At 41.4% G+C, this 121,896-nt stretch overlaps 2 protein-coding genes across 13 annotated transcripts; one reads left to right on the top strand and one right to left on the bottom strand.

The window, feature by feature from the left end:
* Nucleotides 1-319: 319 nt before the first annotated feature.
* Nucleotides 320-77,398, bottom strand: LOC144284874 (cyclic AMP-responsive element-binding protein 3-like protein 2). 12 transcript variants are annotated; one of them, XR_013353286.1, is made up of 4 exons: nucleotides 61,453-61,942; nucleotides 49,089-49,236; nucleotides 46,154-46,317; nucleotides 43,986-45,615 (listed from the first exon to the last, which is right to left on the bottom strand). XR_013353286.1 is itself a non-coding variant. In XM_077849986.1 (2 exons), exons 1-2 carry the CDS (start codon nucleotides 61,552-61,554, stop codon nucleotides 45,457-45,459), a joined length of 261 nt encoding a protein of 86 aa, XP_077706112.1. In that variant the 5' UTR covers nucleotides 61,555-61,942; the 3' UTR covers nucleotides 43,986-45,456. The 12 variants fall into 12 exon arrangements, 1 of the variants encoding a protein (XP_077706112.1); XR_013353288.1 differs by lacking the exons at nucleotides 43,986-45,615; nucleotides 46,154-46,317; nucleotides 49,089-49,236 and adding exons at nucleotides 320-942; nucleotides 2,714-2,835; XR_013353290.1 differs by lacking the exons at nucleotides 43,986-45,615; nucleotides 46,154-46,317; nucleotides 49,089-49,236; nucleotides 61,453-61,942 and adding exons at nucleotides 320-942; nucleotides 2,714-2,835; nucleotides 11,358-11,730.
* A 23,312-nt stretch (nucleotides 77,399-100,710) lies between these two features.
* Nucleotides 100,711-101,643, top strand: LOC144284046 (olfactory receptor 2T1-like). The gene has a single exon (XM_077848424.1). It carries the CDS (start codon nucleotides 100,765-100,767, stop codon nucleotides 101,641-101,643), a length of 879 nt encoding a protein of 292 aa, XP_077704550.1. The 5' UTR covers nucleotides 100,711-100,764.
* The last annotated feature ends 20,253 nt before the right edge of the window (nucleotides 101,644-121,896 follow it).

Genomic DNA, 121,896 nt, shown 5'->3' with positions numbered 1-121,896 from the left:
TTATGAGGGTAGGACTTCCTGGGGAGCAACATACTTGCAGACATGTTCATGGAAATGAGACAGTAGACTCAGAATAACTGCAGGCTTTCCAGACTATCAGGAAACATGATTTCTGGAGGAGGAGCCATGTCCTTCTAGAGGGACACTAAGAGAAACAACCTTAAAGTTTTAGGAAATGAAAGTCCCAGCCTCCTTTCTCTAATCCCAAGAACGCTTCTTTGTCATTTTCCTGACCTTGTGCTTTTCACTTTATCAAAATATGAGTTCATTCCCTGCATCAGTTTCTTACAGCTACCATAACAAATCAGCACAAACCTGGTGGTTTAGAACAACAGAAATTTATTCTCTCCCAGTTCAGTAGGCCAGAAGTCTGAAATCAAGGTGACAGTAGGAGACACTGAGGAACACTGTTCTGTGCCTCTTTCTCTTCACTCTTGGTAGTTGCCAGCAATCCTTGGCTTTTATAGATGCCACACACCAATCTCTGCCTCCAAATTCACATTGTCTTCTGTGACCTTATGTGTCCCAGATATTCCTCTCCTTTCTATTGTAAGGATGTCAGTCGTTAGATTTGGGGCCCACCCTAAACCCAGGATCTCATCTCAAGATCCTTAATTACATCTGCCAAGTTCCTGTTTTCAAACAAGATCACATTTATAGTTTCTGGGAGTTAGAATATATCTCTTAGGGGCACGATATTCAACCCCCTGTGCCCACCCTTCCATTGCCCACATCTGGTGGCTTCATGCTATGAATGTCTTCTGAGCATTGGTAAGTGGGCTATTTGATGTTGTTCAGAAAGCAGACTCAGGCAGAAATACACAGTATCTTAATTCTCATGGGCCAGGAGTAAGACAAAAGTCCAGAATATCCAGCTCCAGGTCTCAAGGGTTTTCTTAGTGGAATCATTGACCAGAGGCTCATGAAAGATATGAGCTCTACCTGCAAAAGTAGTTACGACATTTTTACTAGAGGAAGGTGGGACTACTTCAAATACAACTTTCTTTTTACAATCCCTCTGGTTGTGATATACTCAGCCTCTTGTAAACTAGAACAAATTATTTACAACTCTAACAGCTAAATGGATGTTGGGGCCTGACTCCTTAATCAGTGACAATAGAGTTCACCAGAGTCAAGAAACCCAGAGAGGAAGTCCAGCTCACAGCATTTATGGAGGGTAAAGGGGTTAACCTATTGTTTCCTGCTAAGTCTCAGATCAGTTTTTGCAGAGCAACACTTTCAAGACTTGTCAAGTAAGGCAACCTCTGCTTTATTTTTCCCACAAATCTTTTTTCTCTCCCTTTGCTTATAAACAGATTCTCAAGAATCTGGGAATTTAGGATGATTTTCCCAAGAAAAGCTCATTTCTTAACTAATTATAATATCTTTCTGGAGCAAAAATGACACATTGGGGTTGTAAATAAAGCATACTCAACCTTGGTTAAATCTAATTTCCCCGACTCCATACCCACATCCAAGCAGCATATCATGGCTGAGAAACACTCAATCATGCTGACCACTCTGCTAAGGCTGGTTGGGTCTTTGGTGCTTCTTGGCCATTCTTCTCTATTTCTCTCATCTATTCCCAATCCTAAATGACTATCTTACATCTCTTCTCTCCTCAATCTCCAACAAATTCTCCTCAGTCCTCAAATGTTAGCTGATTTCCTTGCTTCTGTGACAAATACTACAATTCAAAAGAGAATTTCCACACACTCCACCACTGATCCATATCTATGGCCCTACCCTCTGCCTTCCCTGTTACTATTGATAAATATCTGTGCTCCTAAGGGAGCTATGTCTAGTTGTGCACAGATTCCATTCCCTCCCGTGTACCAGGGATATCACTTCTGTGACTGTCTCTTTCCTGCACTATCAGTTTTTCCCTCTTGCCTGGATCAACAAACAAACATGCTGCAACATTTCCCATCTTAAACGTGCACACACACACACACTCCCCTCTCTTTTGACCCCCAAATCTCCCTGTAGCTATTGTACAATTTCTCTACAACAAAACTATTTTAAAAAGTTGTCTACACAGGCTGTCTCTGATTTCTCTTTTCTGTTGAACTCACTCCTTATCTCAAGCCACAGCTCCAAAATTGATCCTCTCAAGGTCACCAGTGACCTCCAAATTGCTAAATCCAGTGGTCCATCCTTTATCCTCACTTCCTTGAGCTTTCTACAGCATTTGATAGTTACTCTCTTCCAACTGCTAGGAGCACTCGCTGAACTTGGCTTCTGGGACTCCACTCTCTCTTTCAGGAGCCTCTCTTGTCCCCTTGGCTGCTTCCTTCTCATTTCCTCAACCTCTAAATGATGGAATGTTGTAGAGCTTTGGTGATGAGTCACCTTCTCTCTCTAACCTCACTCACTCTTGGGGAGATGCTACATCATCTCATCCTGTGGGGGCCCCACCCATATCCTTCAAGACCTCTGCACACGGAGGGCTTCTTACTGGGAGCGCACTTCTGACCTTCTGCCCAGGGGACTTCTATTGGCCCCAGCCAGTACTGGACTCTCCTGTGGAGAACCTGGAAATGCTTGAGAGTTAATGCCCCTCAAAGCAAGCCTGCAATCAAAGATAGATGACAATCTGGTGGAAAAATGACCTAGTTTTCTGATCCCTCAGGATACCTTGAGGCCTAGTCTATACTCTTTTCCAGAATTCTACAATGGAAATAAATTTCAGTTGCCAATGGGATTAACTTACTTGATAATGCACATTTTATTGACTTCCTTCCTCTTCCAGTGTCACTTTTCTCCTCTGCTGGTAATTCCTGGACTCTCCTCCCAAATAAACTGGTTGCACTCAAATTCTTGTCAAGTCTGCTTCTAGGGGAACCCAGATGAAGACAAATACTATTTATATGCCAATAACTCCTACATTTGTATCTCTCATCCAAACATCCCCCAAATTCTGAAATCATATATCCCATGGCCTTCCCTGACAGCTCTGTATGGAGATCTAGTCTCCATTTCAAACCTAATGTGACCATTGGTAGAGCTTCCGATTCATCCTCCAAACTGTACTTCTCCAGTTGAGTGTTGACTCCACTCTTTTCTTTCACACTCATGTGTTGTATCACCCAACAACAAAAAAAATCTGTTGGCTTTATCCTCAACAGATGTACAAAATCCTACTTTCCTCATCTACCTCTTAGGCTCTCACTCAAGCTACCTTGCCTAGATTTTTTTTTTAAGACTTTATTTATTTATTCATGAGAGAGGCAGAGACACAGGCAGAGGGAGAAGCAGGCTCCCTGCAGGGAGCCTGACATGGGGTCTCCAGGATCACACCCTGGGCTGAAGGTGGCGCTAAACTGCTGAGCCACCGGAGCTGCCCCCTTGCCTAGATTATTGAGATAATTTCCCAACTGTTCCCTCTCTTTATCTCTTGCTCCATTAAAGTCTATTTTCCTGACAGCAGCCACAAGGATCCTTCTAAACCAAATCATATCATCTCTCTCCTTTGCTCAAAACTTGTCAATGATTTTGTCTCAGAGCCAAAACCAAAGTCCATAGTATGGCAAATAAAGTCCCATATGGTCTGCTGCCCGTATTAACTTCTGATCTCATCTCCCAACACTCTCTTGTTTATTCTTTCTGTTGTAGGATCATTAGCAATGCTTTCTCCTTAATACACTAAATAAGCATGCTAGAACTAGGGCCTTTGTACTTTCTCCAGCAACCTAGAACATTCTTTGTTTTTGTTTTTAGAACATTCTTATTTCAAATATCTACATGGTTTGCCTGTTCATTCTTTTAAAGTCCTTACTGAAATGTCATCTTATTTAGAAGGACTTTGTTGGGCATGAGCCTGCATGTCCTCTGATTATTCCCTTGCCTGACTCTGCTTTCTACTATGAGCTGATTTCCTCAGACTCCTACATCAGCTAGCTTCTGAGTTCAGCCAGTGGGAGTGCCAACAAAAGACTGGAGAGTGGGAGGAGGGAAAGGGGGCAGGGGGTATTTTGTCCTATCTCAGGCTGCATCTCCAGGCAGCAGTGAATCTGCCCTATGTGTCTTGTTCCTCTTGAACTAGCTTCTTGCTTCTGACAGGCAACTCTAGCCTCTGGGATCTGATAACACCATATATTTCCTTTGTTCCTCCAGCTGAGGAATGCTAAGGGCTTCCAGCCATTGCTGATTTCCAGATTTCTTTAATGTTAATTATTTAGCACCTCAGGTCTTCCAGTATCCAATTCTTTCCAACAAATCCCTTTCTTTTTATTCTTCAGATCTATTTCCGCTATATTCACTGGATTCTGACTGAAACCTATATCAGTTTCAGTCCCAGAAGGAAATTTGTAATTTGAGGCAAGTTTAATAAAGGGATTGTTTACATAGGTGTTGGTTTGGTTTTGGAAAAACAACAGGGGATGGTGCAGTCACTCTGGGCCAGTACCAGCTGGGAGCCATTACAAACAACTCCCAGGCTTGAGGGAGCAAGTCAGGGCTTCTCAACCTCAATGCTATTGACATTTTTACCAGATAATTCTAAGTGGTAAGGGGAGGGCTGTCCTGCACATTTTGAGGATGTGTAGCAGGATCCCTGTCCTCTACACACTAGATGCCAGTAGCATTCCCTGCATTAGGACAACCAGAATTGTCTTTACACATTGCCAAATGTCCCCTAGGACATTTCCCTAGGGGAAAGAACTGCTCAAGGTTGAAAACCACTAAGCAAAGGCAGCTACTAGAACCCTAAGAGAGATAGGTGTGATAAACAGCCTTTCAATTAGACAAACCTTTGATGGAAAGACATAGCCAAACTGTTGTGATAGATACAGTAGGAAAGAAGCCAGAAGAAGAAATATCTAAAATCTACTCTTTTCTTTCCCTCTGATCCCTTGCCAGTGCTCACACTAGCCAAACCCAATTGAAAGCCAGAGTGCCAAAGAGCATATTGTGTAGTCCATATACCTCTACTTCTTATGACAGATAAGAGAGTGGAAGAAAGGTGGGGAGCAGTTCTGGAGAAGTGAATGAAAGGTACCTAATGTACTACCCTACATGGTAACACTCCTGCATCCTAGTAAACACCCCCTGCATCCTGCCCTTTATTGTTTTCTAGAACATTTACCACTATTTGACATACTATACATTTCCTTATTTGTTCACTGTATCATGCTATGTGCCTAGTGCATTGTAGATGTTCAGTAAATATTTGTCAAATGAATGAATAATTGAGTGAATGATAGAATCCAACAGGAGAGAATAAAGTTCTGGATGTGCAATAAAATCTTACCCTGGAAACAAAGTATAAATCATAGGGGTAAAAGGAAATATTTTAATTTCAGGATAATTCTTCATAACAAGTTTATCCGTCACTTTTCCAAAGACACAGAAACAACAGGATGTTTGTATAAGGAGAGATTTATTTTAAGGAATTGGCTTACACGATTGTGGAGGTTGGCAAATCAAAGATCTGATGGAGTGGAGACTCAGGGGAGTGGTATAGATTAAGCCCTTGCTGGGGTTAGTCTTTTCCTCTAAGGCCTTCAACTGATTGGATGAGGCCCACCCACTTTGTGAAGGGTAATATGCTTTACTCAAAGTCTGCCAAACTTAAATGTTAACCATACCCCAAAAATAGTTCCACAGAAACATCTAGAATAATACTTGACCAAATATTTGGGCACTGTGGCCCAGCTTAATCAATACATAAAATTAACAATCACAACAAGATTATAGTATGTTAAATTATATTTGTAGTGTATTAATTATATTAAAGATTTATAGTCTGAATAAGGTAGGCTGGGATCTTTGATCCTAGGCCTTCGCTTTCTCATAAGGTAAAAAAAAAATTAATACATTGAACTGCTACTGTTAATTATGAAGACAGGTTTACCTTTAGCCAATCCTATTCCATGTTTGTATCAATTATTTAATAAAAGCCTTCAAAGACAAATACTGCACTGCATGTTAACTAAAATTTAAATTTAAAAAAAGTGCATAGGAACTTAAAAGGCCTCCCAAGATTATGTGGATTCCCCCCCGAAAGTAATAAAAAGTATTGCATTATTTAATTATTTAGTACTCATTAAAGTATCTAAATGGTTTGAAAGAGAAGAGCATATGCAAAATACATACATGAGTACCAGACTGTAATAAAAAATCCTAACTAAAAAAAAAAAAAAAAAAAAATCCTAACTTCTAGAGAGGTAATGTTTCCCTCCTCCCAAAGTTTTTGGAGTCTAAAATATTGGGCAGTTAATGGAGAACAGACTCTACCTCTGGTCAGTTATAAGGCTTGTAGGTTATTTTTAAGAAACCTACAGCTTATATGTTTGCTATGGCATTTTGTGTTGCTATATTCAGCTGCTAGAGGGATGTCCATGACGTGATGTTTCCGGCCTTGTTCTGACATCTGGACTTATTTTTTTTCACTTATTTATTTAACAAGAATTTTCATGTTGCTTACTAATGTGCCAGAAATGGTTCTCCATGCTTTACAAATATTAGGTTATTTAATTCTCATACCATCCTTATGATGTATGCTCTATTATTATCTCCATTTTACTAATGGAAAACCTGAGGCACAGATTGGTGAGACAAATTGCCCAAGTTCACACAGCTGGTAATTGGTGGTGGAGGAGGAGATTCAAGGCCAGATTTATGCTCTTCACAGTCTTACAGTGCTATACCACTAACACCACATGCAGAAGAATGAAACTACACCACTCTCCTGCACCATACACAAAGATAAAATCAAAATGGATGAAAGATCTAAATGTGAGACAAGATTCCATCAAAATCCTAGAGGAGAACACAGGCAACACCCTTTCTGAACTTGGCCACAGCAACTTCTTGCAAGAAACATCCATGAAGGCAAGAGAAACAAAAGGAAGAATGAAGTATTGGGACTTCATCAAGATACGAAGCTTTTGCACAGCAAAAGAAACAGTCAACAAAACTAAAAGACAACCTACAAAATGGGAGAAGATATGTGCAAATGACGTATCAGATAAAGGGCTAGTATCCAAGATCTATAAAGAACTTATTAAACTCAGCAGCAAAGAAACAAACAATCCAATTATGAATGGGCAAAAGACATGAACAGAAATCTCACAGAGGAAGACATAGACAAGGCCAACAAGCACATGAGAAAATGCTCTGCATCCCTGGCCATCAGGGAAATACAGATCAAAACTACAATGAGATACCACCTCACACCGGTGAGAACATTAACAAGACAGGAAACAACAAATGTTGGAGAGGATATGGAGAAAGGGGAACCCTCTTGCATTGTTGGTAGGAATGTGAAGTGGTGCAGCCACTCTGGAAAACTGTGTGGAGGTTCCTCAAAGAGTTAAAAATAGATCTGCCCTACGACCCAGCAATTCCACTGCTGGGGATGTACCCCAAAGATACGGATGCAATGAAATGCTGGGAAACCTGCACCCGATGTTTCTAGCAGCAATGTCCACAATAGCCACACTGTGGAAGGAGCCTCGGTGTCCATCGAAGGATGAATTGATAAAGAAGATGTGGTTTCTGTATACAATAGAATATTACTCAGCCATTTGAAACGACAAATATCCCCCATTTGCTTCAATATGGATGGAACTGGAGGGTACTATGCTGAGTGAAAGAAGTCAATAGGAGAAGGACAGACATTATATGGTCTCATTCATTTGGGGAATATAAAAAATAGTGAAAGGGAATAAAGGGAAAGGAGAAAAATTAGTGGGAAATAGCAGAAAGGGAGACAGAACATGAGAGACTCCTAACTCTGGGAAACAAACAAAGGGTGGAAGAAAGGGAGGTGGATGGGGGGTGGGGGTGACTGGGTGATGGGCACTGATGGGGGCACTTGATGGGATGAGGACTGGGTGTTACGCTGTATGGTGGCAAACTGAATTCCAATAAAAATGAATAAATGAATGAATGAATAAATAAATAAACAAACAAACAAAATAACAAACATCCCAAGACACAAAAGTCCAGGGCCAGATGGCTTCTGTCTCTCCCTCCCTGTCTCTGATCTCCTCTGTATCTGTCTATCTCCCTCCCTCCCTCAGTCTCCATCCTTGTCTCAGTCTCTCCCTCGCCATCTCGCTGTCTAATCCTCAAAGTCTCTCCCCCCATCCCTACCTCTCCCTCCCTGTCTGTGTCCCTGTCCCTGTGTCTGTCCATCCGTTTCTCTGTCTTTCCTTCCCTCTCCACATTAGTGACAGGAAGGACAAGAACGGTAGGATTCTCTCAATAGATGAAGAAAAAGCTGATCTGATCAATCAGATTGACTGCTTTACGACTGTTGGGCCAGCCTTGCATCCCGGGGATAAATCCCACTTGGTCATGGCGAGTAACTTCTTAATGTACCGATGGATCCTATTGGCTTGTATCTTGTTGAGAATGTTTGCATCCATGTTCATCGGGGATATCGGTCTATAATTCTCCTTTCTGGTGGGGTCTTTGTCTGGTTTTGGACTTAAGGTGATGCTGGCCTCATGGAACGAGTTTGGAAGCATTCCCTCTTTTTCTATCTTCAAGGAAAAGCTTTAGTAGAATAGGTATGGTCTCTTCTTTCAACATTTGATAGAATTCCCCTGGGAAGCCATCTGGCCCTGGACTTTTGTGTTTTGGGAGGTTTTCATAATGACTGCTTCAATTTCCACCCTGGTTATTGGCCTGTTCTGGTTTTCTATGTCTTCCTGTTCCAGTCTTGGTAGTTTGCGGTTTTCCAGAAATGCGTCCATTTCTTCTCGATTGCCCAATTTATTGGCGTATAGCTGCTCAGAAAGAGTTTTAAAAAGCGTTTGTATTTCCTTGGTGCTGGTGGTGATCTCTCCCTTCTCATTCATGATTTTATTAATTTGAGCCTTTTCTCTCTTCTTTTTAATAAGGCTGGCTGATGGTTTCTCTCTCTTCTTAGTTCTTTCAAAGAACCACCTCCTGGTTTTGTTGATCTGTTCCACAGCTCTTCTGCTCTCTATTTCATGGAGTTCTGCTCGAATTTTTATTAACCGTCGTCTTCTGCTGAGTGAAGGTTTCATTTGCTGTTCCTTCTCCAGCTCCTTTAGGTGCAAGGTTAGCTTGTGTATTTGAGTTCTTTCCAGTGTTTGCATGGATGCTTGTATTGCGATGTGTTTCCCCTCAGGACCGCTTTTGCCGTGTCCCAAAGATTTTGAACGGTTGGTTGTATGTTCATTCTCATTGGTTTCCGTGAATCTTTTTAAGTCTTCTGTCATTTCCTGGTTGACCCTTTGAACTTTTAGCAGGATGCTCCTTAACCTGCACGTGTTTGAAATCCTTGCAGACTTCTTGTGGTTGAGTTCTAGTTTCAAAGCATCATGGTCTGAAAATACGCAGGGGACGATCCCAGTCTTTTGGTATCGGTCACGACCTGATTTGTGACCCAGGATGTGGTCTGTTCTGGAGAAAGTTCCACGTGCACTTGAGAAGAATGTGTATTCAGTTGCATTTGGAGGTAAGTTCTGTAAATATCTGTGAGATCCATCTGGTCCAGTGTATCCTTTAGTGCCCTTGTTTCTTTGGAGATGTTGTGTCTGGAAGATTTATCAATTGTAGAAAGCGCCGTATTTGAGTCTCCAGTCAAGTGTCTTAGTACCTAAGTATGTCTTAACTTTGGTTACTAATTGCTTGATATCCTTGGCAGCTCCCACATTCGGGACATAGATATCCACGATTGTTAGGTCGTCTTGTTGGCGAGATCCTTTAGGTACGATCTAGTGACTCTTTCAGGTTTCCCACATAGTGTGTCATGTCCTCTGTGAAGAGTGAGAGTTTGACTTCTTGGCCGATCGGGATGCCTATTCTCTCTGTTTCGGGATCTCACTACAAAATCTGGGACCAATACTACTGTGCCGAAGGACAGCGTTGAGGGTGGACACCCTGTCGTGTTCCTGACCTTAAGTTAAAAGCTCCAGGAGTTTCCCAATGAAGAGGACGTTCCCCCTGGGTCTTTGGTAGATGGCTTTTATGAGAATTGAGGTTTGTTCCCGGTATCCGTACCTGGTGGAAGGTTTTAATCATGAAAGGACGGTCTATTTTGTCAAATGCTTTTTCTGCATCTATTGAGAGAATCCTCCGGTCCTTGTCCTTTCTTTCATTAATGTGGAGAGGGAAGGAGAGACAGAGAAATGCAGAGATGGACAAACACAGGGAGGGGGACACAGACAGGGAGGGATAGGGATGGGGGAGAGACAGCGAGGGAGAGACAGAGAGATGGCGAGGGAGAGACCGAGACAAGGAGGGAGACTGAGAGAGGGAGGGAGGGAGAGACAGACACAGAAGAAGAGTCTGAGAGACAGGAAGGGAGAGACAGAGACAGTGAGGGAGACCCCTAGACACAGGAAGGGACACACCAAGAGACAGGGAGGAAGAAACAGAGAGACAAGGAGACCCAGAGATAGGGAGGGAGACACAGAGACAGGATGGAGAGAGAACGAGACAGGGAGAGAGAGAGACTGAGAGACAGGAAGGGGGAGACACAGAGACAGGGAGCGAGAGACATGGAGGGAGACAGAGAGAGACTGGTGGAGAGATAGAGATGGGGAGAGAGACAGAGACACAGGGAGGGAGAGATGGCGAGACAGGGAGCGAGAGTCAGAGACAGGGAGGGAGAGACCGAGCCAGAGACAGGATGGAGAGAATGAGCCAGGGAGGGAGACACAGAGCCAGAGAGAGGCTTCGGGCCTCCATGAGCGGGTGCTTCGGCGGCGTCTGCTCCCCTCGGGACGAGCTGGGGGCGCAATGTCGGACCCGGCGCCCCGAGCAGCGGGCGGAGGCCGTCCCCGGTCCCCTGGAGGCTGGAGGCCGCGCCTGCGTGTGGACACTGAGCCAGGGCGTGGCCGGGAGCGCGGCCCCGAGGAAAGCGTGATTCTCTAGGATGCAAGAGAAGTCCCAGCTGGAGCTAACCGTGGGCGGCTAAACAAGCAGGACCCGCCGTTCGGGCTGGTGGGTGCCTGTGCACCCCCTTACCTGCAGCGATGGTCTTCCTGACGTGCACTTCTATCAGGACTCAGGAAACCGCACACTCTGACCTACGGAAGCTTTGGGTACACGCTTACACCTGAAAACCTAGACGCATACCTCGGGTCTCCACACCCAGGAGCTAAGGCCTCTGTAATTGATGCTGTGAAATACTTTGTAAATCAGCAGCTCGCGGCAAACAGCACTACCGTGTCACACGAGGACTCCCGTGAGGCCCGGAGAATTGGCTGCTGTAGAATAAATTAGTAACTAAGGGACCAGGGTAACAGGAAGCTACAAGTTAATACATTGAAGTGATACTTACTCTCCAGGTTCCTTCGTGACATTCTCTCTCTTTTAAAATCGCTGTAAGTCTCCGTTGTCTTTCGTATTTGGTCCACGTCCCACCCCTTTACCTTGGCAACCACGTATATGTTTTCCGTATCTATGAGTTCAGGTCATCGTGTTTTTGTTGTCCTGTAGTTCGCGTGCCTGGGGGTTTACCATGTCTTAGATTCCACGTATACGGGTACTCGTGTGCTGCTTGTCTTTTCTCTCTGATTCACCCCCCTTAGCGGGCCCCGTTGGCTACCATGAAACCTGTGGCGATGAAAACGGGCGCGTGTGTATCGTTGTGAGCTACCGGTTTCGGGCCTGGAGGACCCAACCGCGTGCAACAGGCGGTCATTCCTAGGGAGGAGGTAAATGTTCTCGACACACTATGTCGAGGGAACCCTCTCCTGGATGATGAAAATATTTCATTTGGGGGCTTCACATCATGATGGTTCAGTCAGGAATATGGCTTTGAAATAAAAACGGTATGTTTCTTAACTACTGGGAAAACGATGAGTCAATCTGGTGTCTGTGGCAGAGACAGGAGGCCCCACCGAGGACGCCAGGCACACGCACGTCCCAGAGGAGGAAAGGCCGCGGAGACAAAGAGAAAGGCAGGGGCTGCAGGGGCAGCAGGGAGGGCATGGGCACGACGGTCAGTAGTCGGCTGTCTGTGTGGTGGAAATGGGGCCCAGGTACCTCCTGGTCTCGCCTGTGCGACACTGGGAATGGACGTAGAGTACCGCGATGTATAATTTAAAAGCATCAGAGGAAATTTTCGTACGAAGTTAACTTATCCTTTATTACAAACAAAACTCATGACGCAATTATAGAGGTTTATGACAACCACAAAAATTAGAAACCGTGCAACGAGGGGGGAGGGGACGCCTTCCGTCGGGTGCAGCCATCACGAGCTGCTGTTTGGGGGCCAGGGCTGGCTGCTCCAGTAAGGGAGGTGGCTGCTCCAGCCCTTCGACGAACTCGAGAGTGGGCACTGGGGCCTGATACATCTTTCGGAGGGGCAAAGGGTGCAGGTGGCTCCTCCAGGTCGGGACAGTGAGTCAGAGGTGTGACCAACACCTGCAGTGGCTTCGAATCAGCAGGTGCCATCTCGGCTCCTCGCAAGCACTCAGCACCGACAGCCGTGCCAGGCTCAAACAGGTAAGGCCCAGAAGCCAAGTGCTGCTGATGGGTGATGGTGGAGTAAAGCATGTGGCTCAGGCTATCTGGGACCCATATAAAGAGAACAGGGCGCTCTACTGCCTTCAGAGGGCCAGGCTCAGAAGGTGACAGGAAGGTCAAAAAGAGATCCCCGAAAGAGTGGAGAGTTTTTACTTCGCTTTAGTCAACCTTCAATCTCTGCCTCGTAACTTAAAATGTCTGATAATAGAAAAGAATCGGAGAGCCGTGAAAGGAGAGTGACGTTTGGTTCTGCTTGTTGAGTTCATGTTGTTGTACGTGTGTGTGCAGCCAACCAGCAGTGCTCGGTATGTACCAGATCATCTACTAAGAAGGGTCTTTTACTCAAAACCAGGAAAGAGGAGAGAGGAAGAACTAGTTTCGAGAGCTTTTTGATTTGGAAAAGCATTACAAAAATCATGACTTTCATCATACAGTAAGGGAGTAGCTTCCTTTCTGTGTTCATTCTCGTGAGGATTAACGATAGAGGGAGTCCTGTGAAATGAAGACCACTTTGTATTCCAGTTGAATTCCTTGAATTTCTTAGTTGTTTCCTTTTTTTTTTGGTTTTCACTGACATTCAAAAACTGAAAAAATTCTAGCTCGTAACTTCGTTGCATTTCTAAGTCCTTTCAGCAACAAAAGGAAATCGTGGTTTTAGGACTAGAAGTTTAAGTGAGTCCTAAAGTATTGGAAGAAAATTCTAAAATATACATTGAGGTTCTACAAGACAAAGATTGAGTTTAAACAAAAGAGCCTGAGCTAATTCTTCCAGAAGGTTTGTTACCTTGAATTCAGAGCCCTTTTACAGGTATATTAGAAAAACAAGTAGTCCCACAGTGTCAGTCGTTTCATGTATAAATGAGAAGAGAGCTAATATTTTTTTTAATTTTTATTTATTTATGACAGTCACAGAGAGAGAGAGAGAGAGAGAGAGAGAGGCAGAGACACAGGCAGAGGGAGAAGCAGGCTCCATGCACCGGGAGCCTGACGTGGGATTCGATCCCGGGTCTCCAGGATCACGCCCTGAGCCAAAGGCAGGCGCCAAACCGCTGCGCCACCCAGGGATCCCCGAAGAGAGCTAATATTAATGAAACTCTAAAGTAGTTGACTGCCAAGCTGATTGTTAAATTGGTTATTATTAAAACAGGAGAACAAACCCACACGCTTAGAAATGAGGTCCCAGACTGGAAGCACTGGTAAACGTAGCTGCTCATAATCTAAGTTAAATAATTCCTTGACAATCTGAGTAGATCTATATCAACATGGTGGTCTTATATGTAATTTGTGGTGTTTAGGATATTATCGAATGGACTTCATGAATCCCTAGAGCTTATTTTTGAGAGGTGCTAGTGAATCAGGAGGGAAAAAAAATGCTCAAAAAAAGTCCTATTTCCATCTTATAGATTTGGGGAAACTGTACGAATATGTCCAAAGAATCTTGGTCTTCAGTACTTTTATATACAGTAATAAGTAACACCATAAAATAGCACTCGCTTAGATAGAATTGATGGTAGTCGTGGCAGTACTACATCCTTTTCTACAATGTCTGAGCATCTGTAGTCCTTAAGATCTTTCCTCTAGACATCAACATTAAATATTGAATACCTCTAGAAAGTGTGAAAATAATTTTGTCTTTGGAAGTAGTTTATGTGAAGTTTTCCCGTGTGTCCCATTGGAGTTTTATAGTGATAAAGCATCCTAGGATGCTTTATCAGTAGGTGTTTGGATTTTATGGACTAAAAACTGATATTTTCTGTTACAGTTGAAATCTGTGAATTATCTTTATACTTAATTTTCTATGTCCTTTCATAGGAAAGAGTAAGCAAAATATCCCAAGACAAAGAATGATGGTCCCCACCCCCCAAACCTTTAGCATAACCATTGAGGAACAAGAACTGTCAGAGATCTATGAGTGTGTATCTGTACAAACATCCATGCATACATGGCAAGATTTAACAGAAATCACAATTCTGACATCATCTGTGGTTTATGTCACAGCTCTTCTCTGTCGTCAGCCTCTGTTTTTCTCTTTGGGCTTCCATGGAAAAATACTTGGCCTCATATCTCTTGCTCTGAGACTTTACTGTAATCCTTAAATTCTTAATTTCAGTTCAGAAACCCTAAGCTTGGAACTCATGAGTCTCCAGGTTTCCATGACTTTCATCAAAAAAGGAAAATCCTATAGCTTAGCCTTTTTTTCAGCTAAAGACTGAAAGAAAGAAAGAAAGAAAGAAAGAAGAAAGAAAGAAAGAAAGAAAGAAAGAAAGAAAGAAAGAAAGAAAGAAAGAAAGAAAGAAAGAAAGAAAAAAAGAAAGAAAGAAAGGAAGGAAGGAAGGAAGGAAGGAAGGAAGGAAGGAAGGAAGGAAGGAAGGAAGGAAAGAAAGAGAGGAAGAAAGGATAGGATCCTTCTCTCTGTCTTGACAAACATAAGGAAGAAAATGCCAACAGAAATAGAGGTGGAAGCAAGTCCTCCCGTAGCCTTCCCTTGTACTTTAAATAGTGCTTTGTCATAGGGTTAATGAAGGAGAAAGTTGACAACATTCATCGTATATGTCTGCTGTCAGCAAATTGTATTGTGTGACTATTTGTTTTTTTCCAGTCATTGAAAGGATTTTCCCAGCATGATACCTCTTAATACTTTAAAATAATCATCCGGGCAGCCTGGGTGGCTCAGTGGTTTAGTGCCACCTTCCGCCCAGGGCCTGATGCTTGAGACCTGGGATCGAGTCCCACGTCAGACTCCCTGCATGGAGCCTGCTTCTCCCTGTGCCTGTGTCTCTGCCTCTCTCTCCCTCTCTTGTGACTCTCATGGATAAATAAATAAATAAATAAATAAATAAATAAATAAATAAACCTTTTAAAAAACTAAATAAAATAATCATCCTAAATGCAGTAAAAGATAAGGAAACCATACTGAGAGGCAGGATGCCTCTCTCATTTGGCCTTCTTTTTTAACATGTTCTACTTCTCTTCCTCCCTTATTTAAGGCTTTTTCTACATATGCACTGACTTTTTTTGTTAGCTCTACTTTTGAGGAAGAAGCTGAACAACTTACAGGTGCTGTATCTTTTCCTAGTCATAAATTCATTGGCTTCTAGAAATACACATTTGCTTCCATGTATCCATTAGAGTGCAACAATCCTGAACTCCTATGGGATTTTTCACAGATGAAAGTTGTTTTTAAACTTACCTGTTGTATTGAAGCAGGTCTGAAGACCAGGAAGAAAGCTGACTAGTGACCTGAATTGCAAAATGTTGAGAACTAACCGGTGGGTTGTCATGGTGCCTAATGACTCTTAAGAGTACAAAGGAAGTTTATTGAGTATTTGAAGTAAAGACAACACAGTCATTTGTAGGAGATCCTTAGCTAGAAAGTTTTGATATTCTTTGAAGAAATTAATACAACAAAACCTTAGAAAGTTTTAGAAGAAGTTACAAAAAAAAATCAAAACATGAGCTGCACACAAGAAAAGTCGTGTTATCTGAGGTGACAAACGTAAGGGAAGCAAGTAAGTGCAGGAAAGCTGGAAGCTTCTCGCTTGGTTGTGGCCACAGAGAGTTTGGATGAGACAACAGGATGCCACTTTTATTTTGTAGGGAAGTGTCGTTTGTGACCATCATATTTGTAAACGGGCTTTCCGTTGGCTTTGGCGGCAACAATGTTTGCCACTCCTCTGGTCTAACTGGACCGAGACATCCCTCGCTCCTGTTACCACTAGTCCATGTTTGCAGTGCTGTTGGTTGGCTTTGGAAACGTGAACTTTATGGATAAAACAGGGAAGTTTCTCTGGCATCGAGTGGAAAAGAAGGAGCGCACACAAGGCTCTGTAGGGATGGTGTGTGTGCATGCGTGCACGAGATACTCTCATAACAAGAAATATACAGCACTCAATTTCATCAACAGTAGCTCAAATTTAGTTACTGAAACAGTGGTTTCAATGAACATTGTATTCTCTGCTTCAGGTTTTTGTAGAAGCGACAAAATTGGAAAGTGTAATACAGTAAAGAACTACAAATTCATCACAATATAGCTGACCCTTCCACAACGTGGGGATTAGGGGTCCCGACAGCATCCCCCAGCACAGCTGAGAATCCACGTATAATTTTTGATTCCGCCAAAACTTGACTGTTAGTAGCCCACTGTTGATTGGATCCTTACTGATGATATAAACAGTAGATTAATATGTATCTTGCAATGAAGTGAGCTGGGGAAAAAATATTATTAAAATCATAAGGAAGAGGGGTGCCTGCGGAGACACAGGGAGAGAGGCAGAGACATAGGCAGAGGGGGAAGCAGGCTCCACTCAGGGAACCCGATGTGGGACTCTATCCTGGGACTCCAGGATCACGCCCTGGGGCAAAGGCAGACGCTCAAGTACTGAGCCACCCAGGTGTTCCCTCTTAGCAATTTTCTATCCACTGACTTCCAATGTGCTTCTTGGCTACAAATCTCCGTTTGTCCATGGTGTGTTCAGAATTGAGCCTAGTCCTGGACTGGGTCTCTTTTCCCCTATTGCAATAGTTCCTGAATAAAATCTGCTCTTACCACTTAAACTATTGTCCAGTCCCGATTTCCTTTAACGATAGATCAAAAGTAACAAGATAGAAAACGATATATCCTACAAACGCTAAACAAAAGGAAGTGAGGCTGTCTGTGTTGATATCAAATAACATGGACTTCAGAGCAAGGAAAGTTAAAAATGATAAGCAGGTCAATCCATGAATAGTACACAACAATTTAAAATGTGTCTTCATCTACAAATGGAACTTCAAAATCTATAAAGCAAAATCTACTCTAACTGAAAAGAAAAGCAGACATATCCACAATGACAGTTCGTGACTTTAACACTTCTTTCTCGGTAATTGATACACAAGGTAAACAGACAGCAAGGAAATGGAATGTATTTTAAAATTGGACATCATCAAGATCAGAGACTTCTATTCTGCAAAAGACATTAAGAGAATAAAAAGACAAGCCAGAGTCTGAGAGGAAATCTTTGTAAACCACACACCTAAACAAAGATTTGCATCCAAAAGGTATAAATAACTTTCAAACGCCAGTAATAAGAAAACAAACAACCCAATTTTTGTTTTTATTGACTGCCTTTTTTTTTTTTAAAGGATTTTATTTATTTATTCCTGGGAGACACACGGAGAGAGGCAGAGACCCGGGCAAAGGGAGAAGCAGGCTCCCTGTAGGGAACCCAATGTGTGGGATTCGATCCCAGGATCCCCACAAATAGCCCAATTTTTAAAAATGGGCAAAATGATTTGACAGTTCACAAAAGACAAATGAATGTCAAATAAGTATATGGGAAGATGCTCAGACATCATTTGTCACAGGGATTAAGTGTAGTAAGAGTTTCAGTGGATCCTCAAAGTGAAATAATGTTCAGTCGGCTACCAGGTTTAAGTATTAGAATAAAAAATGTGAAAATACCAGAAGAAGCTCCATATCTTGCAGTAAAACATTTACAGCTTTCCTTTCATGTTATGTTGTAAAAAAGAAACAATAGGGATGTCTTAGGATGTCTTAGTCAAGTTTTAAAATGAGAATATGTGAGATATTACTCATGTGTACACACTCTCTCTCATTCTCTCTTAAATAACCAACTAAATCTTTAAAAAAGGAAAACCACCAGACTGAAGACATATATGGTACTGAACTGTGTATAAAGAAGTGGACCCATGCATTTCAAACACCTGTTGTTCAAGGGGCAACTGAACTCTCTATCTTTATGGCATATATATGTCAAGTTGTTCAAGGAGCAACTGTACTCTTATCTTTATATCTCCCACTTACTAAACTGTGATCATTAGAGAGCCAACAGCAGTTGTCCCTAAGGCTAATGACCTCTTTTTTCTCTCTCCTACTCCTAGTCTGCATAACAGGAATGCTGCCCCTCTCTACTGCATTACCAGGAAAAGATGTCTGAGGGCAATTTAGAAGACCTGGTGTCTGTTTCCACGCTTGCCCTTTCCAAGCTGGGTCACCTGTCCTCAGTCCGTGGGGCCTTTGTTCTGTTATGTATGCTTGAATAGCAGATGGTCGTCATAGACTCTCATACAGCATAATGTAGTTGGAAAATTGTGCAGCATTTGCCACTCTGTATGAAGAGGTAAAACATGGGTTTGCAGTCACACATGACTCTGGGTTCCTGCAGTGTGACCCTTGCTGTAGGCTTTGTTTTGCTAGAGCTCTCTAAGTGTCTGCCTTATAGAGGCCTGTGGGGAGTAAATGAGACCATACGTGGAAATTTCCGAGTGTCTACCTGGGAGGAAGCACATATGATCGCGGGTGGGGCCGTGGGACTGGTGAGGTGGTGAGGGCCTTGGCAGCAGTCAGACTTTGAGTCTTCCTGAGTGCATTGAGTTTTCCTCTGCAGCAGCGAGCAAAGCAGAACCACAGAGGTGCCATGGTCCACAGTAGCCCCACTGTCCTATGTCTTCAGTATATCTCTAAATGCTAGTGGGCACCTACGTGGACAGTAATCATCCCAAATAGGTGGTCCTGAGCAAGCAACTGTAGGGGTGCTCTGCAATCTTAGCATGTTTAGCCTGTTTTCCTGGGGTCATGAGTGCTATTTTCGAAAGAGAATACTAAAAATGGAACCTGTTGTTTGAACCCATGTGTTCCTAAGCCGTGGAATACTGAAAGAGTCTTTTGTTGGAGTGAAACCGACTTTTTAGTGAGATAGTTTTAAAACGGGAACACCACATCGTGCAGCATTTTTGCCTCCTCAATTTGCAAATCTATCTTACCCGTATTTTTTAAAGTTTCAGTCAAAACTTACCAAGAGTTTTTAGTACATATTCATTATCTTTCCAGGATAGAGCTCGTTGTAACTCCGGTTCCCTCTTTCTTTGATCTGTTCCTTCCCAGTATTCTTCAGAACTGTTACTTCTGAAAGTCTACCGCATAACATTTTGATGAAGTCCCAATAGTTTGTTTTTGCTTTTGTTTCCCTTTGCCTCAGGAGACCTATCTAGAAAAATGTTCTTATGGTCCATGTCAGCGAAATTACTGCCTGAGCTTTCTTCTAGGACTTTTATGGTTTCAGGTCTCACATTTAGGTCTGTAATCCATTTAATCCATCCTGTTCTATTAGTGGGAATGCAACCTGGTGCAGCCACTCTGGAAAACAGTATGGAGGTTCCTCAAAAAACTGAAAATAGACCTACCCTGATGATCTAGTAACTGCCACTACTGGGAATTTACCTCCAAAACAGAAAAATGCTAATTCAAAGGCATATATGCACCCCCGTGTTTACAGCCACATTATTTACAATAGCCAAATTATGGCAACGGCCCAAGTGCCCATTGATAGATGAACGGGTGAAGAAGATGTGGTGTATATACGCGATGGAACATTATTCAGCCATTAAAAAAGAATGAAATCTTGCCATTTGCAATGATGTGGATGGAGCTAGAGCATATCATGCAAAGCAAAATAAGTCCGTCAGAGAAAGACAAATACCATATGCCCTCACTCACGTGTGGAATTAAAGAAACAAATGGGCAAAGAAAAAAGAGAGGAAGACAAATCAAGAGACAGACTCTTAATAGAGAACAAACTGAGAGTTACCAGAGGGGGTGGCTGGAGGGATGGGTGAAAAGAATATGGCGAATTCAGGGGGGGCACTTGGGATGAGCAGTGTGTGTTGTATGGAACACTGAATCACCATACTGTATGCCTGAACCTACTGTAACACTGTCTATTAACTATATTGCAATTAAAATTTTAAAAATAATAACCAAAGAAAGCCATTCTGAAAGCATAATAGGAAAATGATACATTAACTATGGACCACAAATTCCTCATCAGTAGCCCTGGAGGCCAAAAAGCTGTGGAACATCATTAAACTACAAAGGACAAGGACTGTTAACTAAGAATTCTACAGCTCCCAAAAGTCCCTTTCAGGAATTAAAGTGAAATAAAAGTATTTTCAGAAAGAAAAACTGAGAGGCTTGGACTCACAAGGTCTGCTTTACCAGAAATGCTGAAGCAAAGGATTTAAGGCAGTGGGGAGTGATTTCAGAGATGCATATGCGTCTTTAAGAATGCAGCAAGGGGGGATCCCTGGGTGGCGCAGCGGTTTAGTGGCTGCCTTTGGCCCAGGGAGCAATCCTGGAGACCCGGAATCGAGTCCCACGTCGGGCTCCCAGCGCGATCCTGGAGACCCGGGATCGAGTCCCACGTCGGGCTCCTAGTGCATGGAGCCTGCCTGTGTCTCTGCCTCTCTCTCTCTCTCTCTCTCTGACTATCATAAATAAATTAAAAAAAAAAAAAAAAAAAAGAATGCAGCAAGGTAAACAGAAACTGGGCTGCCCAGATGGCTTAGTTGCCTGGCTGGGTCGGTTAAGCATCTGCTTTTAGCTCAGTTCATGATCTCGAGGTCCTGGGATCAAGGCCCTGCATGAGGCTCCCTGCTCAGCTGGGAGCCTGCTTCTCCTTCTGCCTCTTTGCCTCCCCCCTCTTCCCCCCTTCTTCTCTCCCTGCATGTGTTCTTTCTCTCAAATAAATAAAATCTTTTCTTTCTTTTTTTTTTTTTTTTAAAAAGAGCACACAAAAGATGATTAGGATAAAAATAAAGGACTGCTTTTCCTTTTAAGTTTTTAAAATCTAGATATGACTCTTGAGAATAAGAAAAAAGACAGTATAGGCTGATAGGGGTTTGACTGTATATCATATGATAACCACATCATAGAAGTCAGTGGGACGTGCTGTTAAATGACCAATACAACGGCACGGTTTCTACATTTTACCTGGTGCCCTACAATACTGCAGGATGAACTCCAAGGAGGGTAGGGAGGCATATGGTAATTCCTAAAGAAACACTTCAAAAATGCAGAGATATGACCATAACAATAGTAGCCTAATTTTAAAAGAATACCTTTTGAAAATCAAATAATCCAAAAGGAAGGAAAAGGAAAAAGAAGCAGAGGAAGAGAAACAGAATAAGACAAAGAGATACAAAGAATATGGTAAACCTAAATCCATCCATGCCAAAACTACATTAAAAATTAATTGTTTAAGGGGCGCCTAGGTGGCTCAGATGGTTAAGCATCTGCTTTCAGCTCAGGTCCTGGGTCCTGGGATCAAGCCCTGTGTCAGGCTCTCTGCTCAGTAAGGAGTCTGCTTCTCTCTTTCCCTCTGCCCCTCCTCATTCATATTCTCTCTTTCTCTCTCTCTCTTTCTCAAAAGCTTTTAAAAAGTTAATTGTTTAAACTCTAGAATTAAAAGGCAGGTATTGACAGAGTAGAAAAAAAGGAAGACCTCAAAATGTTGCTTGAAAGGGTCCAATTTTACATATAAAGTCAATAATGAAAGTAAAATGTATGAAAAAAAAAACATACAGCATGAAACTTAGCTTACGATGACAATATAGGATCCCTGGGTGGCGCAGCAGTTTGGCGCCTGCCTTTGGCCCGAGGCGCGATCCTGGAGACCCGGGATCGAATCCCACAACAGGCTCCCGGTGCATGGAGCCTGCTTCTCCCTCTGCCTGTGTCTCTGCCTCTCTCTCTCTCTGTGACTATCATAAATAAATAAAAATTTAAATTAAAAAAAAGATGACAATATAAACATAAGGTTAAATAGTCTTCAAGAACAGATTATAACTGGAGATAGAAAAGACACCTTTCACAACCATATATACACCTCAGAACGGAGTTTAAAACACTAAATGAAAAGAGGCCACTCTGAAAAGGCTGATTCATTCTGTGATTCCAGCTGTATCACATTCTAGAAAAGGCAAAACTCTGGAGGCAGTGAAAAGATCAGTGGCTGCCAGAGGTTGGAGGGATGAGGGCTGAGTCGGCACAGCACGAGGGATTCTTAAGGCGGTGGAGCTATTCTGCAAGATACTACAATGGTGGATAAAGGTCATAATACATTTGTCAAAACCTATAGAATGACAACAGCAAAAGTGTACTATAATGTAAGCCATGAACTTTGGGTGAGGATGTGCTAATGTTCACTTATTGATGATCCTAAACGTTTCATTGTGGTGTGGGATGCCAACAGTGGGGGAAGCTGTGCATTTATGTTGGAAGCGGGTATGTGGGAGTTCTCAGTACTTTCTGCTCAGCTTTGCTATGAAACTCCAAGTGCTCTAAAAAATGAATAAAATAATAATAATAATAATAATAATAATAATAATAATAATAATAATAAAGTCTATTTAAGAAAGTAAAAGGATTAGGGTGCCCGGGAGGCTCAGCTAGTTGAGCATCTGACCCTTGATTTCAGCTCAGGTCATGATCTCAGGGTCATGAGATGGAGCACCATGTCAGTCTCCACAGTCAGCAGGGAGTCTGCTTGAGATTCTCCCTCTCTCTTTGCCCCTCCAGACCACTGCCAACTCTCTCTCTCTCTCTCTCTCTAAACAAAACAAAACAAAACAAAACAAAAGGAGAAAAAAATCATGAAAAATCATGAAATTTAGACAAAACAGTCAAGTTTCTTGAGAAACTTTTAACAAAACTGGCAACAAGAAAAAGTATTCTATGTTATTTGTTCTATGTCTATTAAATGACAGTTAAAGAACAAGTGAGGCCCTAATGGCTTCACCAAAAAGAGAGGATGCCACGAGTTTTGACAGAATAGCACTGATCTTCAAAAATTCTTCACAAAATAGAAAATGTGGATAAACTACCCCTTTATACTAACCTGACAGTTACAAGAAAGAAAAAGTAGAGACCAGTCTTACTCATGAACATAAGCTAAAAGTTAGTGAGTAAACACGATATTAGCAAATAAAATGCAGTCATTTATAAGGACAGTAACACATGATGACAAAATGGAGTTAATTCTGGCATGCAAGTTTGGTTTCGGTCTGGAAAGAAATCCCTCTACCTCACGCTGAAAGAATAAAAAAGAAAATTAACCACGATTATTCCAGTAGATACAGGGAAAAAAGCTTTTAATAAAATTCAACACCCATTCATGACAAAATCCTAGAAAACTACAAATAGAGATACCATTCCTTAATTGGATAAAGAGTGTATTTTGAAACAATCCAGGTCAATACAATTCTTGAAGGGATAAAATTGAAATCTTTCCGATAAAAAATAAATTTATTATTTAAAAAAATGCAATGCAGTTGCATTGCACTGAAATACAACCCAATAAACTGAACATTAAGAAAATACAAAAAAAAATTGAAATCTGTCCTTCAGGGACCGAGACTGAGATTAAGCCTAGACCACCGCTCCTGCTAGTCAGTGTTTTGCTGAAGGGATTATCAAATATGATACAGCAAAATGAAAATTTAAGAAGCATACAAATGATGCAACAAGTAAACTTGCTATTATTCGCAGATGATGTGAATTTGTATAAGAATATGCCAATGAATCTACAAATCAACTTCTAGAATTAGCATAGCAATTTCGCTTATTATAAGGTATAGATAAAAACCAATTACTTCTGTATGTTAGCAATGTAAAGTAGGAAAATAAAAAATATAAAATAGTGTCATTAACAATAGCATCAAAAAATCAACTTCATTTAAAAAAAGCAAAATAAAGTTAAAGCAAAAGACAAAAAATTTTAAGATCTAAATAAATGGAGGAATAGGTAAGAGAATTCAGTATCTTAAAATACCAGTTTCCTTGTAATGTTCTTTAGGTTCTATGTAATCCCCATAAAAATCCTGCTAAGTGTCCTACGATAAGCTGATTTTAAAATTTCTATGGAGGGACACCTGGTTGACTCATTCCGTAGAGCGTGTGACTCTTGATCTCTGGGCTGTGAGTTTGAGCCACACGTTGGGTATAGAGTTTACTTAAAAAAATAAAATAAAATCTTTAAAAATAAAAAATAAAAATAGATAAAATGTATATGGGAAGACAGAGTCAGGAATGACTAACTCACTCTTGAAGACAAAGTTGGAGGATTTTCCAACTACAGTGATAATACAGTATGGCATTAGGGCAAAATTTGAGTAAAACAGAACTGGAACAGAATAGGAGATTCAGAAATACATCCACACATATATGACCACCTGTCTTATGGTCTGGGGGGCCCTTGAGGGAGGGCTTCTTATCAAAAAATGGTGCAAGATGAGTTGAATATTTATGGTGGGGGCTGACCTTGACCCCTAGTTTGCATCATAATCCAAAGACTACTCCAGATGAATTCTAATTTTAAAACTTTAAGGTAAGACATTATAGTTTTCTTTTTTTTTTTTAAAGATTTTATTTTTTTTATTCATGAGAGACACAGAGGGGGAGGGCAGAAGGAGAAGCAGGCTCCACATAGGGAGCCTGACATGGGGCTCGATCCCGGGACTTCAGGATCACGCCCTGGGCCGAAGGCAGGCACCAAACCACTGAGCCACCCAAGGATCTCCTGACATTACAGTTTTAAAATAAAACACACAACAATGTCTGTGGGACTTGTGAGGATTTTTAAACAGAACACAAAAATTACTAACCATAAAATGGGAATCACCTACTGGGCTTCATTAAAATCATGACCCTCTAGGTTCATCAAAAGACACCACTATGAGAGTTGGAATGTGTGAAGGAATACACATATTTTATATGTATAAATACTATCTATATTGGTATATATTACATACGTGCATATGCTTATCTAGAATATAGAAAGAACCTTCACAAAGACCATCTAACAGACAAATGGACAGAAGATATGAACAGGTACTTCACAAAGGAATATACTTACGTGGTTATCCATGTCCAATATCATTAATCATCAAGGAAACATAAATTAAAACCACAATGAATACCACCATTGGCTCAGGAGGACACTAATATGAAACACATGCGTGTGATAAGAACAAGTGTGAGTGAGGGTTTGAAGCAACAAAGCACCTTGTGCATTGCTCTTGGGAATCTGCATTGGCGAAATGTCTTGGGAAACTGACTTTAGTTACAGGCTGTCAACTACTAGCTCTCAACCATGATGAAGCCATTTTCCTCTCAGTACTGTACTCCAAGGACGTGTATATACACTCACAGCAGGTTTGTTTATGATAGCCATGTAAATGAATGTGGAACCTGGAAAAATCCTCTACTGTGCTTGAAATCAGAATGGGGATTCCCTTGGGGAGGAAAGTAATGATGGGAGAGGTCTAGGGAAGAGTTTGTGGTGCTACGAACTTTCTCTATGTTGGTCTGAGTGACGGCTATGCGAGTGCATCGACTTTATAATTCATGTTAGATCTGTCCATTTTATGTGATGATACCTCAGTAATCAATGTTTGATGAAAAGCAATGAGATACACCCCTTAAAACTACCCTTCAGGAATTCACCTCTTAACTTAGCAGTATATAACTGAGAATACCACCTGGTTCCGAACTCCAACCCATAGGCCTGGACGTAGGAGACTCGATTTTAAAATAGTTTATAAACTAATTAGCAGATCGTATAAATTCCAATTGATATTTTGCAAAAGGGGTTTGATCATTCTAGTGTACCTCATCAATGTGCAAAAATACAGCATTTTCATAGGTAAGTTTTATGAGGTAATGTTTGCATCTTGTGTCCATGCTGTGAACATATTCCTATATACACTTTACATTCGTGAACACTTCTATGCCACCGATACTGAATAGAATCCAGGGAGTTTGTTGTTGTTGTTGTTGTTTTAAATTAGAAGAGTGAGAAGAAATTATCGAAAAGTTCCATTTTCATCACTAACCATCAACCTGGGAAAACCCTTAATCTCTTTAGATTGCGGATACAACAGTGGCTTGAGCTTGGGGCAGCCTGTCTCGGCTGTGTGTGTGAGCTCCCAGTAATCAACAGGCTGCCTCAGCTGGTTGTTGAGGTTGCTTTGAGATCTCACACACCGTGATTCCAATTGAACGGGACCTTCTAAGAGAAGCATCTCAACCAGTCTTTGTATTATTGTCTAACCTAGAGAATGCCTCATTTCCTCCATAATTTGCTTGGGTGATCAAATTATCAATTAACTGAAAACAGATGAGTATGTCTGGCTTGCCCGACTTCAAGTGTATTGACTTTCCTTTGTTTGGTTAAGTTTTACTTAGTTCTCTCCCAACCATGATTAATAAACCATGACTTCTATTTTCCCGGTCACATCAATCACATGAAAGATGTTGGCTGCCTGAAAAGACACCATCTCATAAAGATAGCTATAAACAGAGGACAAGAGTAAATTCTACCCAGCAATCTATCTACCTCTGGGGTTTGTATGTACGTGTAGACTCACTGCCACAATCTAGCATGACTTGTGCCTTACAAGGGAAGTCTTAAAATCTTCTTTGAAAAGGCAAATTAACCTATTTTATACTTAAGTGATTTTCATCATATCTTTCAGATGTCTTTTAGAATTATTAAAAGAGGCTGCAGTCTGACATCAATGAACAACATATCCATATCAATGCAGCATGAACATAAGCAAAAGGAATATGTCATTTTATGGACAAGAACATCTTAAGCAAGTCAAACAACATGCAGAAAATCACAAAGACTGTGCCGGGGTGTGTCAGATTTCATCAAAACAGACTGAGCGAGGCATGTAATGGCAGATAGAGCTTAAGACAGAGATTGATCAGACCATAAGCAGACTTTTAAGGTACATGCAGGCATCTCACCCTCCAAGCCGTGGGTATCACCAAGGGTGCAGAGGCGGGCAGCAGATCAAAGCAGTACTTCAGGAAATGCAGGACTTGTCTAATATTTGAAATGTAGTGATGGACGGATTTCCTGAATTGCCATCGTGCATACTCTCATCAATGGAAAATGTTGATCCCCAACCCAGTTCTTACCGGAGGGGCAGAAATGGCTGGTTTCTCAAGTTCAACATATGTAAAAATGTACTTTTTACTCTCACTCTTCTCAAAAATAGTTTCTATTTCTCTTAGTAACACTTCCATCCACATCGCTATGTATCTCGGGGCTTCATGCAACATAGGATGAATCTCTTGTCTGGTTTTTCTGCTCAGACATCCCTCCCCAGTCTGGCTCCCATGGACCCCATTTCCATGGCACCCCCTTATGTCAGGTGCCTCCTCACAGTTAACCTGATCTTCTCACCGACCTTCCTTCCTCCAGCAGCGCCATTTGTTTTAAGATTCTTATTTTATTTATTCATGAGAGATAGAGAGAGAGAGAGAGAGAGAGAGAGGCAGAGACACAGTCAGAGGGAGAAGCAGGCTCCACGCAGGGAGCCCGATGTGAGAGTCAATCCCAGGTCTCCAGGATCCAGCCCTGGGCCAAAGTCAGGCGCTAAACTGCTGAGCCACCCAGGGATCCCGGAAACAGGCTTTTAATGGGACGGGCTCTGGGGCGCGGTTCCACTGGCTGGCCAGCAGGGGAGGGAGAGAGTGGGGAAGTCACAGGCTGGGAAAGTTGCATCCAGGCAAACCGCAGGGGGATCTATAAAGAGTTTTTGGCGGGAAGATGGGGGCAGGGCAGCATTCCAGTTAGGGCAAGGGTTAAGGGTCTTTGTAAGCTAAGTTAGGGTAGGGCAGCAAGGCAGCGTTATTGGGAGGTTGCTGGCCTGGGGTCAGCCGTTCTGAGGTCCCCAGTCTCACCAGCCCAACATCTATCGCTTAGCATTATGTTCTCTAGACTTATCCATGTTGTTGCAAATGGCAAAATGTCATTCTTTTTGATGGCCGGATACTTTTTCATGATGTATACATACCACATCTTCTTTATCATCTACTGATGGATACTTGGGTTGCTTCATAATTTGGTGATTCTAAACAATGCTGTAATCAACATAAGGTGCATATTTCCCTTTCCTTGTGAACTAGTGTTTTCATATTCTTTGGCTAAGTAATGATTACTGGATCGTATGGTAGAACTGATAAACGAATTCAGTAAGGTCACAAGATACAAAACCAACGTATAGAAATCTGTTGCATTTCTGAACACTCATAAAGAAGCAGTAGAATGAGGAATTAAGAAAAGAGCATATTTTAAAATAAAATACTATTATTTATATTCCCCAAATTAATGAGACCATATAATAATAGTGAAAGGGAATAGAAGGGAAGGGAGAAGAAATGGGTAGGAAATATCAGAAAGGGAGACAGAACATGAAGACTCCTAACTCTGGGAAATGAACTAGGGGTGGGGAAAGGGAAGGAGGGCGGGGGGTGGGGGTGGGGGTGGGGGTGAATGGGTGACGGGCACTGAGGGAGGCACTTGACAGGAGGAACACTGGGTGTTATTCTGTATGTTGGCAAATTGAACACCAATAAAAAATAAATTTATTATTTAAAAAATAAAATAAATAAAATAAAATAAAATAAAAAAATAAAATAAAATAAAATAAAATACTAGCTTTTTTAAAACCAAGTAACAGTCAGTGTTTAATTATGGCAGTAAGGCCTCCAGGAAATGTGGGATAGGGCTCAGTTATAAAAATTACACCTCCCGTAACTGTGGAAGGATAGGGAAAGTGGGGACCAGGAAAGCAGTTAAAAGATCAAATACATAGTCACCAACCAGTAACGTGAAAAGTTCAAACATACACCCCCCCCCCCCAGGTGGGAGTGAGAAGGAAGGCAAGCAAGTAGGGAAGCCTAAGGTGAGCCATGCCTCTGTGTCGTTGCCACTTCAGTGGGCTGCGGCTGAGCATCTGGTGGTGGGTCAGGTGCTGGTGTTGATCAGTGGGACCAACAGTCAGGAAGAAGAACAGGATGTGTAGTAGAGGAAGCGAGAATGAGCTGGAACCTAAGGGCTCCTCTGCAGCTGTCCCCACCACGTCTGATCACAATGACTTTACTAGAGATGAAAAATCTCCTGCTCCGCTTCGACCTTCCCAATCTCACACAAATACCACTTTTTTCTAATCCAGAACGACCATGAAGCACCCTCCATCCCCTTCCGATCAAATTCTCCCTTTCTTTTCCCCTGAGGTACTCCTTCTATCAGTCATTTTGACGAGGGAGCAGGGCTAGCTGAGGACAAAACCACAGCGATATCCCACAAACAACCCCCACCCAGAGTGGGATATGTGTGACATTCTTCAGGAAGTTTCCAGTTGTCTTCACGTTAATGTCTTGCTAGAGGGAAAATGAGTCTTTAACTTGACAATGGCAAGTCCTCCAGTATCTTGGAGGTTCTCCTTAGCCTATGAAAATCCCAGTGGAATCTGCCTTTAGCTTACCTCCCAACTCCTGGGCATATAATCAGCCACCCCTCACAGGCCCTGGGCAGCTGCTGCTCTTGCCCACAGGTCCAGTCCCTGTGCTTTAATAACGTCATCATTTTGCACTAAAGGCGTCTCAAGAATTCTTTCTTGGTCGTCGGCTCCAGGCTCTTGACCTCACCTGTATTCCAAAACTTCATCAATTTCCCCAAGTACCTGAGGATACTTACAATGAATATATTCCTCCAGCCTTCCTACCAGATTTCCTCTCCAGCCATCTCACTGCTATGCTTTCCTATTTGTGATCATCTGTCTCTCTTTATCCAGCACTTTCCATATCACTGCCTTGCCCCATGCTTATCTTTTCAGATACTATATACTACGAAGATTGTTGCACAGTATTTTTGTAACCACGGGTCTTTTTTCTCTGCATCTGTCTAAAACATTTCTATTGCTGAATCTGACCAGTTGTCTGCATTCTGTAGGCTGAGATAAAGCTAAAAAATCAGTTTGATGTCTTACTCAGAGAGGGTCTCAGGACTTTCAATCTCCTGGATTTTCCCTTGTTATCTCTCTCTTATAAAGACTAACAAAGACTATGAACTTTCTTATAATGCCACAGGAAACAGCATGAGTTTCACATTTGAATCAGTTCCCCTTTCCCCACAAATGCCATGGGGGCAAAATAGAGGCAGATCTCAGTGGAAGCAGTATATACAGTAAATGTGTATCACAGTTGAGATGAAGAAACCACAACCCTTTATAATTGGGATGCAAGCAAATAGGCCCCACATTTGCCCTGGAAGGAGGTGTTATCTTCATTATATGAATTTGCAAACAAACCAGCCCTCTGCTTTAGAGAAAGAGACTATCTCTAAGGCTGTTTGCTATACAAATGTTACTGAAAAGATAACCTTGAATAAGAGCTGTGGTTATCACTTTAAAAAAATACAAAGAGGTATACTTAAGCCAATAGTACAAATAAAATGGAATCCTGAACAAAACAATTACTCTAAAATAAGGTTTAAAAGGAAGAAAAATGAACAAAGACAGTATAAACACAAAGCAAATATCAATATGGTAGACCTAAATCCAACCATGTCTATGGTTCCATTGTCTAAATGGAATTATAGGTGTCTAAATGCACCAATTAAAAAAGGTGATTAAAAAACACAGCTATATGTTGTCTACAAAGAATCCACATTAATAAGAAGATGCAGACCTCATAAAATAAGTGAAAGAGCTATATCATGCAAAACTAAGCCTAAGAAAGTTTGAGTGCCTGTACTAAAATCAGACAAAATGAGGTCACAACATTTTATAAGAATAAAGGGTCTAAGTCATCAAGAAGATGCAACAATCCTAAATGTGTACACATTCAGTATCAGAGCTTCAAAATACATGAAGCACAAACTGAAAAAAAAAAAACCTGAAAATGATTCAGGATGTAGAAATCCTAAGCAGTGTAGCAAAAGCTAATAGAACAAAAAACAGAGAGAGAGACTTTAGCAAGTTCATCGGATATAAGATTACAAAACTCAATTACACTAGCACTTACCATGAAGCTATAGTGATATAGACAGTGTGATATTTTTGTATGGATAGAAACATAGATTAAGGGCATAGACTGGGACTCTCATAGGTGGCAAGTTGATTTTTGACAAAGATGCCAAGGTACTTTGATGGGGAGGTCCTTTTTGAGAAACAGGAGTAGAACTAGGTCTGCAGTTGTGAAAAAGGATGAACTTCAACAATTACCTTAAACTTTATGCAATATTTGACTTGAAATTAATCATAAACATGAATATAAAGGCCACATCTTTAAACCTTGTATGAAAGAAACATAAACCTACGACCCAGCAATTGCACTGCTGGGGATTTACCCCAAAGATACAGACGCAGTGAAACGCCGGGACACCTGCACCCCGATGTGTATAGCAGCAATGTCCACAGTAGCCACACTGTGGAAGGAGCCTCGGTGTCCGTCGAAAGATGAGTGGATAAAGAAGCTGTGGTCTATGTATGCAACGGAATATTACTCAGCCGTCAGAAATGACAAATACCCACCATTTGCTTCGATGTGGATGGAACTGGATGGGGAGGGTATTATGCTGACTGAAATAAGTCAATCAGAGAAGGATAAACATTATATGGTCTCATTCATTTGGGGAATATAAAAAATAGTGAAAGGGAATAAAGGGGAAAGAGAAAATCAGTGCGAAATATCAGAGAGGGAGACAGAACATGAGAGACTCCTAACTCTGGGAAACGAACAAGGGGTGGTGGAAAGGGAGGTGGCCGGGGGTTTGGGGTGACAGGGTGACGGGCACTGAAGGGGGGCACTTGATGGGATGAGCACTGGGTGTTATGCTATATGTTGGAAAATTGAACTCCAATAAAAAGAAATTAAAAAAAAAAAAAGAAAGAAGCATAGAGATAATCTTCAGAGTCTGCTGTTTCTTTGAAGGGACACCAAGAGTCCAAACTAAAAGGGAAAAAATGATAAATTGGACTTTGTAAAATTAAAATTTTCTGTTCTGCAAATACAGTATTGACAAAATAAAGGAATAAACCTTCTGCCACGTACAAGAAGATTAGGCCGGCTAAGAATTCTCAGGTTCTGCTGTCAGCAAGCTGGAGACCCAGCAGAGCCAATCCTAGTCCATCTGAAAGCCTGAGAACCAAAACCTCTAGTCCTAAAGCCAGTGGCTCAAGGTCCAAGAAGAGCTGAGGTCTCAGTTCCAGTGGCAGGAAAGACCTGTGTCTCAGCTCAGCAGCCAGGCAGGCAGGAGGTGAGCCCCTCTGGCTTGCATCGCTTGAGAGAAGATCAGCCTATTTCTCCTATCCAGCCCTGCGACTGACAAGGTGAGGCCCATGCACAGCAGGGAGTGCCATCTGCTAGGCTCAGTTTACCAGTTCTCATGTTAATCTCATCCAGAAGCATCCTCCCAGACACAGCGGAATGTTTGACCAGATCTCCAGGAACCCTGTGGCCCAGTCATGCTGAATCATAAACTATACCAAGTATGGTTGCTGAAGGGGAGGAATGTACAACTACGGTGGAAAAAAGTTGGGCAGTTCTTTGTCAAGTTTACGTGTACTTACCTTACAACCTAGCGATTACACTCCTCTGCCTTTACCAGAGAAACAAAGATACAGGACCACACAAAAACTTGTATGTCAGTGATCTTGATCCATAGTATGCAAATCTTTATGATTTCAAAAGATCTGTATGGTCAAAATATAGGACCAAACCACATAAATGCTTGCAGATAGATGATATTTATTTACAATAACAGAAAACTGGAAATAATCCAAATGTCCATCAGCAAGCAAAGGGCTAAAAAGTTGTGTTGTGTTTATACAACGGAATACTTCGCAGCGGTAAACAGGAATGAGCTGCTGATGTACGCAACCACACAAACGAACGACAGAAATACGAAAATAATGAAAAATGAAATGAAAAAAAGAAAGAATGGAAAAAAAAACCTGTTACAGAAGAGTACATGCTCTAGAATTCCCATTTAAATGAATCTCTAGAAAGATAAAGATATAGTGACAGGAAACAGCAATGATTGCCTTCGCCTGGGGCTGAAGTGAGAAAATGATTTGGAAAAGACTGAGAAAACATGATCGGAATAATGTAAAGATCATGCATCTTGATCTTTGTAGTGGTTCCCAGGTGTATAAATTTGTCAAAACTCAACAAAATTTACCCTAGGTGAAATTCAGTACGTTTTATCGTATGTAAATGACATCTCAGTAGAGTTGATTTAGAAACAATAGAATGCACAAAAATGTCAGGATTTAAGACTGATAAAATAGTAAATTGTCTTGAATGAAAATAAGGCCCAGCGGCCCAGATTGATTGGTAGCAACAGAGAAAAAGGACAGTGATTTATTGAGTACCTACTCGGTATAAGGCATTCTGCTAAGCACTAGAATGTATTATGTTATTTTATGTTTTTAAATTAACCCAGAGTGTAGTAGTATTAATCCACTTTGCAGGTGAAGAAACTAATACTTAGGGAGTTTATGTTCCTAGACAAAGTGCCTGTTCTCACACCCAGTTAAGAGGTCACGCCAGGCCCCAACTCCAGCCGTATGGGACTCTAAACTACTCCTATTTTTCTGCCATCTTCATTATATTTCCTAAAGAACAGGAAAAGAACAGTCAAGAAGAACAAAAAAAAATCTTAGAAGGATATTATAGTTAGAAATAACTAACTGTACAATTGAGAAACTAAGATCACATTCCACATAGTTTTGGTATTGCTTAAGGATAGCTAAGAGTTTGGAATCCCTTGCTAATAAACACTTGCTGTCTCAGCTCACACCAGCAGATGAGACATACACAGCACAAAGAAGTGTTGTAGTACAAACTCCAGACCTCAGAGTTCCAAAAGGAAAGTGATCTCCCTCAGAGCCCATTAAAAAGTGCCCATGCACTTGAGTGGCATGCATGTAGCAGGGTGGTTTCCATGCCTCAGATGCTCCTCGGGTTTCAGGGTGACAATCTGAGCCACAGGGAGCCGGAGTTTCAATTTGGCCCTCTCCAGTAGCTCTACCCCCATTGATTCAGTGGTGGCTGCCTTGGGGTCATGAACTGACTAAACCCAAAGGCCTGAATTCCTTTGTTAACCTTGAACCCACCCCAACTTCCCAAAATTCCTTCAGGTCAGTGAATTATCTAGAACCAGGATTGACCTTCAGAGTTGTTTGGAACACACCTGAATCTACAATTAAGCACAACCTTGCTATTATTTTTTCCTCTAGTTTCTAATAGAACATGGCTGCACAGTATTTTTTTTTTTACTATTCAGAAGACTATATAGATGTATCTATCTTATTCTTCCCGTTCTATTACTTGACTCCAGATAATTTCAAAATTATCTCGCTGATGAAATAACTTTAGAATATTGTGTGTCGTAACTGTAGGTATTGTTAATTTGGTTTTAACCAAAAGAATTTTGACTTCTCTTACTGGACAACTACTTGTTTATTAACGATAGTAAAACATGAGGTCTTTATGGGATTTTTAAAAAATATTTCTATGAGGAAAAATCATTACCCCTTCAGAAAATTTCTGGTTAAGTTTCCAGTAAAAAAACAAAAACAAAAACAAAACCATTTTAAAACAGATTCATTATATTCAGACCCAGAATGGGCTATAAAGAAAATTCTTTTCTCAGATCTTTGATCACTGAAGTGCCCCAGGGCTCAGGCCCTGGTCCTTGCTGTTTACACTCATTCCGGGGTCCAGGTCCAGAGTGATATCTCTCCTGTCCTGCCTTTCAGGGCTGTTTGTAGGTGGACACCTCCCACATTCGTCATTCTCCCACTGAATTGTATATCCAACTACTCATGTAACCTCTCCTCCAGTTTCTGCAAATAAACATGATCTCACCAACTCCCCCCAAACATACTCATCTGTCTTCTTCACCCCTATGACTTGACTGCAAGGCTGTCTTCCCAGTTAGCCCCCAGATCTCAGAGTTGTCTTTAATTCCTTGCTGTCTTTCAAACCCCCATCCAGTGCATCAGCAAGGAAAACTTTTATCTAGACCTTCAATATAGATCCAGAATCCAGCTGTTTTCTATTATCTCCACTGCTAGATCCTAATTCAGGTGACCATCTTCTCTTGCCTGAATTCTTCAGAAGCCTTTTGTGTGGGGTTTTCCTGCCTTTCCCCATGCCCCACTGTAAGATTCTACATGGAGCAGCCATCTCGATCCACTTAAAGCAAAAGTAAGATCCTATAACTCTTCTGAAGCCATTTGAAGGCTCACCCAGCTCAATCACTATAAAAGCCAAAGTGAGGATGGTGGTCAAAAGGCCTATGTGATCTGTCTGCCCTTCCTTGTCTCTTTTATCACAACCTCTATGTCTGCCTTCCTGACCACTCTGCTGCTTCCTTTACTGTTTCTCAGAAACCCATACAAGTTCCCACTCGTAGACTCATTTTAGCTCATTCCCTTGCCTAGAAAATTCTTTGTCTTGAATTTCTCTTAGAAAACCTTCACTTGCTTCAAGTCTGTTCCCGGAGGTAACAGGCCTACATTGATCATTTATTCTAACTGTAAATCCCATCTCCCTGGCACCCCTCATTTCCGTTGTCCTGCTCCATTTTTTCTTTGCTACACGTCCCTTTCTAAAATGTGATGTGATGTTCTGTATTTGTTACTGGTTTCCCACTCTAGAAGCTTCACCAGAGCAGGAACTTTTACATCTTTCTGTCTCTGCTGTACCCAATGAGGTGAAGACCGTGCTTTATACAAGATAATAGCTTATTGAATAATTGAACAAATAAACTATGAGATACAGAATTTCCACTCACTCATTGGACAGATATATTGAGTGCCAACGATGTGCCATTCCCTGTACCAGCCATTGCCATACAGTAGAAAGCAAAAGACGCATGTTCCCACGGAGCTCGCGCATAGCCTATCCAGAGGACAAGCACTTTAGAAGTATTCATTCAAACAAGTGCCTACATGAAAAGTGGGAAAGGTGCTATGAAAGAAAATGACAATGTACCATAAAATATCATAATGGAGAGAACTAGCTTAAATTAGAGGTTCAGGAAAGACCTCATTAAAGAAGTAACATATCTGATGAAAGTTGTAAGGTTAAATTCTTACATAGGCAATCTTAATAGCAATTGAGATCGGGCAGGTGGAACATAATTAATAGATAGGAGAGCAGCATTAGATGTGACTAAAGAAGTCAGCATGGACTAGACCACACCAGGCTTCATTGGCTCAGAGGGTTTTGATTTCATCCAAGGTGCAAGGAGAAGACTTTGAAGAGAACTAATAAGCAAAGTAACCACATAATGATGTTTGGGGCTTTGCACTATTAGGCTACCTGTTGTGGGTTTGGGAATGATTCAGAAAAGAACAGAGTTAGGGACACCTGGTGTGTGTGGGGCTCAGTCGGTTGAGCCTTTGCTTTTCGGCTCAGGTCAGGATCCCAGGGTCTTGGGATCTGCCCTGCGTCAGGATCCCTGCCCAGTGGGGCGTCTGCTTCTCCCTCTCCCTCTGCCCCTCCCCGCCCCATCTCATGCACTCTCTCTCATGCTCTCTCTCAAAGACATAAAAGTCGTCTTTAAAAAATTGAAAAGATTTGAGTTACAAGTGGGAAAGCTAGCCAGAATGCAATGATATTAGTTCTAGTGAGAGATGACAATGGGACATATAAATGTGACCTGGGTGCTGACTATAGAGAAGAAAATAATAAGATGGTTATAAAGTATATTTTAAATTAGAACGGTCGTGGGTTAGATGTAGAAACAGATATGGCTGCCTGGTTTCAGTCATAAGCTAATGGATGGATACAGGTAGATACAAATGTTGGGGTGAGAAACAGATAATAACATAATGAATCACTGACCACCTTTGTAAGGAGATGGGGATTAGGAAGGAGATGATAGAAAAAAAATTAAGTACATTGTTTGAGTTTAATCAGGTTCATTTTGGTGATCATCCCATATTTTATACATGTTGTCCATATTGTCCCAGAAGGCTCTGAAAGAGTGCCTGAGTCTCACAGTTTTGCACGGAATGAACAACGGGCTTGGTACTTCAGGCACGGAAAGCTTGTGAGATGGTGTGTAATATGCATCATCCTGAGTATCTCTTTTCATCCTCACACCAGTAAATGTAGAGTCCGTCTTCCTCAGTTCTCGTCTTCAGGGTCTCGGCTTGGAAAAATCTCCACCTGCTCCTCCTTTATTTTGACTGTTGGTTGTGATTTTTTTGTTTTGTTTTGTTTTGTTTTTTGAGTCTGGGTAGACCAGATGGGACCAGGTGAGGAGAAGGATTTGGCCTACAGCAAAGCTTGGGAAGGAATGTAAATATCTGTAAATATCACGAGCCCTGAGAGAACAGAGCCCACAGCGGAATGTCCGTGTGAATGAATCACCGACACGGCAAGCCTGGGCACAGGACAAGGGTAGGTATTCTAGGGGTCCAAACTTGGCAGGGGACACAATGAGAAACGGGGAAAGCATGCAGCTGCGAAAGGTGTCCCCACAACAGGACAGCCACAGGCGGAGGTGGTATTCAAGAGTTCAGATAATGGTTGGCACCTCATTGTTTTGGAGAAACACACTGAGAACACAGTTTGGGAAGCTAGGATTAAGAGGCCCATGTGATGGAACAATCAGAATATCCTCGCAGAGCAGTTTCATCACTAGTGTTCAGTGCCCTTCTTGAATTCCTGGGTGAGACCAACAGGTGTGCACCAGATGAAGCCGAGCCAAGCCCGAGGCCGTGACGTGTACAGACTGTCGATTATGGTATAGAGTGATTCCTCCGGTGAGCCTTCACTCACATCTACTCCAGGGTCGAGCAGTTTCTTGTTGCCTCTGCTGCATTGTTAAGTTTGACACCGCATGGACTGGTGGTCTCATCATCGTCTTTTAGAGTTCGAAGACTCAGCCAAATGAATAGGTAACATCCTACTTGCTCTTCTCTTACTTTTAATCATAGAAGTTGCCTAAAAGGGTGACTAATGTATTCAAGGCCTTGAAGAGTCATTAGTGAGAAATTGAAACAAATGTGAAGATCCAGAAAGACCGTACATTTCCGCTTCAAATTCCGCATGTCTGTTTCTCATTGACTTTGGTGCTATCAAATCACAATGACTGAGGCTCCCCGGAACCATTGAGAAAAGTATCACGTGTCATCTAAGCTGGGACATATTTAAAGCACTGCATTATCACTTTGCTAAATAAGATAAGATCTTTTTTTGTTTCACATCTGAAGCTAGATGTGGTCAGATTCTTCTACAAATTCCAAAGAACATTGCCGAATACCAGATACCATGAGCCCGTTTCAAAGCCAAGAGTGAATGATGTCTGGAATTTATGTCCCTGCCAGTTTCACACATCTTGGAACGATATAGTTCCTAACAACATAGAGATTAGCTGTCACAGTCTTTAACTGGCAGTTTGGTACAAAAGGACCATGGTTTTTGTCAGGTTTAATCTGATCGGTAGTGAACTGGAAGAGAGGCCAGGCACAAGTTGGTGGAAACAGGCTTTTAATGGGATGCACTCTCTGGCAAGGTTCCATGGCCCGCAGGGGAGGGAGAGAGCAAGAGAGCGGGGAAGTTGTGGGTCTGGGAAGTCACACCAAAGCAAACTGTAGGGGGGTCTATAAAGAGTTTTTTGGGGGAGGCAGATGGGGGCAGGGCAGCATTCTGATTAGGGCAAGGGTTACAGGTCTTTGTGTGCTAAGTTAAGGTAGGGCGGCAAGGTTACTGGCCTGGGGTCGGCCGTTTTGAGGTCCCCAGTCTTGCCAGCCCCACAGTTTTTCCACATACCCCCATACCATTTCCAGTATCTTGGCCTTGTGTGTGTGGTGGGTATATTGTCAACACGTTTTACTGTTGGTCAGACATGTCTTCTAAGGTAGCTACACATGTGTTTAGTGTAATAGTATTACAGGTGTTTTGTGCTAGGGGTACAAAATAATATTAAAATTAAGCAAAAAGAGGGGCATCTGGGTGGCTCAGTCGGTTAAGTTTCCAACTCTTGATCTCAGCTCAAGTCTTGATTTCAGGATCACAAGTTCAAGCGCCGTGTTGGGCTCCACACTGGGTGTGGAGCCTACTTAAAAAAAGAATAAGCAAAAGCAAAGTTAAGGCACAGGAAAATAAGTTATAAGATAAGATAAAACTAGGAATGGGGAAAGCGCAAAATGTAATACCCTGGAGTCCAATACTCTTGGCTGTAGCTTTTTCTGGAAGCCAATAAGAATATGAGAGCATAATCAGTTGTATTATTTCTAAATATCTCCTTAGTGTTTATAAAATACATAAATACTTATAAGATATCTATCAAGTGTTTATAAGATAAAAACGATAGTAACTCAGGTCAGGCCTACCCTACTTATTCCCAGTACTTTGTTAGGAGGGACAATTTTTCCCTTAGGTCCTTATTGACAGGGTACTGCAAAATGCACTAAATAATATTCTTAACAAACCTCCACAACAATCACATTCACAAGAAGCCTAAGAACTAGGCTCTTTCCCCCAGGGCCCATTTCAAACTCTTTTCCATGCCTCAGGCAAAGCCATCTTGTAAAACTAAAATCTGCTGATGTTGCCCTGGTGCTTAAATTCTGCAAGTGGTTTTCCACTGCTTTTGGAATAAAAATCAGACGAGATCGGGCGCGTTCAGGGTGTTATGGCTGTAGACTTTTGGAATAAAAATCAAAGTCCATAAGGTTACAATCAGGGTCCTACATATTCTGGCCCCAGAATGCTCTCTAAACTGCACCTCAGTTGAGTACATTAAAGTCATGTTCCTCCTTTATGGGCCCTGTGAGACCCAGTTATCTCTGCTGCAGGACAGTTATCTCACTTTGTAACTCTAATTCATTCATGTGATTTTTTTTTCTTTCAAGATTTGATTTGAATCCAAGATCATTACCAATTAGTGTAGTATTAGTTTCAGGGGTAGAATTTAGTGATTTGTCACTTGCATAGAACACCCAGAGTGTTCACTACATGATGTGCCCTTCTTAATGCCCATCACTCATTTACCCCACCCCACCTCTGCACCTCCCCTGAGCAACTCTGTTTGTTCCCTAGAGTTAAGAGTCTCTTGCGGTGTGCCTCCCTGTCTGTGATTTCTTGATCAATGTCTGGCTCTTCAGGAGACTGGGTTCCTTGTTTGGTTTTGTTAATAATCATTTTCCCTGTGCCAACCATATTTCTGGCTCAATAAAAATGTGAATGAGTCATGGATGGATGGATGGATAAACAAAAGTAATGAGTTTTTTATTCTTCAGATCCAAGAATCTGATCTGATTCTTGTGATTGACAAGAATTGTGACAAGAATTCTTGTGATTGACATCACATAGGTGGTTTTTGTTGTGCCTAAGATTTCATATCCGAGAAACCACCAAGGAGCCGACACCGATGCAAACACACGAGAGTTTATTTGGAAGCTCGAGCTTAGGTCCAAGTATACCCTACAGCAGAGCAGGGACTTGGACCCCCAATGGGGGTTTCAGCTTAGTTTTATGGGCTGGTCTAGGGGACCTCCAGAAGGGGTGGAGGAATTTTTCAAGTTCTTTTTACGTTCTGATATGGGGCTTTCAAAGGCATTGAGCTCTGTTCTCATTCTAATATGGGGCTTTCTAGGGCGTTAAGCTGTAAACTGTTTTTTTTGTTTGTTTGTTTGTTTTGTTTTTTCTTTCCCTGTAACTGAAGTAAGGTAAATTTCAGCTCTTATTCACAGGGGCCTGGGATGCCCGGACTTGTGCTAATGCTGAACTTAAAGTGGAATGGCATTAATTTTCTTGGCATCCACAGTTATCTGTAAGGATTAGAACTTAAAGCAATTTTAGGAGCTAACAGAAAATTCTAGGTAGGCTGCTTCTATGTAGGGCTGCAACTAGTATGAGACCAATGTCTATAGATCAGAATAGCTGGCAGGAAGAAAAGCTAGTCATTAGTGGGCAAGAGCCAGAGCAAACCAGTCCATGGAACTGAAATTATTATTATTATTATTATTATTATTATTTTTGAACTGAAATTAAAATAGCATAAACTGTCTGACTCTGACTGGGAGCTGAGGTAGAGTCATTTGCTTATGGATTTTTTTTTAAGGATAGATTTTAAAACCAGTAGAAAAGAATGAAATACGTATCTGTCAGTCAATCCTCTGAAAGTATTTTGTTCACAAACAAAATGTTAATAGGTGCTGAGCAACTGTCAATTTAGAATATAATCTCTAACATGTTTTAAGTTTATTAACAAAACATTACAATGTTTTAACATGTGTTAAACATTAAATGTGAGGTTTTGATTGTCACTTCACTTGGGTGATTCTCTATGAATCTCAATTGAGTCATTGAAAAATTTCACTATGTGAAGACACTTTGATTTAACTGTCCCTCCTGTAATATGGGGGTGGGGGTCAAGATTTCCTGAAAAGGATTCTAGAAGGTTGTTTCCAAAGCAGGGCTCATTATTTCAGTGGATAACATGTAAAGGGAAATAATAAGTTGTAATTATATAAATGACGGATGTCCCCTTCTAGCTGTATTGGTACAATTCCTTTCAGAAGTAGGATTTTATCAGGTGAATAACCTCAGCTCATGTTAAGAGAAGTTTGTATTATGGTGATCTAAGGGCAAATTCAACCTGAAAAAAATGTAGTGTTCCAAGTTTGGTTTCAACCTCCAAGTGCCCTTTCCTGGAAATCTCACCAACTTTTCTCAACTGTTTAACACTTGCCACTCTTGGTGGCTTTAGAAAAGTCCAAAAACAATTGAACTCATTTCCAGTTAACTAAAAAAGTCAAGGGAAGGTTCAAAAAAAAAAAAAAAAAAGGAGGAGGAGGAGAAGAAGAAGGAGGAGAAGAAAAGAGGAAGAGGGTACTTCATGTATTTCACACAGTGGGGATTTGATTAAAGAATTCTGGGTTGAGTGTAACTGACATGTTGTATAGTAAAGATGTCTCTTAGCAGTGGAAACTTAATAGATTTAGCGAAATGGTAATACCTTCCACAGCCTAGATTGCTTACTGAGGCAGGACCACATAAAGTGATGTTGGAGGGAGGAATTTATCTAAAAACTGTAGCTTTGTCCTGGATCACCGAGTTTCCACATGGTCTTGCAAAAAACGAGGGGAAAAATGATTTTGTATAACTATAAACTTTCTGACCCATGATGAAGTATAGAGAAGGCATAAAAATGAAAGATGAAAATAAAAAAAAAAAAAAAGATGAAAATAGAAGGGAATCAAAAAATCACTGGGATGAAGTCACTTTTGCTGGGAACTATGAAAGGAAGCACACACACTTCCAGTGTGCTTCTTGCTGTTTTGTTCATAAACAGCAGAACCACTTTAAGAAAAATGTGTCTCTGTTATCTTCCTGCGGCTTCTCTGTACTTTCTGCATCCCATCTCTGTCCATATCGCTGAGAATTGGGGTGATGCTCCCTTGGACCAATGGATGGTGAGTAGGGAAGGAAGCTCAGAAGTGAGCATAATCCCTCTGCTCTATAACTGCCATCTGTGTGTCAGAAACAGCATGGTTTGGGATTTTTTTTGCTACCTGAAGGTGATGAGCTAGCTTGTTCCTGTTTCACAGATGCCAGCAGAAGACACAAGACTTCTGGGTCAGTGGCCTAAGACTTGGTTACCCATGGCAGAAGCATCCAGAGCTTCAGGTCGGTTCATGTTGGTTCTCATGCCTACCTCATTCCACAGGAACATTGCAAAGACCTCAGCATGCAGCCTGCACACTCATGAGTGTGTTCCCAGAGAGGAAAACTGAGTTTTAGAGCAAGAGAAGATGGGCCAGCTCTGTGCTTAGGAGGAAACGTCTCCTCATCCCTCAAAGTTGCTCAGGACAAATACAATCCTGAGGGGTGGTCCCAGATAGAGTGTGGTCAGGACTTTGGTAGATACAAGGAGTACATTTAGGGACACTTGTGGCCAATGGCAGGTTGCCTCTCCCAACGCTGGGACAAAGACCCAGTCCTGCCACTCATATGTCTCAGCTGCTCTTCAGGTTACACACCTCAGGCCCTAAATCCATAGGGCCTGGGTGTAAACCCCAGTTTTACCAGTTATTACCTTCAAACAAGTTATTTAACCACTGTGTGTCTTGGTTTCCCATCAATGATTAGGACAATAATGAAGCCACTTGCTAGGATTAAATGAGTTAACACACATATTGCACTTAGAACAGGTCCTAGTCCGCAGTAAGTAGTATTTCTGTTTCAATATGTATTTTGCTTCTAACTTTCCAGTTACCTTTTGGATAATTTCATATTATTTCATTCTAATTCCTCATCCAGGATTTCATGAGAAAATTAAGCCCTAATGCCACCACAGCTGCATCAAAAGCAATGACTTAACTTCTCCCCTATGCTTCTAGGATGCTAGCTATCAACCCTCCTTCGAAGAATTGAGAAAATGATGACTTGAATTAGGTTCCATGGTCTATCCTTCAGATTGGAATCCCAGGGTTAAAATTTAATTTTTGAGGTCCCTGGGTAGCTCAGTGGGTTGAGCAACCGACTCTTGGTTTCTGCTTGGGTCACAATTTTGGAGTCCTGGGATCAAGTCCCAAATCAGGCTCTGAGCTCAGTGGGACGGCTGCTTAAGGTTCTCCCTCTCCTTCTCCCTCTGCCCCTCCTCCTCCTGCTCATGTTCTCTTTTTTTTTTTTTCTGTCTCTCTAAAAAATAAATAAAATAAATCTTTTGAGAAAACAAGCTATTTTTTTTTTCTTTTTTGCCCTTAATGGACAGACCTCACTGTAGGCTAGCCCGTAGGGGCCATAACTCTTCTAGTCAGTGGCGCTCCTTCGATCAGGGAACAATCTAGTGCTCTTGGCCTCTGCAGCCTGTCCCATTCATCACTGTGTGGCTGGGCCTACTACCACCAAGTCTGACACCAGTCGATACAGCAAAATGATTTATTTAATCAATCAATGAAGGGTGTAGCCAGGACCAGCATCGATAGCTTATCCCCCTTCCCCAACTCTATCTTTTTCTTGAATTTGACTCCTAGTATGAATGACTTTAAGGGGCAGTTCTTTTATCTCTTCCGCTTAGTTCTATAAGAAGTAAACTGGAAGATGCGGTATATTATCTGCAGATAAATACACTTCCCAAGACCATGTCTTTTAGAATACTCTCAGCTAACTTTTGCAACAAGGCTAACAGAAGATAGTTTATACATAGCCATGAGATTTTGGAAAATATGCTCCAGGCACATTGCTTTCTGGTAATAAAGATTAGAAAATCTAGGAAAGCAGAGCGTTGACAGATCCTAGATGGTTTCCTTCCAAAATCCTGTATCTCACATAGACTTTCAGGAAATCCTGGATCACATTCAGCGCAGATCTGGCGGTTCTGATACGAGACCCATATACTTCAAATATCAGGCTGTCAGAAGACAGAATGCCATTCCATTGCACAGGTTTTGGCACTTGACAAATTATTGGTCCTGGAAACTATCCCACTTCAATCTGAGATTGGCCACAAGCTGTCAGAAAACAGAAGTAGTTCCCCAAAAAAGATCTTTTTAAGATATTTGGACTCAGATAAATTCCAGTTGAGACCCCAGGATTCTGACTATATTGATTTCATCTTGAAAAATTTTAGGACATTTTATTCTATGTCAACGATAATTCTTGCAGATAATGCACTTAAATTCCAAAGCAAATCAATATCGAAAAATTCTTAGAGAGCATTTCTGAGCTCAGGGCTGAGCTAGTAGGTGTATGGGAAGCTCAGATATATTTGATCTGCCTTCAAGGAGCTTACCTTCAAGAAGGCTTCCCCTCATACCCACCCACACCTGTTCCCTCCCACCATTTGGCTAGAACTTCCACCCTTTCCTAGAGAAGGTTTACCTTGATTATAGATCAAATTCTAAAAAGAAGGCAAACTCACTCAGCAAAACTAACTAATCACATGTTTCAAAATAACCAAGTGAATTCCTCCTTCAAATCATTTTGGAATTTTATTGGATTCCTACCTAATTTAGCCGTAAACCCAAACTCCATTTCTTCATTACATTTCTGAAATTCATTACAGTAATTGCATGATCTTTCCTGCAGGTTAGTTTTATTTCTCCAACTCCCTGTGTAGTCCAAAACTGTTTTGGCTTTCTTTTTCTCGTCTCTTAAATTTGTATATATTGCAAACTAAAACTGCACTGCTGTTAAACTGGACTTTACTTTCTCCTACCTGGGAATGTCTCCTGACCAAAAGCCATTGTTCTATAGCAGTATGCTTATATATAATTTCCCCAACTACTAGATCCATTAAATATAAACTTCATTTTTAAGTTTCATGACCCAAGGAAATGAAATGCATTCCCCAAAGCTCTCATGATCTTGCAGTAAAGGAAAAGAAACCAGACTAATTAACTCTTGTTCACAGAAGGCCTCTTCAAACAAACACATGAACAAATAATGTGAGCTTCTGAATGCCGCCGTAGAAATTCCACTGCAGATGTGGTAAATGGCAAGATTTGTCCAAGTTCAGCCGCCACCATTCCTGCTGCCTTTACCATGATCACTGGCTGGGGAGGAGTCAAGAGAAAGATCAGTATTGTTACAGTATTTGTTGAGAGCTTCCCAGCAGCTATTTATTTCCTCCCCCCCCCTTAATAGATTCTTTTTAAAATAATTTTTTTTTGTTTTTCCTGACTTTAACACACAATGTTAAATTAGTTCCAGGTGTGCCACATAGTGATTTGACAACTCTATACATTATGCTGTGCTCACCATAAATGTAGCTCCTATCTGTCACCATATGCACTGTTACAGTATCATTGACTATATTCCTTATGTCTTTTATTCCCTGATTTATTTACTCTGTAACTGGAAGCCTGTACCTCCTCCTCCCCTTCACCCATTTTGATCATCACTTCACTGCCTTCTGACAGCCATCAGTTTGTTCTATTTATAGGCCCAATTCTGCTTTATGTTGTTTTTTTCCTTTGTTTTTGTAGATTCCACATATGACTGAAATCATGATTATCTGTCCTTCTCAGTCTGACTTCTTTCACTTAGCACAACACCCTCCAGGTCCATCCATGTTGTTGCAAATGGCACAACCTCATCGTTTTTCCATGCTGCAAAATATTCTGCTATGCACACCCTGCCATGTGTATGTGGCCACATGTACACAGGTATGTAGTATGTGTATGCCGTATCTTCCTCCTCCATTCGTCTATCAGTGGACTCTGGTTGCTTCCGTATCTTGACCATCGTAAATAATGCTGCAATAAACATAGGATGCACGTATCTTTTTGAATTCGTGTTTTCATTTTCTTGGGGTCAATACCCAGCCCAGAAGCTCACTTTTATGCACAACTCCACTACCAATTATGAAAACATGGAGAAGGCATTCTGCATTGCATGCCCTTATCTTCCTTTCTTCTATAATGTTAGAAACACTTGATCAAGGCTAAAATTCCATCATTATTCACCTAAGGGAATTTAAACCTACAACGGTTGTAAATTGTCCGGGATTAAAACTAGCAGACTTGTGTGGATTAAAATGCATTTGTTACACTAATACAAAAAGGTATGATGTACATTCACCAGTTTGTTTTTCCTGATTTTAAGTATGGTGAACGTGGGGTACCCGGATGGCTCAGTGGTGGAGGTCGTGATCCCACAATTCCAGGATCGATTCCCACATCGGGTCCCTGCAGGGAGCCTGCTTCTCTCTCTGCCTGTGTTTCTACCTGTCTCTGTGTGTCTCTCATGAATGAATGAATGAATGAATGAATGAATGAATCTTTTTAAAAAATAAATAAATAAGGTGAACTTCAAGTACATTTCCAAATATATATATTTGCCCCTCCTAGAATTTAGTAATTGAGTTAAATTGTCTGACATAAATTCCTCCTTCCTTCCTTCCCTCCTGTTTCCACCTCTCCTTTTTCCTTCTACAAACAGCAAGCTGTGAAAATGTTCTAAGCACTGCATTTATCCCTAGAAATTTGCCAAAAAATTTTAAAAATAAAGGAATAAATAATTTTGCCCTCAAAAAAAGAGGCAGACAACCAAAGTGCTAAGGTTTTCTGCCATAAAAGGTATAGTTGCAATTAATATTCTCTCACACAAATTTTATAGGTTCTTTCGTTCAAAAGGAAATGACACATCAAGTTAGGCACTTTCTTTTTGCTATACATAGTTTTATCAGTTAGTTGTTACTGCAAAAAAATCAATGGGAAAGTAGAAAAGTAATAGAAAACACTCTTTATAGCTGACTTTGCAGAACATTATATCATCATTCGATTAATGCACATAGTTAACATTTAACTGTCTTAAGAGAAATATTTTTCTTCTTTACAGCCCACATTGCTTCCTTCCCTCAAGCTTAATTTAATGCAAAAACTCCCACTGATAGAGTTGTTAATGCTTGAGAATTTTTGTTTCTGTTCACAAAGCATGAGATACATTTCTATGTGTTGTGTACTATATATGTTGAAGCAGCAATAACATTTCTCATAGCCTTTCTCCCCTTTACAGATAGACCCTGGGGTTTCTGGCAGCCGTGCCTGACCTTGCTGGTTAGGAGTCCTGGTGAGGCTCCAGCAGTGTCTGAGGATGAAGCCTGGGTGAGCTCTGTCCTGGGAGGCGGAGGTGTTTGACTCCAGGGATGGATGTTGTGAAGTTCATTTGGAAATGGCTTCCTTGTGCAGGGCCCCACTGTACCTGGCTGTTGATCTTCTCCTAGATGCCCTCTGTGCTGATGTGGTGCTATGGCGCCCCCCCACCAAAGGTCAGAGTGCCCTGCTGAGCTGTGCCGGCCTATCCTTAGTGTGCCTGTCCATGTCCCCACGTGTCTCCTGGTGGCCGCCGTGCTCCCTCATGATTTTGATTGTGGGGACTTGGGTCCATGTTAGTATGGTAATAGCATCTGAGTTGGAGGGTAGAGTTCATTTTATTCCTTTTTGTTAGAATCCATAGCTTTATTAATGAATTGACTGTGTTTATAGAATCACTGAGATTCTAAAGGGGTCACTTAATTTTTTAAAAATAATCTACCAGCTTTTATGAAGCATGGTATATTCTATAGGGTTTTTCTAAAGGTTTCAGTTCATATGCCTTGCAAATGTCAGTGGCTTGCTATATATAATTTGTCCTAACACAAGGTGGCTTATTGCAGAATAATACAGTGTTTGGGATTTTAAAGGGAACCTCGACATTAAAAAAAAGTATTTGTGGTACTCAGTATTTAGGAGTTCTTTCTCCATTAATTCAGTAGCCAGTTTTGCCACAGATTTTGCTCTTCTTTTTTTTCCTTTGAGGTATAATTGGTATGTATTCCATAAGTTTAAGATGTACAGCCTTCTAATTTGACATTTGTATATACTACGGAGTGATCGCCACTGTAAGTCTGGTTACCATCTGTTACTGTAGTGACCCCCCTTCACCCATTTCACCCATAGCCCATGCCCCTTCCCTCTGATGACCACATCTGTTCTCTGCATCTTTGAGTTTGGTTTTGTTTTGTCCGTTTTGTTTTCTAGATTCCGCAGATGAGTGAAATCATATGGTATTTTTCTTCTTCTGTCTCATGTATTGCACCCTCCAAGTCCATTCTCCTGGTCACAGTTGACTCCTTGTCACAAAGACTTGAGTCTTTTTAATGACTGAGTAGTATTCTGTGCATGTGTGTATATCCATTCATCCATCCATGAACACTTAGATTGCTTTTGTATCTTGGCCAGTGTAAATAATACTGTTGTAAGTTAGGGCTGCATGTATCTTTTTGAATTAGCATTTTGATATCCTTTGGGTAAATACTCAGGAGTGGAATAGCTGGATCAGATGATAGGTTCTAAGACCAGAAGCCAGGAAATGCCTAGAAAACAGGGCAGTAAGCTTCTTGACATTGGTCTTAGCAACATTGTTTTTGGATGGGACTCCAAAGGCAAGGGAAACAAAAGCAAAAATAAACAAATGGGAGTATTATCACGCTAAACTCTTTCTGCACCATGAAGGAAATCATCAACAAAATGAAAATACAGGGCACCTGATTGCCTCAGTTGGTTAAGCATCTGGCTTTGGCTCAGGTCATGGTCCCAGGTCCTGTAATTGAGCCTCCCATTGGGCTCCCTGCTCAGTGGGGGGATGCCCGCTTCTCCCTCTCCTGCTCCTGCTTGTTCTCTCTCTCTCTCTCTCTCTGTAAAATAAATAAATAAAATATTTTTTTAAAAACGAAGACAACCTACTAAATGGGAGAAATTATTTGCAAATTATATGTCTAATAAGAGATTAATATACAAAATATATAAAGAACTCCCACAACTCAATAACAGGTATCTTGACTAAAATATGGCCAGAAGACCTGAAAAGACGTTTCTCCAAAGAAGACCTGCAGATGGCCAACAGATACTTGAAAAGATGCTCAACATCACATCAGGGAAATACAAACCAAAACCATAATGAGCCATGACCTCACACCTGATAGAATGGGTGTTATCATAAAGAGAAGAAATAAGTGTTGGTGAGGATACAGAGGAAGGGAAACCCTCTCTGCACTGTTGACAGGAATCAAACTGGTGCAGCCTCTGTGGAGAACAGTATGGAGGTTTGGCAAAGAGATAAAGTAGAACTCGCTCATGTCTTGCCAGTTATTGCTAATTAGTACCTGTATGTGAGAAGAATCGATAGGTGTGGACACTACAAACCCAAGCACTAGTTCTTTTTTCAGTTGTTCTACTTACACAGCTTTGCCATACACTGAATTGTATATGAAAGGAAGAGTTGAGTGGAAGCCTTCAGACCTACTTTGCTTGAGAGTCGAAGTTGACTTCATTTGAGTTTTAATCATAAACATGCAGGATTTTGTATGTGAGGGGACTTTGACCTTAGTGTCATCCATGTCAATTAATAATAATAAAACATACGTTCAAAAGGCATGTGGTTGTCATAGACGCATTATAACAAGTCTTCTACATGAGATGTATCTGTCCAGCCTCCTACCACACACACACACACACACACACGTGGAAGGACATTCCCTATGAGGAATTGGAAACATGGCCATTGTCCATATGTGAGTGGGCTGTTCTTAACCTCCTGAGCTGACAAATCTAGTCTGTGTACAAATTGTGTTTAGTGTTTTTTTAAATGTGTGTTATTTTCTTTTTGAAAATAATCTTAATTTCCTTACGGTTATTTGTTAATTTTATCCATTCTAGAGAGAGCCTTTGTGCAGTACCGAGTATGCTAGAACTATCATCCAAATAGTGATACATTTTTCTAGACTGAAGAAATCTAGATGTATTTTTGTGTTTTATATCTTTAATACTTGAATGGCTTTAACCAAAATAAATAGCTGTTCACACATGACTGATAGGGTTTTAGTTTTTGTCACCTAGTGAAATAGGCTTGTCGATTGGCCCTAGGTCATCATCAGCTTAAAGAGAGGAAAATGCACTTGTTTTAATATCTATGTGATCAAGATACCAAGCTACATTTTCTTCTCTAGCAGAGATGTGTCACACGAGGTTGTAGCTGTGTTCAGTGTAGTCATGTGGATGGATGCAAAATGAAGAGAAACGTTCCAGTCTGAAGCATTGTCATCTTTTCTCCTAATGAGCCTAAAATTCTAACAAACAATGCACTTTTGGCATCTTTCTTGACAAGCACGCTGTATACGCTTGTCAATGGTTAAAAAAATGGATTGAAAAAAAATGGATTGACTCCCAAATTGTTTTTAAATTCAGCAGTTTATCTAGTAGGTGACAGATTAAAAATGCACACTCAGAGCTTGTTCTCTGGGTTTGAACGTAATTCTACTTAAACTGTAAGACATGGTGTCTTCATTTTCTGACAGTCCTTGAGACGAAATTTGTCTCATTAGTCATTAAGCATCATATTTCTTACATGGCTGCTGTTAATTCGAGGAAGGTCATTTGGGAGGGCTTATTAAGTGGGACAAATGCAGCAAATGCTAAGAAAGTACGGCCGCCAGCAGTTCAGCCAGTTTGACAAGGGCTGCTGGGTGATTGATAACTGTGCTAGTTTGAAATCCAGACCTCGAGGAATGGAGTGGTAACCAGGTGCGAGAAGAAGCAATTGCCAACATATGCCTGCTTGTAGGCAGGGAAGACATAGATTACAGTGCAGGGAGTGTCAGGAGGCTTTTTTTATCATGAATTCTGCCTCTTACTCACCTGTTATTTTTAGAACATTGCATCTGTTTGTCAAAAAGAAATGAAGGCTGAATAGGTTCAGTCTATGTGGCCTTCAAGGGGCTCCAGAACTAAAAGTTCTCTGATACGTGAAGTGACACTGTTTTATATTAACCATAATCTAAAAGTACAGAATTGGTTTGCTTGTCGTAAAAATAACAGCCGTTTGCTCTGGCTGACATTGTTGCCAAATTGCAAGTTAGTGGCAACATAGATCTAAGCCTACTTGTCTGTGACCTGGCTCACGTTGGCAACCAATGAATGGTACCGGTGAGTAGATGATAAACTCCAGCAGATGACAGGCTGTCGACAGAGAGACTGAAGCAGAAGATCAGGAAATCTTATAATGTGACACATCTGGTACAGAATCGTGTGCAGGCTGGCCCGCTGCCGGATTGTACTGTGGAGTGTAGGAATGCTCTCTGGGTCATATCAACATGTTAATAAAGGGAAAGTTTTCTTTTCCAATCGAGAGGGGTGACCTTATATTAATTGGCAGGAATTTTGAGAAATTTTAAGAATTTTTCAAAAGTTCTTTCATATTACTAAAGGCTCAGGTTTCACAAAACAAGCCAGTGGCTAGTTTAAAAGCCCAGGCTGCTACCCCACAATTGGCTTCTGTAATGTGTGAAGTGCTTATGAGTTAATTAGTCGCAAGGCATTTTTCTTTATGTTTATTTTTTTTTAATATTTTATTTATTCATGAGAGAGAGAGAGGCAGTGACACAGGCAGAGGAAGAAGCAGGCTCCATGAGCCCGACCTGGGACTCGATCCCGGGTCTCCAGGATCAGGCCCTGGGCTAAAGGTGGCGCTAAACCGCTGAGCCACCAGGGCTGTCCGGCATGCAGTTTTTATGATCTTGTCATATCTCCCAATACTCCCCATAGGGTACTCTCAAAGTACCTAAAACTATTTGGGATTCCTAGAATCGACCATGACATTTTACACATTCCTACTCTATACCTGCCACTCCTACTGCCTAGAGAATTCCTATTTATACATCAGGACCCGTTGTGAATATCATCTGCTCTGTGATCTCCTTTGGAATTGTGGTTCCATCCTCTGTGCTCCAGAAATATTTTGAATACAGCTCCAATGCAAAATGTACATCAGGTATTTAATGACTTGTTTATATATCTTCTTTCCCACTCTACTGGGAGAGCCACAAGGTCAAGATAATGTACATCCTCCTGCCTAGAACATGCACAGGTTTAGAAAAGCAGTTCATTAAGTTCCTCAAATTGGAGGAAGGACCGGCTGTGAGATATGTTTCCCCAGGATGCGTGGACAGGAAGCCAAGGGAAGGAAGGAGTTAATAGTTCAACCTTTACAATGTTATGATTGGTAACCTTGGATTTGAATTTCTGTTTAACACAATTGGCCAGTGAGAATGCATTTTCATCACAAATCCTTATTTCCTCCAAATTTTCTAAAAACATCACCCTATCAGTTTGAATCCTGCAGGCTCTTTCTCAGCCAAAAGGAATTTCCCTTTAAACAAAAACTATTCAGACATTTCCAAGATATGAAATGTTTAAAAACCAGGATTTTACACTCAGACAACTAGGAAACTGTTTGTGGATTTTTTTCCCCCAGACTCCTCTTATTTGCCAAGAAGTCTGAAGAGGATTTTTTTTTTTCTGATGTTAAGAAAAATGTTTCCTACCTCTGTGCCTCTCTGTTTTTTCCATTCTTTATATTGTCTGGGTTTTACAGAAGCAAGGTTTTAAGTCAGGAAAGAGAGGCTACAGAATGCAACACAACAGCTGCCAATTGAGCTGTTCCAACAATACAGGCAATCAACTAAATCTTGTTGGTGTGTTAAATCATTTTTTAAAGCTGAAAGGCCTTCAAAGGCAAGAGCATGATACCCAGAATAGAACTATGGGGTTAAAAAAAAAAACCCTTGGTGGCCATGTGATACAAATGCAGTATTTTACAAGTTGGATAAACTGACACCCAGAATGTCAAGTACCTTGTAACACAAGTTTACACATCAAAACGACATGCTCCCAAGAAAAAGTCTCTTCCAAGAGCCATCATTGATACTTCTAACAAGAAGCAGGCATAGGAATTTGGGTGGCTCAGAGTAACCCATCTCTACTCTTAAAAACACCTCAAAGCTCTTCAGTAATGTCAGCACGGTTTGGGTAAATAAATTACTCCAGAATAGAGCAAGTCAAAGGCAGGCAGTTCAACAGGAGGCAATTGCAACTGAGCTTGACAGCAGGTATACACAACGGAGGAAATATATGGTACACGATTCTAAGAAGTTATGTCTGATTTTTGCACTGACCTGCCACCTAGTCCTAGAAAAATTTAGACATACCACCTCAGAACGCCACAGTGTTTCCCAACCCAAAGAATAAGCACAAGCCCAGCTAAAACACAGCTTGCATCTGACGAGTGACACTGACTCTAGAAACAACTGTGTCCCAGTAATGACCTGTGAGTTTCTCATGGGTCTATACAGCAGGAGAGCTAAGTCAGTAAATAAATGAGATACCCTGAGATAAATGGGGTGCAGTGATAAAAGGAGTTCAAAGTGTCCCCTACTCTTCTCAGAATAATGATCATGAAGATTCAGGATTACCCAGTCATTGCCCTTCCAGAACTAATGAAGGCCCAGAAGAATCTTGGGTTATACCAAACTTTCCATCAATAGGCAAAAAAATAGATACAAAGATCTGAGAACCGGCTGTATTGAAAGTGATAGAGGGGAGCATACAGAAAGAATAGAAGGCCAAGTACCAAACACGCACATTTAGGAGGTAGCAAGGAAGCCAGTGAAAAAGGAAAAGCTGAGCCCCTCAGACTGTCACGGAAGCCGATCACGAATGAGTTATGAGATGACCTTGTAGTCAATGCTGCCAAATTATGTCCATGAGGCCTAGTAGGTCAGGACAGAGAAAAGACTAGGTGTAGTAGTTATAGAGAAGTTGGAGGACCTTCTAGCAACAGTGGGTACCAGATCTGACAGGGTACAGAAGTAGAAAGTAAGGAAATGCAGGCAGTAGGTATTGACTACTTATTTCAGAAAAGCTGGCAGTAAACAAAAGGGAAAAAATGTGAGCAAGAAGGAGCAACAGCATCTGGCAAACATGTGTTCAAGGCAGAGACCTGTGTTTACAGCAGAAGGTAGAAGCTGGGGAGGGCAGGAAATGAGGATGTGTGCGAGAAACTAATAACAGGCTCTCGTGCTTCCTGAGTGATGTCAGACTCCTAAGGTCAGAGCATCTCTGCCTCAGAGAGAAGATGTTAAGTCAGGGGAGACGGAGGAAAAGCCTATCTATTATGGGCCAGGCAGTGACATGTGAGGTAACATGGCCCTTGACGTCAAATCTGCCTGACTTTGCCAAAGCTCACCCTTTCCACCATGCTGCCCTCAGCTCCACACTAGTGGAAACCAGGGCTGTTACACAATCACCCACACTCCCACCTCCAAACTAACGAAAAGATCATTGACACCAAATTACCCATGTTGCTTCCACACTAAATTTTCAGATTTCCAGAAGCATTTACAAGAATTTAGAGTTTAAAAAATATATGAACGAAAGAGGTCAGAGCCACCGAACTTAACCATTCTCCGAGAGTGCCTCACTCCACTTCTTTAGGCATCAAGCAATTATTGTGTATCTCTGAGCATCTTGCACTTGGCTAAGTAAGCATCATGAGAATACAGAAAAGCCAAAGTTGTGTCCCCTGTCCTCAAGGAGCTTATGTTTCAGCTAAGCCAATCTATTGATTGCTCTAGGCCTCAGATTCTCAGTACATAAAACAGGCCAATGCCTCCCATGCACCCCGCAGATGACCTATATGTTTCAATTCAGGAAAAATCTAGGTCACTTAGAACTTCATTTGGAAGAGATGGAAAGCATGTGATGAGCAGGGAGGAAGAGGAGGAGGCTCAAGGTTGATCCAAAGATCATGCTTTTCATCATTTTCTTTCGATCCTGACTCTGCAGTGGCAGGGAACATGAACACTCCCCCTCATTCATAAAATTACTCACTTGGACAATTGAGACATTCTATAGCCGTAGGCCCAAAATCCTACCAAATAACCAAGCAACACCTAGGGCCATCTGCCTCGAGACAGCAGACAGATCAGAGCCATGCCAGGCTGAGGCAGGCAGTTCAGGATGCCAATAGGTACACCTGGGCTTATCACTATTTGAATAGCCACGAGCAACCGGAAAAAAAAAAAAAAACAGAAAAAAAAAAACAAAACAGCTTCCTTGAAAACTGACATTCAGCTTTCCACCTGCAGATCTGAAGTTGTGTGGACCTCCCAACAAAACAAGTCATTCTTGTCTTACATGATAAGCATGATTGTAGGCTTAGTTACCTTTAGCCCTGATATTTGACCCTGATACAGACAGTTCAGATAATATAGTCAATTCTACATTTCCTAGCTAGTGAGTTGGGACACAGCAGCACATCCTCCCTGATCACCTTTGTGTGCATTTCCGAGAGGCCAGTCTTGTCTCTGTGGTCTTCCTTCATTCGGTACTATTAGCACAGGTAAATAATGCTCTTAGAGCTTTGTAAGTGGCACAGTACCTGGTTTGATCTTTTATTTCCAAGGCTAATTACTGTGGATTATAAAACATTTTCCATCTGCTAGCCCACCTCTGTGAGGAAAACAGCCATTGGTCAAACAAACACACTAATGAAAGGACTGCCAACTCAGACTATTTTTCCAATGATCATGCTGAGTGAGCTACCGATAGCTCTTCAAGCCCCAGATGACTAATCTGAGCCAGTCATGAAAATCCTGTTCTAGCCATTGGTTTTAAAATGGTTAAATGACCCCATCCTTGTCGATGAAGCTCAAAGAGAAATCAGCTGGCAGACTTCTGAGAAAAGTTTTTTCCATTCTAAAAAAGGACACAGCAAGGCTCAATCTCTCTTTTTCCTCTGAATATTGCCATTTTGAATCAAATACCAGAAACTCATATGGCAATGAGTTGTTTTCTCATTGCATTGAGCCCAAAGATGAAATTTGCACATAGATGGATGGCTGTTGGGACCATAATGACACGGAGGAGTTGCCCAGTCAGTCAAACAAGGAGCTATATACTTACAACGTGACATAATAATTTACTTATTGTATAAGCAATCTGAATCAGGTTTCAGTTACTTACAGCTGCAAAAATTGTAATTTAATTCAATTATTCACCTAGATGCAATACTTCGTTTCTCTTGCAAGACCAGCTTCACGTCAGACTTCCCTGCTTCCATAGAACATTCTTACTTGGGGTCTTTGAAGAAAGAGGGCAAGCACAAAACCCAGTAGTGCCCTCTCAACTTTCAGCAGTATGCCTGAGTCCACCTGCCCCCAACCTGTGTTATCACCATGAGAACAATTTCAGAGACAACAATCTAATAGGTCAAAGAAATTTCACCAAGCCATTGAAAATCCTTTAGATCATAGATATATTAGCAACACATGTACTTGGCTGCTTTATGAATAAGAGCCAAGTATATGGAATAGTAGAAGAATAGTGAGTGCTCCCCCCACTCCCCAAATATTTCTCCCCTACAACTTGGGTATTGCCAGAAGTTCTCCATTTAGAAATCCACCTTTTGGGATCCCTGGGTGGCGCAGCGGTTTGGCGCTTGCCTTTGGCCCAGGGCGCGATCCTGGAGACCCGGGATCGAATCCCACGTCGGGCTCCCGGTGCATGGAGCCTGCTTCTCCCTCTGCCTGTGTCTCTGCCTCTCTCTCTCTCTCTGTGACTATGACTATCATAAATAAATAAAAAAAATTAAAAAAAAAAAGAAATCCACCTTTTTGAGTGGAAGTAATTACTGTTAAATATAAATGCCCATTTAGGGGTCATGTTAAACTTTACTAATATTTAAATTTTCAGTGTAAGCTCATCAAATCTTTCATGAGAGCAAAATTTAGGAGTTAGAAAGAGAACACTATTACAGTGAGTACTTGAGGCCCAAGAAGGGAGGAAAACATGAAAACAAAGGTCAAGAAAGGTGAAGTGAGAGCCTTGAAGACAAACTATATTTGCTTTGCAATTCGACTAGAACTCATTACTTATCATTCAGTGCGTGAAGATCAGGTGACAAGCAATGATATCCTCAAGCCAGCAGGACCCCGGGTTCCACCTCAGAACCTGGTCAGGGGCCAATAACAGGAGTTGTCCCCAAGGTGGTACATCAGCCCCAAATCTTCAATATCCCATTGGAGTCACATCAGTCGCTGGGCCAGCCAGGAGGAAGGGGAAACCACCAGCCTGTGAGATTAGCTCCATCCCAGAACTCAGTGATAGATGTGGATGCCAGACGGCCTTCACATCTGGACACAGGTTGAACAGCCCCTTAACTCTCTACCTCCCACTGTCTGGTATTGGTCGTTTCACTTGAAGAACCAACCAGATATAAAATTTTAGTGCACAGCCAATAAGTAACCTTACAAGTACTAGATTGATATGAACAGCATTGAAAACAAAACCAAACATCATTATCTTTGCAGACTCCATCATATAGTTTTCTACGAAGATTAAAATCATTGCAAAAATTGAAAAAAAAAATCCCAATTTTCCAGATTGTTAAACTGAGATATAAGAAAGTTACCAAGATCAAAAAGTTTATCAGACCCAAACTCACAGTTAATCTTCCACCCGTAGAGCCCCCTTCCACCAAGGATTCTGGCCTCCTCCTCTCTTCACCAAGGCCTCCACTGACTTGGAAAGTGTTGAGCCTTTTTTTTTTTTTTTTAAGATTTTATTTATTTATTCATGAGAGACACAGAGAGAGGCAGAGACATAGGCAGATGGAGAGGCAGGCTCACTGTGGGAAACCTGATATGGGACTCAGGACTCAATCCCAGGACCCCAGGATCACGACCTGAGCTGAAGGCAGAGCTCAACCACTGAGCCACCCAGGTGCCTCAGGAAGTGTTGAGCCTTAATGGAGCACCAGATCTCCTCTCCCCCTAGGGAGACTCAAGTTAAAATTACCTCTAGTCCAGTCTTACATGGCGCCTTTAAGCTTTAATTTTACATTTTCTAAATACATTCTGGAGGTAAAAAATAGAACAGTATAAAAGAGGTAGTATATAAATAACTCCCTTACCCCTGCTCCCTCTGTTGACCCCCCCAGTCCCCAGATGACCATGCCAGAAACAATTATTCATTTCTTGAGCGTCCTTCCAAATATAAACTGTGTCTATATTAGTAGATAAAATTTATAGCCTGTTTCCCTCTTTAAATTACAAAATCCCACAACGAATGCCCAGAAATGTAATTTGCACCGAATCTTAGAGGAACACAACATATGTGTTAGAAATGCCCAATATCCGGGCAGGTTTGGGGGAAGGAACAAGGTTTCTCACAATGCTTTCAAACCAGAAAAGAGACACACTCTCATTTTTAGATCTACCATCTTTTCTAGGCCCACTTTTAGCCTATACACACTCTGGATACAACAGCACTCACTGTTTTAAAATAATATGTTGTCAAAAATTAAAAAAAAATATGTTGTCATCTGTATGGAAACTTTTAAGATTTTTTATTTATTCATAGAGACAGAGAGAGAGAGAGAGAGAGAGAGAGAGAGGCAGAAACACAGGCAGAGGGAGAAGCAGCCACCATGCAGGGAGCCCGACGTGGGACTGGATCCAGGGTCTCCAAGATCGCACCCTAGGCTTCAGGCAGCGCTAAACCTCTGCGCCACTGGGGCTGCCCCGGAAACTATATTTTAAGCTCCAAGAGGAAGCCCAAAGCTCTAAAAACTTGGGATCTAATGAGCAAGTGCATATTCATTCTATCCATGTACTTCATTATTTTGTAAGCTTGGAACCTGTCCCTTCTAAGCCTTTGTCCTTCTGAACCAAGAAGTCTTCTCCCCACTAACCATATGAGAAAAACACTGCTCCAGCTGGTTCACAGAAGGTGCCAGAGAAGGTACAATCGCAGCTTCAGGCGATTTGAACCCTCTACATTTTTAAAATCAGGTAGGTGACAGGTTTGCTAAAACAGGGCATTAGCAATCATGCATGTGGTAACTAAATCCCTATTTAGGCCTGGGGGTCAGACTATTCCACATTTTGGACAAACAGCAATAATAACCAGCTCTGCAATTGGATACCCAACAGAGTTCAAGAAACAGATGGGAAAGTTATCTATTTTCAAATCTCTGCCAGACTCCCCTTAGTTTAGAAGCAATACAATCCAGCCGTCTGTTGCTACTAAATCCAATACCTCTTTCAACACTAATTCATATACATAGTGTGTTGGCAAGGACCCGTAGTAATGATGAGTGGCATTTTATAGGAGTGAGCTGCCCAGAAGAGAGACACATTCCTAAGTGGCAGACATAAAAGTCATTTTAAAAAAATAAAAAAATAGAGGAAAAATAATCACACATCACTGCTTCATCACAGTAACATAGAAAAACTGACCTCTTGGGGGATCCCTGGGTGGCTCAGCGGTTAAGCACCTGCCTGCAGCCCAGGGTGTGATCCTGGAGACCTGGGATTGAGTCCCATGTCGGGCTCCCTGCATGGAGCCTGTGTCTCTGTCTCTGTCTCTCTGTCTCCCTCTCTCTGTGTCTCTCATGAATAAATAAATAAAATCTTTAAAAAAGAAAAACTGAGCTCTTAATGCCAAAAGGAATGTAAGGTCTCTACCCCTGACACTCTTCATAAAGATCTTAATTAGAGCCAGTCCAAACTGTTCTGTCTGGAGTTAATGTCATAGTCACAGGTAGCATCTTAAATCCTAGTCTGTGATCTCACAAATGCAAGTCACAGGCCGAAAGGGAATGTGTATGCCTGTGCACAATTCATGCCACCAGCTGAAAGACAACCCCAAAGCTGTGGCATTACAGCTGCTGGATGAGATATTTTCATAGTATGTTTAAGAACAAAAGATAACTGTCTCCCCCCTCCACCCCATGGTTCAAATGCCGCCCATGTCAGTAGAAACACCTGGAGCACCCAATTACCAGAAGATATTTGAGGGCCAATGTGTTCTAAGTCCTGGACTGACAACAGGAAGTTCATCTGGGCCCCCAAACCAAATGCAGCCCAAATGGTCTCCTCGGGGAAAGCCTCAGTGAGTAAAACCCAAATCCCACTACACATCTGGCTTTTGCCCCAGCATGAACTACCACTCCCTCTCCGCCCTACACTCTGCATTTTTCCAACAAGCCATTCTCAGCCATCACAAATGCTTTGGTGGGAATCACAGGGAGGCCCTCATCCCTTTTCCCAAAATAACGTAGACCAGAGGCAAAGGCCAAGGAGGTGGGGCCTGCAGGCCATTTTGCAAAAGTTTCAAATATCCTGGCACTGACCCCCTTAAAAAAAATCATGAAGGGAAAACAGCCAAGCTTCTCGTTTTCTCATTAGTTCTCTGTCTCTGTCTCTCACTCATTACTAACTTCTGCATCTTTAAGAAACAAGCAAAAAGTAGATCTCACATAAAATCATATTAACATTGCTGGCTGTTGGAAGCAGGAGTTTATTTTGCAAACTCAATGCCAAACACTTGAACCTGACACCTTTAAAAGAAATGTGCAGTGTTCTGTGACAGTTCAATCCCCAAACGGGTCCCTGAGGCATAAGACGGAACAAAGAACTGGGGAGCCGTTCCACCTCCTCCAAAGCCTTTCTGACATATGCAACTGCCTCAGATTTCCATACTCTGCTGATCTTTCCCCTGAAGAAGAGAGAGGAAGCAGATTTATTGGCTGTCCAGTTAAAGAGACCAAATAACGTAGTCTCTCTCCTACATGTCAAAGAAGCTTTTCCAATACACACACACACACACACACACGCACACGCACACCCGTGCAATTCCTTCCAGAAACATAGAAAAAGTAAAGAGCGAAACTGTGACAGCGAAGGGAAGAAAATGCCACTTTGTTTAGTTCTCCAAACCTTCCCAGGGAACAGCAGCAGACTCAACAGTGGCACCGAATTCTCCACCACCTACCCCTTGGGCTCTCCCCTGCCCCCCAGCAGGGGTGAAACAGGCTCGGGAACAGAGCCTTCCTTGCCAAAGGAACACAAACTGTCACTGCGATCACGGAAGCCCGAAAAGGGCCAGGGGCCCACCCTGGTCTGTCCGGGGGGCAAAAGCACACCTGTCGCTGGGTGTCTGCCCCGGGCATGCCTGCCTCCTCCCCGACACTTCCTCCGCAGCCCCCGCCCCCCGTGCCCTTCAGGTCCTCACCGTGTGGTACATCAGAGCCTCGGTTTCCCCGGGCTCCGACAGCTCGCTCAGCTTGCGGTCCCACTGCAGGACGCTCTGCTCCCCGCTCTCCAGCACCTCCATGCCGGGCGAGGATGCTGCGGCCGGAGCACAGCGGGTGGAGATGCCTCCGCGGTTAGGGTCCCGCGCGGGGTGTGCGCGTGCGCGTGTAGCTTAGGCACCTAGGAAGGAAGCGCGTCCTGTGCTCTATCTACCTGCCGGAGAACCAGCTGCCAAGTGCTCCCGGCCGGTGACCTCGGAACTCTGAGAACTGCCGGGGGAGACAGGCTGTCCAGGGACCCGGCTGAAGGCTGATGGGGCTACAGCAGGGCGCGCATCCAAAACAGAGGCAGATCAGGTCTCACCCCAAGAAAATCCCTTTGCAATAAGCCCACTTCCCACTACCGCCCCAGACGCAAACTTTGAGACTTCCCCAGGGCTCCTCCGCACGGCTCCAGGACCCCAGCTAATGACTCCACCCCCCTCCAGGGCAGTGACCAATCGGATGCTCACCGCGCCCGCCCGACCCAATCAGAAGTCAGGCTTCCCGCCCCGTCCCGCCCCGAAAGGCTGGGCAGCGGGAAGGCTCAGCCCAGGCTTTGGAATGTGGGCGGGGAGCGCCTCTGACGTCACCGGGGAACTCCCTCTGCCCCGGCGAGACAGCCGACCAATGGAGTGCTCGGTTGGGGCGTGATGGACAGAGGGCGAGGCCAATGACAAAGGGGCGCCTGCAGGGGCCCAGGGCGGGATCCTGGAGACCTGGGATTGACTCTCACGTCAGGCTCCCTTCATGAGCCTACTTCTCCCTCTGCCTGTGTCTCTGCCTCTCTCTCTCTCTCTCTCTCTCTCTCTCTCTCTCTCTCTCTCTCTCTCTGTCTCTCATGAATAAATAAAATAAGAATCTTAAAACAAATGGCGCTGCTGGAGGAAGGAAGGTCGGTGAGAAGATCAGGTTAACTGTGAGGAGGCACCTGACATAAGGGGGTGCCATGGAAATAGGGTCCATGGGAGCCATACTGGGGAGGGATGTCTGAGCAGAAAAACCAGACAAGAGATTCATCCTATGTTGCATGAAGCCCCGAGATACATAGCGATGTGGATGGAAGTGTTACTAAGAGAAATAGAAACTATTTTTGAGAAGAGTGAGAGTAAAAAGTACATTTTTACATATGTTGAACTTGAGAAACCAGCCATTTCTGCCCCTCCGGTAAGAACTGGGTTGGGGATCAACATTGTCCATTGATGAGAGTATGCACGATGGCAATTCAGGAAATCCGTCCATCACTACATTTCAAATATTAGACAAGTCCTGCATTTCCTGAAGTACTGCTTTGATCTGCTGCCCACCTCTGCACCCTTGGTGATACCCACGGCTTGGAGGGTGAGATGCCTGCATGTACCTTAAAAGTCTGCTTATGGTCTGATCAATCTCTGTCTTAAGCTCTATCTGCCATTACATGCCTCGCTCAGTCTGTTTTGATGAAATCTGACACACCCCGGCACAGTCTTTGAGATTTTCTGCATGTTGTTTGACTTGCTTAAGATGTTCTTGTCCATAAAATGACATATTCCTTTTGCTTATGTTCATGCTGCATTGATATGGATATGTTGTTCATTGATGTCAGACTGCAGCCTCTTTTAATAATTCTAAAAGAGATCTGAAAGATATGATGAAAATCACTTAAGTATAAAATAGGTTAATTTGCCTTTTCAAAGAAGATTTTAAGACTTCCCTTGTAAGGCACAAGTCATGCTAGATTGTGGCAGTGAGTCTACACGTACATACAAACCCCAGAGGTAGATAGATTGCTGGGTAGAATTTACTCTTGTCCTCTGTTTATAGCTATCTTTATGAGATGGTGTCTTTTCAGGCAGCCAACATCTTTCATGTGATTGATGTGACCGGGAAAATAGAAGTCATGGTTTATTAATCGTGGTTGGGAGAGAACTAAGTAAAACTTAACCAAACAAAGGAAAGTCAATACACTTGAAGTCGGGCAAGCCAGACATACTCATCTGTTTTCAGTTAATTGATAATTTGATCACCCAAGCAAATTATGGAGGAAATGAGGCATTCTCTAGGTTAGACAATAATACAAAGACTGGTTGAGATGCTTCTCTTAGAAGGTCCCGTTCAATTGGAATCACGGTGTGTGAGATCTCAAAGCAACCTCAACAACCAGCTGAGGCAGCCTGTTGATTACTGGGAGCTCACACACACAGCCGAGACAGGCTGCCCCAAGCTCAAGCCACTGTTGTATCCACAATCTAAAGAGATTAAGGGTTTTCCCAGGTTGATGGTTAGTGATGAAAATGGAACTTTTCGATAATTTCTTCTCACTCTTCTAATTTAAAACAACAACAACAACAACAAACTCCCTGGATTCTATTCAGTATCGGTGGCATAGAAGTGTTCACGAATGTAAAGTGTATATAGGAATATGTTCACAGCATGGACACAAGATGCAAACATTACCTCATAAAACTTACCTATGAAAATGCTGTATTTTTGCACATTGATGAGGTACACTAGAATGATCAAACCCCTTTTGCAAAATATCAATTGGAATTTATACGATCTGCTAATTAGTTTATAAACTATTTTAAAATCGAGTCTCCTACGTCCAGACCTATGGGTTGGAGTTCGGAACCAGGTGGTATTCTCAGTTATATACTGCTAAGTTAAGAGGTGAATTCCTGAAGGGTAGTTTTAAGGGGTGTATCTCATTGCTTTTCATCAAACATTGATTACTGAGGTATCATCACATAAAATGGACAGATCTAACATGAATTATAAAGTCGATGCACTCGCATAGCCGTCACTCAGACCAACATAGAGAAAGTTCGTAGCACCACAAACTCTTCCCTAGACCTCTCCCATCATTACTTTCCTCCCCAAGGGAATCCCCATTCTGATTTCAAGCACAGTAGAGGATTTTTCCAGGTTCCACATTCATTTACATGGCTATCATAAACAAACCTGCTGTGAGTGTATATACACGTCCTTGGAGTACAGTACTGAGAGGAAAATGGCTTCATCATGGTTGAGAGCTAGTAGTTGACAGCCTGTAACTAAAGTCAGTTTCCCAAGACATTTCGCCAATGCAGATTCCCAAGAGCAATGCACAAGGTGCTTTGTTGCTTCAAACCCTCACTCACACTTGTTCTTATCACACGCATGTGTTTCGTATTAGTGTCCTCCTGAGCCAATGGTGGTATTCATTGTGGTTTTAATTTATGTTTCCTTGATGATTAATGATATTGGACATGGATAACCACGTAAGTATATCCCTTTGTGAAGTACCTGTTCATATCTTCTGTCCATTTGTCTGTTAGATGGTCTTTGTGAAGGTTCTTTCTATATTCTAGATAAGCATATGCACGTATGTAATATATACCAATATAGATAGTATTTATACATATAAAATATGTGTATTCCTTCACACATTCCAGCTCTCATAATGGTGTCTTTTGATGAACCTAGAGGGTCATGATTTTAATGAAGCCCAGTAGGTGATTCCCATTTTATGGTTAGTAATTTTTGTGTTCTGTTTAAAAATCCTCACAAGTCCCACAGACATTGTTGTGTGTTTTATTTTAAAACTGTAATGTCAGGAGATCCTTGGGTGGCTCAGTGGTTTGGTGCCTGCCTTCGGCCCAGGGCGTGATCCTGAAGTCCCGGGATCGAGCCCCACATCAGGCTCCCTATGTGGAGCCTGCTTCTCCTTCTGCCTGAGTCTCTGCCCTCCCACTCTGTGTCTCTCATGAATAAAAAAAATAAAATCTTAAAAAAAAAAAGAAAACTATAATGTCTTACCTTAAAGTTTTAAAATTAGAATTCATCTGGAGTAGTTCTTTGGATTATGATGCAAACTAGGGGTCAAGGTCAGCCCCCACCATAAATATTCAACTCATCTTGCACCATTTTTTGATAAGAAGCCCTCCCTCAAGGGCCCCCCAGACCATAAGACAGGTGGTCATATATGTGTGGATGTATTTCTGAATCTCCTATTCTGTTCCAGTTCTGTTTTACTCAAATTTTGCCCTAATGCCATACTGTATTATCACTGTAGTTGGAAAATCCTCCAACTTTGTCTTCAAGAGTGAGTTAGTCATTCCTGACTCTGTCTTCCCATATACATTTTATCTATTTTTATTTTTTATTTTTAAAGATTTTATTTTATTTTTTTAAGTAAACTCTATACCCAACGTGTGGCTCAAACTCACAGCCCAGAGATCAAGAGTCACATGCTCTACGGAATGAGTCAGCCAGGTGTCCCTCCATAGAAATTTTAAAATCAGCTTATCGTAGGACACTTAGCAGGATTTTTATGGGGATTACATAGAACCTAAAGAACATTACAAGGAAACTGGTATTTTAAGATACTGAATTCTCTTACCTATTCCTCCATTTATTTAGATCTTAAAATTTTTTGTCTTTTGCTTTAACTTTATTTTGCTTTTTTTAAATGAAGTTGATTTTTTGATGCTATTGTTAATGACACTATTTTATATTTTTTATTTTCCTACTTTACATTGCTAACATACAGAAGTAATTGGTTTTTATCTATACCTATAATAAGCGAAATTTCTATGCTAATTCTAGAAGTTGATTTGTAGATTCATTGGCATATTCTTATACAAATTCACATCATCTGCGAATAATAGCAAGTTTACTTGTTGCATCATTTGTATGCTTCTTAAATTTTCATTTTGCTGTATCATATTTGATAATCCCTTCAGCAAAACACTGACTAGCAGGAGCGGTGGTCTCGGCTTTATCTCAGTCTCGGTCCCTGAAGGACAGATTACAGTTTTTTTTTGTATTTTCTTAATGTTCAGTTTATTGGGTTGTATTTCAGTGCAATGCAACTGCATTGCATTTTTTTAAATAATAAATTTATTTTTTATCGGAAAGATTTCAATTTTATCCCTTCAAGAATTGTATTGACCTGGATTGTTTCAAAATACACTCTTTATCCAATTAAGGAATGGTATCTCTATTTGTAGTTTTCTAGGATTTTGTCATGAATGGGTGTTGAATTTTATTAAAAGCTTTTTTCCCTGTATCTACTGGAATAACCGTGGTTAATTTTCTTTTTTATTCTTTCAGCGTGAGGTAGAGGGATTTCTTTCCAGACCGAAACCAAACTTGCATGCCAGAATTAACTCCATTTTGTCATCATGTGTTACTGTCCTTATAAATGACTGCATTTTATTTGCTAATATTGTGTTTACTCACTAACTTTTAGCTTATGTTCATGAGTAAGACTGGTCTCTACTTTTTCTTTCTTGTAACTGTCAGGTTAATATAAAGGGGTAGTTTATCCACATTTTCTATTTTGTGAAGAATTTTTGAAGATCAGTGCTATTCTGTCAAAACTCGTGGCATCCTCTCCTTTTGGTGAAGCCATTTGGGCCTCACTTGTTCTTTAACTGTCATTTAATAGACATAGAACAAATAACATAGAATACTTTTTCTTGTTGCCAGTTTTGTCAAAGTTTCTCAAGAAACTTGACTGTTTTGTCTAAATTTAATGATTTTTCATGATTTTTTTCTCCTTTTGTTTTGTTTTGTTTAGAGAGAGAGAGAGAGTTGGCAGTGGTCTGGAGGGGCAAAGAGAGAGGGAGAGAGAATCTCAAGCAGACTCCCTGCTGAGTGTGGAGACTGACATGGTGCTCCATCTCATGACCCTGAGATCATGACCTGAGCTGAAATCAAGGGTCAGATGCTCAACTAGCTGAGCCACCCGGGCACCCTAATCCTTTTACTTTCTTAAATAGACTTTATTATTATTATTATTTTATTCATTTCTTAGAGCACTTGGAGGTTCATAGCAAAGCTGAGCAGAAAGTACTGAGAACTCCCACATACCCGCTTCCAACATAAATGCACAGCTTCCCCCACTGTTGGCATCCCACACCACAATGAAACGTTGAGGATCATCAATAAGCGAACATTAGCACATCCTCACCCAAAGTTCATGGCTTACATTATAGTACACTTTTGCTGTTGTCATTCTATAGGTTTTGACAAATGTATTATGACCTTTATCCACCATTGTGGTATCTTGCAGAATAGCTCCACCGCCTTAAAAATCCCCCGTGCTGTGCTGACTCAGCCCTCACCCCTCCAACCTCTGGCAGCCACTGATCTTTTCACTGCCTCCAGAGTTTTGCCTTTTCTAGAATGTGATACAGCTGGAATCACAGAATGAATCAGCCTTTTCAGAGTGGCTTCTTTTCATTTAGTGTGTTTTAAACTCCGTTCTGAGGTGTATATATGGTTGTGAAAGGTGTCTTTTCTATCTCCAGTTATAATCTGTTCTTGAAGACTATTTAACCTTATGTTTATATTGTCATCTTAAGCTGAGTTTCATGCTGTATGTTTTTTTTTCATACATTTTACTTTCATTATTGACTTTATATGTAAAATTGGACCCTTTCAAGCAACATTTTGAGGTCTTCCTTTTTTATCTACTCTGTCAATACCTGCCTTTTAATTCTAGAGTTTAAACAATTAACTTTTTTAAAGCTTTTGAGAAAGAGAGAGAGAGAAAGAGAGAATATGAATGAGGAGGGGCAGAGGGAAAGAGAGAAGCAGACTCCTTACTGAGCAGAGAGCCTGACACAGGGCTTGATCCCAGGACCCAGGACCCGAGCTGAAAGCAGATGCTTAACCATCTGAGCCACCTAGGCGCCCCTTAAACAATTAATTTTTAATGTAGTTTTGGCATGGATGGATTTAGGTTTACCATATTCTTTGTTATCTCTTTGTCTTATTCTGTTTCTCTTCCTCTGCTTCTTTTTCCTTTTCCTTCCTTTTGGATTATTTGATTTTCAAAAGGTATTCTTTTAAAATTAGGCTACTATTGTTATGGTCATATCTCTGCATTTTTGAAGTGTTTCTTTAGGAATTACCATATGCCTCCCTACCCTCCTTGGAGTTCATCCTGCAGTATCTTAGGGCACCAGGTAAAATGTAGAAACCGTGCCGTTGTATTGGTCATTTAACAGCACCCGTCCCACTGACTTCTATGATGTGGTTATCATATGATATACAGTCAAACCCCTATCAGTCTATACTGTCTTTTTTCTTATTCTCAAGAGTCATATCTAGATTTTAAAAACTTAAAAGGAAAAGCAGTCCTTTATTTTTATCCTAATCATCTTTTGTGTGCTCTTTTAAAAAAAAAAAAAAAAGAAAGAAAAGATTTTATTTATTTGAGAGAAAGAACACATGCAGGGAGAGAAGAAGGAGGAGGCAAAGAGGCAGAGGGAGAAGCAGGCTCCCAGCTGAGCAGGGAGCCTCATGCAGGGCCTTGATCCCAGGACCTCGAGATCTTGAACTGAGCTAAAAGCAGATGCTTAACCAACCGATCCGCCAGGCAACTAAGCCAGCTGGGCAGCCCAGTTTCTGTTTACCTTGCTGCATTCTTTTTTTTTTTTTTTTTTTAATTTATTTATGATAGTCAGAGAGAGAGAGAGAGAGGCAGAGACACAGGCAGGCTCCATGCACTGGGAGACCGACGTGGGACTCGATCCCGGGTCTCCAGGATCTCGCTGGGAGCCCGAAGTGGGACTCGATTCCGGGTCTCCAGGATTGCGCCCTGGCCAAAGGCAGGCACTAAACCGCTGCACCACCCAGGGATCCCCCCTTGCTGCATTCTTAAAGACGCATATGCATCTCTGAAATCACTCCCCACTGCCTTAAATCCTTTGCTTCAGCATTTCTGGTAAAGCAGACCTTGTGAGTCCAATTCTCTCAGTCTTTCTTTCTGAAAATACTTTTATTTCACTTTAATTCCTGAAAGGGACTTTTGGGAGCTGTAGAATTCTTAGTTAACAGTCCTTGTCCTTTGAGTTTAATGATGTTCCACAGCTTTTTGGCCTCCAGGGCTACTGATGAGGAATTTGTGGTCCATAGTTAATGTATCATTTTCCTATTATGCTTTCAGAATGGCTTTCTTTGGTTATTATTTTTAAATTTTTAATTGCAATATAGTTAATAGTGTTACAGTAGGTTCAGGCATACAGTATGGTGATTCAGTGTTCCATACAACACACACTGCTCATCCCAAGTGCCCCCCCTGAATTCCCCATATTCTTTTCACCCATCCCTCCAGCCACCCCCTCTGGTAACTCTCAGTTTGTTCTCTATTAAGAGTCTGTCTCTTGATTTGCCTTCCTCTCTTTTTTCTTTGCCCATTTGTTTCTTTAATTCCACACGTGAGTGAGGGCATATGGTATTTGTCTTTCTCTGACGGACTTATTTTGCTTTGCATGATATGCTCTAGTTCCATCCACATCATTGCAAATGGCAAGATTTCATTCTTTTTTAATAATGTTCTATCGCGTATATACACCACATCTTCTTCACCCGTTCATCTATCAATGGGCACTTGGGCCGTTGCCATAATTTGGCTATTGTAAATAATGTGGCTGTAAACACGGGGGTGCATATATGCCTTTGAATTAGCACTTTTCTGTTTTGGAGGTAAATTCCCAGTAGTGGCAGTTACTAGATCATCAGGGTAGGTCTATTTTCAGTTTTTTGAGGAACCTCCATACTGTTTTCCAGAGTGGCTGCACCAGGTTGCATTCCCACTAATAGAACAGGATGGATTAAATGGATTACAGACCTAAATGTGAGACCTGAAACCATAAAAGTCCTAGAAGAAAGCTCAGGCAGTAATTTCGCTGACATGGACCATAAGAACATTTTTCTAGCTCCAGAGGCAAAGGGAAACAAAAGCAAAAACAAACTATTGGGACTTCATCAAAATGTTATGCGGTAGACTTTCAGAAGTAACAGTTCTGAAGAATACTGGGAAGGAACAGATCAAAGAAAGAGGGAACCGGAGTTACAACGAGCTCTATCCTGGAAAGATAATGAATATGTATTAAAAACTCTTGGTAAGTTTTGACTGAAACTTTAAAAAATACGGGTAAGATAGATTTGCAAATTGAGGAGGCAAAAATGCTGCACGATGTGGTGTTCCCGTTTTAAAACTATCTCACTAAAAAGTCGGTTTCACTCCAACAAAAGACTCTTTCAGTATTCCACGGCTTAGGAACACATGGGTTCAAACAACAGGTTCCATTTTTAGTATTCTCTTTCGAAAATAGCACTCATGACCCCAGGAAAACAGGCTAAACATGCTAAGATTGCAGAGCACCCCTACAGTTGCTTGCTCAGGACCACCTATTTGGGATGATTACTGTCCACGTAGGTGCCCAGTAGCATTTAGGGATATACTGAAGACATAGGACAGTGGGGCTACTGTGGACCATGGCACCTCTGTGGTTCTGCTTTGCTCGCTGCTGCAGAGGAAAACTCAATGCACTCAGGAAGACTCAAAGTCTGACTGCTGCCAAGGCCCTCACCGCCTCACCAGTCCCACGGCCCCACCCGCGATCATATGTGCTTCCTCCCAGGTAGACACTCGGAAATTTCCACGTATGGTCTCATTTACTCCCCACAGGCCTCTATAAGGCAGACACTTAGAGAGCTCTAGCAAAACAAAGCCTACAGCAAGGGTCACACTGCAGGAACCCAGAGTCATGTGTGACTGCAAACCCATGTTTTACCTCTTCATACAGAGTGGCAAATGCTGCACAATTTTCCAACTACATTATGCTGTATGAGAGTCTATGACGACCATCTGCTATTCAAGCATACATAACAGAACAAAGGCCCCACGGACTGAGGACAGGTGACCCAGCTTGGAAAGGGCAAGCGTGGAAACAGACACCAGGTCTTCTAAATTGCCCTCAGACATCTTTTCCTGGTAATGCAGTAGAGAGGGGCAGCATTCCTGTTATGCAGACTAGGAGTAGGAGAGAGAAAAAAGAGGTCATTAGCCTTAGGGACAACTGCTGTTGGCTCTCTAATGATCACAGTTTAGTAAGTGGGAGATATAAAGATAAGAGTACAGTTGCTCCTTGAACAACTTGACATATATATGCCATAAAGATAGAGAGTTCAGTTGCCCCTTGAACAACAGGTGTTTGAAATGCATGGGTCCACTTCTTTATACACAGTTCAGTACCATATATGTCTTCAGTCTGGTGGTTTTCCTTTTTTAAAGATTTAGTTGGTTATTTAAGAGAGAATGAGAGAGAGTGTGTACACATGAGTAATATCTCACATATTCTCATTTTAAAACTTGACTAAGACATCCTAAGACATCCCTATTGTTTCTTTTTTACAACATAAAGTGAAAGGAAAGCTGTAAATGTTTTACTGCAAGATATGGAGCTTCTTCTGGTATTTTCACATTTTTTATTCTAATACTTAAACCTGGTAGCCGACTGAACATTATTTCACTTTGGGGATCCACTGAAACTCTTACTACACTTAATCCCTGTGACATGATGTCTGAGCATCTTCCCATATCCTTATTTGGCATTCATTTGTCTTTTGTGAACTGTCAAATCATTTTGCCCATTTTTAAAAATTGGGCTATTTGTGGGGATCCTGGGATCGAATCCCACACATTGGGTTCCCTACAGGGAACCTGCTTCTCCCTCTGCCCGGGTCTCTGCCTCTCTCCGTGTGTCTCCCAGGAATAAATAAATAAAATCCTTAAAAAAAAAAAAAGGCAGTCAATAAAAACAAAAATTGGGTTGTTTGTTTTCTTATTACTGGCGTTTGAAAGTTATTTATACCTTTTGGATGCAAATCTTTGTTTAGGTGTGTGGTTTACAAAGATTTCCTCTCAGACTCTGGCTTGTCTTTTTATTCTCTTAATGTCTTTTGCAGAATAGAAGTCTCTGATCTTGATGATGTCCAATTTTAAAATACATTCCATTTCCTTGCTGTCTGTTTACCTTGTGTATCAATTACCGAGAAAGAAGTGTTAAAGTCACGAACTGTCATTGTGGATATGTCTGCTTTTCTTTTCAGTTAGAGTAGATTTTGCTTTATAGATTTTGAAGTTCCATTTGTAGATGAAGACACATTTTAAATTGTTGTGTACTATTCATGGATTGACCTGCTTATCATTTTTAACTTTCCTTGCTCTGAAGTCCATGTTATTTGATATCAACACAGACAGCCTCACTTCCTTTTGTTTAGCGTTTGTAGGATATATCGTTTTCTATCTTGTTACTTTTGATCTATCGTTAAAGGAAATCAGGACTGGACACTAGTTTAAGTGGTAAGAGCAGATTTTATTCAGGAACTATTGCAATAGGGGAAAAGAGACCCAGTCCAGGACTAGGCTCAATTCTGAACACACCATGGACAAACGGAGATTTGTAGCCAAGAAGCACATTGGAAGTCAGTGGATAGAAAATTGCTAAGAGGGAACACCTGGGTGGCTCAGTACTTGAGCGTCTGCCTTTGCCCCAGGGCGTGATCCTGGAGTCCCAGGATAGAGTCCCACATCGGGTTCCCTGAGTGGAGCCTGCTTCCCCCTCTGCCTATGTCTCTGCCTCTCTCCCTGTGTCTCCGCAGGCACCCCTCTTCCTTATGATTTTAATAATATTTTTTCCCCAGCTCACTTCATTGCAAGATACATATTAATCTACTGTTTATATCATCAGTAAGGATCCAATCAACAGTGGGCTACTAACAGTCAAGTTTTGGCGGAATCAAAAATTATACGTGGATTCTCAGCTGTGCTGGGGGATGCTGTCGGGACCCCTAATCCCCACGTTGTGGAAGGGTCAGCTATATTGTGATGAATTTGTAGTTCTTTACTGTATTACACTTTCCAATTTTGTCGCTTCTACAAAAACCTGAAGCAGAGAATACAATGTTCATTGAAACCACTGTTTCAGTAACTAAATTTGAGCTACTGTTGATGAAATTGAGTGCTGTATATTTCTTGTTATGAGAGTATCTCGTGCACGCATGCACACACACCATCCCTACAGAGCCTTGTGTGCGCTCCTTCTTTTCCACTCGATGCCAGAGAAACTTCCCTGTTTTATCCATAAAGTTCACGTTTCCAAAGCCAACCAACAGCACTGCAAACATGGACTAGTGGTAACAGGAGCGAGGGATGTCTCGGTCCAGTTAGACCAGAGGAGTGGCAAACATTGTTGCCGCCAAAGCCAACGGAAAGCCCGTTTACAAATATGATGGTCACAAACGACACTTCCCTACAAAATAAAAGTGGCATCCTGTTGTCTCATCCAAACTCTCTGTGGCCACAACCAAGCGAGAAGCTTCCAGCTTTCCTGCACTTACTTGCTTCCCTTACGTTTGTCACCTCAGATAACACGACTTTTCTTGTGTGCAGCTCATGTTTTGATTTTTTTTTTGTAACTTCTTCTAAAACTTTCTAAGGTTTTGTTGTATTAATTTCTTCAAAGAATATCGAAACTTTCTAGCTAAGGATCTCCTACAAATGACTGTGTTGTCTTTACTTCAAATACTCAATAAACTTCCTTTGTACTCTTAAGAGTCATTAGGCACCATGACAACCCACCGGTTAGTTCTCAACATTTTGCAATTCAGGTCACTAGTCAGCTTTCTTCCTGGTCTTCAGACCTGCTTCAATACAACAGGTAAGTTTAAAAACAACTTTCATCTGTGAAAAATCCCATAGGAGTTCAGGATTGTTGCACTCTAATGGATACATGGAAGCAAATGTGTATTTCTAGAAGCCAATGAATTTATGACTAGGAAAAGATACAGCACCTGTAAGTTGTTCAGCTTCTTCCTCAAAAGTAGAGCTAACAAAAAAAGTCAGTGCATATGTAGAAAAAGCCTTAAATAAGGGAGGAAGAGAAGTAGAACATGTTAAAAAGAAGGCCAAATGAGAGAGGCATCCTGCCTCTCAGTATGGTTTCCTTATCTTTTACTGCATTTAGGATGATTATTTTATTTAGTTTTTTAAAGGTTTATTTATTTATTTATTTATTTATTTATCCATGAGAGTCACAAGAGAGGGAGAGAGAGGCAGAGACACAGGCACAGGGAGAAGCAGGCTCCATGCAGGGAGTCTGACGTGGGACTCGATCCCAGGTCTCAAGCATCAGGCCCTGGGCGGAAGGTGGCACTAAACCACTGAGCCACCCAGGCTGCCCGGATGATTATTTTAAAGTATTAAGAGGTATCATGCTGGGAAAATCCTTTCAATGACTGGAAAAAAACAAATAGTCACACAATACAATTTGCTGACAGCAGACAGATACGATGAATGTTGTCAACTTTCTCTTTCATTAACCCTATGACAAAGCACTATTTAAAGTACAAGGGAAGGCTATGGGAGGACTTGCTTCCACCTCTATTTCTGTTGGCATTTTCTTCCTTATGTTTGTCAAGACAGAGAGAAGGATCCTATCCTTTCTTCCTCTCTTTCTTTCCTTCCTTCCTTCCTTCCTTTTTCTTTCTTTCTTTCTTTCTTTCTTTCTTTTTTCTTTCTTTCTTTCTTTCTTTCTTTCTTTCTTTCTTTCTTTCTTTTAGTCTTTTGCTGAGAAAAAGGCTAAGCTATAGGATTTTCCTTTTTTGATGAAAGTCATGGAAACCTGGAGACTCATGAGTTCCAAGCTTAGGGTTTCTGAACTGAAATTAAGAATTTAAGGATTACAGTAAAGTCTCAGAGCAAGAGATATGAGGCCAAGTATTTTTCCATGGAAGCCCAAAGAGAAAAACAGAGGCTGACAACAGAGAAGAGCTGTGACATAAACCACAGATGATGTCAGAATTGTGATTTCTGTTAAATCTTGCCATGTATGCATGGATGTTTGTACAGATACACACTCATAGATCTCCGACAGTTCTTGTTCTTCAATGGTTATGCTAAAGGTTTGGGGGGTGGGAACCATCATTCTTTGTCTTGGGATATTTTGCTTACTCTTTCCTATGAAAGGACATAGAAAATTAAGTATAAAGATAATTCACAGATTTCAACTGTAACAGAAAATATCAGTTTTTAGTCCATAAAATCCAAACACCTACTGATAAAGCATCCTAGGATGCTTTATCACTATAAAACTCCAATGGGACACACGGGAAAACTTCACATAAACTACTTCCAAAGACAAAATTATTTTCACACTTTCTAGAGGTATTCAATATTTAATGTTGATGTCTAGAGGAAAGATCTTAAGGACTACAGATGCTCAGACATTGTAGAAAAGGATGTAGTACTGCCACGTCTACCATCAATTCTATCTAAGCGAGTGCTATTTTATGGTGTTACTTATTACTGTATATAAAAGTACTGAAGACCAAGATTCTTTGGACATATTCGTACAGTTTCCCCAAATCTATAAGATGGAAATAGGACTTTTTTTGAGCATTTTTTTCCCTCCTGATTCACTAGCACCTCTCAAAAATAAGCTCTAGGGATTCATGAAGTCCATTCGATAATATCCTAAACACCACAAATTACATATAAGACCACCATGTTGATATAGATCTACTCAGATTGTCAAGGAATTATTTAACTTAGATTATGAGCAGCTACGTTTACCAGTGCTTCCAGTCTGGGACCTCATTTCTAAGCGTGTGGGTTTGTTCTCCTGTTTTAATAATAACCAATTTAACAATCAGCTTGGCAGTCAACTACTTTAGAGTTTCATTAATATTAGCTCTCTTCGGGGATCCCTGGGTGGCGCAGCGGTTTGGCGCCTGCCTTTGGCTCAGGGCGTGATCCTGGAGACCCGGGATCGAATCCCACGTCAGGCTCCCGGTGCATGGAGCCTGCTTCTCCCTCTGCCTGTGTCTCTGCCTCTCTCTCTCTCTCTCTCTCTCTGTGACTGTCATAAATAAATAAAAATTAAAAAAAATATTAGCTCTCTTCTCATTTATACATGAAACGACTGACACTGTGGGACTACTTGTTTTTCTAATATACCTGTAAAAGGGCTCTGAATTCAAGGTAACAAACCTTCTGGAAGAATTAGCTCAGGCTCTTTTGTTTAAACTCAATCTTTGTCTTGTAGAACTTCAATGTATATTTTACAATTTTCTTCCAATACTTTAGGACTCACTTAAACTTCTAGTCCCAAAACCACGATTTCCTTTTGTTGCTGAAAGGACTTAGAAATGCAACGAAGTTACGAGCTAGAAGTTTTTCAGTTTTTGAATGTCAGTAAAAACCAAACAAAAGGAAACAACTAAAAAATTCAAGGAATTCAACTGGAATACAAAGTGGTCCTCATTTCACAGGACTCCCTCTATCGTTAATCCTCACGAGAATGAACACAGAAAGGAAGCTACTCCCTTACTGTATGATGAAAGTCATGATTTTTGTAATGCTTTTCCAAATCAAAAAGCTCTCGAAACTAGTTCTTCCTCTCTCCTCTTTCCTGGTTTTGAGTAAAAGACCCTTCTTAGTAGATGATCTGGTACATACCGAGCACTGCTGGTTGGCTGCACACACACGTACAACAACATGAACTCAACAAGCAGAACCAAACGTCACTCTCCTTTCACGGCTCTCCGATTCTTTTCTATTATCAGACATTTTAAGTTACGAGGCAGAGATTGAAGGTTGACTAAAGCGAAGTAAAAACTCTCCACTCTTTCGGGGATCTCTTTTTGACCTTCCTGTCACCTTCTGAGCCTGGCCCTCTGAAGGCAGTAGAGCGCCCTGTTCTCTTTATATGGGTCCCAGATAGCCTGAGCCACATGCTTTACTCCACCATCACCCATCAGCAGCACTTGGCTTCTGGGCCTTACCTGTTTGAGCCTGGCACGGCTGTCGGTGCTGAGTGCTTGCGAGGAGCCGAGATGGCACCTGCTGATTCGAAGCCACTGCAGGTGTTGGTCACACCTCTGACTCACTGTCCCGACCTGGAGGAGCCACCTGCACCCTTTGCCCCTCCGAAAGATGTATCAGGCCCCAGTGCCCACTCTCGAGTTCGTCGAAGGGCTGGAGCAGCCACCTCCCTTACTGGAGCAGCCAGCCCTGGCCCCCAAACAGCAGCTCGTGATGGCTGCACCCGACGGAAGGCGTCCCCTCCCCCCTCGTTGCACGGTTTCTAATTTTTGTGGTTGTCATAAACCTCTATAATTGCGTCATGAGTTTTGTTTGTAATAAAGGATAAGTTAACTTCGTACGAAAATTTCCTCTGATGCTTTTAAATTATACATCGCGGTACTCTACGTCCATTCCCAGTGTCGCACAGGCGAGACCAGGAGGTACCTGGGCCCCATTTCCACCACACAGACAGCCGACTACTGACCGTCGTGCCCATGCCCTCCCTGCTGCCCCTGCAGCCCCTGCCTTTCTCTTTGTCTCCGCGGCCTTTCCTCCTCTGGGACGTGCGTGTGCCTGGCGTCCTCGGTGGGGCCTCCTGTCTCTGCCACAGACACCAGATTGACTCATCGTTTTCCCAGTAGTTAAGAAACATACCGTTTTTATTTCAAAGCCATATTCCTGACTGAACCATCATGATGTGAAGCCCCCAAATGAAATATTTTCATCATCCAGGAGAGGGTTCCCTCGACATAGTGTGTCGAGAACATTTACCTCCTCCCTAGGAATGACCGCCTGTTGCACGCGGTTGGGTCCTCCAGGCCCGAAACCGGTAGCTCACAACGATACACACGCGCCCGTTTTCATCGCCACAGGTTTCATGGTAGCCAACGGGGCCCGCTAAGGGGGGTGAATCAGAGAGAAAAGACAAGCAGCACACGAGTACCCGTATACGTGGAATCTAAGACATGGTAAACCCCCAGGCACGCGAACTACAGGACAACAAAAACACGATGACCTGAACTCATAGATACGGAAAACATATACGTGGTTGCCAAGGTAAAGGGGTGGGACGTGGACCAAATACGAAAGACAACGGAGACTTACAGCGATTTTAAAAGAGAGAGAATGTCACGAAGGAACCTGGAGAGTAAGTATCACTTCAATGTATTAACTTGTAGCTTCCTGTTACCCTGGTCCCTTAGTTACTAATTTATTCTACAGCAGCCAATTCTCCGGGCCTCACGGGAGTCCTCGTGTGACACGGTAGTGCTGTTTGCCGCGAGCTGCTGATTTACAAAGTATTTCACAGCATCAATTACAGAGGCCTTAGCTCCTGGGTGTGGAGACCCGAGGTATGCGTCTAGGTTTTCAGGTGTAAGCGTGTACCCAAAGCTTCCGTAGGTCAGAGTGTGCGGTTTCCTGAGTCCTGATAGAAGTGCACGTCAGGAAGACCATCGCTGCAGGTAAGGGGGTGCACAGGCACCCACCAGCCCGAACGGCGGGTCCTGCTTGTTTAGCCGCCCACGGTTAGCTCCAGCTGGGACTTCTCTTGCATCCTAGAGAATCACGCTTTCCTCGGGGCCGCGCTCCCGGCCACGCCCTGGCTCAGTGTCCACACGCAGGCGCGGCCTCCAGCCTCCAGGGGACCGGGGACGGCCTCCGCCCGCTGCTCGGGGCGCCGGGTCCGACATTGCGCCCCCAGCTCGTCCCGAGGGGAGCAGACGCCCCCGAAGCACCCGCTCATGGAGGCCCGAAGCCTCTCTCTGGCTCTGTGTCTCCCTCCCTGGCTCATTCTCTCCATCCTGTCTCTGGCTCGGTCTCTCCCTCCCTGTGTCTCTGTCTCTCTCCCCGTCTCTATCTCTCCACCAGTCTCTCTCTGTCTCCCTCCATGTCTCTCGCTCCCTGTCTCTGTGTCTCCCCCTTCCTGTCTCTCAGTCTCTCTCTCTCCCTGTCTCGTTCTCTCTCCATCCTGTCTCTGTGTCTCCCTCCCTATCTCTGGGTCTCCTTGTCTCTCTGTTTCTTCCTCCCTGTCTCTTGGTGTGTCCCTTCCTGTGTCTAGGGGTCTCCCTCACTGTCTCTGTCTCTCCCTTCCTGTCTCTCAGACTCTTCTTCTGTGTCTGTCTCTCCCTCCCTCCCTCTCTCAGTCTCCCTCCTTGTCTCGGTCTCTCCCTCGCCATCTCTCTGTCTCTCCCTCGCTGTCTCTCCCCCATCCCTATCCCTCCCTGTCTGTGTCCCCCTCCCTGTGTTTGTCCATCTCTGCATTTCTCTGTCTCTCCTTCCCTCTCCACATTAATGAAAGAAAGGACAAGGACCGGAGGATTCTCTCAATAGATGCAGAAAAAGCATTTGACGAAATAGACCGTCCTTTCATGATGAAAACCTTCCGCCAGGCACGGATACCGGGAACAAACCTCAATTCTCATAAAAGCCACCTACCAAAGACCCAGGGGGAACGTCCTCTTCATTGGGAAAATCCTGGAGCTTTTAACTTAAGGTCAGGAACACGACAGGGTGTCCACCCTCAACGCTGTCGTTCGGCACAGTAGTAGGGGTCCCAGCTTTCGCAGTGACATTCCGAAACAGAGAGAAAAGGCATCCCGATCGGCCAGGAAGTCAAACTCTCATTCTTCACAGAGGACATGACACTCCATGTGGGAAACCTGAAAGAGTCACTAGATCGTACTTAAAGGATCTGTCCAACAAGACGACCTAACAATCGTGGATATCTATGCCCCGAATGTGGGAGCTGCCAAGGATATCAATCAATTAGTAACCAAAGTTAAGACATACTTAGGTAATAAGACACTTTGACTTGGAGACTCGAATACGGCGCTTTCTACAATTCATAGATCTTTCAGACACAACATCTCCAAAGAAACAAGCGCATGAAAGGATGCAGTGTACCACGTGGATCACACAGATGTTTACAGAACTTTACCTCCAAATGCAACTGAATTCACATTCTTCTCAAGTGCACACGGAACCTTCTCCAGAACAGACCACATCCTGGGTCACAAATCAGGTCATAACCGATACTGAAAGACTGGGATCGTCCCCTGCGTATTTTCAGACCATGATGCTTTGAAACTAGAACTCAACCACAAGAAGTCTGCAAGGATTCAAACACGTGCAGGTTAAGGACCATCCTGCTAAAAGTTCAAAGGGTCAACCAGGAAATGACAGAAGACTTAAAAAGATTCATGGAAACCAATGAGAATGAGCATACAACCAACCGTTCAAAATCTTTGGGACACAGCAAAAGCGGTCCTGAGGGGAAACACATCGCAATACAAGTGTCCATCCAAACACTGGAAAGAACTCAAATACAAAAGCTAACCTTGCACCTGAAGGAGCTGGAGAAGGAACGGCAAATGAAACCTTCACCCAGCAGAAGACGGTTAATAAGAATTTGAGCAGAACTCCATGAAATAGAGAGCAGAAGAGCTGTGGAACAGATCAACAAAACCAGGAGGTGGTTCTTTGAAAGAACTAAGAAGAGAGAGAAACCATCAGCCTGCCTTATTAAAAAGAAGAGAGAAAAGGCTCAAATTAATAAAATCATGAATGAGGGATCCCTGGGTGGCGCAGCGGTTTGGCGCCTGCCTTTGGCCCAGGGCGCGATCCTGGAAACCCGGGATCGAATCCCACATCGGGCTCCCGGTGCATGGAGCCTGCTTCTCCCTCTGCCTGTGTCTCTGCCTCTCTCTCTCTCTCTCTGTGACTATCATGAATAAATAAATAAAATCTTTAAAAAAATAAAAATAAAAAAAATAAAATCATGAATGAGAAAGCAGAGATCACCACCAATACCAAGGAAATACAAACAATTTTAAAAACTCTTTCTGAACAGCTATACGCCAATAAATTGGGCAATCGAGAAGAAATGGACGCATTTCTGGAAAACCGCAAACTACCAAAACTGGAACAGGAAGACATAGAAAACCGGAAGAGGCCAATAACCAGGGTGGAAATTGAAGCAGTCATTATGAAAACCTCTCAAAACACAGAAGTCCAGGGTCAGATGGCTTCTCAGGGGAATTCTATCAAACGTTGAAAGAAGAGACCATACCTATTCTACTAAAGCTTTTCCTGGAAGATAGAAAGAGATGGAATGCTTCCAAACTCGTTCCATGAGGCCAGCATCACCTTAAGTCCAAAACCAGACAAAGACCTCACCAGAAAGGAGAATTATAGACCGATATCCCCGATGAACATGGATGCAAACATTCTCAACAAGATACAAGCCAATAGGATCCATCGGTACATTAAGAAGTTACTTGCCATGACCAAGTGGGATTTATCCCCGGGATGCAAGGCTGGGCCAACAGTCGTAAAGGAGTCAATATGATTGATCAGATCAGCAAGAGAAAAAACAAGAACCAGATGATCCTCCCAATAGATGCAGAGAAAGCATTTGACAAAATATGGCATCCATTCCTGATCCAAACGCTTCAGAGTGTAGGGACAGAGGGAACATTCCTCAGCATCTCCAAAGCCATATACGGAAAGGAAAGCCCATGGCAAATTATCATCCTCAATGCAGAAACACTGGGAGCAAAAAAAAAAAAAAAAAAAAAAAAAACCAAAGAAAAGAAAAGAAACACTGGGAGCCTTTCTCCAAAGATCAGGAATGAGACAGGGATGTCCACTCTCACCACAGCTACTCAACATACTACTAGATGTCACGGCCTCAGAAATCAGGCAACAAAGAGAAATAAAAGACATTCAAATCAGCAAAGAAGTAGTCAAACTCTGCCTCTTCACCGACGACACAATACTGTACCTAGAAAACACAAAAGACTCCACCCCAAGATTGCTAGAACTGATACCGCAAATTCGGCAGCATGGCAGGATACCAAATCAATGCCCAGAAATCAGTGGCCTCTCTATTCGGTAACAATGAGACTGAAGAAAGAAAAATGAAGGAGTCGGTCCCATTGACAATTGCACCCAAAAGCATGAGATACCTAGGAAAACACCTAGCAAAGAGGTAAAGGATCTCTACCCGAAAAACCACAGAACACATCTCAAAGAAATTGAGGAAGACACAAAAAGATGAAAAACTATTCCATGTTCATGGATTTGAAGAATTAATATATTGGGAAAATGTCAACGTGACCCAGGGCAATTTACACATTTAACGCAATCCCTATCACCAGAAATACCACGGGCTCTCTTCAGAGAGCTGGAACAAATCATCGGAAGATTCGTGTGAAATCATCAGAAAAGACCCCGAATGCCCAGGGCAATATGAGAAAAGAAAACCACAGCTGGCGGCATCACAATGCCAGACTTCAGGTCGTGCTACAAAGCTGTGCTCATCAAGACGGTGTGGTACTGGCACAAAAACAGACACACAGATCAATGGAACAGAAGAGAGAAATCCAGAAGTGGACCCTCAACTCTACAGTCAAGACCGTACATTCGACCAAGCAGGAAAGACCATCCCCTGGAACAAAGACAGACTCTTCAATAAATGCTGCTGGGAACATTGGACAGCCACACGCAGAAGAATGAAACTGGACCATTCTCTCACACCACCAGACACAAAGATAAACTCAAAATGGATGAGGGATCTAAATGTGAGACAATATTCCACCAAAACCCTCCGGGAGAACACAGGCAACAACACCCTTCTTGAACTGGGCCACAGCAACTTCTTGCAAATGACATCAGCCACGAAGGCCAGAGAAACAAGAGCGAAATGGACCGCTGGGACTTCATCAAGATGAGCCGCTTCTGCACAGCAAAAGAAAAACTCCACAAAACTCAGACACCCTCCAGACTGGGAGAAGAGACGTGCAAAGGACCCGTCAGATAAAGGGCCAGTTATTTAAGATCTCTAAAGAACTTATTCAACTCAAGAGCAAAGAAACCAACAGTCCAACCCTGAAATGGGCAAAAGACATGAACAGAAACATCACACAGGAAGACATAGACGTGGACAACAAGCACACGAGACGATGCTCCGCATCGCCGGCCGGCAGGGAAATACAGAGCAAAAGCACAATGAGATACCACCTCACACCCGTGAGAATGGGGAACAAGAACCAGACAGGACACAACAAATGTTGGAGAGGATGTGGAGAAAGGGGAATGCTTTCAAAATTCAAAAGTTTCAGAAATCGCCATACTCACCTGATAGGGATCAAGGGGGGGGGGCGGGCGTGCTCCCTGCGAGCCTGGGGAGCTTAGGGAGGGAGGAAGAGGGGCGGGGGGGGAGCGGGGAAGAGGGAGAGCCAAGGCCCTTGGAGGGGCCCCTGGGACCCAGCAGCCCAGGCCCTCAAGCCACTGCCCTGACGTTGCAAGGTGCCTGCATCCAAACCCCTCGGAGAGGGCGCAGATGAGTTCGGCACCCTCCCTGAGCCCCGGTGGAGGGGACCCGCACCCTCCCTGAGCCCGGGGGGGGGGGGGGGGGGGGACCTGACCCGTAGGAGGCCCCACCGCAACACCCCTCCCGAACAGGTCCCACCACTCCTCCCCCGAGGATCCCGAGTCCCGGCACCCTGGCAGCCCAAAGGGTGTTGGCCCGCCTTGCCACCTCTCCATGAGGCCCCCGAGGCCCACTGTCCCCTTCCCAGTCTCTCCCAGGCACCCGCTGTGCCACAGGGAGGGCCAGGTTCCTCTCGCACAGCCACCCCGGGGCCCCTCACACTTCCCGGGGCCCACGCCGACCTGCGCGCCAGGGCCAAGGCCTGCAGAGCCCCTGCGGGTATTCAATTTGCCAACATATAGAATAACACCCAGTGCTCAACCCATCAGGTGCTCCCCTCAGTGCCCATCACCCAGTCACCCCCACCCCCCGCCCACCTCCCCTTCCACCACCCCTAGTGTGTTTCCCAGAGTTAGGAGTTACTCATGTTCTGTCTCCCTTTCTGATATTTCCCACTCATTTCTTCTCCTTTCCCCTTTATTCCCTTTCACTATTTTTTATATTCCCCAAATGAATGAGACCATATAATTTTGTCTTCCTCCTATTGATTTATTTCACTCAGCATAATACCCTCCAGGTCCATCCACGTCAAAGCAAATAGTGGGTATTTGTCGTTTCTAATGGCTGAGTAATATTCCATTGTATACAGAGACCACAGCTTCTTTATTCATTCATCTTTCAATGGACACTGAGGCTCCTTCCACAGTTTGGCTATTGTGGACATTGCTGCTATAAATTATATTTCAATTTTTAAAAAGATCTTTCACTCTCTCATTTGATGCAACTTCCTTCCTACATAGTGCTTCCCACTGGCCACACCACTTTGTTTTTTTATTTGTTTATTTCATTCTGCCTTATCCATGCGATACATTAATTTAAATCATGACATACACTATTTCAACAAACCCAAATGAATAGGAAAAAATATGAAGTTAATTTGGGTAAATTTTGGGTTGCCTGGTGGCTCAGTGGTTGAGTGTCTGCCTTCGGCCCAGAGTCCCGGGATTGAGTCCCGCATTGGGTTCCTTGCATGGAGCCTACTTCTCCCTCTGCCTGTGTCTCTGCCTCTCTCTCTCTCTCTCTCTCTCTCTGTGTGTGTGTGTGTGTGTTTGTGTCTTATGAATAAATGAATAAAATCTTTTTTAAAAATTGGGTAAATTTTGTCCACATGGATGCCCTCACACGGGTAATGAGAACCATTTGGATGAGTATCAGTATTCTCTCACGATTCTGGTTGTAACTATAGAAACTCCTAGTGCTTGATAATATAAACGAAACAGAATTTGGCTTCTTTCTCAAAATTGGAATGATCAGATGAGGATGTAAGTATGTGGCCTCTGGTGCTCTTTGTGACCAGGGTCCACAAGACATCCTTCTGGCCCCACTGGCTGTCCTGTGTCTTCTGCAGAATGCTTCTCCCAGATAGGTTCACCCTTGCTCTGCCTGTCTGGTCTCAGAACCTAGATTAAGCAGTTTTATCTCTAGAGAAAGGGCTGATGAGATAATTTCCTCCAAGACAAATTCCATTTTCACATCACATTACTTACTGATATGGAAAAACTCTTTGGAAGTATTCCACAAAGGATGTTTTTAATTTTTAAGAAAACCTAGTTTTGACCTTAAATACTGACTAGTGTTGGAATTACATTTTATTAGGTGGGTGGACAGCCCAAAAGAACTATACAAGATATTACCCTTCAACTAGGATCTCAGAGAACCTAATTGTACATAGATAAGAGGCATTTATGTTATTTGTTAAATATCTGGCCTCCTGAGCCCAGGCTAAGAAAAATTTAATGACTTATTAATCTTTTTATCTCAGTGCTAATACATAGTGCCTAAAACACAATACTATTTAATACGGTGAAAAGTGGTGGAAAGGAGGACATATGGAGAAAAAAGGCGAGCAAAGGAACCCATTAGGATCAATCTCTCCTAGAAATCCCAGAAAAACTATATGAAAAGCTAAGTGAAAAGCACTTCCATGTGAATGATAATTGTGATATTTCTTTCTTGAATCTGATTAATTGTAGAGATCCACCTACAGGGAAAATTACTCTTGATTTTCCCAGAACATAATCATAAATTGGCTTCACATAAGTCAGAATTGACACATGCTGGAATGCATGAGGGGATCTGTTATCTAATCTTCTCTGGAGGCTGATTTCATTTGATTTGGATGGTTTAGGTTTAATCCTGCCTGATTCTTTCTGAAACAAGATGATAACAGAATTACATTGTTTTTCACCAAAATTTGAATGGAAAATAATAATTAATGCTTAAATCTCAAATAAATTTCTGCACAAAACAAGGGTCAATATATAGAACAGTTAATAAGAGCTGAAACAGTGATAGTTAGAGGAGGTCACTGTTTTAAGTACTTTGCACTTATTAATTACTCTCATAACAGTGTGTAGGTGTTACTTTGCAGATGAAGGACTCCAGCACAGAGGTTATTTCATGTGCCCAAGATCAAATGGATAACAAGCACAGAGTTCCATTTAGACCAGTTATACCAGAATTCATATGCTCTCTCCTATCTGTGTAAACCAACATAGCTATGTTTTCCTCTTCTTGTCCCTCCCATCCAGACTTTCTGACCCTTTCAACTCCCACTGAACCCAGGACCACCCACACTTACAATCATACTCCCCTTTCTCACCTTGACTGAGAATCAAATTAGCAATGCAGCATATGGGATGAAGTTGAAGGAGGAAAGGTGGAGCAGGTAGGGACAGAGATGGCCTGGTGACATTTCCTCCCTGTTGGCCCCAATACCTGTCTCCCAGACTAGGGTGAGGCCTCTAGTCTCAACTCTTGTTTACTGCCTCCTTATAGAACCAATGTTTTTGTTCAGATTATGTGTATAGAATCCATACACCCAGTGGAAAGCCTGTGGAAGTGAAAACCACATAAACTTCTGAAGAAGGTACAGCAAACACCTGATCTGAATGTTAACTTCACTTCATGCTGGGCAAAGACCAGATTATTGGTTCCAGTATAACAGCCAATTTATAAACATGTTTATTCCCAGTAGATACTACCTCAGAAAAAGCCTATACTTTCTGGAGAATCTCCCCAATGATTTATATAATATTCATGGAAGAAAACACATCACAATTGATGGATGCCACATTGTAACTGGGTTGTGACTCTCCAGGAAATAAAGAATAAATAGAACACTGTGCATCAGGCAGGGGAAACACCTGATGGAATCAATAACTGCAGTTCTGTAACTGCTGTGGGGACTCCTGTGGCATTCATCCTTTGGGTATTTTTCCCCAGACATTAATTAATTCTTCTTTTCTGTTCGTTGCTTGAATTTCTTCCAGATCTCAACATGATTGTCTAATCAAGTGAGAGAAGAACTTTAGAAAACAGTGATTATGCCCCCTTAGTGCTGTACCTGAGAAAACAGAGCACAGAATGCTCAGGGGAAGTGCCAAACAGGGACACATTACATTTCCAATTACAACTTAGGATTGGCTTTCTTTAAACATAGACCCACCTCTCTACTCTTTTCTTTGCCTACCTGCCCATCAGGATTTCTGGGAGTGCCATTCACTCAGGCTTCCTTAGAATAAATATGAGAACATAGAATGTGCATAGAGGAAGTGGAAGGGCACTTGCATATCTTTAAATCTGGGAAAAATGGACTTGTTGATTTGACAGTCCTTTGCAAAAGAAGGCCAAGGTTCTCAAGAGTAGGCTGGTCAGCAGGAAAAAGATGCTGTGACAGCAAGATTCCTCATTGCAGTTATGGATATAGATGTGGAGAAAATTTACTAGATGATTGAGCTGATATAGCTTACCTCAGTCTATGGTTGTGCAGCCCCTGTAAGGTGGGTGTCCCTCCAAATTGAAGCAGTTGTGCTTTAGGAGAACATGTAGTGAGTCTTCAGTATTCACAGCCAACCTGGAGCTCAGAGGGCTATGGGGTGAAAAGGCGCAGTGCTGTGGGATAATTCCTATGCCACTTGAGAGTCTGTTTTAGCTCACAGCCCTTAATCCTATGGCACAGTTGAAAATCCCACACATATCCCAGAAAGTAGGTATAAGTCAAGTCAAGATAACAAGACAGTTTATTGTGTTGTTGAGAGATGGAGGTTAAGACATTGATGAAACCACTGCCTGAGATGATAGGAGATGAAAGTGTTAGGCATACAATCCCCAGTAATTTGGGAGAAGATATTTACAAATGGTGCATCAAATAAAGGACTAGTATCCAAGATCTATAAAGAACTTATCAAACTCACACCCAAAAAAACAAAGAATCCAGTCAAGAAATGAGCAGAAGACATGAACAGACATTTCTCCAAAGTAGACATATAAATGGCCAACAGACACATGAAAAGATGCTCAACATCACTCATAATCAGGGAAATGCAAATCAAAACTATAATGAATACCACCTCACACCAGTCAGAATGGCTATAATTAACAAGACAGGAAACAAGAAATGTTGGCCAGGATGTGGAAAAAGGGGAACCCTTTTACATTGTTGGTGGGAATGCAAGCTGGTGCAGCCCCTCTGAAAAACAGTATAGAGGTTCCTCAAGAAGTTAAAAATAGAGCTACCCTACAACCCAGCAATTGCACTAGTAATTACCCCAAAGATACAAATGTAATGATCCAAAAGGGGCACCTGCACCCCAATGTTCATAGCAGCAATGAGTGGATAAAGAAGATACAGTGTATATATACAATGGAATATTACTCAACCATCAGAAAGGATGAATACTTACCATTTACATCAATGTGGTTGGACCTGGAGGGTATTGAGCTAAATGAAAGAAGTCAATCAGAAAAAGACAATTATCATATGATGTCACTCATATATGAAATATAAGAAACAACACAGAAGATCATAGGGGGAGGGAGGGAACACTGAATGGGAAGAAATTAGAGAGGGAGACAAACCACAAGAGACTCCTAACTCTAGGAAACAAACTAAGGGTTGCTGCAGGAGAGGTGGGTGGAAGGATGGTATAATTGGGTGATAAGTATTAATGAGAGCCCGTGATGTGATGCATACTGGTTGTTATGCACAACAGATGAATTATTGAACACTACATTGGAAACTAATGATGTGCTATATGTTGGTTAATTGAATTTAAATTAAAAAATAGATTGATTTTTTTTGTAAATTTATTTTTTACTGGTGTTCAATTTGCCAACATATAGAATAACACCCAGTGCTCATCCCATCAAGTGCCCCCCTCAGCGCCCATCACCCAGTCACCCCCACCCCCTACCCACCTCCCCTTCCACCACCCCTAGTTCGTTTCCCAGAGTTAGGAGTTACTCATGTTCTGTCTCTCTTTCTGATATTTCCCACTCATTTTTTCTCCTTTCCCCTTTATTCCCTGTCACTATTTTTTATATTCCCCAAATGAATGAGACCATATAATGTTTGTCCTCCTTCAATTGACTTATTTCACTCAGCATAATACCCTCCAGTTCCATCCACATTGAAGCAAATGGTGGGTGTTTGTCTTTTCTAATGGCTGAGGAATATTCCATTGTATACAGAGACCACAGCTTCTTTATCCATTCATCTTTCGATGGACACCGAGGCTCCTTCCACAGTTTGGCTATTGTGGACATTGCTGCTATAAACATCGGGGTGCAGGTGTCCCGGCGTTTCATTGCATCTGTATCTTTGGGGTAAATCCCCAGCAGTACAATTGCTGGGTCGTAGGGCAGATCTATAAAATAGACTGATTTTTTAGGAAAAATAATTCAATTTAAAAAGGGGGACTGAGAGTATACTTATTTTGATAAGCACTGAGAAGTGTGTAGAATTATGGAATCATTATATTTCATACCTGAAACTAATATTACATTGTATATTAAATTTACTTGAAATGTTTTTTTAAAAAGGAAAGAAAATAAGAGAAATGAATTCTCTGCCTGTGAGGTACTTATATACTTATAAAAAGAGAAGATAATAAATGCATAATTAAATATACATTAAAAGGAAAAAGAAATAACTAGTGTTGGTGAGAATGTGTAGAAGAAGGAACCTTTGTGCACTTTGGTGGAAATGTGAACTGTACAGCCAATGTGGAAAGTAGTATAGAGGTTCCTTAAAAAACTAAAAACAGAACTACTGTATGATCCAGTAATTCCATTTCTAGGTGTTTACCCCACCAAAATGAAAATACTAATTCAAAAATATATATGCACCTCTGTGTTTATTGCAGCATTATTTATAATAGCCAAAATATGGAACAATTCAAGTGTCCATCAATAGATGAATGGACAAAGAAAGTGTGAGATCTTCTATATATACACAAACACAGACATACACAATGAGTATTACCTAGCCATAATAAAGAATGAAATCTTGCCATTTGCAACAACACGGATACCTAGAGGGTATTATTCTAAGTGAAATAAGTCAAATAGAGAAACAAATACCACGTGATTTCCTCAATGTGGAATGTATGAAACAAAACACTTGAAAAAGACAAGACAAAAAATAGACTCTTAAATACAGAGAACAAAGTGGTGGTTGCAGAGGGGAGGTAAAGGGAGGTGAAATGGGTGAGCACTAAGAAATATAGAGAATTGAAAAAAAAAAGAAATATATAGAAGTGTTGAATCATTACGTCATACACCTGAGACTTATATGAGACTGTATGCTAATTATACCTCAATGTTTAAAGAAAATCATTTAATTATCCATATGAAAGCATCAACAGGTAGTGAGCTCCATGATTATACAGATCCCAGGAGGGCCTTGGAACTTTGGGTTCCCGGGGTCCTCAGTGGAGCTGGGTCCCAGGGGCTGCTCTAATAACGCCCTCCATACAGTGGTTCTCAGTGGGAGCTGATGATCTTGAATTCAGGCTGTCTGCCCAGGTAACGTTTCTGTGACTCAGAGCCACCCACCAGGTGTGATCTGACAGCACGGGCTGGGAGACAGTGCTCGGAAGTCATCTCTTGACTTCCCCAAAAAACACACAGTTCAGAGCAGTTGGACATGTGCATGGGTTTGTGTGGTCAGCTTCAGGGTTCGTCTGCCTCCATTCAGACAGAAGTGACAGGTTCTCTCAGTTCTCTGTAGACACAGCCTGAACCACCATGGAAAATAGCTTCGCCTTTCTGGGATTTGGTCTTCCCCACCATTAATTTAAAGTCTGGAGAGCCATTTCATACGAATAAACAAAAATAATTATCTGAGCCCTCTCCAGTGTGAGACCGTACAACAAACAGCTTGAAGCTCCAGTGTAAGACCATACAACAAATAGCTCAATTCCTTAGGAATGAGCTAGAACAAAAACACCTTTTCTGGCAGATTATAACTGTAGAGGTAAACAGCCTGTTCAGGTCAACTTTCCAGGTAAACAGCCTGACATTTCAAATATTATTAATGATTGATTGACTGAAGATAATCAATTTATATTACTGCATTTACTACTTAATAAGTATTATAGTAATAAAAAGAGAAATTAAAGGTAAAAGAAAAACCCATCACCCATCATCTCAAAATTTAAAACACTCTTCCATTTTTTTCTGTATAAAATATGTAGTTTTATCATTGCAATTATAGTTTTATATTCTACTTTATAATTGCATTATTTTCATAAGATTCCTCTCATGTTGCTACAGATTTTAAGTATGTGTCATTTTCAAAGGATTAATGCTACACCACGGATGGACCTAACAAAATTTATTTTCCTGTTTCCCTATAGCTAGGCATTTACTTTTTATCCCATTTTGTATGAATATAGGCTAAGCTATATAGAATATATTTATGCACACAGCTTTACTCTCCTTATTAATAATTGCTTTAGCAGAAATTCCCAAACTTAATGGATCAAAATGTTTTCTGAATGTGTTGGTAATTTATACAGCTACAGGAAAAGTTTGAGTGTTCACACAATATTTATGTATGCAAAATTTTTGGTTTGATATTTTAAAAATAGTACTTAGGAGTTGTTCCATCTGCAGGCTTATTTCAAAGATCAGGATTTTGTGCATCCTCAGTTTTGCAGCTATCTACTTTGCTGATGGGTTTGCTGGATTTGAACACTCTAGCTCTCAAACCAGTCAGCTAAAGCTAAAGTCAGACCGCAGTGATTACTCTTGAAAACTCTCAATTCTTCCCTAAACATTTGAGTAAATGGCTTTCACTTGTGGTAAAATGAATGTTTTCTGATTTGGTTTGGGAAACATAAACCCGGTGACAAATCCTCCAAAAAAAAAATGCACTCCTCACCAAATGAGGCTTTGAAGAATGACATTCCTTATTTAAAATCTTGGTTCTGCATCCTGCTGATAGTGTAGGCTTGAGAAAGTTGCTTAAACTTTCTGAGCCTCCATATGATCCACAGATGTAATAATCCATAATTTATATGGTTGGTGTGAGCATGTAAAAGTCACAACTGAATGAATGACAGACACATGGTAGGTACACAACAAATGGTAAACTATTAATAGCATTAAGAATAATAATAGAAGTGACCAGAAGGCTTATAATGCAGATTTTAAAATATCACAGGGACAAAAATACTTCAATGTATATGAAAAATATGAGAATCACTGTATTTTGTTTTATTTTTTAAAGATTTATTTACTTAATTTAGAGAGAGAATGAGCAGGAAGGGCAGAGGGAGAGGGAAAGAGAATCTGAAGCAGATTTTAAAATGAGCATGGAGCCCAACTGGGGGCCCAATCCCACCACCTGGAGATCAGGACCTAAGCTGAAACCCAGAGTCAGACACTCCACTGACTGCACCATCAGGGTGCCCCAAGAATTACTGGATTTGATATAGGAATGCTCAAGTACTCACCTATGAAGAATTCTAGTAGTAATTAATGTAAGAGTTTAAACGTAGGTTCAGAAACCTGGCAATGTCAAAATGGGAGGAATAGGTACAAGTAATAGAATAGGTACAAGTGGGGATCCCTGGGTGGCTCAGCGGTTTGGCGCCTGCCTTTGGCCCAGGGCGCGATCCTGGAGTCCTGGGATCGAGTCCCGCGTCGGGCTCCCGCGTGGAGCCTGCTTCTCCCTCCTCCTGTGTCTCTGCCTCTCTCTCTCTCTCTGTGTCTATCATAAATAAATAAATAAATATTAAAAAAAAGAATAGGTACAAGTAATAGAGCAAATAATGAGGGATATATATAGGCTACTATTAGCTTAATAAACCAAATTATGCAATGGGAGAAAAAAAAAAAAAAACCTTGTAATTGAAAAGCCCAGAAGTCACCACTGCTTCTGTCATCATCAAAAATTACTGAGGCATTGTTTTTAAAGAAATTAAGCTTTACTGAGGGGAGGGAGGATGTGTTGAAGAGCAATGGAAAACAAGCTTGTAAAGGCAAGGTTTAAAATGTGTGGGTGTTCAGTAACAGAAGACAGAAGCTGGCTTTGTTACTCCCTCCTGAGATGATCTGTCCTACTAAGAACAACTTGATCTTGGGGTTGTGAGTTTGAGCCTTGTGTTGGGTGTAGACATTGCTTATAAAAGAAAATCTTGGGATGCCAGAATCACTGATTGAGTGTCTGCCTTTGGCTCAGGGTGTGATCCTGGAGTCCTGGGTTTGAGTCCCACATCCGCCTCCCCGCAGGGAGCCTGGTTCTCTCTCTGCCTGTGTCTCTGCCTCTCTTTCTCTGTCTCTCATGAATAAATAAATCTTTTTAAAAAAAAAGAAAAAAAATCTTTAAAAGAAGAAGCAGCAGCAGCAGAAGAAGAAGAAACCAAGGAATATAAAAGCAAATGGAGAAAGGAAGATTATGGTTGGATAATATTCCATTGCATATATATAAAAGCCACACTTTTTATCCTTCCACTCAATAGACATTTAAGTTGTTTCCATTTTTTCACTATTATGAAGAATGCTGCAATGAACACCAGGAGTGCAGGTGTCTCTTCAAGACCCTAACTTCAATTCCTTTGGATAAATACCTAGAAATGCTATTGCTGGGTCATAGGAGCTGGGGATGGGGATGGAAGATGTTGGTCAAGGGACACAAGGTTTCAGTTATGCAAGATTAATAAATTTTGGAGTTCTAATGTATAACATGGTGACCATAGGTAACAATACTGTTACCTGGCTAATTAGCTTAATTGTGGTGATTATTTCACAATGCATACATATATCAAATCAGCAAATTGTGCACCTAAAATATATACAATACTTTTTGAAAAAACTGTAGCTGGACATAAACTTCTTTTTATACCAGCCCAAGGAGACTCTGGAATGTACCAGAGCAATCCTTTCTTTTAGGTAGCTTGGACTTTTCATGTGCAGGGAGCTGGATCATATGATCTTGTGGTCTTATGATTCCTACCAAACTAGAACAGCTCAAGGGTATAGTCCATGAGTCTCACAATATAAGCCCACTCTTGGAGACACTTAATAAGCACTGTTGGATACACAAAGAGTAAGATCGCATATGAAAAGCAGAGATACCAGGAAGAATCAAGTACAAAGCAGTAAACAGAGATTTCCCTGACTTTAGTAGTAGATTAACCTTACACAGAAGTCATGTACAGGTGGGTTATTCACAGGGATTATTCAGTCGGTAGAGAGCAGCATCCATGAAACCTGTTAATCACTTTTATCTCACTAATAGTTCCCTGGATCTCAAGTTAGTTCATGATGATGGAGACTGAGGATAGCTGAAGCTGAGGCTAGAAGAACCACAATAAAGTAAGAAGGAATATGACTTCATGGTCTTAGCTATTGTGATGCTTGTAGCACTTTAAAACATTAAGGGAAATTTGACAATGAGGCTGAATAAAAAGGTCCTGCACTTTCGGAAAATAAATTCATAATATTTCATTTCCCACTGAAAATCCATGGTGACATCAGTGTGCATAGATACAACAGTTACTGACTGTACTTTTTCTGGTAGCATAGTAGAGTAGGGGTCAGTGAACCATAGAAAGTAACCTGGAGAGGCCTATGTTCGGTGAAGAAAACAGATTCTTTCTCCGGAGCCTTTAGCTTACACACTCTCCATGACTATTTGAGCACTTGAGACAGGCAAGATTTTAACATATAAATGTTAAAAGAGAAATGCGTGGTTGTTATTAGATCTCACAGGATCAAAACTTGTGATGTTCCGCAAACAACTTTCAGCTGTAGGAGATAGAAGACAAACATTGCATCAGGTTATGATCAGTGATTAAGCAATATGTTTTGAATGAGTAAAAGCAAGAATGAATGAATAAAAGTTCTTCAACAAAAAAAAAAAATAGGTTTAGATCTGGTTAAAATATGAGTACAGTTGGCAGATGTGGGAGCCATTACTGATCCCAAACTCAGTTCCCCTGGGCAAGATGCTTTCCTTTTAGAGTCTCAATTTCCATCTCTGCAAAATGGGATAATAGCATTTATCTCATTTTTCTGTATGTTATTTGAGTTCATAAATTCTGAGAGCACAACAATCTTATCTCTGTGATCTGTGCATATTCAACAACAGCAGCAAACATTTGACTCTCTGGTATACAATTGCCTAAAGAAAAAAATGAAATAATCAAGGAATGAGATAGTGGATGTGGACCATATTTTATAACCTGTTTTATACTATTCAGAGATAGGGTCTCTTTATTGTTTAGAACACAGATATCTGATTAATTTTGTTGAGAAATAGACCAAATTCATTTCTTCATTCACTAAGTCCAAAATGTTAGTTTACTAGGACTGTATAAACATAACCACCAAACAGCTGTGTGTTTGGGGTGGGGTGCATATTAACATGACCTAAATTCTCACATATCCACCTAGGACTGGCTGGGTGCCCATAGTACATGCTGGCCACAGTGTAGACCAAGGAAGTCATAGGCTTCACCATGACCCAGACCTGAGATCACATCGCAAGATGACCTTGAACACTAAAGCTAGTAAATCTTCTGAACTTCTATTTTGTCATGTATAAAATAATGACCTATTATCTTTTTCATTATAGTATGTGGATAAGTTGAGATAATGTGTTAAGTGTTTAATACAAAATAGGAGATATATATTAGTTTGCTTGTCATTGTGATTACTTTTAGAATTGAGGAATAAAAACCCATTAGAGCAAAACCTATTTTGCCTAATGGGCAAAAAAGCTATAGCTAAGACCAACTTCAGTAGACATTTTGAAGGAAGGGAAAAGAAGATAGAGGAAGAGAGATGAAGGAAGAGAGGAAGGAAGGGAGGAAAGAAGGGAGGGAGAGAGGAAAGAGAGGAGGGAGGGAGGGAAGATGCTGACTGGGGAGCAGTTTCCCCTAGACACAGAGATGACACTATGTTGATCTAACCAATGATGTTTAAGCCTTCCCATAAATACCCTGTGTATATAAAGCTTTGAAACAATAGTGTGGGGGCCCTGGAGCCCCTGCAGATACTGCATTATGGCTGAGGATGTGGTCATGTGTTTTTCCATAGGAGCCACCACTTGTCCACAAACATGAACTTTATCTTAGACCTTAACATTTGTGTTTATTTAGAATTCTTTTCAATCTATGCCATGTCTCCTTTCTGAAGCTATTTAATTATCTGCACAGAAAAACTTAGGCAATACTTAGGAGCCAGCAAGGAGAGAATCACTGGCTCGTGGTTTTGGAAAACATCCTGTCCAGTTTCAAGGCCTCAGGTGTCTGCACAGGTAAGGATCTTGCTCCCCTATTTGTAAAGAATCCCAAAGGAAGAGGAGCCACAATCTCTTTCAATCAGCTATTTTAAAAGAAAGCAACCTTCTCTGTCAAGATATCTCATTTTATATCCATTAATCATAGGGACTGTGTTAAAGTACTAGTGCAGAAGAACTAAGAAGAGTTGTTAACTGCCCTCCATCTTCTTTTCTCTTGATGATATGTAAGAAGTTTTTTTAGATGTTTCCATATAGGTTTTATTTGAGTACAGCCTATAAATTACTCAGCTTGTAGTTAAAGTAGGTCTACTAACCAGTGTTTCTACAATTCATTAATTGAATTACACTGGCATCTGGTGGCCAGTTGTGCACCAATTTTGAAGACATTTTTTTTTTTTTTTTTTTTTTTTTTTTTAGAGAGCTGTTGTCAGAATGTTGTCAAAACAAAATAACATTGTGCAACAAGTAGTAGCTTCTGGTCAGATTGGATTTGAACCCTCTATTCTGGTATCTGCTATCTCTGAATCTTGGCTTTTAACTCTGTAAAGTGCAGATAACAATGCCTACCAAGAACACATGCATTTGGCACACCGAGCACAATCCTGGCACATAGTAGGCTAGTGGGTAGTAATATTAAAGCCATTTGTGTATCCAGATGAAATTCCAATGCCATGTTAGGTGGTCGAACAGAGATTCTTACCTCTCCCCCAGCCAGTCTACCCCCATGGCCTGTCTCAACAGGTGAGAAAACTACTCACAGGTCAGTCACTTTCATTGTCTCCCTGGCACTGAGTTCAGATTTTGGCCATGGCTACAAAACATGAAACAAGTCAGCAGAACTTTGGAAAGATCATCCATAAATCAGACCAATAGCAAGTATTACACAGTGGCAGTTTTTCCCTCATAGAGTCTGAGCCACATCCATGAGAACCCACCACCACCCTTGTGTTATTAAAGAAAAATACCTGCCAGATGTGCACATCCCACAAACCTAAATACTCATCAAAAGAATTGGCTGTTTGTGCCAGGCTGTCCATTGCTTAGGAAACACTTGGCCATGTCTGTATGGATCCTGTAAGACCTGGGCTAAGGTTGTTTTCAAGCTCTAAGTAGATGTGAACTTTCACTATTTTAAAAGCACCTCCTTTAGTGAACTGTATGAACTTTGGTCTTTCCCTTCACTTCTATCGTGGGTCGTGTTCATTCACTTAATCATTCAACAACCTCATTCAGCTGCCACAATATGCAACAGTCATCTCACTGTTCTGCAGGACATAGAATAAAAATACACCCAGGGAGGGGCACCTGGGTGGCTCAGTGGTTGAGCACCTGCCTTTGGCTCGGGTTGTGATCCTGGGGTCTTGGGATCAAGCCCTGCATCAGGCTTCCCACAGGGAGACTTTTTTCCCTCTGCCTATGTCTCTGCCTCTCTCTTGAATAATAAATAAAACCTTTAAAAAAAACACCCCCAGGGAACATAAATTTAGGCCAAAATTGCCTCGGAAGCCAGTGCAATTAATAGCAAGCTTTCCCAATCTTGGCACTATGGACATTTTAGGCTGATTAATTTTTGATTCAGGGGCTATCCTGTCATTGTAGGGTGTTTAACAGAATCCCTGGTTTCTTCCCACTATATGCCATCCCTACTTCTGAGTTATAACAACCAAAAATGCTTTCAGCCATCGACAAATGTCCCTGAGTAATGGGGGGAATCAGTCCTGGTTGACAAACTCTGTATTAGGGTGGTTCTCAAACATTAGCAAATATCGGACCAACTGCAGGGCTTGTTAAAAACAGTTCTGGGTGTTATTCTGTATGTTGGCAAATTGAACACCATAAAAAATAAATTTATTATGAAAAAATAAATAAATAAAAAATAAAAACAGTTCTGAGCCACCACCCAGTGTTTCTGATTTGATAAATCTGTGTGGGGACTGTGATTTTTGCATTTTGAAGAAGCAGCTGATGCTGCTGATCCAGGGACCATGTTCTGATCTAAGGAGATATAGGCATCAACAGTTGGCATATCTGCCATTCCTCTGTTCGTGAAATCTGTAGTCAGTGATGTCTGGATTTGTCTGTAGATTAGAATCACCTGGAAACCTTTTTGGCCTTCCGAAGACCTGGCCATATCATAGACCAATTAAATCACTAATTCTGAAGATGAGGCACATACATTAGTAGTTTCTGAAGGTCCTTAGATAATTCTGATGTGCAGATTTGAGGACCAAATCTAAATGCCATCACTTCATCTGGGATTTGAAGTTTAGGGGCTAAGTAACATGTCTTCCCAGCATACATATCCTGTAAATCTCAAAAAAATAGTTACATCGTAAGAACTCATCTATGAAAGACTGCAATCCTAGTCTCTGTGGGTAAGAAAATAGGGCAAACTCAGTTATAAAAGCTTAGCAGTCACAGCATTCTGAAGTGGGTAAAGGGGTGCTAGGAAGAGGCAACAACAGCTCACCCTCTTTGCAGTGAAGGTGGTTAAGGCATGCTGTGGAAAACAGAGCTCTCAGGGGAAAACAGGAAGCTTTCAGAGGTGCCTTGCTGAAATGAGATGGATGTATGGCCTCAGCTTTCACAGCCTTCCGTGTGGACTTCCCAAGGGACTCTTTCAGTTTCTGAGCTACAACTTGGAGCCCAGAAAGGACATGGAAGAAAGAAAAAAGTCAACAAGAGGCTGAACCTCCTGATGGAGACTGCACATTGGGACAATGTGAGGTGAGTAAGGGAAAGATGGGAGGTCAAGAGATAGGGAAATAATTTAAAATCCTCACCCCCATTCATGCAGCCCAATGTTTAACCATGGGCAATTCCACAATTTCTTTTTTTTAAGATTTTATTTACTTATTCATGAGAGACATAGAAAGAGAGGCAGAGACGCAAGCAGAGGGAGAAGCAGGCTCCCTGAGGGGAGCCCGATACGGTACTCGATCGCAGGACTCCGGGATCATGACCTGAGCCAAATGCAGACACCCAACCACCAAGCCACCTGGGTACCCCTAATTCCACAACTTCTATCAAATTTTCCAGCATTGAAAATATCTGACAGTTGTTTGATTTTTGGTTTTTGTTTTTCAACACTATTTTTCTCCATAAATGAGATATCTTGAATTATAAAAACCAAGCCTGTGTTTTATTTTAAAAAGAAAAAAAAAACAGTTAAACTCTAGGGGAATAGGAAAAAAAAATCATACCAGTACAGAAAATTCATGGGAGAGAGAATTAAGATTAGGTGTTGGCATACCTGACAACATAAAATGTATTGTTTACATCGAGGATTCCTTTTTTAATTCATTCTAGTGTATGTTTAATACCTAGAGGGTACCAGTTCAGATCTAGGCAAGTAGAGATGGCAGTAATAGAAAAATATATCCTCTTCCCCCAGTGACCAATCTGAAAGAAAAAGAATCACCCTAAGTAATTATTCTGAGACACACACATGCACACACATGTACCTCAAACATGGCTATGCAGATGTGTGTGTGTTAATACTGAGAAACTGCCACAAAGGGAGAAATTGGTAGTGTCAGGACAATCAATAATTTCTAGGAACAGTTACTTATGCACAGCCCCCACCAAAGGGGTGTTGAATCCAGTTGGCAATACCAAAAGACAGCCACAGAGGTAATAGCGTTTATGTGAACAAGGTTGCGTTTCTTTCATCTATTCACCACACACATCCCATAAGCATTGACCAGAGACCATGCAAACTCCTTTCTGTGGAGAAATATAAAAGAAGGAAAGGACAGAGTCCTTAGTCATAAGAATACCCAGTCGAAGTAGGGAGATCCAGTGGAAGAGCACCATCACAACAAACACAAGGTTTCTGAGAACAAAACTTGTAGAAGGGGAGTCTCCAAGGGGGAGGGACTAGGAGCTCTTTGCAGGTGGGTAAAATTGTTGATTGTATGATTATTTTGCAAAACTAATTTGCTTAAGTGACAAAGGGAAGTGTTCTAATACTTATTGAACCTATTATGCAAAAGGTATTCTTTTCTTATTCAATAGCAAGTATCATGACCCATTTAATATAGAGAGATAAGCAGAGGCTCAGGGTTATTAAAATGAGTTATTAAAGTGGTAAGAGTTGTGATGTTATCAGCAGCTGACAAACACCATATGCCTCCTGCCTGCCTGTACCCTAAGCATCCTACACGTATTATTAACCATTTAACGCTCCCAACCAGGGATCCCTTTTTCTAACTTTTTAAGATGGAAACTTTGATCATTGGTTTTCAGTCTTTCCTCTTTTTTAACACACGCATTTTGCATTATAACTTCCCCTCTGAGCACTGCTTTGGCTGCATGCTATATCTTTTATAGTATTTTTTCAACATGAAATAATGCCAAACCTACAAAAATTTGCAAGAGTATTAAGAAGAACTCCCACAGCCTCTGTGCCAGCTTACTTGTTGCCCTTTGCTGTTCTCATCCATCACCTTCTCTCAAACTCAGAGTGGATGCTTCTGAGCCCTTGATAAGTTGGTTTCCTTCCTCCCTACAGTGAGGCTTGGCAGGAGACAAGTAGAGGGCCCTGGAACCACTCCTCTACCATCGGCTTTGTCCTCACAAGTCTTTTCAATGACAGTCCAATGCACCTGTTCCTCTTCAGCATGGTTGTAGTAGTCTACACACTAGCGATGGCTGGCAACACTGCCATGGTCCTCTTGATCTGGGCTGATGCCCGGCTCCACACACCCATGTATTTCCTCCTCAGCCAGTTGTCTTTCCTGGACATCTTCTTCACCTCAGTCACCGTCCCCAAGATGATAGCAGGCTTCCTCTTTGGCTGGACTAGCATCTCATTTGTGGGCTGTGGGGCACAAATGTTTTTCTTCATGTTCCTTGGGGCCGCTGAATGCCTCCTGCTGGCCCTCATGGCCTATGACCGCTACGTGGCCATCTGCAACCCTCTGCGCTACCCATCACTCATGAGCCACCAGACCTGTCTGCTCATGGTGGCTGCCTCCTGGCTGGGTGGATCCATCAATGCCTCCGTCCAGACAGCATTGACCCTACAGTTCCCCTATTGTGGCTCAAGGAAGATTGCACACTTTTTCTGTGAGGTGCCTTCGCTGCTGAGGCTGGCCTGTGCTGACACAGCAGCCTATGAGCAAGTGCTCTTTGTGACAGGTGTTGTGGTCCTTCTGCTGCCCATTGCCTTCATCACCACCTCCTATGCCCTCATTCTGGCAGCAGTGCTTGGGATGCACTCCGTGGAGGGGCGTCAGAAGGCCCTAGCCACCTGCTCCTCCCACTTAACAGTTGTCAACCTCTTCTATGGGCCTCTTGTGTATACCTATATGTTACCTGCATCTTACCACTCTCCTGGCCAGGATGATGTAGTGTCTATCTTTTATACAGTCCTCACACCCATGCTGAACCCTGTCATCTACAGCCTCAGGAACAAGGAAGTGACAGGAGCAATGAAGAAGGTCATAGGGAAGTGTAGGGTGGGTAGGACTGCTTAAGACTCAGAGAGGGGTCCTCCTCCTCTAGGATGTCCCTGTGGCTCCAGGAGCCCATGATAGGATTTTCTTCTGAGAAGAGAAGTCAAGAGTAGAATAGCCACCTATGGCTATTTCCCCAAACTTCTCCTTCCTCTCCTCCAGCTGCACTGGCCCTCTTGTTATTGGTCAGAATTCCTAAGCACAATTCTAGCTTGTGGTCCTTCGCACATGGTTCCTGATGCCTGGGTGCTTTCCTCCACATTTTTGCATGGCTTTCTCCTGCACTGCATTTAGGAACTTTCAAATGTGATCATATCAGAGATGCCTGCACTGGCCACCCTTTCCAAAATGGAAAGATGCCTTTCCAGAAATGCCTTCAATTCATTCCGTCATCTCTTTCATGTTTCTTAATTCAAGGTTTCTTTTACCCTTTAGAATATGAAAAACATGGCCTTGACTTTAATATTGTACCCTCATCAATAAATATTCATTGAATAAATGGACAAGCCCAAAGAACATTTATTACCTAATCTCAACAGCATTGGCACTGTTGTTAGTTCCTCCTTGAAAATCTTTCTTCTTTGGTAGTGACATCACATTTCTGGTTTTTCTCCTATTCTGGCCCACTCCTTCCCATTAAGTGATAAATGAATTAAAACCTAGTGCTAGACCACAGGTTTTCTTTTCTCAGTGCAGTCTCTTAAATCACTCTCATTCATGGTACACCAAATTCTGTCACACATATTATAGGCCATGAGATGTCTCCTCCAAGCTCTTCACCACCCAACTCCACCTCAATACCCACACTGGATGTTCCAGAGGCATCTCAAATTCATCATGCCAACAAACAAAGTCATGATATCCCCTCCAGGGCTGGTAACTGAGTGACTGCTTCATCAGGTCAGTAGGTCTCTGTCACCACCTATATATCTCATCCCTCACCAAATCCTGTCCATTTGACTGTCACTGCTTACCTTTCCATGAGATTCAATCCTTATAGTTGCAACTACCACTCTCATAGTCAAAGATACACTCATTCTTTACTTGGATGATGCTGGAATTTCCAAACGGGGCTCCCGGCCCTCATTCTCATCCCACCTCATATACACAACTACAGCTTGTTTTTCCAAGATGTGTGCCTACACACAAATCTAATCACATGCAACCTACTCCACTCCTTAACTTCCCCTTAAATCCCTTTAGCAATTCTTATTGCTTTTACATATTTCACCATTTAACATAGAAGGCAGCAGAGAGGGAGGAAAGAACAGTCCCTGATTGCAGTCTTGTATCTCTAAGCTAGACCATACTTTATCATTCCAAGTGTTTGATTATAGAAAGCAACCATCAGGGACACTTGGGTGGCTCCGTGGTTGGGCGTCTGCCTTTGGCTCAGGTTGTGATCCCAGTTTAGGGATCAAGTCCCATATTGGGCTTCCTGTGAGGAGACTGCTTCTCCCTCTGCCTGTGTCTCTGCCTCTCTCTCTCTCTCTCTCTCTCTCTCTCTCTCTGTGTGTGTGTCACTCATGAATAAAAAAAAAAAAAAAAGAATGCAGCCATCATAAGAGATGCCAAAATCACTTTCTGTTTTCTTAAGACATCACTAAAAGTCTTCAGAGGCCGAAAGTCATCCTTAAAGTTCAATCTGCATCCCTTTTACTGCAGCTGGATTAATTTCTTTAAATTGGTGGCTCAATGGTTAAGCATCTGCCTTCGACCCAGGTCATGATCCTGAGGTCCTGGGATGAAGTTCTGCTTCAGGCTCCCCACAGGGAGCCTGCTTCTCCCTCTGCCTATGTCTCTGCTTCTCTCTCTGTGTCTCGCATGAATAAATAAATAAAACCTTTTTTTTTTTTTTTTTTTTTTTTTTTTTTTTTTTTTATTTATTTATGATAGTCACAGAGAGAGAGAGAGAGAGAGGCAGAGACACAGGCAGAGGGAGGAGCAGGCTCCATGCATCGGGAGCCCGATGTGGGATTCGATCCCGGGTCTCCAGGATCGCGCCCTGGGCCAAAGACAGGCACTAAACCGCTGCGCCACCCAGGGATCCCAAATAAAACCTTTAATAATAATAAAATAATAATAATAATTTCTCTAAATTGACTCTTCATAAAAATCAAGAACAGCAAAGAGATTTGCACTCTCACCCAAACATTTCTACCACATTTTCTCTTCAAAAAAGGAATTTACTCAGGGAGGAGTGACTTCTATTCCAAGAGTGACTCGTTATCACTTACCCAAATAAAACAGAAAACCATAATTTGCAATTAGTAATGCATCTGACCTTCATGCCCATTAAACAGGTGGGCAAGCTTTGAAAACTGACATGTAGGAGATAAGCTGCCTGTTCATCCGTTCTTGTGATACACAGAGCCAGTTGTTCCCTAATATCCAATTTTGCCTTCTTTTAAAATATACTTAATTTTAACTGAGAGAAAAAAATACTCTATTTTAACTGAAGTAAATATATTTCCCAATCACCAATGCAGCTAGGTATGGCTATGTACCCAAGCTGTAAAGTGAACTACAAGCATAAATGTATGCTTCCTTCCATCACTGTCCTTAGAAATCAGGGTGGGATCACACTCTTCATTTCACCACTATTTCCTATTAGCTGACATGTAGTCATGACCACCAGAGCTTCTGCAGATGTCTTGTACAAAAGATAAAAGCCAGCAGATGAAGAGGGCAAATTAACAATATAGAAGGAAACTGAGTTCGTGAAATTGTGGAGCTAATCGACTATTTTGTTTTTGGCACTTACAGTGAACCTAATCTAATGTCCTTTCACAAAACAAACATGACAGGAAGAGAACAGGCCCTTTTTGTGGCACAAGAGAATTTACTGTGTGGCTCCAGATTGCTGGAATGCTGGAAAAAGCTTGCTGAAAAGTAGGTTCAAGTGGACCCAAGGAGGCACACATCACAGTGCAACATGGAGACTATAAAATCAGTAGCTCTGAGAATGTGATCCACACACAGAAAAAATGACAAACTCCAATTAGATCTGGAACTTACTTAAGAAACTCATAATTTCCAATTTATAATGTAAGCCACAATTTATTTTCTTTATTTTACTAGAACCTAAAACCATGAAAATGGAAGGATTCTAAAGCTGAGTTATGAGGGGACAAGTGACATGGTGAAGCTTAGCTCTATTAGACATGAAAGATACCAAATGAAGTGGGGAAGCTCAAAGCTAAATTTCAGGAACAATGAGGGCAGACTCTAGCATTGTAGAAAACATTTTTGCCTGAGAAGATGATGGAAGAAGGATAGTGACAACTCAGGAGAAAATGACAAAAGTACCTAACAGTTACCAAATCCTTCCTGAGACAAGCAATGTTAACTGCTAATGGATTGCAAACTTGCCCATCATTTACTCCTACCCTTATCAAAAGTTTTCTTTTATGCTCCCTGTGTGAAATCTCCCCTTCGGAATATACTTTCGAATTTGTGAGTGCAGTTGATGAGACAATGGGACAAATACAAGTTGTCTGTACACATTCTCTTTACAGCCAGATTTTCTACATGCACTTAATAAGGCAAGACCTACCTAGGGCTGAACTTTTGTCTGTTTTTTTTTTTTCATTAATTATCTTCAATTGGGATCATCCTGGATCATAGGAGGTAATAGATTATTATTGAATTAGTTCAAATTATCTGGCCAGTTTTTATCTTTTTAAAGACTAGATTGGAGCTAATTCTGAATTACAAACTCCAATATAACACATATTCTATAAATATACAATCTAAAAGCACTTTGCTGCTATGAAAAATAATTTGTGGCTCCTCACAAAGGTAAACTTAGAATTGCTTTATAACTCAGCAAGTCCATTCTTGGATATATATCCAAAATAACTGAAAAGAAGTGTGTCAGACAAAAACTTGTACATCTATGCTTCATCATAAGTCCTATACTGTGAAATACATTTCGTGTGAAAGCACAGATAAGTCTGTAATCTCATTTTCCTAGTATATTCTTTAATTTCTCCTCTAAGCACACCCTGGTAAATTATAAAGTGGCTAAATCTTATAGTCTATGCATAAATCTATATCCATTTTATTTTTTTTATATATCCATTTCCATATCCATATTTATATCTCTATTCTGCCACCTTTGGAGTGATAGAATTACAAAATTTTGAAAATCATACAGAATTGTATTAGTTGCATGCATAAAGCTTACAGTAGCTCAAAGCAAAGAAACTTTTGAAAGGTAAAGAAGAGCATTACATAATGATACAGTGGTCAATTGCCAAGAAAAAAATAATTCTTAACATGTATGTGCCTAAGAGCATTAAGCCATATGAAACAATAATAATTTTCCCAAATTATTGTCAGACCCCAAACCATAGAACCAGGAAGATCAAGTAAGATAGAGACCATAAACATAAAATGAAAGTTAAAGAAAAAAATCTTGAATCAAGACAGAGGAACAAAGGTAGAAAAACACTACTGATAGAGGAGCGAAGAATTATATCTGACTTTTGTTTAGAAACAATGCAAGCAAGAAAGTAATGGAATGAAATATTTAGTATTGGTGCAGGGGAAACTGGCATAAAAACAGACACAGAGAACCTAGAATTCTGTACCCTGTGAAATTATCCTTCAAAAATGAAAAAGAAATAATTTTATAGGTAAACAAAATTGAAGGAATTTGCTGCTAGTAGACCTGAGTTGCAAGAAATGCTTAAAGAAGTTCTGCAGAGAGAAGGAAAATTACATAGGCCAGTAACAGATCTACACAAGCCAAGCAAGAGTACCAGAGAATACATAAGTAAAGGTAAAATCAACATTTGTGTATTTCTTATTCTTAATTGTTCTAACAAATAAGTGTTTCTTCAAAATAATATAGCAACAATGTATTTATGTATGTACTTATATATACACATAAATGTTTATGCATGCTTATGTATAAGTAAAATGCACATCAGAAATGGTAAAAGGAGTGGATAGAAGGAATTAGAAATATTTTGTTATTATATTGGTATTTTCACTACCCATGAATTGTTACAGTGTTATTTGAAGTGAACTTTGCATAATTTATATAATAAACATTATATGAGTATATTGTAAACTCTAGAACAACCTCTTTAAAAGGTTTTTAAAAACTGACGTGATGAGAAGGAAGAAAAAAGAAATCATATAAAATATTCAATTAAAATTACAAAATGTGGGAAAAAAAGAGTGAAAGACAAAAATAGAAACAACAAACTAGGGAAAAAATAGTGGTAACCAAAATGTTAGATATAATGACATAATGATACAGTGATCAATTTTCACCAAGTAAATAATATATAATAAATCAATAAACTATATCAATAATTATTTAAATGTCAATGACTTAAATATGCCAATTAAAAAATGGGGATTGTCTCCTAAAATTTGTTGGGAACCACAAAAGAGCCTGAATAGCCAAAGCAAACTTGAAGAAAAAAAAAAAAAAAAAAAAAGCAGAGCAGGAGGCATCACAATTCCAGACTTCAAGTTATATCACAAAGCTGTTGTGATCAAGACAGTATGATACTGGCACAAAAATATATAGATACATGGAACAGAATAGAAAATCTAGAAATGAAAAAAAAAGAAAATCTAGAAATGGACCACAACTATATGGTCAACTAATATTCATAAAAGTAGGAAAGAATATCCAATGGGAAACAGTCTCTTCAACAAGTTGGGAAAACTGAACAGCCACATGCAAAAGAATTAAACTGAACCACTTTATTACACCATACACAAAAATAAATTAAAAATGGATAAATGACTTAAATGTGAGACAGGGAACCATCAAAATCCTAGAGGAGAACATAGGCAGTAGCCTCTTTGACATTGGCTCTAGCAATGTCTGACTAGACACATCTCCTGAGGCAAGGCAAACAAAAGCAAAAATAAACCATTGGGACTTCATCAAAATAAAAAGCTTCTGTATGGTAAAGAAAACCATCAACAAAATTAAAAGGCAGCCTATGGGATGGAAGAAGGTATTTATTTGCAAATGACATATCTGATAAAGGGTTAGTTTCCAAAATCTAATAAAGAACTTGTCGGACTCAACACCCCAAAAATAAATAATCTAGTTAAATGGGCAGAAGACATGAATAGACATTTTTCCAAAGACATAAGGATGTCCAACAGACACTTAAGTGCTCAGCATCACTCATTATCAGGGAAATGCAAATCTAAGGACAATGAGATATCACGACACATCAGTGAGAATGGCTAAAATTAACAACTCAGGAAACAACAGGTGTTGGCAAGGATGTAGAGAAATGGCTACCCTCTTACGTTGTTAGTGGGAATGCAAACTGGTGCAGCCACTCTGGAAAACAGTATGGAGTTTCCTCAAAAAGTTAAAAATAGAACTACCCTACAACCCAACAATTGCATGACTAGGTATTTATCCAAGGCATACAAAAATACAGATTCAAAGGGGCACATGTGCCTTAATCTTAGATAATGGCAGTATTATCTACAATAGCCAAATTATGGAAACAGCCCAAATGTCCATTTGGGCTGAATAAATAAAGAAGATGTGAGATTATATATATAGATATAGATATATTCCATTATATGTATAATGGAATATTATTCAGATAAAAAAAAGAAATCTTGCCATTTGCAGTGACGTGCATGTAGCTAGAGTGTATTATGCTAAGTGAAAATATCAGTCAGAGAAATACAAACACCATATGATTTCACTCATACATGAAATTTAAGCAACAAATAAATGATCATAAGGGGAAAAAGAGAGGCAAACCAAGAAACAGATTCTTAACTGTAGAGAACAAACTGATGGTCACTGGAGAGGAGTGGGGGTGGGTTAAATAGGTTTTGAGGATTAAGGAATACAATTATGATGAGCACAGGATGTTTAATGGAAGTTTTGAATAACTAAAATGTACACTTGAAACTGAACATAGAAATTGTCAGAGTGGATCAAAAACAAGACCCCAGGATGCCTGGGTGGCTCAGTGGTTAAGCGTCTGCCTTGGACTCAGGGCATGATCCTGGAGTTCTGGGATTAAGTCCCACATGGGGCTTCTCACAAGGGAGCCTGCTTCTCCCTCTGCCCATGTCTGTCATGAATAAAAACAAAAACAAAAACACACATACACACACAAAAAAAACCCCAAGACCTTACTAATGTGTAGTCTGCAAGAAATTTACTTTAAACATAAAAACGTATAAATTAGGGGCACCTCTATGGCTCAGTTGGTTAAGCCTCCAACTCTCAATCTCAGCTCAGGTCTTGATCTCAGGGTTGCGAGTTCAAGCCCCACATTGGGTTCCACGCTGGGCATGGAGCCTACATACATGTAATATATGTACCATGCTATAACCAATCAAAGAAAACAGAAATAGCAAAATTAATTTCAGACAATTAGACTTCATAGCAAGTGTTATCAGGAATAAAGAGAGGCATTACATAGTGATAAGGGGGCCAATTCTCCAAGCAGACATGGCAATCTTTAACATGTATGTGTCTAAGAACACAGTGTCAAAATACATGAGAAAGACTGATAGAACAGCATGGATAAATAGGTGAATCCACCATTATCATTGATTATTTTAACACTAGTCTATCAGAAATAGAGGCAGAAAATCACTAAGGACGTGGCTGACCTCAACAATACCATTAGCCAAATATAATTGGCATCTATAGACTGCTTTCTCCTACCAGAGCAGAATACAGATTCTTCTCAAGCTCACACAGAACATTCACCAAGATAGACCACATTCTTGATCATAAAACACACCTTAACAAGTTTAAAAGAAAAGAAATCATATGAAGTCTGCTTTGAGACTATAATGAAATTAAACTAGAAATCAATAATAGATAACTGAAAAATCCCAAAATATGTGGAGATTAAAAAACACACTTCTAATTATCAAAGAAATCTCAAGATAAACTATATATATATATATATATATATATATATATATATATATATATATAAAACTAAGTGAAAATGTAACACAATTTGTCAAAACCTGTGGGATACAGAAAAAGCAGATCTTATTAGAAAATTTTATGGCACTAAATGCATATATTAGACAATAAGGAAGATCTAAAAATCAATAATACAAGTGTCCATCTTAGTAAACTAGACAAAGAAAAGCAAATTAAATCTAAAGTAAGCATTGGAAAAGGAAGGAGATAGATATAGATCTTTTGATATGTAGATGATAGATCTATAGACATATCACATATCAAGATCTAGATAGATGATAGATAAATAAATAGATAACTGGATAGATAACAGGTAGACGGTACATACATACATGATAGAGATAGAGTTCTAGAAAGATATAGATCTATCTCTAGATACAGATGTAAATATATCATATAAATATATCACATATATATAGTGATAAATAAATGATAGATAGATGATACATGCATACACCTATGATAGAGATGAAGGGCTCTTGGGGGTCCATCTGTCATGAGCACGCTATGAAGGCGAGTAATGTCTTTCTACAACGTCAGCTTTATTCACGCATAAAGCAAAGTTAAGTCACAATTATAAAGCAGGTTCAGGATTCCAACCTCAATGACAAAAAGCTTCTTACACACAAAAGCAGGACAGAAGACAAGCCACACAACAAACAAGATAACAGAAGGGTGCAGGAAGTTAATGAACCAAACACAAAGTCAGTCTGTGGGCACCCAGTTGAGATAAGGCCTTAGTCTGGTCTGGGCCAGCTCTTGGCATTTACTGCGTCCAACGTTCATGCAACAAAGGATCTCAGTTCTGTTTGGAGATCAACTGGTCAGAGCCTTCAGCGGCAGTTGCCTTTTTGAAGTGGTCAGACATAGAGGGGTCAGGTCTAAAGACTCTGATACTTTGCTGCCAAAATCCTTCCCTTTTTAAAGGTATTTAATGAGTTTTGGGTCTCTGCAGACCTCCTCTGGTTCTGCTTGTTATCAGTTCTGGGGTGTCAGCTGATGCTGGTCCTGGTGATATCTCCTAGGTGCAATACCTTAACTGCTTGCATCATTGCTTGACACAGGCCCTTGCTTGACAAAGGTTCCTGCGTGACATGAGAGAGTCCATTTTGCTCTCTACACTCAGATTTGTTGGGGAACTGGGAATAGAAGTTAGGATGACAGAGTTAAGAGAAGACACAATCAATGGGACAAGTGGAGCCAGTCATCATACTCTTGAACCATAGTCCATGTAATGCTGAGATACCATGTTGGAGTGAGGGAGCTCCCTGTCCCTTGATATGAGGGTAAACCCATCAGGCTCCTACTAGAGTTGGAGGCTGGACTGGCACTGACCCTCCTGTGCCCCCATTACCCTAATTGTGATCAGTCATTCTCAATAAATCATTTAATTCCACTCTTACTAGGTAGGTTCACCCAAAATGTATCTATTCATTCTCTTCATTTTAATACATATAGAGTTTCCACTCACAGAATGCTAATCTAGAAAGAGGCTCTTTTCAGTTACAGTAGCTATTAGCCATGTGTAACTAGTGCTTCTGAGGACGTGGTATTTTATTTTCTTTTAATTACTTTAAACTTGGAGAGGAGGGGCAAGACGGCGGAAGAGTAGGGTCCCCAAATCACCTGTCCCCACCAAATTACCTACATAACCTTCAAATCATCCTGAAAATCTACGAAATCGGCCTGAGATTTAAAGAGAGACCAGCTGGAACGCTACAGTGAGAAGAGTTCGCGCTTCTATCAAGGTAGGAAGACGGGGAAAAAGAAATAAAGAAACAAGGCCTCCAAGGGGGAGGGGCCCCGCGAGGAGCCGGGCTGAGGCCGGGGCGGGTGTCCCCAGGACAGGAGAGCCCCATCCCGGAGAAGCAGAAGCTGCAGCAACCTCCCCGGGCGGAAAGGGGCCCGCAGGGAGTTGCAGCAGGACCCAGGAGGGCGGGGATGCCCTGGGGCTCCCGGGTACACTAACAGACACCTGCGCCCAGGAGAGTGCGCCGAGCTCCCTAAGGGCTGCAGCGCGCACGGCGGGACCCGGAGCAGCTCGGAGCGGGGGGGGGGGGAGGAGCGGGGGTGCTCCGGCGGCGGCTCCGCGGAGGGGGCTGCGGGGCGGGAACAGCTCGGGGGGCTCGGGGGCGGCTCCGCGGAGGGGGCTGCGGGGCGGGAGCGAATCCAACAGTGCAGGCCCGGGAGCCCAGGGCGCCGGGACACAGTCCAGGATCCGGCCTCCCCCGGGACAGGCAGAGGCCGGGAGGGCCCAGGACAGCGAGGACGCTCCTGCCCCAGCTGAGCAGATCAGCGGCCCCGCCCGGAGCCTCCAGGCCCTGCAGACGGAGAGCTCCGGAGTTCCTGCGGGGGCTGACTCCAGGGCTCCAGATCTGCCCCCCGCCCCCCCACTGCGGTTGTTCCTCCTGGGGCCTCACGGGGTAAACAACCCCCACTGAGCCCTGCACCAGGCAGGGGCAGAGCAGCTCCCCCAAGTGCTAACACCTGAAAATCAGCACAACAGGCCCCTCCCCCAGAACACCAGCTAGACGGACAAGTTCCAGGGGAAGTCAAGGGACTTAAAGTATACAGAATCAGAAGATACTCCCCCGTGTTTTTTGTTTTTTTTTTTTGTTTGTTTGTTTTTTGTTTTGTTTTGTTTTGTTTTGTTTTGTTTTGCTTTTTGATTTCTGTTTGCTTCCCCCACCCTTTTTTTCCTTTCTTTCTTTTTCTTTCTCTTTTTTCTTTTTTTCTTCCTTTTTTCTTTTTTCTTTTTCTCTTTTCTTTCCTTCTTTCACTCCTCTCTTTTTCTCCTTTTCCCAGTACAACTTGTTTTTGGCCACTCTGCACTGAGCAAAATGACTAGAAGGAAAACCTCACCTCAAAAGAAAGAATCAGAAACAGTCCTCTCTCCCACAGAGTTACAAAATCTGGATTACAATTCAATGTCAGAAAGCCAATTCAGAAGCACTATTATACAACTACTGGTGGCTCTAGAAAAAAGCATAAAGGACTCAAGAGACTTCATGACTGCAGAATTTAGATCCAATCAGGCAGAAATTAAAAATCAATTGAATGAGATGCAATCCAAACTAGAAGTCCTAACGACGAGGGTTGAGGTGGAAGAACAATTGAGTGACATAGAAGACAAGTTGATGGCAAAGAGGGAAACTGAGGAAAAAAGAGACAAACAATTAAAACACCATGAAGACAGATTAAGGGAAATAAACGACAGCCTGAGGAAGAAAAACCTATGTTTAATTGGGGTTCCCGAGGGCGCCAAAAGGGACAGAGAGCCAGAATATGTATTTGAACAAATCATAGCTGAAAACTTTCCTAATCTGGGAAGGGAAACAGGCATTCAGATCCAGGAAATAGAGAGATCCCCCCTAAAATCAATAAAAACCGTTCAACACCTTGACATTTAATAGTGAAGCTTGCAAATTCCAAAGATAAAGAGATGATCCTTAAAGCAGCAAGAGACAAGAAATCCCTGACTTTTATGGGGAGGAGTATTAGGGTAACAGCAGACCTCTCCACAGAGACCTGGCAGGCCAGAAAGGGCTGGCAGGATATATTCAGGGTCCTAAATGAGAAGAACATGCAACCAAGAATACTTTATCCAGCAAGGCTCTCATTCAAAATGGAAGGAGAGATAAAGAGCTTCCAAGACAGGCAGGAACTGAAAGAATATGTGACCTCCAAACCAGCTCTGCAAGAAATTTTAAGGGGGACTCTTAAAATTCCCCTTTAAGAAGAAGTTCAGTGGAACAATCCACAAAAACAAGGACTGAATAGATATCATGATGACACTAAACTCATATCTTTCAATAGTAACTCTGAACGTGAACGGGCTTAATGACCCCATCCAAAGGCCCAGGGTTTCAGACTGGATAAAAAAGCAGGACCCATCTATTTGCTGTCTACAAGAGACTCATTTTAGACAGAAGGACACCTACAGCCTGAAAATAAAAGGTTGGAGAACCATTTACCATTCAAATGGTCCTCAAAAGAAAGCAGGGGTAGCCATCCTTATATCAGATAAACTAAAATTTACCCCGAAGACTGTAGTGAGAGATGAAGGGGGACACTATCTCATACTTAAAGGATCTATCCAACAAGAGGACTTAACAATCCTCAATATATATGCCCCGAATGTGGGAGCTCCCAAATATTTAAATCAATTAATAACCAAAGTGAAGAAATACTTAGATAATAATAATACACTTATACTTGGTGACTTCAATCTAGCTCTTTCTACCCTCAATAGGTCTTCTAAGCACAACATCTCCAAAGAAACGAGAGCTTTAAATGATACACTGGACCAGATGGATTTATGAGATATCTACAGAACTTTACATCCAAACTCAACTGAATACACATTCTTCTCAAGTGCACATGAAACTTTCTCCAGAATAGACCACATACCGGGTCACAAATCGGGTCTGAACCGAAACCGAAAGATTGGGATCGTCCCCTGCATATTCTCAGACCATAATGCCTTGAAATTAGAATTAAATCACAACAAGAAGTTTGGAAGGACCTCAAACACGTGGAGGTTAAGGACCATCCTGCTAAAAGATGAAAGGGTCAACCAGGAAATTAAGGTAGAATTAAAAAGATTCATGGAGGAATCCCTGGGTGGCCCAGCAGTTTAGCACCTGCATTTGGCCCAGGGAGCGATCCTGGAGACCCAGGATTGAATCCCACGTCGGGCTCCCAGTGCATGGAGCCTGCTTCTCCCTCTGCCTATGTCTCTGCCTCTCTCTCTCTCTCTCTCTCTCTCTTTCTCTGACTATCATAAATAAATAAAAAAATTTTTTAAAGTTAAAAAAAAAAAAGATTCATAGAAACTAATGAGAATGAAGATACAACCGTTCAAAATCTTTGGGATGCAGCAAAAGCAGTCCTAAGGGGGAAATACATCGCAATACAAGCATCCATTCAAAAACTGGAAAGAACTCAAATACAAAAGCTAATCTTACACATAAAGGAGCTAGAGACAAAACAGCAAATAGATCCTACACCCATCAGAAGAAGAGAGTTAATTAAGATTCGAGAAGAACTCAACGAAATCGAGACCAGAAGAACTGTGGAAAGATCAACAGAACCAGGAGTTGGTTCTTTGAAAGAATTAATAAGATAGATAAACCATTAGCCAGCCTTATTAAAAATAAGAGAGAGAAAAAAAAATAAGAGAGAGAAGACTCAAATTAATAAAATCATGAATGAGAAAGGAGAGATCACTACCAACACCAAGGAAATACAAACGATTTTAAAAACATATTATGAACAGCTATACGCCAATAAATTAGGCAATCTAGAAGAAATGGACGCATTCCTGGAAAGCCACAAACTACCAAAACTGGAACAGGAAGAAATAGAAAACCTGAACAGGCCAATAACCAGGGAGGAAATTGAAGCAGTCATCAAAAACCTCCCAAGACACAAGAGTCGGCCAGATGGCTTCCCAGGGGAATTCTATCAAACGTTTAAAGAAGAAATCATACCTATTCTACTAAGCTGTTTGGAAAGATAGAAAGAGATGGAGTACTTCCAAATTCATTCTATGAGTCCAGCATCACCTTAATTCCAAAACCAGACAAAAACCCCACCAAAAAGGAGAATTACAGAGCAATATCCCTGATGAACATGGATGCAAAAATTCTCAACAAGATACGAGCCAATAGGATCCAACAGCACATTAAGAAAATTATTCACCATGACTAAGTAGGACTTATTCCTGGGACACAAGGCTGGTTCAACACTTGTAAAACAATCAGTGTGATTCATCATATCAGCAAGAGAAAAACCAAGAACCATATGATCCGGGATCCCTGGGTGGTGCAGCGGTTTGACGCCTGCCTTTGGCCCTGGGCGCGATCCTTGAGACCCGGGATCGAATCCCACATCGGGCTCCCAGTGCATGGAGCCTGCTTCTCCTTCTGCCTATGTCTCTGCCTCTCTCTCTCTCTCTGTGTGACTATCATAAATTAAAAAAAAAAAAGAACCATATGATCCTCTCATTGGATGCAGAGAAAGCATTTGACAAAATACAGCATCCATTCCTGATCAAAACTCTTCAGAGTGTAGGGATAGAGGGAACATTCCTCGACATCTTAAAAGCCATCTATGAAAAGCCCACAGCAAATATCATTCTCAAAGGGGAAGCACTGGGAGCCTTTCCCCTAAGATCAGGAACAAGACAGGGATGTCCACTCTCACCACTGCTATTCAACATAGTACTGGAAGTCCTAGCCTCAGCAATCAGATAACGAAAAGACATTAAAGGCATTCAAATTAGCAAAGAAGTCAAACTCTCCCTCTTCGCCGATGACATGATACTCTACATAGAAAACCCAAAAGCCTCCATCCCCAGATTGCTAGAACTCATACAGCAATTTGGTAGCGTGGCAGGATACAAAATCAATGCCCAGAAATCAATGGCATTTCTATACACTAACAATGAGACTGAAGAAAGAGAAATTAAGGAGTCAATCCCATTTACAATTGCACCCAAAAGCATAAGATACCTAGGAATAAACCTAACCAAAGAGGTAAAGGATCTATACCCTAAAAACTATAGAACACTTCTGAAAGAAATTGAGGAAGACACAAAGAGATGGAAAAAATATTCCATGCTCATGGATTGGAAGAATTAATATTGTGAAAATGTCAATGTTACCCGGGGCAATTTACACGTTTAATGCAATCCCTATCAAAATACCATGGACTTTCTTCAGAGAGTTAGAACAAATTATTTTAAGATTTGTGTGGAATCACAAAAGACTCCAAATAGCCAGGGGAATTTTAAAAAAGAAAACCATATCTGGGGGCATCACAATGCCAGATTTCAGGTTGTACTACAAAGCTGTGGTCATCAAGACAGTGTGGTATGGGCACAGAAACAGACCCATAGATCAATGGAACAGAATAGAGAATCCAGAAGTGGGCCCTCAACTTTATGGTCAACTAATATTCGATAAAGGAGGAAAGACTATCCACTGGAAGAAAGACAGTCTCTTCAATAAATGGTGCTGGGAAAATTGGACAACCACATGCAGAAGAATGAAACTAGACCACTCTCTTGCACCATACACAAAGATAAACTCAAAGTGGATGAAAGATCTAAATGTGAGACAAGAATCCATCAAAATCCTAGAGGAGAACACAGGCTTTTTGAACTCTTGGGGTTCAAGAACAACCCTTTTTGATGAACCTTTTTTGAACTCGGCCACAGTAACTTCTTGCAAGATACATCCACGAAGGCAAAAGAAACAAAAGCAAAAATGAAGTATTGGGACTTCATCAAGATAAGAAGCTTTTGCACAGCAAAGGATACAGTCAACAAAACTCAAAGACAACCTACAGAATGGGAGAAGATACTTGCAAATGACGTATCAGATAAAAGGCTAGTTTCCAAGATCTATAAAGAACTTCTTAAACTCAGCACCAAAGAAACCAACAATCCAATCATGAAATGGGCCAAAGACATGAACAGAAATCTCACAGAGGAAGACATAGACATGGCCAACATGCACATGAGAAAATGCTCTGCATCACTGGCCATCAGGGAAACACAAATCAAAACCACAATGAGATACCACCTCACACCAGTGAGAATGGGGAAAATTAACAAGGCAGGAAACCACAAATGTTGGAGAGGATGCAGAGAAAAGGGAACCCTCTCACACTGTTGGTGGGAATATGAACTGGTGCAGCCACTCTGGAAAACTGTGTGGAGGTTCCTCAAAGAGTTAAAAATAGATCTGCCCTACGACCCAGCAACTGCACTGCTGGGGATTTACCCCAAAGATACAGATGCAATGAAATGCTGGGACACCTGCACCCCAATGTTTCTAGCAGCAATGTCCACAGTAGCCAAACTGTGGAAGGAGCCTCGGTGTCCATCGAAAGATAATGGATAAAGAAGATGTGGTTTATGTATACAATGGAATATTCCTCAGCCATTAGAAACGACAAATACCCACCATTTGCTTCGATGTGGATGGAACTGGAGGGTGTTATGCTGAGTGAAGTAAGTCAATCGGAGAAGGACAAACATTATATGGTCTCATTCATTTGGGGAATATAAATAATAGTGAAAGGGAATAGAAGGGAAGGGAGAAGAAATGGGTAGGAAATATCTGAAAAGGAGACAGAACATGAAGACTCCTAACTCTGGGAAATGAACTAAGGGTGGTGGAAGGGGAGATGGGTGGGGGGTGGGGGTGAATGGGTGGCGGGCACTGAGGGGGCACTTTACGGGATGAGCACTGGGTGTTATTCTGTATGTTGACAAATCGAACACCAATAAAAAATAAATTTATTATTTTTAAAAAAGTCCTTTAAAGATCTTGGATACTGGCCCTTTATCTGACGGGTCATTTGCACATATCTTCTCCCATTCTGGAGGCTGTCTTTTAGTTTTGTTGAGTGTTTCTTTTGCTGTGCGGAAGATTCTCATCTTGATGAAGTCCCAATAATTCATTTTTGATTTTGTTTCTCTTGCCTTCATGGATATATCTTGCAAGAAGTTGCTGTGGCCAAGTTCAAGAAGGGTGTTGCCTGTGTTCTCTCCTAGGATTTTGTTGGAATCTTGTCTCCCATTTAGATCTTTCATCCATTTTGAGTTTATCTTTGTGTATGGTGTGAGAGAATGGCCCAGTTTCATTCTTCTGCATGTGGATGTCCAATGTTCCCAGCACCATTTATTGAAGAGACTATTTTCCAGTGGATACTCTTTCCTGCTTTGTCGAATATTAGTTGACCATAGAGTTAAGGGTCCACTTCTGGATTCTCTCTTCTCTTCCATTGATCGATGTGTCTGTTTTTATGCCAGTACATAGAAAACCCAAAAGACTCCACCTCAAGATTGCTAAAACTCATACAGCAATTTGGCAGTGTGGCAGGATACCGAATCAATGCCCAGAAGTCAGTGGCATTTCTATACACTAACAATGAGACTGAAGAAAGAGAAATTAGTGAGTCAATCCCATTTACAATTGCACCCAAACGCATAAGATACCTAGGAATACACCTAACCAAAGAGGTAAAGGATCTATACCCGAAAAACTACAGACCACGTCTGAGAGAAATTAAGGAAGTCACAAAGAGATGGAAAAATATTCCATGCTCGGGACCCCTGGGTGGCGCAGCGGTTTGGTGCCTGCCTTTGGCCCAGGGCACGATCCTGGAGACCCGGGATCGAATCCCACATCGGGCTCCCAGTGCATGGAGCCTGCTTCTCTCTCTGCGCCTCTCTCTCTCTCTCTCTCTCTCTGTGACTATCATAAATAAATAAAAATTAAAAAAAAATATTCCATGCTCATGGATTGGAAGAATTACTATTGTGAAAATGTCCATGCTACCCAGGGTAATTTACACATTTAATGCAATCCCTATCAAAATACCATGGACTTTCTTCAGAGGGTTGGAACAAATTATCATAAGATATGTGTGGAATCAGAAAAGACCCCGAATAGCCAGGGGAATATTAAAAAAGAAAACCAAAGCTGGGGGCATCACAGTACCAGATTTCAGGTTGTATTACAAAGCTGTGTTTATCAAGGCAGCGTTTGTCTTTTTTTAAAAGATTGTATTTATTTATTAGAGTGAGAGCATGAGAGAGAGAGCACAAGCAGGGGAAGGGGCAGAGGGAGGAGCAGCCCACTGAGCAGGGAGCCCAGTGTGGGGCTGGATCATGACCTGAGCTGAAGGCAGATTTTTAACCAATTAAGCCCCCCAGGTGCCTCTGTTTTTGTTTGTTTGCTGATTTTTGGTCTTTTCCTTTTTTATTTTATTTTATTTTATTTTATTTTATTTTTAAATAATTACAAATCCAGCAGTCTGAAAGACAAAGTTTCCACCCACTTCCTCTTAGAAAGGCCTGGGAGATATAGATAATGACATCATCTTTCCTGGCCAGTATCAGAGTGAAGCAAAGGAAGAGAAGAAAGGGATTTGTGTTAAAGTATAAAGTCCTGATCCAAGATCTTGGGCAGAAGCCATTTACCTCAATGTCTGTTCCTGGTCAGTTTGATTTGGAGGTCTCCAGTGCTTGTCCAGGACCACTTGTCCTGCAGACTCTTTTCCAGCTGTGAGGTGCTTATCCCTGGAGTTTGAGTAGTGTCATCTGGGTCATGAGGAAGCCCTGGTATGTCCTTTCCAAGGAAACTCAAGGGATGTTGTTGTTCTTACTTCCAAATGAGAAGGGTGAGTGAAAATTGGAAACATAAGTTTGGAGAGTTGTATCCAGATTTTTTAGAAAACTAGAATTCAGGATCCAGTCCAATTTACAGGTATATAACACAACATCAAAGACAATTAACAGGATTATAATCTAATATAAATAAAGATGTGGAGATAATTTCTTTTCTTTAAAATGACCCTCATTTTTAATAATAAAACTAATTTGTCTGTATTAAATTTGGCCTGATTAATTACATAAGTACAACAAGAATAGTGATGGAGTACTCTATGTCTTCTGTTTGTTTTGTTTTTTTTAACTGATTTATTGGGAAGCTTTTTTTTTTCAATTTTTTTAATTGGAGTTCAATTTGCCAACATTCAGCATAACACCCAGTGCTCATCCCACCAAGTGCGCCCGTCAGTGCCCATCACCCAGTCACCCTGTCCCCCCACCCACCTCCCCTACCACTAACCCTTGTTCATTTCCCATTTAGGTGTCTCTCATGTTTTGTCTCCCTCACTGATATTTCCCACTCATTTTCTCTCCTTTCCCTTTATTCCCTTTCACTAATTTTTACATTCCCCAAATGAATGAGACCATATAATGTTTGTCCTTTTCCTTTTTTTTTTTTGACATAATCTGAAATTTTAATAATTGCTTGGGATGAGGTACTGTATTTTCTTTTTCTTTCTTTTTTTTGACATATCTGAAATTTTAATAATTGCTTGGGATGAGGTACCATATTTTCTTTTTTTATTTTAATAAATTTATTTTTTATTGGTGTTCAATTTGCCGACATATAGAATAACACTTCTGAAAGAAAATGAGAAAGACTGTCCTTTTCCGATTGGCTTATTTCACTCAGCGTAATACCCTCCAGGTCCCTCCACATCGAAGCAAATGGTGGGTATTTGTTGTTTCTCATGGCTGAGTAATATTCCATAGTATACAGAGACCACATCTTTTTTATCCATTCATCTTTCGATGGACACCGAGGCTCCTTCCACAGTTTGGCTATTGTGGACATTGCTGCTAGAAACATCGGGGTGCAGGTGCCCCGGCGTTTCACTGCATCTGTATCTTTGGGATAAATTCTACTGGGAAGCTTCTAAGCCAAGGTACCAGGTTGATTTATTTTCATGGGGCTGTTTAGCTCAGTAAACTCATCTTTAGTTCCTAACACTGACTGATTGTGAACTAATTAACATGAGTTCACTCCATGGTGAGTCAGAAAATGCATCAAGTTGTTCGTCACACAAGGAAAATTTTTATTTGCAGCAGATAATGAGATCACAGGGTATGGCTTCCAAAGCTATGACTTCCAGAGGGTGGATGAATGTGTTCCTTTTGTTTAGGATTAGGATGAATATTTAGATAAGGAAGCCTTTTCACCCTATGTAGAGGCAGGTAAGGTCACACATGCAACTTATAGACACAAGCCTATACATGCCCTGTATGTTAGTAAATGAGGCTGAAGCTACTCCTTGGGCAGAGCTTTTAGTATTATAATGAAGTAAAGGTAACTGCAGGTATTCTAGACCTCCCCCCATGGTCCATCTGCACAGGCATGAGTCAGATTTAGCTCAAAGGGTCTGCATGGTCTGAGGCAGGAGGACTTGTCAGGGCAATCACCATCACCTGGGGAGTAGTTTCTGGTTTCTTTTACCTGAGTCAAGAGGAAAGTCAGAAAGAAGAGCTTAGGTGAAAATATAAGATGAGGTTGGTGAGTCCAAGCAGATGGGCAATAGAGGCCAGGTCCTGGGGTCTATCTGTGGCATGATCTTATTCAAGTTGATGTACCTCTCTTCTGAAGATGATATTCCAGTCAAAGTTTTGATGATATAATCACTGTCCTATTATGAGGAAAACAGATTCTCATTGAACGTACGTAAACAACGAATTATCTTACCATAAAAAGAATTCTCAAAGAGTTTTGAATTTTGGAGAAATCAAGTAGGGAGAAAAAGTAAATGTTTCATCTTTGTTCACAAGGTATATCTTACCAAACTGTTGATAGCTTAAGAGAAAACAGAAAAACACTTTTTCAAAATCTAGAGAAACATTAGAGAATCATCAATGTCTTAAGTCATAAAAATTAAAATTCAGTTCATTTGGTCCCATTATTAAATTTTGTTCTGTCAGA

Source organism: Canis aureus, chromosome 15 (genome assembly GCF_053574225.1).
Source record: "Canis aureus isolate CA01 chromosome 15, VMU_Caureus_v.1.0, whole genome shotgun sequence".
In the NCBI taxonomy this organism is placed as follows: domain Eukaryota; kingdom Metazoa; phylum Chordata; class Mammalia; order Carnivora; family Canidae; genus Canis; species Canis aureus.
Note: the sequence above shows the minus strand (reverse complement) of the source record. Positions and strands in the feature narration are given on the sequence as shown.

What these genes read in the sequence shown, in the direction of transcription:
- LOC144284874 (XM_077849986.1), bottom strand. Translation starts at nt 61,554, where the DNA reads ATGGAGGTGCTGGAGAGCGGGGAGCAGAGCGTCCTGCAGTGGGACCGC. An exon ending in AGGCTCTGATGTACCACACG is followed by an intron (nt 45,616 to 61,452) that starts GTGAGGACCTGA and finishes ACTCCTCCCCAG; the next exon opens with CCAGTGATCATGGTAAAGGC.
- LOC144284046 (XM_077848424.1), top strand. Translation starts at nt 100,765, where the DNA reads ATGCACCTGTTCCTCTTCAGCATGGTTGTAGTAGTCTACACACTAGCG.